The 131,405-nt window shown below is 47.1% G+C and overlaps 2 pseudogenes; both read left to right on the plus strand.

Moving 5' to 3' along the window:
- The first annotated feature begins 7,965 nt into the window (after nt 1-7,965).
- On the plus strand, nt 7,966-120,693 carry LOC147707399 (glutathione S-transferase 3-like; annotated as a pseudogene).
- A 6,825-nt stretch (nt 120,694-127,518) lies between these two features.
- LOC147707400 (mortality factor 4-like protein 1 pseudogene) overlaps nt 127,519-131,405 on the plus strand; it is a 15,754-nt pseudogene continuing 11,867 nt past the window's right edge.

The raw sequence follows: 131,405 nt of genomic DNA on the forward strand, positions 1-131,405 counted from the left end.
TATGCAGGCAGGCACAGGAGGGGTAGGTAGGGGCACATCAGACATGCAGTGGGACAGGCTTCTCATGAGATGTCAGCTCTGTTGGTTGCGTGCTGCCAAGTTAAACGAAATGACCCCCCGACAGGGGTCTGCATGGGAAAGGCACCCTGTGAGCGGTTCCAGGCGCCCAGGGGTGCCCACTGTACTGCTCTCAAGCGGCAAGCCCATGTGCCACCTGCAACCTTCCGAGCCCAGACCAGACCCTCAAACAGTCATGTATGCAAGCAAGATACACCTTGCTCACGTCAGAGAAGTGGCGGGGTCTGCAGCCAGCCCCGCCCTCCCTCGCAGCTGCAGCACCACCCGGCAGCTTTGATTCACGATTCTCCCGTCTCGTCTACATTCCTGGAGCTGGGGGAGTGGGCAACTAGGAATGTAAAATGTCGCTTCAGTAAAATCTACCTGCAGGAGCTGCCGACTTTGGAACGGGAACCAGGTTCAGTCTCGGCGCCAGCGGGGACACGTCAGTGGCTGGGAGGCCGCAGTGGGCGAGCCGCGGGTTGTGCCCACAGGAACACCGGGCGAGCCAGGCACAGGAGTGCAGTTCAGACCAGTCCCAGGGATCGCTACTGCCCGGCCACCATCTTCGGAGGAATGACAAAACAAACCTTGGAGAGAAAAAAAAATAAACATCCGCCCACCGCCGCAATGACGTTGTAAAAGGGGCGGAGAGCGAAAAAATCACCGGAACGCCCACGAATCTGCTCGGACAATGACTGACGCATCTCTGTTCCAATGGCTAGACTCCATTTATGGAGCTAGCCAATGGAACAGAGAGGCGGGCGAAAGCCTCATACTGAAACTCAAAAGATTTCGCCTGCGCGAACACTGCTGCGTAGTGAACGCCAGGCGAAACATAAAAAATCTTTCTGGATTGTAAGAAAAACACAATTTAGCAAGCTTTGCTTTTGAGTTATATTCTTATCTATTCCACGCATGTCCTCAACTCCAGTTAAATGAAAGTTTAAAGTTCTCTATGGGCATTGACTTTGTAACAGAAAGTTTGGAAGTTCCATTTAAATCTGCAACTGAGGTTGCTACTCGTCCCATAAACGCTTATCTCCCTGGAGGTTGGCGATTCCAACCTGTACAACCACTAACTTTTAGTTAAGTGCTAGTCAACATTCGACCAGGAGGGTCAGTTTCATGCAAAATATTATGGAAATCTACACATAATATTGAGAAATACAACGAATCTAAATAGAGCTCCTATACAAAGTCAATGCTTATCCTGAAAATCTGTAGTAGTCTCAAGCCTCCTAGATCTTCGTTGGGCATCCCAGGTATAGTCTGAAGAAAAGTATGTACATTGAACCTAAACATAATGTCAGCACAAAAATATGGATTGCGCAAGTGAACTCTCACAGAGTACTTGATTCCACCTTCAGTTTAACTAAGAACTCTCTGGCTGCCTTGATTTGCAAATACATATAAAAAGTCTACTTTTATTGCTCACACTGAGCTTTACTGGTATGACACAGATGCAACTGTGAAAATGTTTTCAAAACTTGGGCGACGGGAATGCAGTTTCTGTTGTTCAAGGTGAAAAAGTTCCTAAAGAGGGCCTGCCCATTTGCCTGTCTTGTTTACTGCTTTAGAAGGCTGAAGACATTCAGATACAGATATCTCACACAGTGTGCCCTTATTTTTGATACTCATGTTTACAGCCAGTCCCACTGCTACTTGCAATTTAGCCTGGGCGGAGCTCGCGGAATTCCCCGTAGTAGAACTCCCTGAAGAGCAAAAAAAACTGAGCTGCGCTACGCGGAGCTCCGCGAGCAGCAAAGTGTGTTAGATAAATGCCGTCCAATGTGATTTTCAGTGCCAGGTGGTTGTCCATACTTTGCAATCTCCGCGGACAGCACTACCCACAGCGCAAGTGGGCGCTGCTTCCTTTCTGCCGCTGGAGTAATTTTTTACTTGAGCGGCAGCTTTCTCAATGCGAACAGACGGTTTCTCAATGCAAGTGGTCGCAAGCATACGCGACCACTTGCAATGAGAAATCTGACCGCCCGCGTTGAGAAATCTCACCTTGATGTTGATTTTCCAAACTCGCACTTGCCAATGTGATGTTGACGATCGGAAATGTGGAAAAATCTTGCCAGGAGGTGGATTTTCCTCCCTCGCGCGAGCGAGGAAAAAACTCTGCAAGCTCTGCATAACAGGGAATGCGAAAAACTACGCAAACCCGCGGAGCGGAGTTCACCGCCCAAACTTACTTGCAATGAGAGACAGCACCTTGCACAAAAGCTGTGCCTGTGAAGCAGCCAAAAAATGACATTTGAAATAAAATCAATGCAAACAGGTTCTAAAACCTTAGAAAGTAGGTTATGGGTCCCTTGTTGGGAAAATATGTGCAAAAGTGGGATCTAAACCACCCCAATTTGTTCCGTTCCAGTTCAATGTTCGTAATGACTAATTAAGAGAGTGCTTCGCAGAGTACTCAAAGACCTGCTGCATAACCAGGGCTGGGGTCTGTCTGACTGCCAGTTTCCCGTGGATGGGGGACATCACCTACTGTCAGAACTTTCTGCTCTAGAAGCTGAGGCTGGCCCTGCAAGACTGTCCAGGACGAGGAGCCTAGCATGTTCTTGTTATGAGGAACATCCACAGAAAGTGCACTGTCACAGACAACAACACAGAAAGTGCACTGTCACAGACAACAAAACAAAAAAACAGACAACTGACCACCCCGTTCTCTCTGAGAAGGTCCTGTGCGAGCCCCAAGACCATCGAAAGCCAAGTACCACTATGTCACCAGGCAATACATATGTGCTGAGAGGCTGTTACTGCTGCCAAAATCAAGAAACAACGCACTGAAGCGGGAACCCTGGTCTGCCAGATGCCACAACTGCCAAAGACAGACCACCACAGATCACTTGACCCTGAATCTAGGCACCTGCCTGCATGTGGACTGGAAGGCCACCACCCTTGTTGAGGATAAGTGCAGTCCCCTGATTTTTTTTTGCCACACACCCGTGATGCTGGGGACATCGCAGAAGAGGAACTGCTAGTGAACAGGGTTTAGCTTGCACCTAGTACAAGAGATTAATAAATGCAGATAAGCCTGCTGTGTAGGCTTGAGACTTTTGCTGTGTGAATGCGTGTGCTTGTAGTGTGCTGCGGACTGTAATCATGAGATCCCAACCATAGTCCTGAGAAAATACGTGTCGTATTTAGTTTTGCTGTGACATTTTACATCAAATAATTGGGATGCGCTAGAAAATAGGTTACTGTATCTGTTGGTTGAATGTTATTTCCACTGCTCACCCTCGCTGCCCTCAACAATGTGAAGAGATGTGCTTGGCCTAGTTTGTAGGGCCATATCAGGACACCAGAGTCAAATGACCTCAACAACCACGTTTGGGGCCCAGTACCCCCTGTCTGCCCTTTGACTTCTTGAACAAGATCTGACAAGAGCCAATGTCCCTTTTAATATATTGCTTGGTACTGATAAATGCATGAACCGAATTATGCCCCCAGTCTTAAGTATAGTGGAGTAAAACGAGCAAACATGTTTGCACCCATTTTGTCATTGATATGACCACGTACACTTTCACATCCAGTTATCAACAGTTACAACCTGGTGGTAACTGCTGTTGTAAAACAAAATGGGAGGACGCGCATTTTCCTACCAGAAGCAAGTAATTATTTATGAGCATATTATATTTGGGCACAGTTTAGCATTACCTCCTCGTCCCTCGCGCTCATTTCCATTACACAGTGAGGCCCCTGTGCCTCGTAGACACACCCCCTACCCTTATAAAACGTGCTCACTCCTGTTCTTTTGTGTCTGTAGACTGTAGACTTGGATGGTTGAGTGTGGTGTGCTCGCTCCAGCAAGAGTTAATTAGAGCGGGTTCTTCTCTCTTTCCGGCTCCTTTTCTTCAGCAGCATTTCTTCCGAGCTATATACTTTATTAGTCTGCCTGAATACCTCCCTTTTCTCTACGAGTATTTTGGGAATGGCAGAGATCCGGGAAGTAGAACAGCTTCCTCGAGGCCGGTCTGCACGTGTCAGAGCGTGCTCTGCTTCCGGTGCTGAACAGTGGCGAGAGAATCAGCCTGGCCACGAGGCCTGACTCAGAGGGACTCCTTGGGCTATGGAGCTCCCGAGGGCAAGTCGGGGCACTTCAGAGCGGTGCGCTGTCAGTCACTCTGACAGGATGGTAGTGCTGTGCCTCTCGGAGTTTGTAGTGCATGGCAACCTGTTGGGATGCTGTGCTCTTTACCGCTGGCAAAACAGTCACTACAATCTGTGTTATACAATGTATAGCTGTGCTGTACTTTTGTGATTGGTTATTTCGTGACCTATGACCTGGCCCTGATCTCATTGGTTCTCATTGGTTGTTGGTTATCCTCTGTGCCTTCTGATTGGTGTTCAAGAACCATATCAAGGCTCGGGGCAGTAGATAAGCTACCTGTGTGCTTGGTTTTCGATTATCATTGGTAACCATGGAAGACAAACGTGCAGAGAAGCGACGGCGAATTGAGTCTGATTCAGAGAATGAGCTGGAGGCTGGGCATGCTACCCAGTCTGTTGATGGCGCTGGCTTACATTCAGCTATGGAGGTGCAGGCCATGATCAATGAGGTTGTTGCCAAGGCATTGGCATTTAAGAAAAAGTCTAAAGCGAAGCATTTGGACGAACCTGGAGAGTCTGACTCAAGGTCTGATTCGTCTTCCTTTATGCATAAGGCTGCGGGTGCGAAGTATGTTTCTCGTGAGGAGTTGTCTCTTGTATTGGACCACATAAGGGTGAATCTTGGTTTAGAGCCATCTGCGGTGACTGACCAGGGGGGAATGTTTTGCCAGTGTTTCATTCCTGCTGGGGTAGCTTTGCATCTTCACTCTCTGATTAAGGAGTCTATTTTTCGAGGGTGGAAGGATCCTGACCATTTCCAGGTCCTCAGATTCATGATGAAGGCTTATGTCCTGGAACAGAAGGAGGATTTGCCAAATTTGGTGAAGGTGGATACTATCCTGGCTCCACTGATTGGCATTATTCTTTGAGTGCCTAGGACTGCTCCCCGTCTGATCAAGTGGTCAGGAAGATTGATGGGAGCTTGAAGAAATATTTTTCAGCTGCTAATTTTGCTTTGAGAGCAGCTTCTTATGCAGTCCTAAAGGGCTCAGTCTTTGGTTAAGGATTTTGAGATTTTGTTTGATGCACTGCAGGAGGGCTTGGACATTTCTAATCACTTGGTGAGCATGGAGCTGGAGGCGAAGCTTTTGTCTCATATTTCGGCATATGTGATTAAAGCAGCATCAGTAGCATCCAGTACTATGGTTATGGCTCAGTGGCATTTGTGGTTACGGGATTGGAAAGCAAATTTCACTGACAAGAGTGCTTTCCTAGAGTTGCCGTTTGATGGGTGCAGGCTGTTATGTGACAAAGTGGATGATATTATTAAGAAAACCTCTAAGGATAAGAATCATACGTGATCCTTTAAATACTCTGCTTCTAAACCTTCTGGGTCCTGGAATAGGTCTGCTTTGCACAGTAAGAAGGAGTCAAAATTCTATGCTGCAAGGAAGAGGAAATATCGACCGAGGAAGGGGTGATGTCAGGCTTTTACTGCTAAGGCCGGATCTTCTAAATGTAAATGTAAACGTTTTTGTACTTGTATAGCACACAGCTACCCGCAGTGGGTTTCCCGGCGCTTGTACGAATACCGCAAGGGAACCCTTCCTGGCTTTCCCTGTGAAGTGTCCACTCCTGGGCACCCCCATGGTGCAGACCAGGCATCCCTCGCATTGTGGGGGCCGTTGTGGAGACTAAGCAAGCTATTGCCCAGAGTTGCAGCGTGGGACCATGATCAGAATAGGCACTGAGGCGAGAATATCCGTTCAGGGGAATTAATGAGCCAGAGACCCGCCGAGGTGGGAATCGAACCCTGATCCCTGTCCAGAGCTCTGCATCGAGCTCTGCCTGCTCTAACCATTGAGCCACACTTCTCCAGCGGTCCTGTCTATCCTGTGGGTAGCGGACCGTCACTAGCAGTTCTGAGTGCTTCCGTTTGATCTGATGTTTACCAAGGTCCTGGCTCCCTTGGTAGGCCTTCTTCATCCCCACGGAATAGCAGTTCAGCCTTATCTGGACGACTGGATTGTGGTTACACCTTGCTTTCTGCTGGCAGAAACTCATGTTCAGATGGTTCTGCAGTTGTTACAGGATCATGGGTTTCTGTTCAATTGGAAGAAGTCCAATCTGGTTAATTAGGGAATGCTTCTGGACTTCGGAAGGGAAAGTGTTGTTGCCCAACCCCGGGTGTTGACTCTTCGGTCCCATATCTTGCAGCTCATATCAATGTCTCAAGCTCCTCTGTCCCTCTGGATCAGGGGTCAAGGGGATCTGGCGGCTTCTTTGTTAGTGGTTCCTTTGGCGAGGTGGCATTTAAACATCCTGATGTGTTTTTTCTTGGCTCATTGGAATCTACAGTCTCAGGATCTGACTCAGGAGGTGTCCGTAACCGAGGTCATTTGTCAAGAACTGAAGGAGGTTTCTCTGTGTCAGGTAGATCCAGTAGTCGTAACAACCAATGTCAGCGAGACAGGTTGGGGTGCTTGACTGAGGTCCCACTGTGTCCTAGGGTTCTGGTCTCCCATCCAGGCTTGCCGCTCCTCAAATTGGAATGAGCTTCATGCAGTGTGGTTGGCTCTTCAGCATTTTTCAGATCTTGTTTGGGGGAGGTCGGTGTTGGTACGTACGGACAACATGACCGCCAAAGCCTATCCCAATCGGCGGGGGACGAGAGCCTTGTCTTTATTAGTAATCTTGGATCCGATTTTTGCTTGGGCACAGGAAATGGTTCTTTCCCTGAAGGCAGTGTACATTCAGGAGTGTCTCAATGTGCAAGCGGATCAGTTGAGCATTGTGATTCTGTCCTCCCAGGATTATTGTCTGGCTCCCCAGATCTTTGCCCAGATTTGTTTTCGGTGGGGGGACCCCTTTCTGGATCTTTTTGCTTCAGCCCAGAATTCTTTGCTTCCCCGGTTCTGTTAGAAGGGCAGGGAGTTGGGGGCTTAGGTCATGGAGGCAATCGTGTGTCCATAGCCAAGGAGGTTTCTGTATGCTTTTCCCTTGTTCCCTCTCTTACACTGGTTTCTTCTTTGGGTTCAGATAGAGAGAGGGTTTGGGTGCTCCGGGTTTCTCCGCATGGGTCCACTCCTCTTGGGATTTCCTGATTGTGCTGCAGACATTGTAGTATCCTCTCTTTGAGCCTCTGGAGTCAGTGGATCTCCAGATTTCGACTCTGAAGGGGTTTTTTTTGGATGGCAATCATGTCTGCTGGGTGCCTGGTGGAGTTAGGTTCTTTGTCCTGCAGGGCTCCTTTTCTTCAAAGTTTTGATGATTGGTTGGTTCTGCGATCAGAGCCTGGGTTTGTGCCTAAGTTCAATTCTGCTTTATATTCACAGCAGGAGGTCATCCTCCCAGAGTTCTTCCCTGATCCTCAGTCTCCGGAGGAGGTTGAGTGGCATGACCTGGATGTTCTGATTTATCCATCTAGAGTTCAGGATTTCTGACTGGTGTCCTCTCTTTTTGTTAATTTTGGTCTGGCCAAAAAGGGTTTGAAGCCTTCTTTACAAAGTTTGTCTAGATGGATTAAGTCTTTGGTGACTTTGGCCTCCAAGGAGGTTGGTTTCCAGTCTCCTCTGGGATTTCAGGGGAATGTGGGCATCCATGGCTGGGATTCAGGGTGCTTCTTTATCTGAGATTTACAGGGCTGCCACTTTGGCCACGCCCAACACCATTATTTGATGGTCCACAGTCCGGAAGTGGGGGAGGTTTTTGGCTCCAAAGTTCTGTCCTCTGTATTATAGGTGAGCTATCTTTGCTTGTTTGTTTGACAATAAAATGTGCCTTTTTTTGGTACTGGCTGTGTAGAAATTGGTGCTGTTGTCCTGGTTTTTGTTTTGGCTTGGGATGTCTCACCATGCAATGGAAATGAGCAAGAGGGACGAGGAGGTAATGCTTCTGTTACTTACTGGTAATTTCATTACTCTGAGTCTTACTCTCGCTGGTTTCCATTACTACCCTCCCTCAAGGTTGTCAAGCCAACTGTGTGGGATGATGTGAGGGGGCGTAGGGTAGGGGGGTGTCTATGAGGCACAGAGGCCTCACTGTGTAATGGAAATGAGCGAGAGTAGGACTCAGAGTAGTGCAATAACCGGTAAGTAATAGAATCATTACCCAGGGGTCTAAATATCCTTATTGGTGTCTCATTTTGAAGGTCCTAGTATTTTGGAAAGTAATGTTTCACGTATTAAATGCTGAGGCTGCTGGGTGAGGTATTTAGCGAGAATGGTAATACCTCCCCAATCTTAGTTTCCCAACTCCGAAAGGTGGATAACAAGATAATGCATCATGTATGTTTTCATTTTGAGGTGTAAAAAACGGAATGTGTTGCATTTTCTCAGCACATTTTCTCAATATTTTATGCAGTGACATTAATGCGGGTAAAAAGTGCTGCATTAGTGTACACATTGTAATCCAGATTCTGGTGCAAATCGTGTCCGCACTCAGTGGAGATGATTGGGGTCAAAGATTTAGCTCCTTGGTGACCTCATGTCACAGTGTCCAGGAAAGACCATTCCTGGTTCTAAAATCCACCGTTTTAAAAGTGGCATTATGCTTTATCATACACTAGAGATTTTGCCAAAACTTATCTTATTGATACATCACATGACCACTTAAACTTTTTATTATCTTCTATTTCCAGTTTGAAGAGAAATATTTGGAAAATAGGGAACAGTTTGAAAAGTTAATTCAAGGTAAGATATCGTATTTGGACTATTTTACGTATAGCGATATTGTATTTGAATTATAGCCTTTGTCTGATATTGGGGGCCATTACTTTATTCAGGAAGTTGATTTCCCAGTTTTAGGGACACCTATTGTTGTTGAGACAACTCACCTATTGAATTACCTGATAGGCTGTTCAGCCAAGAAAGCAGGAAGGTACTTCATAGTGGCAGTGACAGCTCTCATGATGCTTATCAAAAGCAATAGCTATTACCACCTAACCCCCTAGCCCTGAGAAAAATGGGGGATGTGGTATAGTGACAAGATACCAAGAGCGGTGGCCAATCACCCCAAGAGGAAAGGAAGGAGTCATGTATCCAAAAATGATCTCCCTATGAATGCAATTGTGGAATTGGGTGAACCAGCAGCACCATGTGTGAGTTCCTTTCTGGAACTCGTGATATACTGCAGAATTTGACTGTGGTGTGCTGGCAGAGCTGTGTGTGAATCTGAATGCAAAGATACCAAGTGGTGCGGTTCAGCTGTTGTGCATTTACACACAGATATGTGTAATTCACATCCTAAAGCAAGAGGGTACTTCAAGGTTGGATTACAGTATATTGAAGGGCAGAGGTAGAGAGATGGGGAGAGTGGGAGAGATAGAGAGAAAGAGAGATAGAGAGAGAGAGTGTGTCCATGTCAAATAAAAACCTTAAAAAGTTGGAAAGTTGGATCATTCAAAGGATTCCATGAATGCTCCTAGAAAAGGTGTAAAGTTATCATTTCATACTGAAACCGAGAATAAAAACAATCTGGAAAATTACTGTCTGGAACCATTGATTATGAAGTGTTTAGTTATTTTATGTGCAGCTGATGTCATTTATAATTCAGGGACTTATTCCAATAGCAAATATTCATTGCCTAAGCCACCTCTAAGGAGGCACCAAGCTTCAGTGTTTGTTATATATAGAATTATAGATATGTAACTGTGAATTACGGAGATGTTTTTCACTGGGGAGTTCTAAATTACATCAAATAGACAACGGCAGCTTGAGTTGTTTATATTGTTTCCTGGAACCCAAACCATGGTTAAAAAATACCTTTAATTTACATTTTACCCATCTATAATCTTTTTGTGGCACATGTTTCCCCCCCCCAAATCATGTGCCCCAGCATCATCCAATATATATACACTGGGGCAGAAGACTAATTGGAGACCCATATAAAACCTGTGAAAACAAATGTTAAAAAGTCTGCCATTCTGTCACTCACCATCAAGATAGCCCCCGTCCCGACACAAAAAAATACCTGGATCCTCATTTATACTTGTCCACATTTGCAGGCATTTTTAGGTCTCGGCCTAAGCCATGCTCCCAAAGTGCGGATTGGGAACAGTTCATGTGCCCGGGCGTGCGCACAATTTGGCCGCCTAATGATCAATTTCGCGGCTGCTTTGATGTTCTCAGTGAGCCGCGTGGCCACTGAGAACATCAAAGGGGCCGCGAAAGTGATCACCATGCCCTCACTTTACTGCTTTGCTTGTTAATCCAGTCCTCTCTCTTTGACCTTTATTGCTCCCACAGCTGCTCCCCAAGGAGCTCCCTTTGAACAATGCCTGCTGGGGGAAGCATGAGAAAGGCCCAGCTGCTTCTGTCGTGGTTTTCACACCCACTTTCCCCCAGACTTTGGGAACTTTGGATCATTGTAATGGGTAAATGGTCAGGAATGGCCGAATGCGCGCCCGCATTCTCTGGTCATTTGCCTCATTCCTGCTCCCAGCAGGGATAGGCGCTTTGGCCAGCACGTTCTGTGCAGCCTGTTCGCCTAGGCCGCCCAGCGCTGCCCAGGTGAAAACGTTGGCACCTTTTCTGTTTTGCATCAGTGGAGTAGTCCTGGAACTGATAACAATGCCATATTCCTGTAAAAATATAGTTGCAAAAATTTACGAGGATCAAACCGAAAACATCTGCAAATTCATCAAAACTCGCATTGACTGCTTCGGTATCCAAAAGGACTGGCATTGTGCACACTGCTTTAATGTTTTTCTACAAGCACAGTCTCCACCACCTTTTATAGCTCTGCACGCTGCCACGTAGACTTTCGGGGATCATTTCCTCTCGTTTGTCCATATGAAAACCCCTATGTATCACAGTTCTGCACATTCTTCCCATAAAATCTTTTGCTTATGTTTTCTTTACATTGCGCTGAAATTAAGGTTTCTGATGATGTCATTAGAACAAGCGCACCATATTCTAGTCCATTGCTTTTTTCTACAAAACACCGACATTTTATAAAATGAGTCCAATATATTCAATAAAAGTAAACCTGGACGTCAGCTCCTAGAGTACAATGGGTTTATTGAAAGCCAAGCCAGACCTGGTATGTGACGCCCCTGATGACAAAGTGTCATCCTGTGACCGTCACTTAATTATAGTGCTTAAACCGTTTCTATGTGCTGCAAATTTTGTCATGTAACACAATATAATGAAACTGGCACCAACAGGGTTTGCCCAAACCACACAATTTGGTCACTTGGAGAAACAATGGCTGAACTTTGATCTTCTAGGTCTACGGTCTTCTCTCTATACCAAGGATCGTTTTCTGTTTCTCAGCTATACGTTTTCCCCTCTATTCAGAGCCCCCAATCCGTTCAGAGCCTGCCAATATGCAGGGCAGTTCTACTGAGTTGCGGCATCATTAGTTATGAATGCAGGGAACGCAGTGCTGCACCTTGACATCGCCTGGCTGTCCCTCTGTCTGGCAGCCAGCCTTTGTTCTTCAAATTATCTCCAAGTTAATTTTAGTCACAATGTGCGTACTAGGCAAAGCCAGGCGATCCCATTAATTCTCAGCCCGACAACCGCAATTCTCTCAGAAGAGCGAGCTGTGAAGGACAGATTTTGATTAACAATAATTGATTGATGAAATGACAGCATTAATTGCAGACTTGGCAAGTGGCAGATGGGCGCACGCAGAATTTGTGAATGGAGTTGTTTACTGTGGTTGTGGCACAGCAAGGGTGTCGCGGTCCCTAACGCAAGCAAGGATGGGACCTCTCTATCCTCCTCTGGACCCGGTGCCACTGCACCTTCTGCACAAATGATAGCCACGGCTGTTATTTTATGTTTGTGGGCAAATTATGCTTGCCAATGGTGCATAAAGTGACCACGCATCTGATGGTTTCTTAATGCTTACTAAAGCGGCATATTTCTAGAAAATTAATTCTCGCTCCATTTTAGAAGTCCAAAGGGCAATAAGGGCATCATAATATAGAACGCGAGTGCCCTTTGTGATAGTTTCCCATTATTCGCTGCTCGGTTGCACCTGGTTGGTTCTTGTTTTTTTACTGTAAACAACCAATTGAACTTTAAAGGTCCACCTTCAGGACTTCCACACAAATTCACAGCAGCTGGACAATGTGGGGTGACAACGTGGCGCCACCCTGTCAAGCCAATTCCGAAATCCACAGCATAGCATAGCATAACAAAACAAAGCATAGGATAGCAAAACAAAACATAGCATAGCATAACAAAACAAAACATAGCATAGCAAAACACAACAAAGCATAACAAAACAAACATAGCATAGCATAACAAAACATAGCATAACAAAGCAAAGCATAGCATAACATAACAAAGCATAGCAAAACAAAACATAGCATAGTATAACAAAACATAGCATAGCATAACAAAACACAACAACACATAGCATAACAAAACATAGTATAACATAGCAAAACATAGCATACCATAACAAAACAAAGCATAGCATAGCATAACAAAACATAGCAGAACACAACAAAACATAGCATAGCATAACAAAACATAGCAAAGCATAGTTTAACAAAACAAAACATATCATAGCATAGCAAAACATAGCATAGCATAACAAAACACAACAAAACATAGCATAACAAAACAAAGCTTAGCATAGCATAACAACATATTGCATAACCTAGCATAGCATAGCATAATAAAACATAGCATAACAAAACATAGCATAGCAAAACATAGCATAGCATAATAAAACACAATAAAACAGCTTAGCATAACAAAACACAACATAGCATAACACAGCATAGCATAGCAAAACACAACACAACATAGCATAGCATAACTCAGCATAACAAAACAAAACATAGCATAGCATAACAAAACAAAGCATAGGATAACAAAACTAAACATAGCATAGCATAACAAAACAAAGCATAGGATAGCAAAACAAAACATAGCATAGCATAAAAAAAATAGCATAACATAACAAAACATAGCATAACAAAACATAACAACACATAGCATAACAAAACATAGCAAAACACAACAAAACATAGCATAGCTTAACAAAACACAACAAACATAGCATAACAAAACAAAACATATCATAGCATAGCAAAACATAGCACATCATACCAAACACAACAAAACATAGCATAGCTTAACAAAACACAACAAAACATAGCATAACAAAACAAAACATATCATAGCATAGCAAAACATAGCATAGCATACCAAAAACAACAAAACATAGCATAGCATAGCATAAAAAAACATAGCATAACAAAACATAGCAAAGCAAAACAAAACATAGCATAATAAAACACAACACAACAAGACATAGCATAGCATTACAAAACATAGCAAAGCATAACAAAACACAGCCTAGCATAGCATAACAAATGAAAGAATAGGATAGCAAACATAGCATAGCACAACAAAACAAAACATTGACATTCTAGATCTGTTTGGAAATGCTGACATAGTAACTGTGGACCATATGCCGGTGGTTTTCCAGTATTCTAGTCAATATGTGCATCTGGGTACTTCTGGAAGATTTATGTGAAAGCAGTATTCTTGTGGAATGTCATTGTTCCGTGCTGAACAGATGGAGGAAGACACCTATATGTTTTAACTCGATGCATATAGTCCTTTTTAGGTCTCGCTGAGCCAACCCCACACACACACACAACTCCACACACACACACACACACACACAACCCCACACACACAGAACCACACACACACTCAACCACACACACACAACCCCACACACAAACCCACAACAACTACACACACAACCCCACACACAACCACACACAGCCACACACAACCCCACACACAACCCAACACACAACCCCACACACAACCCAACACACACACACACACACAACCCCCCACACACACAACCCCCCACACACATACAACCCCACACACACATACAACCCCACACACACAACCCCACACACAACCCCACACACACACACACACCCACACCCACACACACACCCAAACACACACACAACCACACACACAACCACAACCACACACACAACTATCTATCTATCTATCTATCTATCTATCTATCTATCTATCTATCTATCTATCTATCTATCACACTCACTCTATCTATCTGTCTATCTATCTATCGGCCTCACTCTATCAGCCTCCTCTGTCTGTCTATCTATCTATCTATCTATCTATCTATCTATCTATCTATCTATCTATCTATCACACTCACTCTATCTATCTGTCTATCTATCTATCGGCCTCACACTATCTATCAGCCTCTGTCTATCTGTCTATCTATCTATCTATCTATCTATCGCCCTCACTCTATCTATCTCTCTATCTATCTATCGCCCTCACTTTATCTATTTATCGCCCTCACTCTATCTATCTATCTATCTATCTATCTATCTATCTATCTATCTATCTATCTATCTATCTATCTATCTATCTATCTATCTATCACCCTCACTCTATCTAGCTATCTATCACCCTCCCTCTATCTAAGCATGGGCGAATTTTGCGAATCTCGCGTTCGCGAATTTTGCGGATTTGCGAACTCGCAATCCGCAAAATCCGCGAATTCCCGCGAATTTGCGGATTTTTTTTTTTTTGTGTTCGCCCGTGTTTCTGCCAGTTCGCGAGGGTTTTTACAATTTCGCAATTTGCGAACTTACCTGTCGGGTCGCAAGTTTTGCGAACTTGTTGTTTCTACGTGTCCAGCCTGTTTGGGACACTCTTCTTCATCACTGCCACTCTCTGTCACCACTGCCACTCTCTGACTACTCATGCCACCCTCTGGCCCACCCATGCCACCCTCTGTTTCATCACCACATCCTCTGGTTGTCCAGTGTACATTATTTTCGGCAAAGCAAAGCACACCTTCCCTGCCTCAAGTGACCTGAATTAATTTGGGGCTGATTAATGTGTCACAGAATATTTTTTTAGCTGGCACCTGCTTCCTTAGTGCGCCCTGATTAGTGATCTTTTGCACTTGCTAAGTGCTTTCATTGTTGCAAAATTAGTTACAACACCTGCCCTGCCCCAACTGACAATAATGAATTAGGGGCTTATTAATGGATTTTAACTTCCAGCCTGGCTCCTGCTTGTCTCCCTTAGCTGTAATTCAGGACCTTTGTGGCATATGTGTAACTATTCTGAGGTTCAGAGCAGGGTCACATAATAGTTGCAACTGGCAACTGAACTCTGGAGGGGCCCCTCAGGAAGCACTACAGGAAATGGCTACTAATGATGAGCCTGAACTTTTGAACCTGGTAAGTAGTTTCAGTTTTGCTAAGATCGTATTTCTGCAATTTAGCACTTATTCGCGGGGCGCGAAGTTGTACTGGGAAGCCGCGAACTCACGCGAACAGTGCGAGCAGTGCGAGCAAAATCCGCTGCTCGCGGATTTGCGGATTTTGCGGGAGATTCGCGAATCTCGCGGATTGCGAATTTCCCGAAAATCCGCAAAATCCGCGAGCGGAACGGATTTTACGCCCATGCTTATCGCCCTCACTCTATCTATCTCTCTATCTATCTATCGCCCTCACTTTATCTATTTATCGCCCTCACACTATCTATCTATCTATCTATCTATCTATCTATCTATCTATCTATCTATCTATCTATCGCCCTCACTCTATCTATCTATCGCCCTCACTCTATCTATCTATCGCCCTCCCTCTATCTATCTATCACCCTCACTCTATCTATCTATCGCCCTCACTCTACCTATCTATCACCCTCACTCTTTTATCTATCGCACTCACTCTATCTATCGCATCACCACAGCATCACTCAGCACCACCACAGCATCATTCAGGGGCACCATCAGGGGGGTGGTTGCACAGGCCAGATCGGAAAAGTGCCCTATGATGTTATATATACTGCTCGAGTGAGCAGCTTGGAAGGGCAGGCTGTTTTGAGGCACAAAGTTGCTTTCGGGTTGTCCTGTGCATGTCCTCAGTTTCGAGCTTTTGATCTTCCCACAGATTTGTTGATCATCATTCTGCCCTCTTCTGAAGATGGTTGTGTTTTTTTGCAATCTGTAGCGTGTGTGGATGTATATACATGCGCCCTGCATACTACTGCCATCTAGTGGTGGGCCCAGACACTTGCAGCCTGTTTTTAGGTCTCGGCCTAAGCCATCCCATTAGGGATGCTTTGGCGCGAAATAAAGTAGGGACTTTTAAAAATGCTCCCAAAGTGCGGATCGTGTACAGTGCATGTGCGCCGGGCGCGCGCACCAATTGTCCGCCTGCTGATCACTTTCGCGGCCGCTTTGATGTTTTCAGTGATTTAGAAAATGGGGTGGTGATGAACAGAGTGTCTGAGTTAAACAGACCACTCTTACCCAGTCCAAAGATCAGGGCTTGATCCATCACCGTTATTTATCTCACTGCCCCATCCCAGCTCAGAACCTGGCTATATGCAAATCAGTCTGTCCCTGGCCCAGTGCATCATGGGAACAGGGCAGACTAAACTACCAAGCCAATTCTTCACCAGAAAGGAGACAAGCTACCGGGGACCGGTTTCTGGCATTTCAGCCTTCTTCGGCCAGGCTTGCTTGAATCCTGATGGAGCAGTGAGAAAGGGACTCATGTCTGAGTATACCCTGCCACACCTATAGTGGCCAAAAACGATTTAGAAAAGGGGGTGGTGAGGAACAGAGTGTCTGAGTTAAACAGACCACTCTTACCCAGTCCAAAGATCAGGGCTTGATCCATCACCGTTATTTATCTCACTGCCCCATCCCAGCTCAGAACCTGGCTATATGCAAATCAGTCTGTCCCTGGCCCAGTGCATCATGGGAACAGGGCAGACTAAACTACCAAGCCAATTCTTCACCAGAAAGGAGACAAGCTACCGGGGACCGGTTTCTGGCATTTCAGCCTTCTTCGGCCCGGCTTGCTTGAATCCTGATGGAGCAGTGAGAAAGGGACTCATGTCTGAGTATACCCTGCCACACCTATAGTGGCCAAAAACGATTTAGAAAAGGGGGTGGTGATGAACAGAGTGTCTGAGTTAAACAGACCACTCTTACCCAGTCCAAAGATCAGGGCTTGATCCATCACCGTTATTTATCTCACTGCCCCATCCCAGCTCAGAACCTGGCTATATGCAAATCAGTCTGTCCCTGGCCCAGTGCATCATGGGAACAGGGCAGACTAAACTACCAAGCCAATTCTTCACCAGAAAGGAGACAAGCTACCGGGGACCGGTTTCTGGCATTTCAGCCTTCTTCGGCCCGGCTTGCTTGAATCCTGATGGAGCAGTGAGAAAGGGACTCATGTCTGAGTATACCCTGCCACACCTATAGTGGCCAAAAACGATTTAGAAAAGGGGGTGGTGATGAACAGAGTGTCTGAGTTAAACAGACCACTCTTACCCAGTCCAAAGATCAGGGCTTGATCCATCACCGTTATTTATCTCACTGCCCCATCCCAGCTCAGAACCTGGCTATATGCAAATCAGTCTGTCCCTGGCCCAGTGCATCATGGGAACAGGGCAGACTAAACTACCAAGCCAATTCTTCACCAGAAAGGAGACAAGCTACCGGGGACCGGTTTCTGGCATTTCAGCCTTCTTCGGCCCGGCTTGCTTGAATCCTGATGGAGCAGTGAGAAAGGGACTCATGTCTGAGTATACCCTGCCACACCTATAGTGGCCAAAAACGATTTAGAAAAGGGGGTGGTGATGAACAGAGTGTCTGAGTTAAACAGACCACTCTTACCCAGTCCAAAGATCAGGGCTTGATCCATCACCGTTATTTATCTCACTGCCCCATCCCAGCTCAGAACCTGGCTATATGCAAATCAGTCTGTCCCTGGCCCAGTGCATCATGGGAACAGGGCAGACTAAACTACCAAGCCAATTCTTCACCAGAAAGAAGACAAGCTACCGGGGACCGGTTTCTGGCATTTCAGCCTTCTTCGGCCCGGCTTGCTTGAATCCTGATGGAGCAGTGAGAAAGGGACTCATGTCTGAGTATACCCTGCCACACCTATAGTGGCCAAAAACGATTTAGAAAAGGGGGTGGTGATGAACAGAGTGTCTGAGTTAAACAGACCACTCTTACCCAGTCCAAAGATCAGGGCTTGATCCATCACCGTTATTTATCTCAGTGCCCCATCCCAGCTCAGAACCTGGCTATATGCAAATCAGTCTGTCCCTGGCCCAGTGCATCATGGGAACAGGGCAGACTAAACTACCAAGCCAATTCTTCACCAGAAAGGAGACAAGCTACCGGGGACCGGTTTCTGGCATTTCAGCCTTCTTCGGCCCGGCTTGCTTGAATCCTGATGGAGCAGTGAGAAAGGGACTCATGTCTGAGTATACCCTGCCACACCTATAGTGGCCAAAAACGATTTAGAAAAGGGGGTGGTGATGAACAGAGTGTCTGAGTTAAACAGACCACTCTTACCCAGTCCAAAGATCAGGGCTTGATCCATCACCGTTATTTATCTCACTGCCCCATCCCAGCTCAGAACCTGGCTATATGCAAATCAGTCTGTCCCTGGCCCAGTGCATCATGGGAACAGGGCAGACTAAACTACCAAGCCAATTCTTCACCAGAAAGGAGACAAGCTACCGGGGACCGGTTTCTGGCATTTCAGCCTTCTTCGGCCCGGCTTGCTTGAATCCTGATGGAGCAGTGAGAAAGGGACTCATGTCTGAGTATACCCTGCCACACCTATAGTGGCCAAAAACGATTTAGAAAAGGGGGTGGTGATGAACAGAGTGTCTGAGTTAAACAGACCACTCTTACCCAGTCCAAAGATCAGGGCTTGATCCATCACCGTTATTTATCTCACTGCCCCATCCCAGCTCAGAACCTGGCTATATGCAAATCAGTCTGTCCCTGGCCCAGTGCATCATGGGAACAGGGCAGACTAAACTACCAAGCCAATTCTTCACCAGAAAGGAGACAAGCTACCGGGGACCGGTTTCTGGCATTTCAGCCTTCTTCGGCCCGGCTTGCTTGAATCCTGATGGAGCAGTGAGAAAGGGACTCATGTCTGAGTATACCCTGCCACACCTATAGTGGCCAAAAACGATTTAGAAAAGGGGGTGGTGATGAACAGAGTGTCTGAGTTAAACAGACCACTCTTACCCAGTCCAAAGATCAGGGCTTGATCCATCACCGTTATTTATCTCACTGCCCCATCCCAGCTCAGAACCTGGCTATATGCAAATCAGTCTGTCCCTGGCCCAGTGCATCATGGGAACAGGGCAGACTAAACTACCAAGCCAATTCTTCACCAGAAAGGAGACAAGCTACCGGGGACCGGTTTCTGGCATTTCAGCCTTCTTCGGCCCGGCTTGCTTGAATCCTGATGGAGCAGTGAGAAAGGGACTCATGTCTGAGTATACCCTGCCACACCTAAGTGAGACCCTTGCTCATTGCACCATCAGGATTCAAGCAAACCGGGCCGAAGACGGCTGTAATGCCAGAAACCGGTCCCCGGGAGCTTGTTTCCTTCCCAGTGTAAGAATTGGCTTTTGTAGTTTGGTTTGCCCTGTTCCCATCATGCACTGGGACAGGAACAGACTAATTTGCATACAGCCAGGTTCTGAAACTGGGATGGTGCAGTGAGCTAAAAAACGGTGTTGGATCTAGCCCTGATCTCTTGACTGGGTGAGAGCTTTCTGCTTAATTCAGAGACTCTGTCCCTCACCACCCCTTGTTGTAAATATTTTTGTCCACCCTAAGCGTGGAAGGGTATTCTCAGATGTGAGACCCTTGCTCATTGCACCATCAGGATTCAAGCAAACCGGGCCGAAGACGGCTGTAATGCCAGAAACCGGTCCCCGGGAGCTTGTTTCCTTCCCAGTGTAAGAATTGGCTTTTGTAGTTTGGTTTGCCCTGTTCCCATCATGCACTGGGACAGGAACAGACTAATTTGCATACAGCCAGGTTCTGAAACTGGGATGGTGCAGTGAGCTAAAAAACGGTGTTGGATCTAGCCCTGATCTCTTGACTGGGTGAGAGCTTTCTGCTTAATTCAGAGACTCTGTCCCTCACCACCCCTTGTTGTAAATATTTTTGTCCACCCTAAGCGTGGAAGGGTATTCTCAGATGTGAGACCCTTGCTCATTGCACCATCAGGATTCAAGCAAACCGGGCCGAAGACGGCTGTAATGCCAGAAACCGGTCCCCGGGAGCTTGTTTCCTTCCCAGTGTAAGAATTGGCTTTTGTAGTTTGGTTTGCCCTGTTCCCATCATGCACTGGGACAGGAACAGACTAATTTGCATACAGCCAGGTTCTGAAACTGGGATGGTGCAGTGAGCTAAAAAACGGTGTTGGATCTAGCCCTGATCTCTTGACTGGGTGAGAGCTTTCTGCTTAATTCAGAGACTCTGTCCCTCACCACCCCTTGTTGTAAATATTTTTGTCCACCCTAAGCGTGGAAGGGTATTCTCAGATGTGAGACCCTTGCTCATTGCACCATCAGGATTCAAGCAAACCGGGCCGAAGACGGCTGTAATGCCAGAAACCGGTCCCCGGGAGCTTGTTTCCTTCCCAGTGTAAGAATTGGCTTTTGTAGTTTGGTTTGCCCTGTTCCCATCATGCACTGGGACAGGAACAGACTAATTTGCATACAGCCAGGTTCTGAAACTGGGATGGTGCAGTGAGCTAAAAAACGGTGTTGGATCTAGCCCTGATCTCTTGACTGGGTGAGAGCTTTCTGCTTAATTCAGAGACTCTGTCCCTCACCACCCCTTGTTGTAAATATTTTTGTCCACCCTAAGCGTGGAAGGGTATTCTCAGATGTGAGACCCTTGCTCATTGCACCATCAGGATTCAAGCAAACCGGGCCGAAGACGGCTGTAATGCCAGAAACCGGTCCCCGGGAGCTTGTTTCCTTCCCAGTGTAAGAATTGGCTTTTGTAGTTTGGTTTGCCCTGTTCCCATCATGCACTGGGACAGGAACAGACTAATTTGCATACAGCCAGGTTCTGAAACTGGGATGGTGCAGTGAGCTAAAAAACGGTGTTGGATCTAGCCCTGATCTCTTGACTGGGTGAGAGCTTTCTGCTTAATTCAGAGACTCTGTCCCTCACCACCCCTTGTTGTAAATATTTTTGTCCACCCTAAGCGTGGAAGGGTATTCTCAGATGTGAGACCCTTGCTCATTGCACCATCAGGATTCAAGCAAACCGGGCCGAAGACGGCTGTAATGCCAGAAACCGGTCCCCGGGAGCTTGTTTCCTTCCCAGTGTAAGAATTGGCTTTTGTAGTTTGGTTTGCCCTGTTCCCATCATGCACTGGGACAGGAACAGACTAATTTGCATACAGCCAGGTTCTGAAACTGGGATGGTGCAGTGAGCTAAAAAACGGTGTTGGATCTAGCCCTGATCTCTTGACTGGGTGAGAGCTTTCTGCTTAATTCAGAGACTCTGTCCCTCACCACCCCTTGTTGTAAATATTTTTGTCCACCCTAAGCGTGGAAGGGTATTCTCAGATGTGAGACCCTTGCTCATTGCACCATCAGGATTCAAGCAAACCGGGCCGAAGACGGCTGTAATGCCAGAAACCGGTCCCCGGGAGCTTGTTTCCTTCCCAGTGTAAGAATTGGCTTTTGTAGTTTGGTTTGCCCTGTTCCCATCATGCACTGGGACAGGAACAGACTAATTTGCATACAGCCAGGTTCTGAAACTGGGATGGTGCAGTGAGCTAAAAAACGGTGTTGGATCTAGCCCTGATCTCTTGACTGGGTGAGAGCTTTCTGCTTAATTCAGAGACTCTGTCCCTCACCACCCCTTGTTGTAAATATTTTTGTCCACCCTAAGCGTGGAAGGGTATTCTCAGATGTGAGACCCTTGCTCATTGCACCATCAGGATTCAAGCAAACCGGGCCGAAGACGGCTGTAATGCCAGAAACCGGTCCCCGGGAGCTTGTTTCCTTCCCAGTGTAAGAATTGGCTTTTGTAGTTTGGTTTGCCCTGTTCCCATCATGCACTGGGACAGGAACAGACTAATTTGCATACAGCCAGGTTCTGAAACTGGGATGGTGCAGTGAGCTAAAAAACGGTGTTGGATCTAGCCCTGATCTCTTGACTGGGTGAGAGCTTTCTGCTTAATTCAGAGACTCTGTCCCTCACCACCCCTTGTTGTAAATATTTTTGTCCACCCTAAGCGTGGAAGGGTATTCTCAGATGTGAGACCCTTGCTCATTGCACCATCAGGATTCAAGCAAACCGGGCCGAAGACGGCTGTAATGCCAGAAACCGGTCCCCGGGAGCTTGTTTCCTTCCCAGTGTAAGAATTGGCTTTTGTAGTTTGGTTTGCCCTGTTCCCATCATGCACTGGGACAGGAACAGACTAATTTGCATACAGCCAGGTTCTGAAACTGGGATGGTGCAGTGAGCTAAAAAACGGTGTTGGATCTAGCCCTGATCTCTTGACTGGGTGAGAGCTTTCTGCTTAATTCAGAGACTCTGTCCCTCACCACCCCTTGTTGTAAATATTGATGTTTTCAGTGAGCAGCACGGCCACTGAGAAACTCAAAGGGACAGCTAAAGTGATCACCATGCCCTCACTTTAATGCTTTGCTTGTTAATCCAGTCCTCTCTCTGTTACCTTTATTGCTCCCACATCTGCTCCCTAAGAAGCTACCTTTGAACAATACCTTCTGGGCGAAGCATGAGAAATGCCCAGCTGTAAGCAGCCCCCCTTTACACACGACCCCCCCCACACAATTACAGCAAGCCCCAGCATGCAATGCTGCCACAGCATTCTGTCCTCTTCCAGCAGCACAGCTCCTGCGCCCCTTATCTCTTCCCTCAAAGAACACAGCTGCATCGCTGCTACATATTGATGTGATGTTGATAACACTGCAACTTCATAAGCCCTCCCCCAGATGACCGTATCTTGGTTGGACCCTGAGCCTTGCCATTCAGTACCCCTCCCAACTACTGAAGGGCAGGGGCAAACGAAAAACATCTTCTAAGACAGGGGTGTCCATCAGTGGTCCAGGAGGGCTTTCTCTGTGTTAGATGTTCAGGTTTGCCACAAGAAACACCATCGGGTGCTTGGTGTGCTACAAGCAGGTTAAAGATGGCTCACCTCATGCCCTCAGGAGGCGTGGACTCAGGGATCATGTTTCTGAAGTTATTTTTAGTGACCAGCATGCCTTGAGGCAGAGGCGCTACACTTTGTGTGAAGCAATGTCTCACACCATCGGGCGCTCCCCATGCTCCACGCAGGTTAAAGACGGCTCACTTCATGCCCCCGCGCTGCAGGCTTAGACTCCATCTTAGCTGACTACCAGTGTGAGCTGCATACCACATTGACTCAGGGATCATGTTTTTGAAGTTGTTTTTTAGTGACCAGCATTCCTCAAGGCAGAGGCGCTACACTGTATGTGTACGCCACACAATTACACTCTAGTGAATACAACATACACTCCTCATAATACCACTCAGTTCCACATAATTACAGGCAACATAATTACACGCTACTCAATGCAACATACACTCCAAATACCACTCAGTGCCACATAATTGCACACCACATAATTACGCTGCACTCAATGCAACATACACTCCAAATACCACTCAGTGCCACATAATTACACGCCACATAATTACACTGCACTCAATGCAATACACACTCCACACAATACCACTCATTGCCACATAATTACACGCCACATAATTACACTGCACTCAATGCAACATACACTCCAAATACCACTCAGTGCCACATAATTACACGCCACATAATTACACTGCACTCAATGCAACATACACTACAAATACCACTCAGTGCCACATAATTATACAGCACATAATTACACTCCACTGAATGCAACACCCACCACACAATACGACTCAGTGCCAAATAATTATATCTATATATCGCCCTCCCTCTTTCTATCTATCTCCCTCACTCTATCTATCTATCTATCTATCTATCTATCTATCTATCTATCTATCTATCTATCTATCTATCTATCTATCTATCTATCTATCTATCTATCTATCTATCTGTCGCCCTCACTCTATCTATCTATCTATGTATCTATCTATGTATCTATCTATCTATCTATCTATCTATCTATCTATCTAGGGGGCGTGGCCCGGAGCCGTTAATGGTGGACGTGTAGTTTGCCAGCTCCGTCCCATGCCCTAAACACGAGCTGAATATCCTGCACTCCCCTGCCTGCAACCCACCTGATTTCGGCACAGGTTGTCTCCGGAGGCAAGCGGCGTGGGGCGGTGCAGCGTAGCCCCTCTGAGACGTCTCCTCTGCCGAGCTCCGACGACGGAACCTGTTGCGGCCTGCAGGCCGAGGCGAAGCCCCGGTCTAGAGTGATCGGCCTGGCCGGCCTACCCCCAGCCTCCTTCGCGGTCCAGTCGGGACCCGGGATCGGATCTCTCCCGAGCTGCTGGCCGGAACACGGAGTGCGGAACGGTGCCCCACCCTCGCTGCGGCTCCGCTATCCCCTCCCCGCTTGGCCACTTCAATACGGACCGGCCACACTGCTGAACGGCCCCTCCGGGGCGCGGGAGCACCTCCGGACCATCCCCCCGCCCGCCCACGAAGTCAGCGGGTCTCTGACATCCCGCCACAGAGACAAGGACCACGGTGCGGGTGGCGCACATACTCTACCGCCAACGCCGCGAGACCGGCCTCGCCATACATAGGCTGCCTACATCACATCGCGGATCGGCCAGACATCGGTGACTTCCTGGCGCCATCTTGCCATCGCGTAGGGGCCTGGTAGAGACCCTCGGACCCTGGCAGACCCGCTTCGCATGCCCCAGAGCCACCAGACTGAGGACCGGGGGCGATCACGCGACACGGAGTGGCACATATTGCAGACACGCTGACCACAAGTACAGGGATCTGAAGAGGGGTAGTGCGCCACGCGCTTTGACCCCTTATTACAGCGCTGCAGCCCCGACCTCCGCCGCGCCCCCGTAAGCCACGACAAGCACACTCTCCTGTGGCCTGGACCCCATCACCTCTTCTCCCTCACCACCTCTACGGACCTGGGGTTATACCTGCAAGTGGAGTCGCCGGTGGCGCACCGACCCACCCCACGATGACGCCTCGCCGGGATAGCCTACACTGTCCCCGCCAGCCCTGGGGCCCTCGCTACGTCCGCCTCTACCCAGTACGTAGTGGTCCTCACATAACCTCTGCCGGACACTCCGTGGGACCGCGGCGGTCTGCTGCATCCGCTGCAGCGCCACCCTGCTAACAAGATCAATGGGCAGAAACAGGGGCAAACCTCAGGACCAGGGCGCCCGAACGGACGTGCAGTCCACGGGCTCCGAAGACCCGCTGGCCTCCTCCGCCGTGGATATCATCCCGCCGACTGGTAAGGGATCGCAAGACGCCAAGCTGGATCTGATCTTGAATGAAATACGCGCGACGCGCTAGAATCGCGCATAGACAATATGGCGACTGGCCTATCCCTACTAAAGGCTGACCATAACAAGTTGGCGGATCGAGTGGCGGAGCAGAAAATAGCGCTGGATGACCTAATCCCGCAGCAGACGGAACACTCCACGAAATTAGAGAACGTAGAGAAGCAATTAAAGCAACTGTGGGGTAGAGTGGACGATGCAGAAGGACGAGCCCGCCGCAACAACGTCCGCATCCTAGGCATTCCGGAAAGGAGCGAGGGGAGAGACCCCACGCAATTTGTGGAAGACTGGCTAAAGAAACTGGTGGGCCAGAGAGACCTCACCGCCCTCTACAGTGTGGAAAGGGCCCACAGGATGCCATCGCGGCCCCCACAACCAGGGGCACGCCCTCGCCCCCTGATCGCTCGTCTCCTCCACTTCAGAGACCGCGACACTGTCCTGCGGGCGGCCAGGGAGGAAGCGCCAATACGCTTCGAGGACAGGAATATATCGGTCTACCCTGATTTCACGCCCACTGTTCAGCGGGCCAGGTCCAACTTCATGGGGGTGAAACGCAAGTTGCGGGACAGGAACATGAAATATGCACTTTTGTTCCCTGCTCGGCTCAAAATCCTACATAACAACAAGTCCCATTTTTTCGACTCGCCTGAGGAAGCGGCAGAGTGGATGGAGGTCACCCTGACCCCACCGGCATCGCAGGACCCATTCACCGACCACCACAGTGACACCCACGGGGGCTCGCCAGGCCGGCGGAACGACACTCACAGCCCCGGGCATCACTCGCCCCACGGAGCATTGGCGATGACGCATCCTCCCGGACGCCAGACAGCAGGACACTCGTCATCATCCCCGCATCAACGTCTAACAGAGGAGGCACTGGCCGCCCACGACGCGGGAGCAACCGGAGACAGACTCACCGTCACCACCGACACCCACACCGAGGTGTCTGGTTCAGTTGACAGCTTGCAGCTCTTCCCGAAGATCACGGCCCAGATGGCAGAAGAGTTCTGAACCACGACGCGATTGATCCTCTCAAGGTGGTAACGTATGACTAATCACCTCCTTCACACATGGTGGGTTGTATGTGTAGGGGCCCATTGTATTGTGGGCTGTCGTGTCCACGCAGACAGTTCAGTGCCAATAGACGGAGGCCTACCACCCCCGGTATGCACACGAACTTGACTGACTTGTGCCCACGTTGGGCGCCATGGTTTGGCTCCTGGGTACGTTGGCTCAGGGACCTTTTTGTTTAGGGGTTACTTGTTTGCGAGACGCTCTCACTTTATAGCATAGCAGGACATATGGGGTCGCCCAGTTATTTCATATTGCAGCACCACACAGATGGGAATGGGACCTCTTAACAATTACCAATTGTGCACCTGGAACGTGCGTGGCATGGGATCAGTGCATAAACGGCACAGAATCCTGGCACAACTCAACCGAAGGGGGACACAGATTGCATGCTTGCAAGAGACACATTTGAACGCTGCTGAAGCGGTGAAATTGCGCAAGAAATGGAGAGGGCAGCTCTTTGCTACCTCATATTCTGCATTCTCGAGGGGGGCGGCGATTTGGCTACGTGGCTCTCTTCCCTTCCAGCTGCTGGAGCAACGGATTGATCAGGAGGGCCGCTATGTATTTGTGCGGGGACTGTTGGATGGGGAGGCGGTTGTCATTGGATGTGTGTATTCACCTAACACAAATCAGTCGGACTTCCTGTTCACTGTCAACGGGGTGCTTGCAGATTGGGCTGACCATAGCTGGATCATCGGGGGTGATTTCAATGCTGTACTTGATGTTATGCTAGATAGATCGCATCCTCCCTTACAGGCTACCGAGAGCAGGAAACAGGCTGATGCGCTTGCGGGTTGGGCTGAGGGCTGGGATTTAGCGGATGTGTGGCGCAGCATACACCCTATGGAAAGGGAATACACCTTTTTCTCCCCTCCCCACCAGCTCCACACCAGAATTGATCATGTCTTCTGCTCCCGTTCCCTTACAGCACTGATTGTCCAGGCCCAGCACATGGGGAAGACACTATCAGATCATAACCCCGTGGAAATCACTTGGCAGTGGGGTAGGCGGCTAGCTCCCATCCCAACTTGGCGACTGTCTCCTGATCTCCTCGAGGACTCGGTCTTCCGGTCTGCTCTGTCCGACACTATAGATACCTACTTCTCCACGAATGCGAACACGGCCAGCTCACGGCAGATAGAATGGGACACTTTCAAAGTCTGTCTTAGGGGGGCTGCTATGACTGTTAAGGTGGGGAGGAAGCGGGAGGTGATCGGCCAGCTGAAGGAGGTAGAAGGTTCACTAGCGTCCCTAGAGAATGAGGCAGCGGGCACCAATGCTCCCTTTACACCACTGCAAGAGGCACATATTAGGCACGCGGAGCTACTGGAAGAATTGCGGCTTATAGACTATAGGGAGTACACAAACAGACAGCATACACAGGCCGACCGAGCCGGTCCCCTATTAGCCCGCCTCCTACGGGACTCCTCGATCAGCCACCCCATTCTGAGGGTTTTGGACCAATCTGGCCACCCGACTACCACCCAAATAGGGATTAATACTGCGTTTAAGGACTATTACACCACGCTGTATGGTCCTCCACAACCCTTATCAGAACCCGCACTTACGGCCTTCATGGAGGGTCTGGATCTCCCACAACTTACTGCCAACCAGAACAAAGACTTGAAGCGTACTATTTCAGTGGCAGAAATCAGACAAGCGATAAGAGCCCTTCCGAAGGGTAAGGCCCCTGGTACAGATGGCCTGCCAGCAGAATTCTACGCAACTTATATTGACCTCCTGGCCCCACGGTTACACACTGTTTATCTGGAAGCCCTGCGTACAACCTCTCTACCGCAATCATCCATGCAAGCACTGATCACGTCCCTCTTGAAACCGGCCAAAGATGGTCTGCAGATGGCCGATTACAGGCCCCTGTCCCTTCTCAATACCGATTCTAAAATATTGAGGGTGCTGGCGACGAGACTCGTGCAGTATGTGCCTCAACTGGTCCACCCGGATCAATGCGGGTTTGTAACGGGCCGTAATACGGCCATGAACCTTAGGCGCTTGGCCCAACTCATGCTCGGAGACAATATCGACGCAGGCTCCAAAGGATGCATTTCTCTAGACTTAAAACAAGCTTTCGATTCCTTAAGGTGGGACTATATGTTCGCCACCCTGTCAAACTTCGGGATACCGCCCGAATTTCTCGCTTGGGTCAGATTGCTATACACCATCCCCACGGCCCGGGTGCGCACCTCCAATCAAATCTCAGGTCCCATGGCCATTGCCAGAGGCACCAGGCAGGGCTGCCCGCTCTCCCCTCTCCTCTTCGTCCTTGCCCTCGAACCGTTGCTCTGCAGACTCAGGTTGATGGCCCCCCGTTATGGCATACAACGGCATGGTACGGACCACATTGTATCTGCGTACGCGGATGATATCATATTATATCTCCGTGACCTGAGGGGTGACCTGAACCCAGTTTCCCAGGTTTTTGAGGATTTTAGAGAGATCTCTGGTCTCACCATCAGCGAGTCTAAGTCCTACGGGTTCACCTTTGCAGCCGCAGGCGGGTCGACCCCCCTACCTTTTGCCCCCCATGCATTCCAGATGGCGGAAACCACCTTCCGATACCATGGGATACAGATATACAGGGGGGCGGGCATGATGATAGACGGCAACCTGGGGAAGGCCATTAGATCGCTGAAGTCACAAATTCAATTTTGGCTAACATTGCCGCTCTCGATACCCGGTAGAGTGGCAATATCCAAGATGGTGATGCTCCCCCGTCTTATCTACTACTTCACCAATCTGCCTTTCCAGATCCCAGCGGCGACATTTAAGACCCTCTACTCCCTACTCACCGAACTTGTATGGGGGCATGGCCGCAGGCGCATAGGTCTGGCCAAATTGCAACTCCCCTCCAACTCCGGAGGCATGGGCTTACCGGACCTCAGGGCTTATAATTACGCATGTCAACTACAATGGCTAGCCTACTGGGTGGCGGGCCGCAATCTTCATGAGATTAATATGTCGATGGATGACCATGCTAAGGGGAGAGTACACATTTTGCTCCTACCTGGCTCGGATCTACCTAGAAACGCTCCGCCTCTTCTGAAGCTGGCGATCACATACTGGCGGAAGGCGTTAAAGTACACATCCCCCGGGACACCTTATGCCCCCACGGTTCCACTATTGGGCATACCACTAGGCTCGGGCACACTCACGGCGACCCTACTGGAGCCCTGGCATGACGCAGGTGTGACACACGTGGGTGACCTGTTTGCGGAGGGACACCTATTATCTTTCGAAGACTTCAGAACCACACAGGGCGTCCCCAACGGCTCCTTCCTTCTACACGCTGGACTCCGACACTATATCTCACGCACATGGTCGCTTGACGGGCGGGAACCTGTTACGAACCCCCTCGTCACAATGCTCTACCTCATGGGAACGGGCGGCCATCTGACCAGGTGGCTCACAGCTAGCATCAAATCGGGGAGGGCACTCCCACTGACATCACTACGGGCGAAGTGGGAAGTAGATATTGGGAGGCCACTGCGAGACAAGGAGTGGGAGCGCATACTTCAGTTCCCTAGGAAAGTAGCTAGGAACCCCAAATACAAGTTCATTCAACTGATGTTCCTACATAGAGCTTACTTGACTCCGCACCGTCTACATGTGATGTTCCCTGCAACCAAGAGTAACTGCCCCCGATGCGACACAGACGACGCATCACTGGTACATATGCTGTGGCAATGCCCTAAATTGGGGTATTTCTGGACCACTGTCCATGACTCACTCGAGACGGCTGGTACCCTGCCCCGATCACCTACACTGGAACATACACTTCTAGGGCTGGGGCCACCGACACGCACCAGAACCGTGGCGACGCGCTTCTCAGATCTGGCCCTGTTGCTGGCGAAGCGTGCCATCACGATGAGATGGAAATAATCTAAACCACCCAACCCTGACTTGTGGCGGGCGGAAGTAGTGTGCTGGGGTAAGGCTGAGGGCGAAGCACTACAAAGAGAGGAGAGTAGGGGCCTCCGGAAAACTCCGATCTCACTGGAATGGTTTGACACTTTAGGGGTCTTTGAGGCTGGCAATGACGGAGATGAAGAAGATACTAGTGAATAGCCACTCGGGGTATTACTATGCCCGACCCACTTTCCCATACACGGCCACTGCCTACGGTGCACGGCGATGGGGTACGGGTGACCCCGACCCATCGATCACATTACCCCACCCTACCTGTGTGTTAAACTTGAACTTACACTATGTATCAGAACATTGCGGGTGACCCATATGTCGATATCTCAAATATGTGCCTGCCGAGAGAGTGACGGGTGGGATTTCGTTGGGGCGGAGGGTGGGATCGGGGATGAACGGGGTTTGTTAGTTTGTTCTGGTTCATCGACATCATAATGAAAAAAATCGAATTCACTATGTTTCTATATGTGCTCTGAGCAAACGCATGCATGTACCACCGAGATTAACACTGAGCTTGTATGTATGAAAATGTATGCTGTTACTGCTCTTGAAACTATGCTAATAAACAGATTTAAAAAAAAAAAATCTATCTATCTATCTATCTATCGCCCTCACTCTATCTATCGCCCTCACTCTATCTATCTATCGCCCTCACTCTATCTATCTATCTATCTATCTATCTATCTATCTATCTATCTATCTATCTATCTATCTATCTATCTATCTATCTATTGCCCTCACTCTATCGCCCTCACTCTAGCTATTGCCCTACCTCTAGCTAGCTATCTATCTATCTATCTATCGCCCTCACTCTATCCTATCTATCTATCTATCTATCGCCCTCACTATATCTATCTATCGCACTCACACTATCTATCGCCATCACTCTATCTATCAATCGCCCTCACTCTATCTGTCTATCACGGTCACTCTATCTATCTATCGCCCTCCCTCTATCTATCGTCCTCCCTCTATCTATCGCACTCACTCTATATATCTATCGCATCACCACAGCATCAATCAGCACCACCACAGCATTACTCAGGGGCACCACAACATCACTATGCGTTACCACAGCATCACTGAACGCCACAGCATCACTCAGCGCCACCACACCATCAATCTGTGCAACCATTCAACAATAACTGGTTCAAATATGTTCTCTCAATGTTTCAAGCTTTATTACAAATGTCACAAAAAGATGTTAATATTTCACTTCTGTTCTTGGATTTTCGTCACAAAAAAATACACTGAACATAATCTTCGCAAAGGTTATTTACAAAAGTTTAAGCTATTGCCATTATAAATTACAATAACTTTTATTTAAGTATTAATTATTTAAAAAAATAAAAGCCATTGTTATTTGTAATATCAATACATCTAAGTCACTTAAATACAACACATATTGCATTACAAATGCTATAGGTGTCACATTTGCAAAAGTTAAAACTATTGGCATTGTAAATGACAAAGCTATTAATTTCGCTATTTTCAAAACCAACACATAAATATAAAATTTGTCATTTACAAGACCAATAGCTCAAACTTTCCTAATGCGAGACCTATTGCATTGCAAATGCTTGTTCAGCATGTTGTCCACTAATGTGGTCATGAGCGGACAATCAAATTATGCTGTATTTATGGAAAACTGCATCTTTACAAAAAGATATTTTCCAGTGGTTGAACCATAATTAACGCACCCAGCCTTTGTTAAACCAAGTGTAAAAGTATTTATGTGGTTATTTATTTATATATACTTCAGTGTGCAGAAAGTCTCTTTTTTAGGTCGAGCCTAGGCAGTGCGCATGTCCTTCTGTCTGAAGGACCTGCTGTAATCACTGCACTGAGTGTAATTCTGCCTCTAGTCACCATTGGATCACTCCCACGTCGCTCTTCTTCGTTGCCTCCTAAGTTGTGCAGGCAACCGATACCTCATTCCCGGTCAAAGCTAAGGGGCACTGGCCAAGCACAGTCTCCGTACACTTACTTTCTCTGTCAATTCTTTTACAGAACGGGGCGTCAGTGAGAGGCAAAGCTGCTGAAGCTGTGCTGAAGGCTACCATGAAGCAAAAACATCCCAGAGACTTCTTTCTGCTTAGCTTGCAGAAGCAGCAGCCGTACGCTTTAGGTTTCATGTAACACCTCAGCCCGGGAGACATTCGTGATGGAGTCATAGGCACAAAAGAGGGTCCAATCCAACAACCACCACACTGATAGAAGAAAGCATCTCCAGTGCTCTAAGTAGCAAAAATGGGCAAGGAACCAAAAGGTCGAGAGTAGGACTTGAGGCTTGCAACTAGTCACAGGGAATTATTATTGAGGGATGTGTCATGGCATGCGGGGAGCAGAGCAGTAGTGTTTCCCTGTGTGTTAGGTATTATGGACATGGCAGTGCTGCTTGGCACAGTTCTGCGTGGCTGCAGTACATTTACAACTGTTATCATGATGACCGTCACCCAAATGGACTTTGTGAGAGCTAAATCTTGTTTTATTTATAGTGCTGGAGGTGTACGCCACATCTGCCCCTCCCCACGAAGTGCTCACTTTGGTGTCCTTTTGTACTTGAGCACGTGTAGTGTTTCAGGTCTATGTAGGGTGACCAACTGGCATTGGTGCAAATTCAGGACGGTGAGTGTAAAAATTCAGGACAAAGGGTCAAAATTCAGGACACAAATTCAGGACAGGAGGTCAAAATTCAGGACAATAGGTACGTTTTACAGACACATCAGAGGTCGCGCAATAGTATATAAGTAAGCCCAGCCATTTCCAAACATATTCAACCATTTGCAAACCTATCCATCATGTATCCTTCCATCTATCATTTCACTCATCCATCCCTTCATCCATCCCCTCATCCATCCTTTCACTCATCCTCCATTATCCATCCATCCATCCACCTTTCACCCTATCCATCTGTACACTTATCCATCCACTCTTCATCCCATGCATCCATTCACTCATCCATTCAGCCATTTACCCTTTCACCAATCCAGCTATCCTTTCACTTACTAATCCGTCCACCCATCCACTCTTTTAGTCATCCATCCATCCTCCCTTTCTCTCTCCATCGACCCTTTCACTTAGCCTTCCATCCATCCATCCACCCACCCATCCATCCATCTACTCATCCACTCATGAATCCATCCATTGCCCCTATCACTCACCCATCTATCATTTCACTCCTTCACACATCTATTCATCCTTTTGTCCATCCACCCTCCCTTTCACTCACTCATCCATCCTTACACCCACCCTTTCACTCATATCTCCATTCATTCACCCTTGCACTTATCAATCCATCAATCCATCCATCATTTCACTCATCCACCTACCCCCCATCATCCACCCACCCACCATCCACCCACCCACTCATCCATCCTTTCACCCATCCACCATCCAATCCACTGATCCATCCTTTTACCCACCATCCACCCACCCACTCATCATCCATCCATCCATCCTTTCACCCACCCACTCATCATCCATCCATCCATCCATCCTTTCACCCACCCACTTATCCATCCACTTATCCATCCATCCATCCTTTCACCCACTCTCCATCCATCCATCCTTTCACCCACCCATCATCCATCCATCCATCCATCTGTCTTTCCCCTCATCATCCATCCATCCATCCCCTCATCATCCATCCATCCTTCCCCTCATCATCCATCCATCCTTTTCCCTCACCATCCATCCATCCTTTTCCCTCATCATCCATCCATCCTTCCCCTCATCATCCATCCATCCTTACCCTCATCATCCATCCATCCTTTCACCCCCCCTCATCATCTATCCATTCCCTCATCATCCATCCATCCATCCTTTCACCCACCCCCTCATCATCCATCCATCCACCCTTCCCCTCATCATCCATCCTTTCACCCACCCCCTCATTATCCATCCATCCATCCATCCATCCTTTCCCTCATCATCCATCCATCCTTCCCCTCATCATCCATCCTTTCCCGTCATCCATCCATCCATCCCATCCATTTATCCTTCCCCTCATCCATCCATCCTTCCCCTCCATCCATCCATCCATTCTTCTCCTCATCCATCATCCTTCCCCTCATCCATCATCCTTCCCCTCACCCATCCATCCATCCCATCCATTTATCCTGCCCCTCATCCATCCATCCTTCACCTCCATCCATCATCCTTCCCCTCATCCATCCTTCCTTTCATCCATCCTTTCACCCACCCCCTCATCATCCATCCATCCTTCCCCTCATCATCCATCCTTTCACCCACCCCCTCATTATCCATCCATCCATCCATCCTTTCCCTCATCATCCATCCATCCTTCCCCTCATCATCCATCCTTTCCCGTCATCCATCCATCCATCCCATCCATTTATCCTGCCCCTCATCCATCCATCCTTCCCCTCCATCCATCCATCCATTCTTCTCCTCATCCATCATCCTTCCCCTCATCCATCATCCTTCACCTCACCCATCCATCCATCCCATCCATTTATCCTGCCCCTCATCCATCCATCCTTCACCTCCATCCATCATCCTTCCCCTCATCCATCCTTCCTTTCATCCATCCTTCCTTTCATCCATCCTTCCCCTCACCCATCCATCCATCCCATCCATTTATCCTGCCCCTCATCCATCCATCCTTCCCCTCCATCCATCCATCCTTCTCCTCATCCATCATCCTTCCCCTCACCCATCCATCCATCCCATCCATTTATCCTGCCCCTCATCCATCCATCCTTCACCTCCATCCATCCTCCTTCCCCTCATCCATCCTTCCTTTCATCCATCCTTCCCCTCACCCATCCATCCATCCCATCCATTTATCCTGCCCCTCATCCATCCATCCTTCCCCTCCATCCATCCTTCTCCACATCCATCATCCTTCCCCTCACCCATCCATCCATCCCATCCATTTATCCTGCCCCTCATCCATCCATCATCCTTCCCCTCATCCATCTTTCCCCTCATCAATCATCCAGCTACCCTTCCACCCATACATCCAGCTATTTACATTTTCTCTCCATCCTTCCCCTCACTCATCAATCCATCTATCCTCTCTCATTATCCACTTATTCAATCTTTCATTCATCCATTCACCCTTTCACTAATTCATCCAGCCATTCACACATCCTTTCACTTACTTACTCGCCGACCTTTCCATATTAATTTTGAGCTGAGCCCTTTTGAGAAGAGGCCCATCAAGAACTTCACCCTCGCTGCAGGGGCCGTTCCAGGACTGGGACAGAATCCACCCAGGGCAGAGACAGGATCCACCACAGGGAGGGACAAAAGCCATCACAGGCGGGGGTGGACTGGAGCCACAACATGGGGGACAGGAGCCATCACAGGCGGGGGGGGGGGGGTGGACCGGAGCCCCCACATGGGGGGACAGGAGCAGGAGTCATCACAGGAGAGGGAACGTGATCCACCAGGGTGGGCAATGGGGTGGGCATGCAGTATTCTAGTATCATCTTGGGCTTCTCGCCCCCTCCTGCACAAGACAACGAGAAGACAGGCTCTCTGTCCAAAATGCCATCCCCCACTGTGATATACAGTACTACAGGAGATACTCTAAGAGAACTGATTGAACTGATTGTCCTCCATACTTTGTTAATCAGTGTGGGTGCGATTGTGCCATTTCTTTATTGTATTACATTATAGACTGCATGTTTGAAGAACCGAGGGTTGCTTACAAATTAGTGACAGTAATTAAGCTCGGTGAAGAGAAGCAGGTGCTGCCTCGGTGTAACCAGGGGTGTAATCTGACCGAGTCTAGGATGTTTGGGGCCCTGGGTAGAAATTGAATGTGTGAGCCCCCCTCTAAATAGCAGATACAAGACGCATTCAGGGCTGTTTGCATGTGAATGGGTGCCCCCTGCTCCTGAACCTGCAGCCCCTCCCTCTGTCACCTTCAAGCACCTCTTAACAGCTCATCAAGGGCTGGAGGTGTGAGGGTTGCCATCCCGCTGTGCCTCTACAGTGCTGCTGGGGGTCTGAGCTTTCATACAGCATCGGAGTCAAGAAGGGAGGTGGGGGCAAGCTGTGCCCGGTTAAAATTACGGACAAATGGCGTCCGTTAAAGAATCCTTCACGGACAACGGACAGATAGCCAAAATTACGGACTGTCCGTGAAATTTACGGACGGTTGGTCACCCTAGGTCTATGGTGGGTATGCCGGCATGACCCTGCCTCTTCAGTCGAACACGACCACCAGCAAGACTCCGTTTAATGGCGCTGTGCGTCTTAATCTCAATGTCTGTCCATCTGCAGGGTTGACTGTGGCGTTGTAACCAGAGCTGCCGAATTAGGAATTCGAGAGCCATGATCGAATCTCTGCGTATGCTCAATAGCCTGTGATTCTGGGAAAAAACTTCTCCACGTGCCTTAAAACATTAATGCAATCTTGTGTAATGTAACTGGTGCTCATGCAAAGTGCTCCAATATCTTTGTGTGGAGTTTGATCTATATAAAACTGCAATAAACGCTTCTCCACCATGGTTTTAAATTTGTTTTCATCTTGTTGGTTGGCCTGCTGGGGTTGCCTCTCGTCCTGGCTAATCTTGCTTGCAGTAGCGTACTTAGGGCCAGATTTGTGAGAACTGGCGCATCCCCAGGGATGTGCCAGTTATTTTGCTCCGCTGCTCCGCCACTCATGGTGCGCCGCATTTACAATGCGGTGCACCATGGGGCAAAAAACGGCACAGATGCGTGACGCATCTGTGCCGTAAAGGTACCGCATTGCTGGAGTTACTTCGCAAGCGCGACGCAGCTCCAGCAAGGCTCGGGGGTGCCCCATCTTTACAATGCTGCATCAAGACCTACGCCTGCTTCAAGCAGGCGCAGGGTTTTGACGCAGGATTGGCCTGAAAGTGACTGAGTGTTTGCGAGGCGCACCTGCCCCGGAACGCCCACCCTGCGCCGGAACGCCCACAAGTGGCGCAGGGCTTTACAACGTGACGCATCTGCCTAGATGCGTCACGTTGTAAATGGGTCATAGGGATGCGCCACGTTTACGCCGCAGTTGCGTGACGCAAACGTGGCGCATTCCCAACATAAATCTGCCCCACAGAGCTTTGGATCTCTGTGTGAACTAACCTGCCCTGCACCAAAACTGACTCCGCATCATCGTTAGTTTTCCCAACACCCACAGATGTGGTGAGTGGCACAGCCGACTGGGCATTCTTTTACTGCCAGTGTTGTGTGTGCTGCATGATCACGAGTGTGTCAAGAGTTGTGGGCCCTCCTGGGTTCCACCCTCCTACATGAGAGAACCAGGGCTTTAAGTGGGCTGCATGCTGCCGGTGCTAAGCACCAGCAGTTCTTTAAAGCAGTTGCCGAACCGGGTCTCTTTCGGGTCCTCCATTTTTTGCCCTAGGGGTGAAAAACAAAATCTTACCTCCGCAGCAGTACCACCCATCACTGCTTTTGAGTTAACTTCAGAGAGACTCATTATAGTTCTTTCAGTCTCATCATTTCAGAACGGAAGCATTTTCAATGTTATATACAAGGAAGCTGTAGTTGCTGTTGATTATCTTACACAAACAACAACCATTGGCACAGCCAATAGCCCTGTCTTGTTGTATGTGTACTAAGCATAGATTTGTTGCATGTATATTTAAGCCACGACCTTAATTACATTGGTCTGCCCCTTTGAGAGACCCCCTCGATTTTCCATTCCACTTAAATCCCTGGGTGAGAGGGAAGTAGAGGGAAATTCAAAGACAGCGAGACCTTTACAGATTTTATGACAATACTCCTTTAAGAAAACTTCCCATCCCTTTACCTCGGCTTTTCTTTTGTCTTACTTTAAGATTGCGATTACTTTGGACAGTTAATTCAGATTACAGATTACATTGTTTCGTTTTTTGTACTAAAATTATATTTAAATCTGTAAATTGTTAAATTGTTAAATTTTTTTAAACAAATGTTTTCCAAGCCTTCAAACCCCCAAAACCCCTTAACCCCTATTCCATAAGTCTAAAAACACCACATGTGTGTATACAGAAATATAAATTATCTATTTTTTGGGAGTAGGCACTGCATTTTAAAAAAATATATACACAAACATTGGGAAATTAGGGATTCAAAATAAAGAGGGCACACCCTCATGCAACAACACTAAAGAGTGGGGGCAATGTAACGTCTGTGCCTTTTTAGGTGGAGCATGGCCAGCACATTCGCTGCTCTGCGAGGCATGGTGTATTGTAGTATGGACCTGAAGCCCACTCTCCCCCAATATTTGTCATTGGCTTGTGTCATTGTCCTTCATAAATGCTGGCTTCTGATTCGTTAATAGGCTTGTTAGTCCCTCCTTAGTACGGCCTTGTCTTCATTTGTAACCTTCCATGAGGACTGGCCCTTTTACTTCGGTTGTTATACATGCGTCTTATTTTGTCTGTAAGCATTATTTTCATTAATGAGTTTCTCCTATTGCAGGTACGACATGCTTTCCTGCAACATTCAAAGCGCCATGCACGCTTTCACAGGGCGCTTTTACAAAAAAGCAGGCCATACCGCCGTTTCACTTTAATAGCGGCCGTGGACCTTTCTATAGACATGGCTCATCTAAAGAAAGGGGCATGGCCTCTATTAAAGTGAAAGCACAGCATGGAGTGCTTGTAAACGACAAACATTTGCAATGCAATAGGTCTAACTTTTTTCAAACTTTGACCAATTAGTACTGTAAATAACATTGTCTTTTATTACTGCAGTTTTTTAAACATGAATAAAAGGCATTGTCATTTACAATACCATTTAGCTCACAATTTCGCAATTGCAAGATCTATTGCTTTGCAAATGCTTATTTCCATTTGCGATTACATTTTAAAGCTGTGTCTGGCGTTTGTCTGTGCCATTGGGACGCTGTATCTTTATTGACTAAGCTTGGTAAGCTTTTTTTCCTCCAGGGAGGGGTACGTATTAGTCTTTAAACTGTCACATCCCCATTGGAGACTTTTCACTCACCAGCACGGGATTCCTCATGCCGCACCGGTCCAGCAACCTGCTGGTGGCAGGTAGGTTATGGGTTGGTGGGACAGCGAGGCCATGGTTTTTTAGGTCTCGTCCAACGCAGCGTGCATGTGCTGCATAGGAGGAGACCTAATGCCATCGGCAGAGCTTTTTTCAGCAAAGAAGTGCACCATTGCATTGCTTGCAATGCAACACGTGCACATCTTGGCGATTTCCTTTCGGGAGCGCGTGGCGCCATATGGTGGCGCCATATGATCGCACGCTCCCGAAAGGAAATCGTCCATGCCCCCTCCCCCTGCTGCCACTTTCACTAATTATAGGGGCCTGGATGTTTAATCATGGACCACACACTGCCCTCTCCCATTTTCCAAGTCTATCAGACAAATCCTAAGAAATTCTTTCTTGAGTCATAGTTCACACCTACAAATATTTTCAGACCTGTGGCATTAGTTCTTCGTTGATTGCCGGACGGAGGCCACGGTGGGCTTGCACGCCGGGCACTTATCGCGCTCCATTAAGGCCACCTGCCCCACTCAGACTGCGCGGCACAGCTATCACGGAGAGCCGGCAGCGAGGCTGACATACTGCCCTGACATCTTCACAGGGAAGGGAAATCAATATGGGCTATCAATCAAGTCAGATAGTCCGGCTGGTTAAGCAACTGCTGCACACAATGACGTGCAACACTCAAGCTGACTCACAGTTGGACTGGCTCAGCCGTCATCCTTCTGAAGTCGATAAAAAGTACCTGTGAGTTTATAGGAATAAGAATTTGATGTTACAGCGGCAAGATGCATTGGAGTTTGTTGTGTGGACTACATAAAAGTAACTGATACTAAGGTCAAGGCCTAATTAGCAGTAAAATGGCTGACATTCTAGGGGCCCTTTATGAGGCTGATAGGGGATGGGGCGGATTTGGTTACTTCCTCTGGCCTGACACTACCAGCACCAGAGATCTACCGGACCTTTAGGGTCACCGGCCTGTACTGGGAACACCCCACCATTTCCCCTGGAGAGCTACCCTACTCCTCTGGGGAGCCAGTCCCTGCGTGTTCCGTCGCCGCTGCCCCGGAGTCAGAGGTGGGGCCGGGGATAGTGCTGCCACATTCACGAGCCGCGGGTGAGGGTCCCTCCCCGCTATAGGTTCGGCCTGTGGCTCCCGCAAGGATGTCCAACACATGCGCATCATGACTAGCCGGCCAAGGGGCATAACAGATGAACCTGATAAAGGTATTAATGTAAATAGTCCCGGAGGAGCTGTGTGACGTGCGCAGGGGTCTTTGGAAGCATCACAATGGGCGCAAAATGTAAGCAATAAATATAATAGAATAAAAAATTGCTCATTGGTGTCTCCCTCAGAGTCGAAGGTGTGGCGTCCATACCCCCGGGCACTGTCCAGTGACTGTCGAGACCCGGGGTTTGGGGTGGGGCACCTCAAGAAGGGAACATATTGTGCGTGCTTGGTAAACAGGGCGTGCATTAAGGCCATTTGTTTGCGAACAGAAAATCGAATTTTGCTGCTAATTAAAAACAGACGTCTAACATCATTATAGCAGATAACTTGTTTGTGTCATACTGGAGGTGGGGGGCTCCGTACACGCACGAGGGAGGAGTTTGTACAGATCTTCATGGACTCTTCGTGTTCTCATAACATTGACGCCTTTTTAGAAGCCATCGCCCTGCATAAAGGCTCTGAAATGGAGCGCCTAGAAACAGGACATAAACACAAACAAAAATGTAGGGTGGTTCATTTTCTAATGTGGAATTAGAGAAAATCTGCATTTGGAACTGAATAGAAAAGCGAAGCCACCTAGCACTATGTGTAAGATCTGCTGAGTGAGGGGCTACTTTCTGACACCCTACCTATAAGAATGCACTGGTCCATGTACTTGTTTTATGTCTCTGAGTAAATACTGGGTTTGTCCATGTTGCTGCCCCCTATTGATAGCGGCACCTGTACCCTTTCTTCATGGCTTGCCTACAAGGCATAAGTCCTAAAAAAAAGATGAGGGGACTAACCAAGTGTGGCAGTATGCAAGTGGCATCATGTCGAGTGACATCATAGCGCGTGACCTCACGTGCGGAATCCCAGGAAGTGGCACCACAACCCATGACCTCAGAGGAAGTGATATCAGATCTTAATTCCTCACATATATTTAGCAAGTCTATCATGGGTACATTGGGAACAGAAAAGCTGATTTTTTTAATTGTGGTGGAAAGACCTGGTCTTAGGTGGTGTACTCTGTTGTGCTGTTGATTGATCTGGTGCGGTGGTACGTGGTATTATGAGGTTTAGTATGTTGTATGTTTGTGGATATGATGTGGTGTGATGTAGTGTAGTGTTGCAAGTTGTGTTGAGAATGTGATTTGTTATTCCAAATTACAGTATAATGTTGTTGAAAGAAGTATCACCAATCAAGATGTTGTTCGATGAGTGGTGTGGTACAGTGTGATGAAGTTTGGAGTGGTGATAGATGCTGTGAGGTGGTTTAGTGTAAAGTTGTGAACGTCGGTGGAATTTGATGTGTGCCATTATAGTGTCTGTTTTGGTTTAGTTTGATGTGTGGTTGCATCATAAGGAGGTGTGTGGGATGTTGTGACAGAGGGTAATGTTGTGTGAAACTATATAACATACGGCAGGGGGGTGTTTTGGACACAAGTCCTAATAAAAAAGAAGTGCTGTTCTAATTAGCATATGTATCACAGGAAGTGACATGAGAGGAAATTGTGACACTGCATTTTCAGACTCCTGGCATAGCCAATAGGTCTCGCCTTTGGGACCTTGTTAGTAAAAAATGAAGGGGCAGATTAATGTTAACTGGCGCATCCCCAGGGATGCCCAGTTAACGTGCGCCACAGTGCGCCACAGCTCCGCCATCCATGGTGCACCGCATTTATAATGCGGCGCACCATGGTGCTAAAACGGCACAGATGCGTGACGCATCTGTGCCGGAAATGTGGTGCATTGCTGGAGTTGCGTCGCATGCGCGACGCAGCTCCAGCAAGGCTCGGGGGTGCCCCATCTGCACAATGCGATTCAGAAAAGGGGGTGGTGATGAACAGAGTGTCTGAACTAAGCAGACCACTCTTACCCAGTCCAAAGATCAGGGCTTGATCCATCACCGTTATTTATCTCACTGCACCATCCCAGCTCAGAACCTGGCTATATGCAAATCAGTCTGTCCCTGGCCCAGTGCATCATGGGAACAGGGCAGACTAAACTACCAAGCCAATTCTTCACCAGAAAGGAGACAAGCTACCGGGGACCGGTTTTTGGCATTTCAGCTGTCTTCGGCCCAGCTTGCTTGAATCCTGATGGTGCAGTGAGAAAGGGTAGTTTGGTTTGCCCTGTTCCCATCATGCACTGGGACAGGAACAGACTAATTTGCTTATAGCCAGGTTCTGAGCTGGGAAGGTGCAGTGAGCTAAAAAACGGTGTTGGATCTAGCCCTGATCTCTTGACTGGGTGAGAGTATTCTGCTTAATTCAGAAACTCTGTCCATCACCACCCCTTGTTGTTAAATATTTTGTCCACCCTAAGCGTGGAAGGGTATACTCAGATGTGAGTCCCTTGCTCATTGCACCATCAGGATTCAAGCAAGCCGGGCCGACGACGGCTGAAATGCCAGATACCGGTCCCCGGAAGCTTGTTTCCTTCCCAGTGTAAGAATTGGCTTGGTAGTTTGGTTTGCCCTGTTCCCATCATGCACTGGGACAGGAACAAACTAATTTGCTTATAGCCAGGTTCTGAGCTGGGATGGTGCAGTGAGCTAAAAAACGGTGTTGGATCTAGCCCTGATCTCTTGACTGGGTGAGAGTATTCTGCTTAATTCAGAAATTCTGTCCATCACCACCCCTTGTTGTTAAATATTTTGTCCACCCTAAGCGTGGAAGGGTATACTCAGATGTGAGTCCCTTGCTCATTGCACCATCAGGATTCAAGCAAGCCGGGCCGACGGCGGCTGAAATGCCAGAAACCAGTCCCCGGAAGCTTGTTTCCTTCCCAGTGTAAGAATTGGCTTGGTAGTTTGGTTTGCCATGTTCCCATCATGCACTGGGACAGGAACAGACTAATTTGCTTATAGCCAGGTTCTGAGCTGGGATGGTGCAGTGAGCTAAAAAACGGTGTTGGATCTAGCCCTGATCTCTTGACTGGGTGAGAGTATTCTGCTTAATTCAGAAACTCTGTCCATCACCACCCCTTGTTGTTAAATATTTTGTCCACCCTAAGCGTGGAAGGGTATACTCAGATGTGAGTCCCTTGCTCATTGCACCATCAGGATTCAAGCAAGCCGGGCCGATGACGGCTGAAATGCCAGAAACCGGTCCCAGGAAGCTGGTTTCCTTCCCAGTGTAAGAATTGGCTTGGTAGTTTGGTTTGCCCTGTTCCCATCATGCACTGGGACAGGAACAGACTAATTTGCTTATAGCCAGGTTCTGAGCTGGGATGGTGCAGTGAGCTAAAAAACGGTGTTGGATCTAGCCCTGATCTCTTGACTGGGTGAGAGTATTGAGGTAATATAAATTTTATGGTCAAGTTGTGTTCCCTAGCGAGTACCCTACCGACTCCAGGTACGAGTTAAAGTGCATGTAACTTCCCTCCTGTGTCAGCTATGAAGACGCAAATACATTTGCGTCCAACGTTAACATGTCCTCTTTCAGACCCACCATGAATGGGTTGAATGGTCCGTTCCTAAGTATGCTATGCCAACGTCTTTTTGTAGTGTACTCCTACGTTTTTTCAGCTCTGGCTGAAGTAGGCCCTGAATCTCTGCCACCGAGCCTCTTTTCTGGCTTCTGACTCCGAGAAATCTCTGCCCAGGCAGCCCCTGTACTCGTGAACTCTGACTTACTTTCAGCGCGGCCCCTCGCGCTCGGCTCAGCCCGCTGCCTGCCAAGATTGACTATAACCTTCGAGTTATCTGTTTCCCTCCCCGAAAATACATTCCTGCCTGCTAGCTTCAGTAAACATCCTTCCTCAGCTACAGGGCTAAAGGGCCGACCTGTCTCTGTGCAAGTAATTCATAGCTTCGTTGCCATGCTTCCATGGAAGGCCCCATGCCCCCACGCTTCTCATACAGACACCCAGGCGCTTATACACGCACTCACAGCAAGTATAGAATAGCTTCTGCTCTAGAGACCTTTCTGCCCAGATAGCTTAGTTCCTAAACATTAGATATCAGATATGATAGAAGCACAAGTTGATCTGACATGCCAGACTTCTGTCTCTTTCCGTCAGTGTAAATGTCAAGTCCCCTGCACCCCTCCGATTACACGTCATGCAGCTGCGCGCGCATCCAAGCTTCCGATTTCTGCTGACATTGCCACATTTTCTGTTAGTGCCACCCCTTTGTGACACCTATCAGTGACGTTTCCAGAACACACCTCTAGTTCACGCCTCTTGATTACGCACATGTACCACGTGTATACTGTTATCTTGTCTTCTCTCAGCTGTTACGCCTTCTATACTGTTTCCAATGATGCAAAATAAGTATATAAGCTATGTACTGTTAATAAAATGGGAGCGCGTTCATCTATCCCTTCTGACACCCTGTGTGGTGGTCAGAACATGATATCTTGGTCATGACCATTCCTTTTTAAGGAATAAAAACCCTTAGAACTCTAACACCACGGACTCTGTCTTTTTTCACCCGATCTGAGTTATTATTGATTAAGTACTTACCTGCATAGAAATTAAGAGAGTAAATTAATTATTTACATCATTTTGGCGCCCGAATGGGGACCCCTCCCCCACCTCACGCGCCGGTTGGCGCATTGCAAGCTCTGTCCCCTGCCATCAGTTAGAAGGAACATACGCGTACCGGCAGGATTTCCTGCATCTCCCTCTGACCCACGGAGGTGACGAAGACTGCGATCAGTGCCCAGACGAGGCGGTGAGGAGTGCGGAGGATCCCGACCAGAGCCTAGCCGAAAGAAGCAAGGTCCGAGGTGTCAAGAGGCCCACCAGGTTTCCGAAGTTTTCCGAAAATTCCCGAAGTTTTCCGAAGTTTTCCGAAGTGTCGAGTCCAGTCGAGTTTTCCGAGGCCTTCTGTTTCCGTGCTTCCCGGTGAGTACCATCGCTGGGTCGTATCTAGACGGGTTTGGGTACGCAAGTCCGGTCTGCACTGTTTTTAGGCAGTGTATCTGTACTGTTCAGCAGTATATCTAGTATTCCGAATTTCTGAATTTTTGCACTGTTACAACAGTGTATCTGTACTGTTTAGCAGTACATCTAGTATAGTGGGGTAGTCATCTATGTTTTAAATGTTTTTGTGATTAATGTCGTGGTATGAATGTGATTGTTTTCCTTGTGCATTATTGTGTTTTCTTGTATAAATAGTTACATTCAGAATTAAGTATCAAGGATCGAGCATTTCAGCATCAAGTAGGCACAATGCCGTTTTTCAACAAGTTAAAGCAGATAGGAACTAGGAAAGGGATGTTAGAGGAAGAAATTCCGATCCCCCCTAGGGACACTCCAGGTAATTTCATGTATAACAAACATGGCATAGACGCCATATTGTATCTAGAGTTATGGACCGATTATACCAAGCACCTAGAGGAAAGATACCGATGGCCAGTTAACGGAACATGGGATGCCGAGTGCATCATAAAGGTAGAAGAAGCATTACGGAAAAAGAAAGCCAGACAATCTCAGAAAGACGCCATAGAATTTTGGCGTAAGGAATCACATAAACGTGCTGAAAGAGCACTCCGTAGAGAAGACAGACTTAAAGAATCAGAAAAGGCCCAAGAAAACGAATTAGTTATTGAAGGAATTCGAGTAAAATCAGAACAAATAGATCGCATCCGAAATAGCCAAGTGAACAACATGTATCTTTTGGCCGAGGGTACACCTGACGCCATTTCAGAAATACCGAAAAATTTGCCGTCACCATTAGTTCCAACTAAAGTAATACACAAGACTACTAAAGACATATTCCTAAATTCATACTTAGACGATGTAGCACCAGCTTACACCAATCTGCCTGTTCGTGCCCTGCCTACTGACAGGGACGGGGGTGGCACTCCACCCCCAGGTCACGTTCCGCCGGTACCGCAACAGACCTCCCCCGTTCCGCCAGCCCCGCCACTTCCCGTACTTAAAACTGACCTATCGAAAACACGTTTGCCTGATCCACCTAAACGACAAGTTCAAGTTCAGATACAGACTCCACAGGGAGGTAATGTACAAGCGTCCGCTTCAGGAGGTGCGACCGCGGGTCCTCAGACCCCGCCACCAACTCACAGATTCAATCTCAGAGATATGCAGAGTCCTCTCACGTACAGGTCTCCCCCTAATGGGGTCAAAATATAGCTGATGGAAAACATGACAGACAGAATTGCATAGACTCTATGTACAAGAAAATTAGGAAAGCAGTGATAGCAGTACACCAGAAAGAGAAAGAAAAGGCTTCCTCCGAGGAGGAAGAAGAACAGGAAGAATACGAAAGAAATGTAGGAACAATAGCATATGTAGGTAAGGGAACTTACCTTAGGAAGGGTATCCGTCCGGAGAGCAAGAGAGTTTTCTTCTCTGCCTTGACAAACCCGAATTCTGCTGAGCATCAGTTCCAGGAAACTGATAAACGGCTTCGAGATCGAGTTGGGTACCACGTACTCAATTCTATGGATGAACAAGAACTAGCCCGATCAGCTGTATCATGGGCCGAAAATGCAGACATATATAATGATGACACAGTAGCGCAGACATTTCTGAACCTCTCCCCCGACGAACAGAAATTAGCAGGTGTATATATGATTCAGCACCTTCTCATTAAATACAGAAAACATTATTCCGATCCAGGTCCCTTACACGAGACACTAGAAGCACTACTGATGGATAGATGGAGAGGTCTAAGCACTAAATTAATTCAAATAATTCTAGAACAACGACACAGATATGATACCTTTGTAAGCTCTGAATATGTTCCCGCCCCACCTCCAGAAAGGAAAATGTACCACATGCAATGCGGGGGTGGTATTGAAAGTCAGAACCCCTTATGAGAAGTGCACCCTGTTATGGGTGAGGATAAAACCTTGAAACGCGTGTATGTACACACGCCTCTGACTAAATTAGAACTGTTAGAAATGAAGAAACTAGTACCATGCCATGATAAAGACCCTGCAGGTTTCCATAGAGAGCTTAAAGACATGTTATTAATGGGGGATTACACGTATGATGATATCATGAAAATGTTGAAAGTATTATTGCCTACAGGTATATTTGAGAAATTAAAGGAAAAGGAATGGGAGGTGGGAGACACAAAGATTGTCTGGGCAGAAATAGAGGAAGAAGAAAAGAAACGGGTCCCAGGGTTAGGCCTTGGGGACAAAACTAAAGCATTACCAGGTTTGATAGTACAGGTCCTGCCCAGATTATTGACAACAAGAAAGGAGGATTGGGATGCAATCTCGTCCTGTAAACAGAAACATGATGAAGATACTAGTGACTTCTATTCAAGATTCGAGAAATGTTTTATTATTAATAGTGGCCTCCAGCCAAGTAGCGAGTCGTACCCACATCTTTTTGTATCAAAGTTAGTCGAGAATTCCCTACCGTTAGTTAAAAATAGAGTGTACAAGGTCGAGAGTACATGGCAAGCAAATACGCCATCCCAGATGTTACAAATGTTACAATATCATCAGAACAGAATTAGAGAAGAACAAGATCAGGAACAAAAACGCATGAAAGACACAAAGATGAAAATGTTAGTAGCTCAGACGGTCCCATCCGATGGTCACAGAAAGGGTACGACCCAGACAAGTCACACTGCAGCTCCCGTTAAAGGGACATGCAATTATTGCAAGCAGCCAGGTCACTACGTACATGAATGCCCAGTTCTGAAACATAACATAGCGACAGGTAAAACTAAAGAAAGACCGCATCCGCCTAGACAAGACCATAACCAGCATCAGTCTTCACAGAATACACAGAGTACACAGCCTATGCATGTTTCTTCGACTCCAGCACAGACCGTAGCAGTACCACAGCCACAGCCCATTGCCGCAACTCAGCAAGTTTCACAGCAGATGTACCAGTATGCCCAGTCCGCTTACCCCGAATATTCCCGATATACATGAAACAGCCTAGAGAGGGAAGGTGGCTTGCCTCTTATTGAGATTCCTGTAGATCAAGAAGGTCCTTATGTACACAGTCAAGTATTGGGAAAAGACAGAAAGTTTTTAATTGACACAGGGGCAAGTCGCACTACAATAAGTCATGATGAAGTTCCAGGGGCACCCCTCTCAGGCTCACAGAATCTTTCCCTGGGTTTTTCAGGACAGCCTATTGTAAATGAGGTGTCAGAACCAGTTCCCCTGGCTGTGGGTCCATTATCACGTGTTACAGACCTGTTACTCACGAAATCATGTCCAGAAAATCTGTTAGGAATTAAAACATTGAAGGCTCTAGGAGCTATAATATGCTGTTCCCCGGAGGGAGTTAGACTCTTTCTGCGGGATTTCAAGGGTCATTATGTTCTGCGTGAATTTGATGTCAGATTGAAAAATGTACCAGATTACTTGTGGGCAAAAGGCCCAACTGATGTAGGCTGTATGCACATTACACCATACCGCGTTACACTCAAGGCAGGTGTTGTATTACCCAGAATCAGACAATATAAGTTACCACCCGATGCTGTAGTGGCTTTACTGAAAATCATTGAAGAGCTCATTGCCCAAGGAGTGGTCGTCGAGACCGACTCCAATATCTGTAATTCACCCATCATTCCGATTCTTAAACGTACTGATCCCAATGCGCCGCCAGTATATCGGCTGGTGATTGATCTTCGAGAATTGAATAAATGCATTATTCCACAGTATCCTGTGGTCCCCGATATCTCCTCTCTATTGACTGCTATTGATTCAGAAGCAACGTTCTTTACTGTAATTGATCTCAAGAACGCCTTCTTTAGCGTGCCTATTGATCCAGAGAGCCAATATCTCTTCGGATTCAGTTTAAATGGACGCAGTTTCAAATTTTCGCGCGCACCTCAAGGATTCACAGAAAGCCCCAGCATCTATAGTCAAGCACTGAAAAGACAACTAGATTGTATTCAAATGCCAGTTAACACCGCTTTACTGCAATACGTCGATGATCTGCTGATCACCGCACGAAGTGAGCCCGAATGTGAAAAAGCATCACTGACAGTTCTACACTTTCTGGCCGACAAGGGACACAAGGTGTCTCCTTCGAAGCTACAATTCTGTGTTCAGCAAGTTGTGTACTTGGGTCACTTGCTGTCCAAAGTGGGGAGACAGCTCACTCCCGATCGCATTCAGTTAATTGCAAATATGCCACAACCCCAGACACAAAAGGAAGTGCGGGCCTTCATAGGCCTCACCTCGTACTGCAGACAATGGATTCCCCAGTATGCATTTCTAGCCAAGCCACTCATCCAGTTAACGACACAGGAGGCAGCGACTTCGACTGCCCTCCCTTGGACTCAGGAACACACACAAGCTTTTGAAGACTTAAAGAAAGCCTTATGCCAAGCACCAGTTTTAGCGACACCATGTTACAGCAAACCGTTTACACTTTTTGTTACAGAACGTGATGGTACAGCGTTGTCTGTCCTCACTCAAGATCAAGCAGGTTCACATAAGCCTTGTGCTTATTTTTCTAGTACATTGGATTCAGTAGCCCAAGCACTCCCTGCGTGCTTAAAGTCAGTAGCAGCAACAGCGTTAGCAATAAGACAAAGTGACTCAATTGTTTTAGGTCATCAGTTAACAGTTCAAGTACCACATTCTGTAGAGGTTTTGTTAAACAGAACCCAGACTCAACACTTGACTATAGCACGACTGACAGGTTATGAATTAACACTATTTCAGCCACACATAGAAATCAGACGCTGCAGTATCCTGAACCCCGCAACACTATTACCAACAGTTATGACAGATCCAGCCCCACATGATTGTATAGAAATCATTAATGCAGTAACAAAGCCTAGACGAGATTTAGCAGATGTTCCATTGACAAATCCAGACCTGACACTTTATGTGGACGGTTCATGCATGAGAACAAGTACAGGAGAATTAGTGGCCGCGTATGCCGTGACCACTGAAACTGAAGTTAAAGAAACACATCGTATTGACACACTGTCTGCTCAAGCAGCAGAACTCATCGCTCTGACCCGAGCTTGTATTCTAGCCAAGAACAGAAATGTTAACATATACACTGATTCCCGTTATGCCTTCGGAGTTGTACACGACTTCGGAGTCCTCTGGCAAGAACGAGGTTTCCTGACCTCTCATGGGGCCAAGATTCAACACGGTCCCCTCATTCAAGCGCTGTTAGAAGCAATACATTTGCCCTCGGGCATATCAGTCATGAAGTGTAAGGCACACACTAAAGTTACAGATTCTGTTTCCCAGGGTAACGACCTGGCAGACCAGACAGCAAAACATACAGCACTGACTCACATCCAGATTACTGATGTGACAAAGACAATAGTACCGATAAAGTGTATGGCAGTTAGAGATCCCGCCCTAGACGTAATTGACATTCAGACACATGCTACGCCAGATGAAATAAAGAAATGGACTGAACTAGGAGGGATTCAGACAGATCAAGGTTGGATAACAAAGGAAAAATCTATATGGTTTCTCCCTGACTCAATGGTTCAAGTCATGATAAATACAGCACATAGCCCGGCACATCTAGGAGAGAAGGCGATGTTAGACAGTTTACAGAATCTCTGGTACAACAAACACTTACGAGCAGCAGCAAAACAGAAAGTGCGTACTTGCATGATCTGTTGTCAGTTCAATCCAGGTAAAAGTGTCCCTGTAGAACAAGGTGGATTTCATCCTCCCGATCACCCTTTTGAAGTCCTCCAGATGGATTATATCCAGATGAACAGTTGTCGAGGATTCAAATATGTCCTTGTAATTGTTTGTGCTCTGTCCCGCTGGACCGAAGCATACCCAGTCCCAGACTACACTGCTCCGACCACTGCCCGACAGTTGGTTCGTGAATTCTTCCCACGGTACGGTTTGCCCCGTGTCGTGTATTCAGATAACGGACAGCCATTCTCGTCCGAGTTGATGAAACAGGTTTCCCTTTTGCTAGGATATCAGTGGAGGTTCCACTGTGTCCGACACCCCGAAGCAGCAGGCCTTGTAGAAAGGCATAATCAGACACTAAAAATCCGCCTTGCAAAGATCTGTCAGGAAAAGGGGGTCGACTGGATAGTCGCCCTGCCCGTGGCACTATTCTACATGAGAATGGTCGCCCATTCAAGATCAGGGCTATCCCCGTACGAAGTGGTCTTTGGCAGACCACCGAATATGTGGGGGACGCCCATTCCGAAGAAAATAACTGATGTTGATTGCAATATGTTGACAGATTACCTTGCCTCCTTGATGTCTGCACTCCAATCATGTCGTTCACAGGTTGCCGCAGCCTTCCCTGATAACACCGATGTAAAGGCGCATGAGGTCCGTCCTGGGGACCTGGTACTCGTCCGGAATTTCGACCGGAAAAGTCCGCTGGAGCCCCGTTGGAAGTCTCCGAAGACCGTCCTCCTTACAACCAGGACCGCCGTGAAGATAGAGGGGAGAAAGGGGTGGGTCCACACGAGTCACATCAAACTTTGCAATGAACTAAAAACCGGACTAAAACAGGACTCTGACTCGTCCACCCCCACCAAAGACTGTGTTGAGGAAAAAGACTTTACCGTTACCGAACGAGAAAAGACTCCCCAAGAACTATATCGTATGAAACTCCGATCTAGCAAGTCAGACAGTTTAATTGTTTAAGTCCTCCCCTAGGTGAATCGGTTAAATAGTTTCTGACATGTATCCCCTAGATCGAGATAGAGAGAGAGAGAGAGAAGCAAAGAAACGTACATACTGCAAATCACTGCGTAGTCACTGTATAGTGACGTTGTTAATAATGTTTTTTCTAAGTATTCTAATTATTATTGCCAGCATTCTGCTACCTATATATTGGCCTATTTTCAGGCGTGAACAATCTGTTTACAATGTCTCTGCTGAACACACTTTTAGTGAACTTCCTGCACATGAACTCTCTTACAGACTTGCGCTGCGCAACAATACATTCATTAGTATGTTACACCACTCCCATCAGACAAATAATGCTACCGACTGCTGGATATGTGGCCGACTCCCTCCCTACCAGAATTACAAGGGAGCTCTGCCCCTCTTTCCGTACCCGTTCACTCACAATGGCTCCTGTGGGGCATGGTTTAAAATAATTAATTCCTTAGATCCTGATATTGCTGTTTTCGATGGGGGCTGGGTTTGGGGAAACCTGAACTTAGTTCTGCTCGACGTCTGTTATCCTGATAAAGAGGGACTTCCCATTCGAATAGGAACTGATCTAGAAAATGAAGTATATGGATTAGGTAATTACACAATTAGCCTTATGATCCTTACTGTTGAATCCGAGACTGCTCCAGTTCTGCCCCATATGTTAGTATTACCAGTCACAGGTGAATTATGTGTTAGCAAGAAAGGTTCAGTACACGTAGGTCATAGTAAATGCACTACTGTGGTCGAATTCAGTGATCATGGTAAATCGTCCTTCAAAGCTATCAGTCACTCCTATTTTGTTTGTGGCCATACCGCATACATACGTTTGCCTCCCGACTGGGATGGTACCTGTTATATTGCATTCCTTCTGCCACCTGTTTTTCTAGCTCCCCCTGATTATCATAGAAATACGAATCTAGTGCAGAATAGACCCAAAAGAGATATTCCACTTGTCGACTACACAGAAACGGCATGGGAACAGTACACTGATTTCAATAAAGGATTCTTTTTCTTTCTAGGACCTGTCCAAAACAGTAAATTGATACGCAGATTAACGCGAACACTTGAAGCTGTAGTACATGAAACTGCCTCCGCCTTAGGTAACTTAACAGAGGAGCAATCTGCTATGCGGGTTGTTGTCCTTCAAAATCGTCTTGTTATTGACGTCATCTTGGCAGATAGAGGTGGAGCCTGTAAGGTCATCGGGTCAAGTTGCTGCGTTTTCATCCCACAAAATGCACCATCTGTCTATCAAGCTATTACCCGTCTGCATAAAATTGCAAATCAGATACATCAGAATCCAGGCACCTGGACTTGGTCCGGTTGGTTCTGGACAACGTTATCCGCTTGGGGATGGAAGATCTTATCATTCCTAGGCATTGGCCTTGTTATAGTATTCAGCTGCTGCCTGTGCCTACAGTGTGGGCCAGCGATTTGTGGACTGTGTGCCACATCATGCATTGAACATTCCAGTTTTCTCTCAAACAGTCAAAGAAAGAAAGATGAACATATAATGTTACAAGAACAGACTGATCGATTCATGAGGATCGATATATCATGAAGGGTCCGTAGGGAACAAGGAGGGAATGAGGTAATATAAATTTTATGGTCAAGTTGTGTTCCCTAGCGAGTACCCTACCGACTCCATGTACGAGTTAAAGTGCATGTAACTTCCCTCCTGTGTCAGCTATGAAGACGCAAATACATTTGCGTCCAACGTTAACATGTCCTCTTTCAGACCCACCATGAATGGGTTGAATGGTCCGTTCCTAAGTATGCTATGCCAACGTCTTTTTGTAGTGTACTCCTACGTTTTTTCAGCTCTGGCTGAAGTAGGCCCTGAATCTCTGCCACCGAGCCTCTTTTCTGGCTTCTGACTCCGAGAAATCTCTGCCCAGGCAGCCCCTGTACTCGTGAACTCTGACTTACTTTCAGCGCGGCCCCTCGCGCTCGGCTCAGCCCGCTGCCTGCCAAGATTGACTATAACCTTCGAGTTATCTGTTTCCCTCCCCGAAAATACATTCCTGCCTGCTAGCTTCAGTAAACATCCTTCCTCAGCTACAGGGCTAAAGGGCCGACCTGTCTCTGTGCAAGTAATTCATAGCTTCGTTGCCATGCTTCCATGGAAGGCCCCATGCCCCCACGCTTCTCATACAGACACCCAGGCGCTTATACACGCACTCACAGCAAGTATAGAATAGCTTCTGCTCTAGAGACCTTTCTGCCCAGATAGCTTAGTTCCTAAACATTAGATATCAGATATGATAGAAGCACAAGTTGATCTGACATGCCAGACTTCTGTCTCTTTCCGTCAGTGTAAATGTCAAGTCCCCTGCACCCCTCCGATTACACGTCATGCAGCTGCGCGCGCATCCAAGCTTCCGATTTCTGCTGACATTGCCACATTTTCTGTTAGTGCCACCCCTTTGTGACACCTATCAGTGACGTTTCCAGAACACACCTCTAGTTCACGCCTCTTGATTACGCACATGTACCACGTGTATACTGTTATCTTGTCTTCTCTCAGCTGTTACGCCTTCTATACTGTTTCCAATGATGCAAAATAAGTATATAAGCTATGTACTGTTAATAAAATGGGAGCGCGTTCATCTATCCCTTCTGACACCCTGTGTGGTGGTCAGAACATGATATCTTGGTCATGACCATTCCTTTTTAAGGAATAAAAACCCTTAGAACTCTAACACCACGGACTCTGTCTTTTTTCACCCGATCTGAGTTATTATTGATTAAGTACTTACCTGCATAGAAATTAAGAGAGTAAATTAATTATTTACATCAGTATTCTGCTTAATTCAGAAACTCTGTCCATCACCACCCCTTGTTGTTAAATATTTTGTCCACCCTAAGCGTGGAAGGGTATATTCAGATGTGAGTCCCTTGCTCATTGCACCATCAGGATTCAAGCAAGCCGGGCCGACGACGGCTGAAATGCCAGAAACCGGTCCCCGGAAGCTTGTTTCCTTCCCAGTGTAAGAATTGGCTTGGTAGTTTGGTTTGCCCTGTTCCCATCATGCACTGGGACAGGAACAGACTAATTTGCTTATAGCCAGGTTCTGAGCTGGGATGGTGCAGTGAGCTAAAAAACGGTGTTGGATCTAGCCCTGATCTCTTGACTGGGTGAGAGTATTCTGCTTAATTCAGAAACTCCGTCCATCACCACCCCTTGTTGTTAAATATTTTGTCCACCCTAAGCGTGGAAGGGTATACTCAGATGTGAGTCCCTTGCTCATTGCACCATCAGGATTCAAGCAAGCCGGGCCGACGACGGCTGAAATGCCAGAAACCGGTCCCCGGAAGCTTGTTTCCTTCCCAGTGTAAGAATTGGCTTGGTAGTTTGGTTTGCCCCGTTCCCATCATGCACTGGGACAGGAACAGACTAATTTGCTTATAGCCAGGTTCTGAGCTGGGATGGTGCAGTGAGCTAAAAAACGGTGTTGGATCTAGCCCTGATCTCTTGACTGGGTGAGAGTATTCTGCTTAATTCAGAAACTCTGTCCATCACCACCCCTTGTTGTTAAATATTTTGTCCACCCTAAGCGTGGAAGGGTATACTCAGATGTGAGTCCCTTGCTCATTGCACCATCAGGATTCAAGCAAGCCGGGCCGACGACGGCTGAAATGCCAGAAACCGGTCCCCGGAAGCTTGTTTCCTTCCCAGTGTAAGAATTGGCTTGGTAGTTTGGTTTGCCCTGTTCCCATCATGCACTGGGACAGGAACAGACTAATTTGCTTATAGCCAGGTTCTGAGCTGGGATGGTGCAGTGAGCTAAAAAACGGTGTTGGATCTAGCCCTGATCTCTTGACTGGGTGAGAGTATTCTGCTTAATTCAGAAACTCTGTCCATCACCACCCCTTGTTGTTAAATACCATCTGCACAATGCTGCATCAAGACCTACGCCTGCTTCAAGCAGGCGCAGGGTTTTGACGCAGCATTGGCCTGAAAGTGACTATGTGAAATCTCATAGATTTCACTCAGCCACTTTCAGGAGGCGTTCCTGCGCAGGAACGCCCCCCCCCTGCGCAGGAACACCTCCTTATGGGAGTCACGTTGTAAATAGGGTGCATTGTTTGCGCCGCAGTTGCGTCAAATAAAGTGACGCAATTGCGGCGCAATCGCATCATAAATCTGCCCCTAAGTATAAAACTTCACGTTTACATTAACTTAGTATTTAGGATGCAGTAAATGTAAACGTGAAGTCTTACACTTCAGTTTTTTTTTTACTTACATGGTCCCAAAGGCGAGACCTATTGGTTATGCCAATGCTTGTGTTGTAAATGAAGTTGCCAAGGCGCTCCAAGCAGGTAAGTAACATCGTCTTTATTAAGAGAGCCAGCAGAGCAACAGACACTTCACAGCTGACCATTGAATAACTGACCAGTCAAGAACGTTGACTTAAGAGACAACTCTGGAACAAGTACAATAGTTATCTGCATGGCCAGTCCACCAGTCTGCGGTGGTTTACTGTTTAAAGTTTTGTTTATAAAAAAATAAAATCTTCACTGTACATTCAAACAATATTTGTGAAAGATATCCTCTCTCTGAAACCGTCAGCTGTATTCTGGCAGTCTTTAAATTGCTCATTCACCTTCCTGTCACAAAAGGAGAAATCCGGAAATGGAGAGTTAGAGGGAAAAATGTGATAACAAAGCGGAATAATAAGTCACATTATTACTGCATTTTCCCCCAAAGTTCCACTCCAGTTGTGGGTGCTATAAACACACCATCATCATCAAATAACTTTATTCGATTCAGAAAAGAATCATAAAAGTAGACAATTTAAAAATTCATACATACAAAACACAAATGGTATTTCATATTCAGGGATTTACAGACAAAGCACAGTACATCATAACAGAATACATACAGTCAATAAAACTTGTTCGCAGTTTATAACGATTCCTAATTAAAGAGCGGATCAGATAAAATTGAGCATAGAACTACATATAGCAGCAGTTGATAGCAATCTCAAATAGTCAAAACCTTCCTTACATGTGCATGGTCGAATATCCCTCAAGAGATTTTTAATAAAACGATCTCTTGGGGCTTTATAAAGTGCACAAAAGAGCACAAAGTGAAAAATGTGATAACAAAACGGAATAATAAACCACATTTTTACAGCATTTTCCCCCAAAGTTCCACTCCAGTTGTGGGTGCTATAAACACATGTTTCATCACCATTTTTGAGTTTGTGGGAATATAGTTAAAAAATTAGGAAAAAGTGAAAAGTCTGAACGCACCTTTTTGACATGTTTTCCCCATTTTTACTACACTACAGTATAAATGAGGCTGCCGGTGTCCTGCCATCTACCCACATCGACATCTGAAAAAACCTTCCCTGGCCTTCTTCTAAAAACTTTTTTTTTTAAATACCTGTCCTCCTGCCACCTACCCATACCACCCTCTGCATATACCCTCCACTCCCACCCTTCAAAGAAACTAGCAATCAATCAATCAATCAATTAATCATAGTATTTATATAGCGCCAGTGGAGGCTGGTGACATTTGAAAGTTTGTGGTGAGTGCCCTGTGGCGAGCAAGGGTAGCGAGTGAGCCTGACTGTCATAAGGAGTGTCGGGGGAGGGGAGGAGTTATCCCCTGGGAATATTTGGAAAAACAAATAGGCAAATGGTGCATTTTCAAGCAAATTTTAGAGCACAAAAAGGTTAATAAAGCAATTGTGATACTGTAGTTATGTCATCAATAAAAATACTTCATATGCTAACACAAAACACACATGTCTCAGGGCAGGTTGTAAACTGCTGGAGGAGGAAGTCCTTGATGCGCAGACCTGACTGTCAGTCACAGCCTGAGTCCATTGGGAAATTTGCATTTACTGGCTTAATACATGTGCGAGCAGCAGGGGCTCAGATCACTAACATCAACAAAGAAAGCTTAGTGCGGTTTAGGAGAAAATCGCAAAAATGAAAATGAAGGCCCATTGAACTCGAGGAGTGCATGATTGAAAAACGAAAGCGTGTCAGCACCTCACACGTGCATAGTAAGCGCTATACAAATGCTGCACTTAAATAGAATGTGCATGGGTTGTGTTCCTCCTTAGTGAACACACCCCGTCGTCCACTCTCTCCTGTGCCCCATCACCCCATCTTTTGCCGAGTCCTTTCATGATGGAGCAGAATTTCACCCTTGCTTTACAAAACAAGCCCTGGACAATTTTCCATTAACTGCGACTGAACCAGGGATGGGAGGGCCAACACCGACTTTCATGATAACAATCTACCAAAGTCACTGCGCAGAAAGTTGGCAACAATGAACATTTGTAATGCCCCGTGCTATCCACCCCATCTCAGAGAGATGGCCCTTCAAATACAAACTGTGTTTCTGTGACACATCACATTTATGTCTGCAAAGCCCGTGTATGTGACCACCGAACTCAAACCTTTACAAATATCCCTTTGTAATAAAAGTCACGAGTGAGGGAACGTCCCTCTCGAGAACACACACAAAAGGGGATATTTGTAAAGGTTTGAAATACAAAATGAGTTCTGTGTTGGATGGCGCCTTTTAAAGAGATCAACAGGTGAATAGCAAGACTAGACAAACACAGGAGCAAAGAGAGGCACAAAGTGTGGAAAGCTCGGAGGGGGTTAGAGGGAGAGAAGACAGACAGACTGAAGAGAGAGAAGAAGAAACAAAATACGTAGCGAAAAAGAGAGTGAGAAGAGCGAGACAAAAAAGAGAATAGAAAGGCAGATATTCGAAAAGCCGCACAGCGCACAGGTAAAATGGAATGTACCTGATGTGAAAGGGCAATATAAGACAGAAGCGGTGAAAACGTGCAATGTGATTACAGTTATCAATAAATGCAGCCTAGCGGCAAATGGTAGCAGCCTGAGGTGAGGCCAGGGTCACTGGTGCGCTGGTACAGTCGTTAACTTTTGAAACTTGGGCAGTGCTGGCGTGCCATAGAATCGAAAGAATTAGAATTACGAAATACAGTATTTTGAAATAGTCACATCACATGCCAATAATACAGTACCAACACGCTGCTGGGGCCGGGTCGCCGGGCACTACCAAACAGTACACACCTAAACAGCAGTGACCAACACAGTAACTTGTGTATATTCAATCTTGACATTTTGTAGTACTAAGTACTCACCAGACACCGCCGAGTCAGAGAGAGAGTGAGAGAGCACTTTTTAATTCCACCAGTGCTTGTACGATGCCTCGCATCAGGCTTGGAGGCTTAGGCCACGAGGTCAGTCAGTCAGGCGGGTATGGCTGTCTCATCTATTTCTCTCTATGCTCCCCCAACATTTGTTATACTGGTGACTGTGTTCACACTCGACTCAGTTCCTTCTTTCGGGCCTCTGCTCTATTATTCATGAAAGCTATGAAACGCAAACGAGATGAGCCCGGGGCCCCCTCCAAAGTGACTGCTGCTTAACGTTTTCAAAAGCGAAATGTGGTTTCATCAGAAATGACAACGGCCAACGCCAGCCAATCACCACTACATGGAGGTTGCCAATGGCCACATGTGATTGGCCATGCAGTGCGGTAGGCTGAGCACAGCCACCCACCCACGCGCGGCGGCGACACCGGCACCACCATCCTCGTGCGCTGTAACTCAGCCAATCCTGGCGCAGCATGAACATCGCCACTGCGCCAGGATTGGCTAAAGAGCAGGGCTAATACTGCCCATAATGAGACCCGGCTCCTCCGGGTCTCTGCCTTTGTGACTGCTAGGGGGGGAGGAGGAGGGAAGTGACTTGTCCTACATGCGCACACTGCTGCTGCCCTCCCTGCCACGCTGCTATCTGCCAGGCTGAGCCTGCCACTCACTGCCGCAGGCCCGCCCCCCACACCCTTCCGCGATTGCGACGATGACGTCACTATAGTGACTCCGACGGTCCGACCTCCCTTAAATCATTATGACTGGCGGTGTCGGACTGGGTATTGTGGCTGCTGCGCTCGTAATTTTGGTACGTGCACGAATGTGCAGTGACAGTGACGGTCGTCCATGGCTAGTGGGGCAACGCCCCAACGCCCCCAATGGACGAACCGCCACTGTATAGCGCGCTACTCACCCGGGCGGGCCTAAAAGTGCTGGGGGAGGGGGGTCCGTTTATTGCTCGAAAAGCCAGGTCTTGCGCTGCTTCCTGAAGGCGAGGTGGTCCTGGGTTTGCCGAAGGTGGGTGGGGAGGGAGTTCCATGACTTGGCTGCCAGGTAGGAGAAGGATCTTTCTCCGGTGGTGGCTCTGCGGATGCGTGGAACGGTGGCGAGGGCAAGATTGGTTGATCGCAGCTGGCGGTTGGGCGTGTAGAAGGTCAGTCGGTTGTTGAGGTACTTGGGCCCCAGGTTGTGGAGGGCTTTGTGTGCGTGGGTGAGGAGTCTGAACGTGATCCTCTTGCTGACGGGGAGCCAGTGTAGGTCTTTCAGGTTGCCGGAGATGTGGCTGTGTCGGGGGATGTCCAGGACGAGTCGTGCGGAGGCGTTCTGGATGCGTTGGAGCCTTTTCTGGAGTTTGGTTGTGGTTCCGGCATAGAGGGTGTTTCCGTAGTCCAGGCGGCTGGTGACGAGTGCCTGGGTGACCGTCTTCCTGGTTTCGGTGGGGAGCCATCGGAAGGTCTTGCGAAGCATGCGCAGGGTGTTGAAGCATGATGAGGACACGGCGTTGACTTGTCTGGTCATCGAGAGGGAGGAGTCCAGGATGAAGCCCAGGTTGCGTGCGTGATCCGTTGGCTTGGGAGTGGTGCCCAGGGCAGGGGGCCACCAGGAGTCATCCCAGGCAGAGGGCGATGATCCCAGGATGAGGACTTCCGCCTTGTCTGAATTCAGTTTCAGGCGGCTGTTCTTCATCCATTCGGCGACATCTTTCATCCCTTCATGTAGGTTAGTTCTGGCGGTGGCGGGGTCGTTGGTGAGGGAGAGGATCAGCTGGGTGTCTTCGGCGTAGGAGATGATGTTGAGGTTGTGTTGGCGTGCGATGGCTGCGAGGGGGCTCATGTAGATATTGAAGAGGGTGGGGCTGAGTGATGATCCATGTGGTACGCCGCAGATGACTTTGGTGGCCTCTGATCTAAACGCGAGGAGGGGGACTCTCTGGGTTCTTCCGGTGAGGAATGAGATGATCTTTTCCAGTGCCTTCTCTTGGATTCCGATGTTGCGTAGGCACTGCACTAGGGTGCGGTGGCAGACGGTGTCAAATGCTGCGGAGAGGTCCAGGAGGATGAGGGCCGCTGTTTCCCCGTTGTCGAGCAGGGATCTGATGTCGTCTGTGGCTGCGATGAGGGCGGTCTCGGTGCTGTGGTTGGCTTGGAAACCGGACTGTGAGTGGTCGAGGGATTCATTCGTCTCGAGGAAGGCGGCAAGCTCTCTGTTGACGGTCTTCTCGATGACCTTGGCCGGGAACGGGAGGAGCGAGATGGGGCGGAAGCTCTTGAGGTCGGTGGGGTCAGCTGTTGGTTTTTTCAGGAGGGTGCTGATTTCGGGGTGCTTCCAGCTCTCCGGGAAGGTGGCGGTGTCGAGGGAGGTGTTGATGATGTCCTTGAGTTTGGGTGCGATGGTGGAGTCAGCCTTGTTGAAAACGTGGTGGGGGCAGGGGTCGGTCGGGATCCGGAGTGGATGGTGTTCATCGAGCTGATGGTGTCTTCTGTGCTACACGGGGTCCAGGCGCGGAGGGTGATGGTGGGGGGGCCTTGGTTCGGTGGTGGGGTGCGTGGTTGGTGCACCGAAGCTGTTGTGTATTTCGGCGATCTTGCGGTGAAAGAATGAGGCGAGTGAGTCGCAGAGGTCTTGCGAGGGAGCGATGTCGTTGTTTCCGGCGCTGGTGTTGGAGAACTCTTTGACGATGCTGAAGAGTTCTTTGCTGTTGTGGGCGTTGTTGTCCAGTTGTTCTTTGAATGCTGCCTTCTTGGTGGTCCGGATCAGCTGGCGGTGATTGCGGGTGGCGTTCTTGAGGGCAGTCATGTTGTCTGTGGTCTGGTCGGTGCGCCAGGCCTTCTCGAGGGTGCGGCAGATCTTCTTGGAGTTCTTAAGTTCTTCGGTGAACCATGAAGTTTTCTTGCTGCCGGGTCTGCTGGGGGGGTCTTCTGTGGTGCGAGTTCGTCTGTGCAGTTGGTGATCCACTGTGTGAGGTTGTTGGCAGCTTCGTTGGGATCCGTGGAGCTGGCGGGGGGTTTCGGTTGAGGGCGGTGGTGAGCTTGTCAGCAGTGATCTTGCTCCAGTTTCTGCGAGGGGCCTGTTGGGGGTGGCGGTGAGTCGTGGTTCTTCTGAAGCTGAAGTGGACGCAGCTGTGGTCAGTCCAATGGAGTCCGGTGGAGTGGCTGAAGGAGACGTGTTTGCTGGAGGAGAAGACTGGGTCAAGCGTGTGGCCGGCGTAGTGGGTGGGGGTGTTCACCAGTTGCTTGAGTCCGAGGTTGGCGAGGTTGTCCAGCAGGGTGTTGGTGTTGCAGTCCTTGTTGTTCTCCAGGTGGAAGTTGAGGTCCCCTAGGAGGATGTAGTCGGTGGATGGGAGGGTGTGTGGGCTGATGAAGTCTGCGATGTCTTCGCTGAATTGACCACGAGGTCCCGGGGGTCTGTAGATGAGGGTGCCTCTGAATGTGGTCTTGGGGTCGGTGTGTATCTTGAAGTGGAGGTGTTCAGCGGTGGTCAGGGTGTCCTTGGCGTCGGTTGTTATGCGGATGGTGTTCTTGTGAATGAAGGCAATACCTCCTCCTGTCTGGTTGACGCGGTCCCTCCGAGTGATCTTGTATCCGTCCGGGATGGCGATGACGATGTCGGGCGCTGAGGAGGCGTTCATCCAGGTTTCCGTGAGGAAGGTGACGTCTGGTGAGGTCGTGTCGAGCAGGTTCCAGAGTTCGATGGCGTGTCTGTGGACGGAGCGGGTGTTGAGCAGGATGCACTTGAGGTGGCTGCTGCTGGTGCTAGGCTTGGCGGGTGCGGTGCAGGTCTGGAGGCAGGTGAATTTGCAGGCTTGGCAGGTGAAGGGTCCGTGGGTGCGCTTCGGGTTGGCACGGTAGCAGGCGGGGTTCCGGCTGGTGTTGAGTGCATGGAGGGTGGTGGCGTCGTGTGGTCTGGCGTCGGCGGGAACCAGGGGTCCTGGCACTGGGCGCGGTCCAGGCGCGGATGGGCGCAGATGGGCTTGCGGCGGGCCCGCTGCGCGTGAACGCTGCACGTGCGCGCGGACTCTGCCATAAATGGAGAGTGGGGGGGCGGAGGGAGGGAGGAGCAGCTGGGAGGTGGGAGCGGGGTGGCGAATGGGAGAGGGTCGAGGGAAACCAGAATGAGAGGGGGCGGCCGCGGGGGAGCAGCAGCAGGGAGCGGGGTGGACCAGCGGGGTCAGAAGCGTTAGGGCAGATGGCGATAACAGGGGGCCGAGCACAAAGGGCAACAGAACAGAACAGTACAACAGTACAATTAGGACAATACTACAGCGATAACAGGGGGCAGAGCACAAAGGGCAACAGAACAGAACAGTACAATCAGGTCAATACTACGGCGATAACAGGGGGCAGAGCACAAAGGGCAACAGAACAGAACAGTACAACAGTACAATCAGGGCAATACTACAAACCACAGCGGGGACACAATCAGGGCAGCGAAACAGCTATTGCGAGCGGCGGCGGCAACAGGGGACCGGGTGACTTCCTGGAGGGGCCACGCGGCGGGTGGAGCGACCGGCACCCACTCCCACCACTCTCTGCATACCCCTCCTCAACTAAACAAATATATATATATATATAACCTGCCCTAACCTGCCCTTCTGCCACACACCTCCACCGCCCTCCTTACAGTCTCACTCCTTCCCAGTCCATAGTCGTGCTTGTCACCTCACACTGAAAAAAAGAAGAGATGGTCCCACACTGATAGCGGTGCTGTTAGAACCGCTGTCCCTGCGGCTTCATTACAGCCCCTCCTTATCAGTACGGCTCTGTTAGAGCCCCTTATCAGTGCGGCTTAATTTCCCGTCTCACAAAGGAGAAGACCTTTAGCTCAGGCACAGTAGCAGACGCATTCGCGCGGAGGCGCGAGGATGCGGGAGGAGGCGGGTGATACGATCTCAGCAAGCACCATTGCACTGCCGCGCTCGAGTCTCTGGAGACCTGGAGGCGGTGGAACAAAGGAGAAGCGAGTGCTTCCCCTGGAAGACATCACAACAGTGGTTAACCATTGTTGTGACATCATCACTGCAGTGACCTGATTTAGATCCAGTTTCTATGGAAGATATAGACAGCAATGCATTTAAAGTTCTTATCTATATCCTCTTTGTAACTAGTTTCAAATCATTGTTGGATACATTTTGTGAGCGCTTTATTGTGACCACTATAGTCATTTCCATTTGTTTTTATGAATTATGTGCCGCAGACCCGAATTTTACCAAGAAGGTAAAAGGGTAAGGCCGAGGGGGGAAGTGCCTCATAGAAGTAGACAGAGTAGAAAAGTGACTGAGGTAATGGAGGAGAGGGGACAAACGCCTGAGGGGAAGGGTACTGAGGTGAAGTGCTTGGCTATGCCTCATGGGAGCGGGCAGGAGGGAGAAGTGCCCTATTGGTGGAAGCAACACAGAGAAGTGCCTTGGTCAGTGCCTCAGGAGAGGGGGTTAAAGGTTGAATGCCTCGGATGGAGGAAGGGCCCGATGAAAGTGCTGTGGAGGCGGTGAGATGGTCTTGACAGCATGTGGGCTCTGGGCTTCCTCCTGCAGGTAGAGTAAGCTCTGGATCTGCTGGCAGTTTACTTCTCGGGTGATTTATTTCACCTTAATTGAAATTAACTTGGGAAAACTCTTGTTTACCCTTTAACATGGAGGCGAAAGGTGGCCTACACCTGCAGAGTAACAAGGTACCTTCTGAAGTCATTAACAAAGCGATGTTTGTTTCTTTTGTAGATGGAGTTTTACTATTTGACCAAGTACCACTGGTTGAAATTGATGGTCTGAAAATCATGCAAACGAGAGCTATTCTGAACTACGTTGCAGCAAAATACAACCTCTATGGCAAGGACCTGAAGGAAAGAGCCTAGTATGCTAACGTAACCCTTCTACTGTTGCTCAATAATTAATACCATCTGCCACCATATAAAATGCGGAGAGCTGAATATTTAGAAGCATCGTGGTGTAAAGATAGAACTCATAACGGCATTGAGTGGGACTAGTCCACAGCTAAAATAAAACACAGAATTTTAAGCAAAAAATTCATAGACAAAGTTAACATTCAAAGAAAGATGAATTCGATACTAAGTGGTATATTGCAATGAAGGATTTTCACATGTGATGTACCACTGATGACAGCGCCAGGGCGTTCCAAACTTTTCTAGCATCACTCGAGGACATACAGCGCCTCCCTCTCTGTGACCTGGAAAGGCATACCATACATGCAGATAACCAGGCCTAATTACTCAAAGTCTGTGGTTAGTTAGTTAAGCGAAAAGCTCAGTACATTCTCTACAGGCTTTTATAAACCAAAAGGGGTATTGTTTAGAAGCAGACATTTCGCACAACTGCTTTCTAAAGTTTATGAAAGTGACTTGTGTCACTGTAAAGAATGCAATTACAAAGAAATACCACTGAAGGAACCCCAATAAGCAGCATTTCATGCAAAATTACTTTGATCACATCAAAAAACTCTACAATGGATGGGGCGTGGCTTGGCCAGTGATGATGGCGGTCGTGTTGTAGGTGCGCTCCGACCAGCCATCTAAAATCCTTTGAATCTATCCTACCTCTAGACATCCCGAGTGGCGAGACTAATCCTGGAGAGTCCACCGATCACCTAGGTGACTCTCCGATAGCAGTCGGAGCCCGGAAACTGCAGCGACGGCGCTGGTGGAAGCCCGGTGCGGAGTGGAGGCCCAGCGGGAGACGGCGGGGACTGAGCCGGGGCCTCCCGTACTTTGTCTGGCCAGCAACGTGTGCCTGGCGGTCAGCGCGACTGGCGTAGTGTGGCCGATGGGGGCAGAGCTCTCAGCCGTACGGCGCCAGTGTTGGTGTTTCCCCCCTCCTCGAGACAACGGCGCTGGAGGAGGCTGAGCTGCGGTGGCCAGCAGGCAGAAAATGAAGGGACTGGTGACGGCCAGGCTGCGGTGACTGCTTCTCTGGGCAGGGAGGCCTCGGGAGAGGAGCAGCCATTTTGTGGAGCCCTGGGCAGCTGCAGTGAGTTAACTGGACCCCGGTGTGGTGTGGTAGGCAGGAGTGAGCCAGCGCGGAGTGGGGGACGCCCCCTCTTCCCCCACCCGATAGATTCCTTTCCTGGACGGCATCAGCCCCTGCCCTGGGTGAGCTCGGTGGCCAGGTCACGCCGCGGTGGTAGTGGGGAGTGGAAGGGCCCCATGGTCCCAAGGTCGGTTGGCCCCTCAGGTGGTGTTGCGGTGGACATCCAGGTGGCCTGGTCATAGTGGTATCTACTGTGGGGCGGCAACTCTGGTGGGGCCCGAGGAGGACGAGGGCCAGCTTCTGGTCGCAGCCAGGCCTTTCAACAGTGTGCCAGGGGCCACGAGCCGTGCATTGGTCCTTGCTGGGGCCATTCCCACACGTCGGTGGTCAGGTCGGGCCATAACGGAGTGGCCATCCGGGACTGAGGCAGAGGCGATTTGGTGATTGCTTTGGGGCCACAGTGACAGACACGGCCCACCTGGGGCTCTTGGGACAGCGACTACTGGTCTAGAAGACTCGCCGATTGGTCCCTGCACCGCTTTCCACATTTGTCCACTGGGGTGTTGGCCCCAGAGCTCGGGGGTACCCACTGCACTACGATGACACAGGATAAAGGAGGTGGAGGTCACACCAAGCAGGGCACCATTGACAAGTTTATGGGGGCGAGTGCTGTGGCCGGGACAGCAGGGTCACAGAGCCAGGTCCCTGACAACGCGGCGCTCATGGCGGCCATTACCCAGTCCAGAGACTTGGTGGACGCCAAGATCGGGGCCGTGGGATCGGACGTTATGTTGTTGAGACAGGACTTGAGGAATACGGTTGAGCATATCACCGGGACGGAGACCCGCATTTCGCAGGGAGAAGACAACGTCACAACACTAAAAAAGAAAGTTGCAGCCATGGAGAAGATACAGAAAGGTCTGACCATGCGTGTTGAGGATGCCGAAGGGCGGACTCAGCGAAATAACCTACGCTTCGTGGGATTCCCGGAAGGATGCGAGGGAGACAACATGGAGCGATTCCTGACTTGGTGGCTGGAGGGTTGGCTCCCCCCAGATGCGCTCTCTCGCTGCTTTATGGTGGAGCGGGCCCACAGAGCTCTTATGCAGAAGCCTCCCAAGGGAGCTCGCCCGCAGCCAATCATCGCCAAATTCCTGAACTATATGGACCGAGATTCCATCCTGAAGCAGGCCAGGGCCAAGACCTCACTCACCTGTGATAATGCGAATATCCTTATCTTCCCAGAATACACACGCCTGGTGCAGCAGCAGCGACAATCCTTCCTGGCGGCCAAAGCGCACCTCTGGGACCTTAAGCTTCAGTATGCGTTGCTGTATCCAGCCCGGCTGCGAGTCATCTACAGGTCTCGTACCCTGTTCTTTGACTCTCCAGAGGAAGTCTTTAAGTGGACGGATGAAACTGTGAAGGTGCGAGTCCACACACCACCGGGTAGGGATTCTGATTCCTCATCGAGTGAGGTGGCCCGGGGGGGCCTCCGGGGCCAGCAAGGATGTAGTAGGAGGTCGCGGTCCAGGCGTAGATCTCAATCTGGCTCCACTCACCGGCAGAAGGGTCCGTCGCCGGAGAAGCAAACGTTGACAGAATGACTCTTGTGCCCAACGGAATATGGGACTCTGCATTTTGTGGCTGGATGTCTAGTTAGGCTCGTCTCTATTCAGGGCTGGGAACCTGGCCATGCGGAGGCTGGCAGATAGGGGTGAGGCCTAAAAGTTGTGGGTAGTTACTTGGGGATCCATTGGAGGGGGTGGTTCTTGCCCTCCGGTTGGGGACTTGGCTACGATCCGACCGCGACAGGTACTTCCATGTTTGTGAGGTATGGGGTGGGGGAAGGGTGGGGGTGGGGGTGGCGGTTGGGGCGTTTGTTTGATTGCGTATTTGTGCTGCTTGCTTGCCACGTTTTCTGCATGCTGGGTCGTGGAGACACCCGTAGTGATGGTGGAGATTCTTCACCATGTCTGGCGCGGAGGGGGGAGGGCGGATAGCCCCTGGCTTCCTGCGCATAGTTAGTTGGAATGTGCGCGGGGCGCTAGATAAAGTGAAGCGAGGGGCAATCCTTCAGTTTGCCAAGAGGGCCGGGCCGATGTGCTCCTGCTCCAGAAAACACACTTACTAGGTACGAAAGCTTTATGTCTTCAGCGGTTTGGGTATTACCAAGTATTCCACTCGGGGTTCACACGGGGCTCGCGGGGTGCTGCGATCCGGATTCATCGTAGGGTCCCATATGTGCATGAGAAGCTCCGGTCGGATACACAGGGTAGGTATATTATTATACACGGTAAGGTAGGGGGTGACATGTTGACGCTGGGCAGTGTTTATGCTCCACTGCCGCTACAGTGGTCCCTGGTGGAACGGCTCCTAACGCTCTGGGCAGGCATGCCGGATACTCTCTCTGTGATGGGAGGGGACTGGAACGACGTGATGGAGCTGGGACAAGACAGGTGGAGGAGCCGGGAGGCTAGCGGGGCGGGTGGCCCATCTACTAAACTCCACTCCCTAGCTCTAGGACTTGACTGGATAGATGTGTGGAGACACATGCATGGCCCTCTCCAGGAATACACCTACTTTTCTACAGTACACGACTCGTTTTTCAGGTTAGATTACATCTTTGTTCCCAGGGGGCTCACACATAGGATATTGTCAGCAACTATTCTGCCCAGAGCCCTGTCAGATCACTCGCCCCTAGCTCTTACTTTCCGGATAGGCCCGGGCAGGCAGCCACTTAGGTGGCGAATGTCGGGGGGGCAATTGCAGAAGGAGGAGTACAGGGAGCACTTGACCTAGGAAATAGATAACTTCCTAGTGCCTAATGTAGGGTCAGTAGAATCCCCAGCGACTCTTTGGGAGGCATTAAAACCCACGCTGTGAGGCATAGATATTTCTTGGTGCGTGGCGGCGCAGAGGGAGTGGGAACAAGACTTGGTGAATCGGGAGGCCAACATGGAGGCGCTAGAGCGCACGGGTCGGGAGGCAGACGGCGGCTCAGCTACAAGACAGCTGGTGCTGGCTCAGCAGCAGTACACCGCGATACTGATGGACGAAGCACGACAGGCCTGGCTTGCCACGCGTAGTCTGGTATATCAATGGAGGGATAAATCAAGCAATATGCTCCACCGCCTGTGCCAAGGTACCCTGCACGCCCAGCTATTGCCCCGAGTACTGGCCCCAGAGGTGGCGCTTATCCTCGAGCCTCCAGCACTTGCGGATAGTTTCGCGGTGTATTATGAGGACTTTTATGCGCCAAAGGAATGTCTCGCAGAGGAGACTATTCAAAGATTTATCGATGATCTTCCCCCCTGACCATTTTGGACAACGTGCGGGAGCAGTTAGATAGACTCCTGTCAGATTACGAACTGGGCATGGCCCTGGGGGAGCTGAATCCCGGGAAATCTTCGGGCCCGAATGGCTTTCTTTGTGAATTTTTTTTACGGTTTTTCATGCAGCTGGGCCCACATTTTAGACCAGTGCTGGAGGAGGCGCGTGAGAGCGGCTCGCTTCCCCTAGATTGGATACACGTGGAGGTGGTGGTGTTTCTCAAGTGGGCAGACCCCCAGAGAGGCCTGCGTCATACCGTCCTATATCCCTTCTCAATATAGCAGCCAAGGTTCTGGCCAAGGCTTTGGCCAACAGGCTTAAGCCGCACATCACAGACTTTGTTCATCCAGACCAGGCTGGATTCATCCCTCAGAGGGCGACCCGCCATAACATTAGGCGTGCGCATGTCGCGATATCAGCCTGGGAGCAGCTTGGGGAGCTGGCAGCATTACTGTTAGCAGACATGGATATGGCCTTTGATTCCCTGAGTTGGGTGTACCTGTTTGCCATGTTGCGGTGCCTTAATTTCGGCCCGCGTTTTCTGGTCCACCTGCAGCTGTTGTATACAGACCTTACAGCGTCTGTGCGGGTGGGGGGGCAGTTTCTCGCTCCTTTCGGGTCCAGCGGGGCACGCAACAGGGCTGCCCCCTCTCCCCTTACATTTTCGTGCTCGCCATGGAGTCATTGGCGGCATGGATGCGCATTGATGCTCAGCTCAGGGGGTTCAGGTGGGCGCCGGGTCTCACTGATAAGATATTACTCTCTGCGGACGATGTCCTGTTCTTTCTTACAGATTTATATAGGTCGGGCCGAGAGTGCTACGTATTCTGCAGATCTTTGGTGAGACTTCCGGGCTCTAAATGAATCTGGGCAAATATATACTGTGGGGGAACAGCGTTTACAACGCAACTTTTACAACGCAGTACCTTTACGATGCAACGATTACATCGCAAATCATTACAACGACTTGCGCTGGGGGGCGCTCTAGGATAGGGAATAGTTTTAATTTACTATCCAACACCTTCCCTACTATCCACGGGGACTGGAGTTGGAATAGTAAATTAAACTATTCACTATCCAGCGCCCCCCAACGCAAGTCGTTGTAACGACTTGCGTTGTAAAAGTTGCGTCGTAAAGGCATGCGTTGTAAAAGCATGCATTGTAACGACGTACATCCATACTGTGGGTCCTGGGCGGTGGACGGCAGGTGGCAAACTGGGCCTCGGCCTTCCAACTGGCATTGGGGGGGATGAAGTACCTAGGGGTCTACCTTTCGGATACATCAGTCTTATCTAGAGACTGTAATCTGGCACCAGTGTGGGAGCTTACACGCGAGGATCTGAAGGTGTGGTCCCGCATGCCCCTGACGATATATGGCAGGTTGGCTATTTTCAAAATGGTAGCGCTTCCCCGTCTTTTATATCAATTGCCCCAACCAGATTTCACCCCGCTGATTCCAGCAGGCTAATTCAGCGCTGGGTGGGTTTCTATGGGAGGGGGGTGCAGTTTGTGTGGCCCTGTGCACCTGCTTCCTAACCACATACACTAGGGGGCTTGCTATGTCGGATGTCCTCTTCTATTATCAATGCATTAAGAAAGAAGAGTCCCAGTAATCAAAAGACAATATACAATGCAGAAACTATAATAAACCAATCACAAAAGAAGTATATTCACACTGTTTTAATCACAATGTGAATGGTTATGACAAGTATATAACGTATATTGACATGTGAAATATAGTTCATGAAGTGCCCCAAAGGTAGTAGAAGAGCAAGGGAGGGGGGAGTGTTCTTGTGAGGAAATAGTGGAGGGAGGAGGAAATTTTTTGTGACAATTAAATCAATCAATTGGCGTTACTCGTCCATGTTACACAATATGTGTAGGAATGAGGACCGCAAAGTTCAGATTATTATTTCAAAAGAACAGCATACTCCAACAAGTTCAATAAATGAATTGCGATCCATGCTCGTTGCGGGACAGGACTGACTCTAACCCGTTGATGTCACGAAGCATTTTCCGACTGATCCGGACCACGCAAGATTGACTTCCGATCGTTGCTACCCGAATTACTCACGTAGCACCTTTGTGCACCAGCCCGACCCCACCACGATCGCCACAGGACCGTGTTCCTTTGCCTCGATATTACCACTGGGTCAGCAGAACACGCACACTTTGGGGTCGTCACGTTAATAACTTGTGCTCTTTCATTATAACGACGATCCAATTGGACTCAGCCAGCACATGGCACTACGATCTGATTTTATGCCTCTTTATGGTGTGTCCCCCTTCCCCCGTCCTGATGAAGACCCTACAGCAAGGATAAATCTACCTGCGCAATAGAGGGTCGAAACGTCGACAACCACCCTTATCACCAACTCCACGCCCTGACCTTTCATTTATTGAACTTGTTGGAGTATGCTGTTCTTTTGAAATAATAATCTGAACTTTGCGGTCCTCATTCCTACACATATTGTGTAACATGGACGAGTAACGCCAATTGATTGATTTAATTGTCACAAAAAATTTCCTCCTCCCTCCACTATTTCCTCACAAGAACACTCCCCCCTCCCTTGCTCTTCTACTACCTTTGGGGCACTTCATGAACTATATTTCACATGTCAATATACGTTATATACTTGTCATAACCATTCACATTGTGATTAAAACAGTGTGAATAGACTTCTTTTGTGATTGGTTTATTATAGTTTCTGCATTGTATATTGTCTTTTGATTACTGGGACTCTTCTTTCTTAATGCATTGATCACCCAGGTCCCAGTGACATTAGTTGGGTACAACCCCCTACTTATATTCCTCTTCTATTATCAGGCGGCACAATTACTTGTTCTTAATGAGTGGTGAGTGGTGGTACGGGGACAGAGTGGACCCGGCTTATGCGGTCGAGCAACACCTGATGGGTACTAGGTCTCTACACACGTTGCTGTATTCTGCGTCATTACGAAAGTGCCTTCCCTCGGCTACACAGGTGGTGTTTTATGCCTGGAGGCGGGCTCAGAGTCGGATGGGGTGGTGGAATGTTCTGACTCGGGAGACTCCTCTTTGGGGAAATGGGCGGCTGCACCGTCTGGCAGCACTACAGGGCTTTCTGGGCTGCATGGAGGAATGGGATGGACTTTTGTAAGGGGCTCGAGCTGCCAATGTTTATTGCAAGGGAATGCCCCCGTAAACATTTTAAGATTTGGAAAAGATGGGCGGATTACCGTGGGCTGGAACTTGACCCGCCGCCGGAGGGGTCGCTCTCTTGCCAATCTGATAGGTGGGTGGAGTGTGGGATCTGCAGGGTGTTTGACGGACTCAGTGTGCTACTCCGGACATGTAAACCTTTGTTAGAGGCAGCATAAACGCAGTCGGGGGGAGGGCGAGAGGGGTGTTTGTTTGGTTTTAAAAGTCAAGTGCAATATTGTTGATCCAATGATGTGTGCAGTAGTTTCCGGGTTGCGGAGCTATGCAATATATGTGACCTATGACAAATAAAATCTGTTTAAAAAAAAAACTCTACAATGAATTCCTATACAATGAAATAGTTTCAACACTCTCATACAAACTTTATTTAATACTAAACGTAACCTAATTCTCGGCCCACACTTTAAGAGTACCTCTCTACTGTATCTTCATTTTAACCCTCACCCTAACCCTAAACCTCACCCTAGCCCAAAATCTAAATCTGACTGTATCCCTAACGCTTATCAGCCTGCAATAGTTTACCTTTATCAGTGTACGTTGCATTTTTTAATATTCTAAACCATCTATTTCAACAATGTTGGTTTTTTTCGATGTGGTAACCTAACAGGGGAATTTGTTGTTACAGTATTTTTGTAATAATTTAATGATTGATGTTTTCTCAGTTAAAGTGTCTCTGTGGTGACCTAATTCAACTGATGTATCTCCGTTATCTTAAGAGTAGACTATTTTTGCCCTGAAGGAGCTCATAGCTTAGCTATAAGACGAGTGGCGAAGGGATGTGATCCAGATAGTACTTTACGTTTATAGAAATCCATTTCACTGCCACCTGATCCTCATGTAGGGGTTTCCTACAGATTGTGTCCAGGCTCAGTATCACTAAAATTAGGAGGCAGCCAATCCCATTTGTTAACAGGTGTCTTAAGATCGAGTTACGGCTGCTAACATACTTAAGGCCTTATGTTGTTATGCACTGATTGATTTAGATTGTATAAAAAGTGATGGGAGGAATGCTTCAGTTGATCTTAACAACTGCAAATTACTCTAGGCTGCATTCTAGTCCATTGTCTGTGCCATTTCAGACCAGTACCAACACAATGGGAATCACTCCTGGCCTACTGTAAAAAAGGACTGTCCAGCCAGAGCTGCTAGGAAGGTTCTGCACTGAAGAGGACCACATGCAACCCTAGACTAGGGTCTGGGTCTCATCAGAGAGGGACATCCTGGGACCTTGAGATCCCCTTGGGGGCACTGATTGACGTCAAAGGGTTGGGAGGCTGGGCAAGTGGAGAAGGCTTTAGTTTGCATGTAACTGTAGGAAAATTGCTTACCTGTGATAGGTAGACGGGGAATGCGAAGCTCTCCAAGTTGTAGATTTAGAACCATTGGCTACGAATAGATATGTTCATTCCTGTCACTCATACATCCAGATGTTAGAACCATATACATAACATGGCTTTGTAGCTCAGGGGTATTCCACCAGATTTCTTCAGCTATTCCCTAAGCTGTCTGGTGCTAGAAACAATATTAAACTGTCATACTGTATAAGGCAATAAATAATCTTATCTGGACCTGTAATGTTATGTAAATAAATATCTCCACACCCAAAATGCGATGACAAGAAACTATTTAGCACAGCACACATTTTAGGCATTTGAAAGAGAACTAAGAAAATTAAGGTGAAAGTCATAGGACTATTTAAAATCAATGTTTAGTAGCACATTAGGAATGCATAGATTGTAATTTGTTAACACAAAATGTAATCAGTTTGTGAAGTGTGTCTGGTACCAGCGCTGAATACTGTTGAACAGGCGTGGCTTGGATGTGGAGGAAGATGACGGCGTGAGTGTTCAGCTCCACTCCGGAGGAACACGCTATCCCTGATTTCAGCAGTGTTTTGGGATGCAGCCTCGTGTAAAAGTAGGTCCTGGTAATAAGTCTGCTGAGTGGCACCACCTGATCCGTGCATAGTGCTGAAATTGAGAGGATCCCAGCGGCGTTTGAACAGCCTTGGATCTCCACAGGAAGTAGGAGCGCAAGCACAGCAAACCACGTGATCCCCGAGCTTTTCCTCAATGTATTGTGGACCCATCCAATCTGCACTAATGGCAAGTGCACACTCAATCTATTACTAAACAGCACCCGACCCTCTCTTATGCAATTTGAATGCGTTAATGGGCGGGGTAAGCTTACCGGAGGCCTACCGGCTCAGATGCCTAATCTCAAAATGGCGACCGCATAGTAGCGCATAGCATTGCACCCGCGTTTCAACTTAACGCTCCAGGAATAAGCATACATACAATTCTGGCGGTACTTCCGACCCTGTGTCTTGCAAGAAATTCACACATATGATCGTGTGAGGCTTACCGGAGGTCTACCAGCGTGGATGCCTGCACCCAAAATGGAGGCCTTTTAGCAACGCACGCGTGGGGTATATCAATCCAGTCCTGCCAAGTATCACGCAACACGTGTGACACCCACGCATTTCAGTGTGGTGTTCCGCAACACCGCTCTGAAATGCTTTGTCACTCATTTTTAATGACAATTAAACCTAGCCCGCCGGCTCTGCTGCTCGAGATTACTGCCACCACCTCTGGCAGTGTGGTTCATAGATGGTTAAATTCCTGTGCTCTTCAGCTCTGGCTGAGAGAGTCACAGAGTTCCTGCGTTGCGCGGTAGTGCTACAATGTTACATTTGCGGCCTCAGTTGCCTGCCAGCCTGGCTGCATTAATTCATTAATTCCTGGGCCACCCGCTACGCCGCGCGCCAGGCTGTCTTCCAGCCCACACTCTTAAACACCCGGGGCCTTATTTATGAAGGACTTGAGCCGCCGGTGCGTCACTTTTAAAATGGGAAAAAGTGACGCACTGGTGGCGCAAGGCCTTCATAAATAAGGCCCCCAGGGCTGGCCTGCCATAAATCCGGATGTGATCTCACGCAGTCCTGCAGCGCCAGAGAAGAAGCAGGGAATGTAGTAATCTGTTGCCTCGGCTTAAGTAAGTGCCTGTGTGTGTATGTGTTAATATAATAACACAGAAATGCCGATTTACGCCTCAACTTGTGCAGAGCCTTCTTTCTAGTGCTTCTCTCCGTCTCGCAACTAAGAGATCTCTGGTTGCACTCGCTGTCTATAATGCGTAAAGGCCTGAGTTTCGGCCTCTCCTGGCAGTCCTTGCCCTCGCCTCCGGTCTGAACTCTTACTTTCTTGCAGTTCTGATCCGAACGCCTGCCTCACTTAAGCAGAGTTCTGTGACAGGAGTCGGCACAGGCTGGCTGAGGCAGAATGATTTGTTAATTGTTTTTATTCCGTTTGCCCTGCAACACAGGTGTTTTTCCTGCCTCAGCCTGTGCCCGGCACCCTTAATTGTAGCTTTCTCCTGGCAACACTGGAATGAAGTTCTTCACCAAACAAGCATAATTACACTTTAACCATCCACGAGCCTTGCTTGCAATATATTCTGCATCTATATATTGTTAAAATAATGAAAGTAGCAGCTAATCCGTTTACACTGACATATTTACATAACCGATCTTAAACAAATCTTTATTTTCCCCCCAAAAATTGTTTTCTCTTTTGAAAGGGCTCAGTACTTAGGTGAGCACAACGTGTCATACATCTAAACATTCATTCTTTGAATATGTGCAAAACTTGTATAATATATAACTTTTTTTAGGACTTCACGTTACACCTTTGTGATAGTGCAATTTGTATTTATCCATTTATTTGCACGATCGCATGTTAAGAGCAAAACACCACCAGGCTTTGTGCTGACACTTCCCAGCATTCTTTTTGATCTTATTGCACTAGCAACCAATAATGCCTAAGACTGAGTGATTGTGTAACCAACCAAGTTGCACTTGCTATGCTATTAATTTCTCTTTTTTAGGCTAGCACAGGTCATGAATGAGCAGATCAATGATATCATCTTATTAACAGCTGCTGTGCCTGCCTGCCCTCTGATACTGAAAACTGTAGTCACACCATCTGTGTCTGTTTAGTGCCCTTCCATTTCTGGTGTTTTACAGAAGTTTTAAGATGATCTTAGAGTTTCTCGTTGTTCAAATCGGGGTAATTTCTGATATTTAAATGGGCATACAGAGGGTGCTTGATGGCTTCCTGGAGTTCTGCACAGAAAGGGGCCTTGAAATTAACCCGCAGAAAACGAAATTCATGATCTTAAATCCCAAGTCCTCCAAGCGCCCAAATCCCCTGCTTGGTGCAGTACGCTTGGAAAGGGTTCACACAATAGAGTATCTGGGGATAACTTTAAACCAAAACCTCACGTGGGGGGCTCACCAGACAAAAGCGAACATGAAGTTGGCCCAGAAGGTGGGTGGTATTATGAGAATTGCGACTAAGTCAACCTACCGCCCTCTGAGCCCCGGTATCCAAATATATAAAGCGCAGGCGCGGGGGAAAGTAACCTACGGGGGAGAGATGTGGGGCCATACCTCATCTTCCAACTTGCTGACCACAGAAAATAAATTTTTAAGGCAGCTGACCGCTCTCCCGCCAAGTACCCCACTCCTGCCCCTGAGATTGGACTTGGGTTTGAGGCCCATTACGGAGGAACTAGGGCTCAAACCTCTAACATTCTGGCGTCGCATCTGGAGTAGCCAAGATCTCACCTCCTACAGAACTGAGTTACAGGAATTTTTATCCTTACCTAATGCCACCAAGACCCCTTGGTTAAATTATATTAAGAGAACTTGTGAGACCCTCGGACTACCAGAACTGTGGTCACACCCAGAAAGCACAAGTACCAGGATCCCAAGGAAAGCGCTCTCTAGAGCATACTATGATAAAATGCTTCTCCGAGCCCTGGATAGTGCATGAGAGGGATCTCTGACACATCGTTTTATTTCAACCAAGGACTTAAACAATTGTGAAAGTGTTTTGGATGGCATGACCCCTGTTTTAACAAGAAAATTATTCCTGCCATGTAGGTATGAGACCCTTCCTCTAATGTCTTTCACCAAAGCATGGTGTGGGCGGTCCCCTACAGAGATGTGCGCCACATGTGCCCACATTAAGGAGAACGAAGTACATGTTATTTTTTTCTGTCGAGCCTACCAAAAAAGCAGGACATTTTGGCTCGTCCCCCTCCTTAAAAACCTGTGATTTAGAACATTTACACCTGCATTCAGAGTTCTAAAGACAGACTTATCTCCGCCAACTGTGTTTGCCCTAGCTACATTTTTAACTGCAATGTGGCATGCCCGAACACGTTACATAAACTTGGCAGGAGACCCTTGAAAATTCCTTTGCCCTGGTTCATTGTCTCTCTTGTTTTAACATTTTTAGGTCTCACCTTTACCATTCCGCAGGAATGGGAAATGGGGAGAATTCAAGTCGGCTATTTTCTCTTCAAACCAAAGGGCTTTCAGCCGCGGTTTTCTTGCAGTTCACGTGAATCACGTGATCAAACATGCACGAGCATTCACTCCCCTAGCAGCACTCCTCCCACACCAGCAACTCCCCCCTCCCACACCAGCACCTCCCCTCTCTCTCCCCGCAAGCACAGCCTTGCCCTTTCCCACACCAGCACCTCCCCCCTCCCACACCAGCACCTCCCCTCTCTCTCCACGCAATCACAGCCTTTCCCTAGCAGCACTCCTCCCACACCAGCACCTCCCCCTCCCACACCAGCACCTCCCCTCTCTCTCCACGCAATCACAGCCTTTCCCTAGCAGCACTCCTCCCCCCTCCCACACCAGCACCTCCCCTCTCTCTCCACGCAATCACAGCCTTGCCGTCTGGTTATTTTATTCCTCTTCTTTCATTCAGCCATGATCTCACTTCTCCTACAACACCCCGCCTATCCATGCTGCTCTCCTCCACCTCCACTTATTTTACTTCTCACCCCCAGGAGCCTTGCTCTTCTTCCTCTTGCCAGGCTCTTCTGACGTATCTGCCTCATCCTTGTCCTCTACTTCCAACTCTCCATTGAGGTGCAGAGGTTCTTCAAGCAGCGATTGATGCTGTTTCACTGCCGCCATGTTCAAGAGAGAGAGCCTAGGTCTGACAGGAACACTGTGGATCCTAAAACAACTCTGATTCAGGGGACCCGGATTTCCGCTCTAACATCACTCTATGATTCAGCCATCACCAGTCAAAGGGGATGCCGGGACAGCTGCACACAACATTACGGAGCACTCATCTGTAAACATAGAAAACGGACTTCACCACTTTTTTTCCACCGAGGGCTCCTTATAGAAACACGTTAAAAATACCCAATTAAAAACAAATTACATCATATTTTTTACTGCAGCTCGTGAGAACCCATTTCAAAATGAGCTTTAAGTTTTCACGAGCAGCTGAGCTATACTATTTTCGATATGACAATCACATTGGAATATAGAGGCAAAATAGCTCAGATCGTAATAACCATGCACGTATTCTGACGCTTTTAGCTAGTTAGGAATACATTTTCACAAACACTTGTTTTAAGGGGCGTTTAGAGCCAACGAAATAGTTAAAGTATATTGTTGTTGTTCTTTCTAGCTACGCCTCCACACTCACCAACCGACCCCCACTGCGCCTTGGATCCCAGCTGCGAAACTTTTTATGGCGTTCAGCCGCTGGCTGCATGATTTCTTCAGTCTAAGTGGAGTCACTTCAGATTGCAGTACGGATTATCAAACCATGTACTCATTTATTTTAATTATATATTTACTTAGACACTTAAGGTAAACAAATATGCCTGGGCGTCAGGAGCTTCGAAAACGGCAAACTGAAATCGAATTTTAGAACCAAAAGCTCAATTTAGCACTCTAATCTTACTTTTACGAGCAAAATGTTTCCACTTCAACACTTTATCTAAAGTCCTGGTCATCAGATTCATTGCCCGCTCCCATCACTAGATATTTTAAGCCACTTGGGCTCTATGCCATACTAATTGTTTGCAAGACATGAACACACTCGTATAGCGAGTTCACCATTCCTCCACGCTCACTCCCAGCCCCCCTTTGCGTATTCACCCCGACCGGCCATGCATGCCTACTGGCTTTGCCACCATTCCTCCACGCTCACTCCCGCCCCCCCTTGCGCGTTCACCCCGACCGGCCGTGCATGCCTACTGGCTTTGTCACCATTCTTCCACGCTCACCCCCCCCCCCCTTTGCGTATTCACCCCGACCGTGTCACCATTCATCCACGCTCCCACCCGCCCCCCCCCCCTTGTGCGTTCACCCCGACCGCCCGTGCATGCCTATTGGCTTTGTCACCATTCCTCTATGCTCACTCCCACCCCTCCCTTGCGCGTTCACCCCGACCGGCCGTGCATGCCTACTGGCTTTGTCACCATTCCTCCACGCTCACTCCCGCAACCCCCCCTTAAGTGTTTACCCCGACCGGCCATGCATGCCTACTGGCTTTGTCACCATTCCTCCTCCCCCTCTCCTGCCAGCTTCCCCCAGGCCGTAGCAGCACTCCTCCTTAGAACAGTCCTAGCATATCACCGGCATGTGAGGCAGGCTTGGCGCCAGCCGGTTAAACTGAGCATCGGATAATGAGGTGCCCTTTGCAGCCATTCTGCTGCTATCAAGCACCCATCCTGCCCTTGTTTGTCGCCATTTCCGCGATGACAAAGGCCGGTGTGGGCTGTGCCTGTCCAGAACATTCTTGTGTTGCACCCCTTGCCGTTAAAAATTTAAACCGGGTTCGCATTACAAAGCCAAAGAACTCGCCTCACAACTTTTAAAGGTCAAGAATAAACTAACTAGCTTTCAGCCTACCTTCAGGGCCAATGTTAACTTCGAGATAATAAGAAGGCAAATAGTATTTTAAACGCATACGCTAAACAAATGCATATTTTTGTCCGATGTTTACATACGAAACTGTTTTCAAAGTGGATTTTTTGTGTCGCTTGGTTTAAACGTGTCACAAAAAATTGCCAGACCTGTAGCAACAAGTTGGCTTTAGGAGAACTACTACTTATATATAATATGTCGACGCCATGTTGTTTTAGTGAATCAAGAGATTCTAGTCGCCGCACCTCTTATGAAATTTTTGCCAACTTTGTATGTACCAGCAAGTTGGCTAGCAATAGGCCCTTAATGCATTTGAGCTTTGTGATAGTTTGTGAAAGGTTGATATTGCTATATGTTCTTTTGTATTCCCTTGTTTTCTAATCACGGGGTCGCCTCAGGTTGCAGAGAGTGCTTAAGCCTAATCACACATCTTCATACAAAGGGGTTCCAAGTTCTGATTGAATAATTTTTTTGTTTGAACTCCCATGTCAGTGAAATGCTCCCTTGCGAAAGCATACTATTATAGCCTTGCAGCCTCACGCTCACTCCCGCAACCCCCCCTTAAGTGTTTACCCCGACCGGCCATGCATGCCTACTGGCTTTGTCACCATTCCTCCTCCCCCTCCCCAGCCAGCTTCCCCCAGGCCGTAACAGCACTCCTCCTTAGAACAGTCCTAGCATATCACCGGCATGTGAGGCAGGCTTGGCGCCAGCCGGTTAAACTGAGCATCGGATAATGAGGTGCCCTTTGCAGCCATTCTGCTGCTATCAAGCACCCATCCTGCCCTTGTTTGTCGCCATTTCCGCGATGACAAAGGCCGGTGTGGGCTGTGCCTGTCCAGAACATTCTTGTGTTGCACCCCTTGCCGTTAAAAATTTAAACCGGGTTCGCATTACAAAGCCAAAGAACTCGCCTCACAACTTTTAAAGGTCAAGAATAAACTAACTAGCTTTCAGCCTACCTTCAGGGCCAATGTTAACTTCGAGATAATAAGAAGGCAAATAGTATTTTAAACGCATAAGCTAAACAAATGCATATTTTTGTCCGATGTTTACATACGAAACTGTTTTCAAAGTGGATTTTTTGTGTCGCTTGGTTTAAACGTGTCACAAAAAATTGCCAGACCTGTAGCAACAAGTTGGCTTTAGGAGAACTACTACTTATATATAATATGTCGACGCCATGTTGTTTTAGTGAATCAAGAGATTCTAGTCGCTGCACCTCTTATGAAATTTTTGCCAACTTTGTATGTACCAGAAAGTTGGCTAGCAATAGGCCCTTAATGCATTTGAGCTTTGTGATAGTTTGTGAAAGGTTGATATTGCTATATGTTCTTTTGTATTCCCTTGTTTTCTAATCACGGGGTCGCCTCAGGTTGCAGAGAGTGCTTACGCCTAATCACACATCATGCAACGCCACTCACCAATGCAACGCCACTCAAACACACAACGCCACTCAAACACACAACGCCACTCAAACACACAACGCCACTCAAACACACAACGCCACTCAACAACACAACGCCACTCAACAACGCAACAACACTCAACAATGCAACGCCACACACACATGCAACGCCACTCGTACATGTAACGCCACTCGTACATGTAAAGCCACTCGTACATGTAACGCCTCTCACACATGTAACGCCACTCACACATGCAACGCCACTCACACATGCAACGCCACTCACACATGCAACGCCACTCACACATGCAACGCCACTCCACCATGCAACGCCAGTCAAACATGCAACAACACTCACACATGCAACGCCACTCACACATGCAACGCCACTCACACATGCAACGACACTCAACAATGCAACGCAACTCTACAACCCAACGCCACTCAACCACACAACGCCACTCAACCACGCAACGCCACTCAACCACGCAACACCACTCAACAACGCAACGCCACTCAACTACGCAACGCCACTCAACTACGCAACGCCACTCAACTACGCAACGCCACTCTAAAACGCAACACCACTCTAACACGCAACGCCACTCTAACACGCAACGCCACTCTAACACGCAACGCCACTCTAACACGCAACGCCACTCTAACACGCAACGCCACTCTAACACGCAACGCCACTCTAACACGCAACGCCACTCAAACACGCAACACAAATCACACATGCAACGCCACTCAACCACGCAACGCCACTCACACATGCAACAACACTCAAACATGCAACGCCACTCACACATCCAACGCCACTCTCACATGCAAAGCCACTCACACATGAAACGCCACTCAAACACGCAACGCAAATCACACATGCAACGCCACTCAACCACGCAACGCCACTCACACATGCAACAACACTCAAACATGCAACGCCACTCACACATAAAAAGCCACTCAATAACGCAACGCCACTCCCACATGCAACACCAGTCACACATGCAACGCCAGTCACAAATGCAACGCCACTCAACCACGCAACGCCACTCACACATGCAACGCCAATCACACATGCAACGACACTCAAGAACGCAACGACACTCAAGAACGCAACGACAGTCAACTACGCAACGCCACTCAAGAACGCAATGACAGTCAACTACGCAACGCCACTCAACTACGCAACGCCACTCACCCACGCAACGCCACTCACCCACGCAACGCCACTCACCCACGCAACGCCACTCACCCACGCAACGCCACTCACCCACGCAACGCCACTCACCCACGCAACGCCACTCACCCACGCAACGCCACTCACCCACGCAACGCCACTCACACATGCAACGCCACTCACACATGCAACGCAAATGACCCACGCAACCCCACTCACCCACGCAACGCCACTCACCCACGCAACGCCACTCACCCACGCAACGCCAATCACCCACGCAACCCCACTCACCCACGCAACGCCACTCACACATGCAACGCCACTCACGCATGCAACGCCACTCACGCATGCAACGCCACTCATGCATGCAACGCCACTCATGCATGCAACGCCACTCACACATGCAACTCCACTCACACACCCCCTCACCCTCAAACAACTTACACTCACACACCCACGATCTACTCACACCCATCACAACACTCTCACACTCACTATACATCACACACTCTCAGCCACAAACCACCTCACTCACCCTCACCCTCACACACCCTCACCCTCACACACCCTCACCCACAGTCACACACTCAACATTCAAACTCGCACACCCTCACTCACCTTCACACCCTCACAACACTCACCCTCACTCACCCTCAAACTCTCACCTTCACTCATCACACACTCTCACATCCCATTACCCTCACCCCCTCATCTTCACACACCCTCATCCCATCACCCACACTCATACTCACACCGTCACCCTCACTCACCCTCACACACCATCACACACCCTCACACCCCCTGAACATCACATCCAATCACCCTCACACCTTCCAAGTCCACCCTCGCAACCCTCACTCATGCTCACACCGTCACCCTCACTCACACTCACACACCATCACACACCCTCACACCCCCTGAACATCACATCCAATAACCATCACACTCACACCGTCCAAGGCCACCCTCCTAATCCACCCTACAACACCACCCTACAACTCCACCCTCCAAAATGACTGCGCATCTATGTTAATGCAAGCAAAGCTTTTGCAGTGCGACTTGATGTGTACCTTACCAAAAAAAAAAGAAAAAATTTTACATGTATAATATAAAAAAAAATACTGATGTCTTTGAGTTTGGATTCAGCGCTAACAACAGCATCAATAAACATTACATAGGTCTCTTAGCTTCAGAAACAACGCATAACAACATTAATACATTTGAAGTGTACAATATTCACGGCGAAAATATAAACACTTATAGCCATCATCACAACAACTCTCACTCACACCAACTCACAGCCTCACACACCATCACTCATCCTCAAACTCCCTCACAACCTCAAACACCATCACTCAACAACACACCCTCACCCTCAACAACCTCACCCTCACACACCCTCACTCACCCTCCCCCACTCACCCTCACACACCATCACTCTACATCACCCCCTCACCCTCACACCCCCTCACCCTCACACCCTCACTCACCCTCACACACAGTCACACACTCAACCTTAAAACTTGCACACCCTCACTCACCTTCACACACTCACACCCTCACAACACTCGCCCTCACTCACCCACACCTAGCATCACACACACTCACACCCCATTACCCTCACCCCCTCACCTTCAGACACCCTCACCCCCCTCACCCTCACACCCTCACTCATACTCACACAGTCACCCTCACTCGCCCTTACACACCATCACACACCCTCACACCCCCTGACCCTCACATCCACTCACCCTCACACCGTACAAGTCCACCCTCCGACTCCACCCTACAACACCACCCTACAACTCCACCCTACAACTACTAATCCACCCTCCAACTACTAATGCACCCTCCAACTACTAATCCACCCTCCAACTCCAAAAGTAAATAGCATTAGGCAACATTTAATTCAATAACAAAACATCAGATTACACACTTGTAGGTATTCAAAAATAAAAACTTAATGCATCGCAAGGACAGTGCACAAATTAATACATAAAAACGCAGGAAAGGATTGTTAAATATAACATTTTTTACAGAAAAAAATAAATACGAAAAAAGGGAAACATCTGAATACACAGCGAGTAATACACCAATTTAAAAGGGGACAAAAACCTCTAAAGGACACAAATTCACAACATAAAGCAGTCACTAAAGTAAGGGGAAATAAATAAACCATTAAACAATGGTGGAAAGAATCCACAAAACAAAGAAAGTGCGTAATCACAAGAGCACTAGACCTCACATCCTACTTGCAATTCACTAATAAGTACAAGAAAGTATTTCACTCTAACTAAACAACAACAACAATACAATTTTTAAAGGTGGCTTCATACTTATACTTTGCCACAATTAATGCACATCTGTAGTCGGAAATTTATAAGGAGGTAAACATTGTCTCGAATAAGCAAACACAGACAAAATCAATGCGCATCTATGTTAATGCAAGCCAAGCTTTTGCAGTGCAAATTGATGTGTACCTTACAAAAAAATAATAACTTTTGACATGCATTATATAAAAAACGTTACTGATGTGTTTGTTTTTTGATTCAGCGTTAACAACAGCATCAATCAACATTACATAGGGCAGGATTAGCTTTCTCAAAAAACGCTTCACAACATTAATACATTTGAAGTGTACAATATTCACGGAGAAAAAATGATCACTTATAGGCATTATCACAATGACTCACACCCTCACCCCCCCTCACCCTCAGCCGAACACACCCTCACTCATCCTCACCCTACATCACACCCTCACACTCTCACAACCTCACACCCTCAATCACACTCATACCCTCACACACCATCACTCACCAACACACGCTCAGCCTCACTCACAACATCAAACGCCCAGACACTCACATCCACTCACACTCACACCGTCCAAGTCCACCCGCCAACTACACCGTAAAAAACATAAATAGCGTTAGGCAACATTTACCCTCACCCCCTCATCCTCACACACACACTCACAACACTCACACCCTCACTCATACTAAAACAGTCACGCTCAATCACTCTCACACACTGTCACACACCCTCAAACACCCAAACACTCACATCCACTCACCCTCACACTGTCCAAGTCCACCCTCCAACTACACCCTATAACTACTATACCACCCTACAACTTTACCCTCCAACTACAACTCCACCCTCAAACTCCACACATAAATAACGTTAGGCAACATTTATTTTAATACGTACTAATCAGATTACACACTTGTAGCTATTCAAAAATGTAAACTTAATGCAACGCAAGGACAGTGCAGCAATTAATACACAAAAATGAATAAAGGGATTGTAAAATAAAACATTTCTTTCACAAAGATAATAAATACACAAAATAATACAACAATTTAAAAGTGGACAAAGCGAGCTAAAGGAAACAAATTCACAACATAAAGCACTTACTAAAGTAAGGGAAAATAAACCATTAAACAATGCCAGCAAAAATCAAAAACGCAAACAAAGTGCGCAATCACAAAAGCACGCGACTCTGGTGTTGCTCTAACTCATGCTGCTGTTGCACGAAGTGTTTCGGAGGTGCTAAGTGCACAACAACAGGAACAACTTACACCAAAACAGCATCAAACAGCATCAAAAGAGCACAACTCAACAACACAACAACACTACTAACCACCACCCCAACACCACGATTCAACACATTATCACTCCGCAACAACACATTAACACAATGCACCAACACAACAACACTCAGCACATTAACATTGTCACACTGCAACACTACAACATCGCTCAGCAACACCAGAACAACAACCAATAACACCACAACACCACTCTCAAGGACCACATCATCACTCGCAAACACCACATTAACACTACACAGCACCACACCAACACTCCAAAATACAACAGTACTCAGCACCATCACAACACCACTCTCCATCACCACATGGACAAAACAACAACACCACAATGATACTAATGTTTAAAAATTAATGCGGCTGTGTTGCTAAGTGTTGCTAGGCTGCTGGAAAGTGATGCTGCATGTGTTGTTAGCTCTCGCCCTCAATATACCTATCTAACTATCTATATAAATCACAAATTAACAACAACATCTATACAATAATAGCATTACACCACATTTCAATAAATAATAAACAATACAATGCATTCATGTAATAATGGACTAAATAACACGGCAAAAATAACACCTACACAATAAGATCTTGCTAACACATAAAAAACTCTTGTAAATTACAATTAAAATACCATTCCTGTAGATACGCCAATAAACAAAATCAATTTACACCCAAAATATGCACTTAAAAAAGGGACAAAAGTAATACACTCATGTTATTAACAATACAAGACCAATACTGTACATACAATACCTGAAATAATAACCCAACACCTACTTAAGATATACCGATTCTATCGAAGCATGACAATACTTTAATACATTACATTATTAATAATTAACAACTCGGAAACAAAGGGAAATACTATTAGCAAAAACAAAAAAGTACACAAAATCAATAAATGCATAAAATACACACTTTGACTATACCTTAAAATCAATACATTGCTATACATTACATAAAATTACATTACAACATTTCACATTCACAATTTAGAAAGTTCAATACATATTTAATAATATACATACGATAACGTAAACAATGTTGCGATACACAAAAGTATAACATTAATAATAAACTGTAAAAATTAATCAAATACATCTCTACATAGTCTATAATACATTCACATCATACATTAAATAGTTGTAAAAAAAAACCTACCTGTCAAACGACGCCGGAAGAAGACAGGAACAACAACACGCCTTTCCCCCACGAAAGTTCCCGAAGATCTGGGGATTTCCCAATTAACGCACGTCAAACGCAACGCTACGTCACCAAACGTAGCCCTGCGATTGGCTAAGGATTACGTCATACATCAAACACATTAAGAATACACAAAAAAGACTAGAACGCTAAACACTTAACGTGATTCACGTAAAGGAAACACATAGCGCCCGCCATTTTTATTTCAATAACACTTCATACACAACGTTAAAACAAAAAACATTACAACACATAACACATACTTAAAAATAAATACATACAAAGACAAGTTAGAATAAAATACATACATGCAACACAATAACACTCACACATCACATCTTACAATTGCTATAAAACAACAAACACAAAGCATAACGCAACAACATATAATACACTACATAACAAACATATATACAAAACTATTAATACACACCATCACAAAAACACAACTACTCAACTATGCAAAACACAAACAACACTCAGCACCAACACATCAACATCTCTGCAACAGGACAGCACCACTCACAAATAATCCAGCATTACATGCAACGCCACACACACATGCAACGCCACTCACACACGCAACGCCACTCACACACGCAACGCCACTCACACACGCAACGCCACTCACACACGCAACGCCACTCACACACGCAACGCCAGTCACACACGCAACGCCACGCACACACGCAACGCCACGCACACACGCCACGCACACACGCAACGCCACTCACACACGCAACGCCACGCACACACACAACGTAAGTCACACACGCAACGCAAGTCACACACTCTACGTCACTCACACACACTACGTAAGTCACACCCGCAACGCCACTCACACACGCTACGCCACTCACACACGCTACGCCACTCACACACGCAACGCCACTCACACACGCAACGCCACTCACACACGCAACGCCACTCACACACGCAACACCACTCACACACGCAAGCCCACTCACACACGCAAGCCCACTCACACACGCAACTCCACGCACACACGCAACGCCACGCACACACGCAACGCCACTCACACACGCAACACCACTCACACAAGCAACACCACTCACACAAGCAACGCCACTCACACACGCAACTACACTCACACATGCAACGCCATGCACACACACAACGCAACTCACACACGCAACGCCACTCACACACGCAACGCCACTCACACACGCAACGCCACTCACACAGGCAACGCCACTCACACAGGAAACGCCACTCACACAGGCAACGCCACTCACACATGCAACGCCACTCACACATGCAACGCAACGCACCCACGCAACACCACTCACACATGCAACACCACTCACACATGCAACACCACTCACACATGATACGCCACTGACACATGCAACGCCACTGACACATGCAACGCAACTCACTCAAAGCAACGCAACTCACTCACGCAACGCCACTCACACACGAAATGCCACTCATCCACGCAACACCACTCATCCACGCAACAACACTCATCCACGCAACACTACTCGCACACGCACGCAACACACACATGCAACGCCACTCACACATGACACGGAACTCACACATGCAACACCAATAAAAAATGCAACGCCACTCACACATGCAACGCCACTCACACATGCAACGCCACTCACACATGCAACGCCACTTACACATACAACGCAAGTCACACATGCAACGCCACTCACACATGCAACACCACTCACACACGCAACGCCACTCACACAGGCAATGCCACTCACACACGCAACGCCACTCACACACGCAACGCCACTCACACACGCCACGCCACTCACACACGCAACACCACTCACGTTGCCAATAGGTATCGCAGTAGGAAAGTTGGAGCCATTACAATTGCAAATAACAATGCCTTTTATTTTTTTATCAATTTTAAAACATAAAGGGCTTTGTCATTTACAAAACCAATAGCTCCAACTTTCCTACTGCGAGACCTATTGGCAACGCCAGTGCTTGTTAAGCCATGTATTTAATACTAATTGATATACTGAAATTTCGGAATTTTAAATGATGTATTATACTGTATATCTTTTATGATCACCTGATCGAAATAAAGATTTGAAATTTGAATTTGATATTTAAATGTTTTCCTTGTCTTCATTGCTTGATTTTGCTCGCAATAAAGTGTCACTCATAGTCCTCGTAATGTCACTCATAATTGGTCTAAAATTATGACTGTGTCACACATAGCAATCTGAAACCTTGGCAGCTATGTCAATCTGTCATGCCGAAGTAAGCGCTCGCACAATCTTTCTGTCAAGCAACACTCTTGACCATGAACTGCAAGCATAGAATGCATTATTGATCCAATTGAAGTTTACCGGAGAACTGCTGGTTCGGATGCCTAAACCCAAAATGGCGGTCGCTTAGCAACGCGCATCTGCATCACTTTTAAACTCAACTCGATGTACTGAAAGATACACCAGTCAATAACAGGACAATACACAAAGCATATTAGAATATCTTTGCATCCTTTCAACTGAGTTGCAAATGCTGATTATCAAGAGTTCTATTTCAGTTGCCTGTCCTTAAGATGGCAGGGCCATATTACCAACAACTAGCGATAATTATCGCTATGTTGGCTTAGCAGCAATATTTTTATCCGCGAGCTGCGGCGATTTTTATCGCTCAGGAGCCTTGCTATTATCAAGGTTTATCTCCTAAGCGATAAAAATCGCCGCAATGCATGAATATCGCTGAAAAGTCAGTGATATTCATGCATTACCGAGCTAATGCTCTTAGCCATGTTATCCACCTACCATTGGATAACATGGCTTAGAACTACTCAGGGGCAGGTGTTAGCTTTTGGAGATAATCGCGCTTAGCGCGAATATCTCCAAAAGTTGGTAATAGGAGATAGCGAAGTTAGCAACTGTTTTCAGTCGCTAACATCTTGGCACGCCCACTTTGCATGTCATTAGTGATACATTTCACTGACATGCAAAGCGGGGCCCAAGATGGTCGCTATCTCCTACTAGCTGTCGCTAACTTATGTTAGCGACAGCTAGGTAATAGGGAGATAATTTTATCTCTGCATTCTTGGCTTTTAAAGCCAAAAAAGCGGAGATAAACCCCCTTGATAATATGCCCCGCAATTGCTTAAGAATTGGGATCAACGTGGGCTTCATGAAATGCTTATCTGCTGCCTATTGGAAACGAATCCCCCAATTTGAATCACAGGACATATGGAGACATGCTATAGTTGTGATTGTCATTCTAACAACGTATAGAAGGGATAATTTCTGCTCTCTGGCGATCAGCCCTCTTCATTGATCTGCTCTCAAGTGGTGGAAGGCTGACTGTCCTAGGCCAAATAGATCACTACATCACTCTACTGTATTGGTATTTCTACAGCTTCTAAAGTAGATCGATCTGCACTAGCGGCCACAAAAGTAAAAGTGATGGTAATTCTATTCTGGTATTGCCGTCTACAATTCAGGTCAAATACCTGGGTACCTGCCCTTGATGCCGAAAATCCAAAATGACACCCAGGCCTGATCTGATCTGTTTAAGCAGTTGACGCACAGCAATCTACCAACCAGCATCCCAACAAAAAACAACGCTCTGGGTTGGAATTATCACCAGTCCCCCTGTGAGTGCTTGACCATGGTCGTTCTTAAACACAACTTTATTTTGCTTAAATCCTTTTAGCGATAAACACTTTTTTCTCCCATGTTTTTTCCTATTTACAGATACCGCAATTTTCGAATAGATTTAGGTACTTCCAGAAAATTCTACCCTTAACATTATACCTCCCCTTGCCCTGCTCATTATCCTCTTCTCCATTCTACTTCTCCTTTTCTTCTTTTATAGGTGCACGCTCACCTACACTTGTGTTTTCATTTCTGATATTCCTGTGCAACAATTTGGAACTCATTTAGACACTTTAGCTGACTTTTTCGTTCCTATGCAATGTTTATTTAAAACATGATATTCTTAACAGATCATGGACTTTTTCCATCATGTTTAGAATAATTGCCTTTTCATTATTGAACATATGGCACCATTGGCTGGAAGTCGCGTCACCATTCTGTTTCTTTTCTTTTCTCCTAGTTGACTTTTTACAGGTGGTTTCAGTTGTTTGTTGGTGTATATATTTTATTGGTGCACTTATTGAATACATGTGTTTTTTCCTTACAATTGTTTTGGGGTGGATTCTCCATGGTCTTCACCCACTTTCACATTCACTCACCTGCATCTCAAGAACTCATTTACTGTTTGCAGTCTTTCATGTAGATGGCGACAGTGGGATACTGTCCTGAGTGTTAATGCATTTTGTTTTTTCCTTTGCCCCCTTTTTGTCTAAGGACGAACTTTAGCAACCCATGGTTCCCAGTCGGTGAGACGCCCGTAATTCGGGACCCCAGAGAACGCAGAACCAAATCCATTGAACATTAACTGTTCGGGGATTAGAGATACAACATTGGAACGCCGATACCTCCATTGAATGGTGACCGGAACTCGTTATTCACATTTGGAGACACTAGTAACCCTCATAATAGACACAGCGTTGCTGGGAACAGTGAATACAACAGATAGAGATTGAGGTGGCAGATAAAATAAGCAGACTACTTTGAATCTTTTAAAAAGTGATCTATGCACACAAACGTCTGATCCAGTCCAGGCCATCCAGAGTCATAATCAGGAAGCCTAACAACCCAACATGAGACTTTAAGGTTTCAAAATTATAGATGTACATGGCATCCTGATGAAGGCTTCAACCGAAACGCACGTAGGAATTATTGTATAGAAAAGCCATGCCTTAAAACATCCTGTTGTTCTGATTTTGAGTAGCATTTTGCACTTAGTAATTGATTCAATGAATGTTTGATGACCCTTAGAATAGAAAACAAAGTATTGTATCCTTTGGAACGAAACAATTTAAATAACTATTCTTGTTAATCATTATCATTATTGCAATAATTGACACTGGAGTTATCTATATATTTTTTATATGCAATTCAATATGATTCATTTATAAAATATCTTATAAAATAATAAAAAATATATATTTTTGTAAATGAATGGTACATGCATGTCATTTCTGTGTATGCTCTTCAGGTCCGATAAGATATTTCCATGTTCCTAAATTGTTTTTGATCACAAAAAGACAGTGGGATACTATCCTGAGTGTTAATGCATTTTGTTTTTTCCTTTTCCCCCTTTTTGTCTTTCTTTCCCTTGGACTCCTCATACTGCGTTACAACAATTTTTGGAATCCAGTGTTTCAGTTTTGGGCTTAGATGCCCCTCTCACTCACTATGGTTACTATTTTTCGTTAAGATGCTTGTCAAATTTTTTGTCTTTCCACTTATTCATATAGGGTTTCCACTCACCTGGAGGTGTTTTTTCCTGCCACACTAATAGTCATTTCGACTGAATGTTTCTTTATTAATTGTACCACATACTGTACCTTTGTATCACACCCAGCCCTGAAGAGTCACAGGTAAATATCCTTCTGAAAAAACATGTGTCGGCTGGTTTGTTTCTTTTGATCTCCTATTGAAGGAAGACCACAATCTTATATAAAACCAAAAAAACAACTTTTGGTTGTCGGTCTTGTTTCCCTACTCCTATTATTTCATTACATAAACTGTGATACTCGCACATTACATGTGTTACAGCAATGAACTTTACGTGTGCTCTGGGCCCAGTGTTAACTATAGAAGATGACTCTGGTGTACTAGTGAAGCAGGCAACAGAAAAGACGGGGAAGCACATGGCAAACACATGACTTAACTAAAATGGATACCAAAAACAAAATGGTTTCAGCCCATGCTAAGAGTAATCTCTGCCAAGTTTCCACAAGCTAACTATAACTCGCCCCCCGCAATGCACTGCTGATAACGTCACATATTACATCATTCATGACATGGTCAGGGACATCACTGACAACATCTCAAAGGACATCACTGATGACATCACTGATGACATCATCCAGTGACTGTGTGTTTCTATCAAGTTTAAATATGTTTTATATATATGCCAAGGCGTATTGAAGAATGAGTGGGTGTATAAGTGCCTGGATGGATGATTTAGTAGGTGCGTGACTGACTGTATAAGTGAGTGATTAAATTTGTTTTACTGAATCATGGGTTAGTGACTGATACGGACATTCACACAGTTTAGTTTGTCAGTTGGTGTGTAAGCGGTTGCATGGGTTGGTGAGTAGCTAAATGAAGATCTATATGGGATATTGATTGGTTGTCTGAGTATCTCTATGGGTGCCTGAGTGTCTCTGTGGGTGCGTGGGGGGTATGACTCTGTGCATAGATGTGTGACTGGATGATTCACTGGGTGTATGGGTTCAAGAGTGCATCTGTGAAGGGCTGTATGGGTGGGTGAGTGTGTGTATGGGTGTGTTGGTGTGTGAATAGATGCCTTAGTGGTACATGTGTAAGTAATTGCATATGTGAAAGGCAGTATATGTGAGTGTAGGAGTGTATAAATGACTATTTGTGAGAGTGAGTAATTGTGAGAGTGGCTGTATGGATCAGTGTGTGCTTGTATTAGTTATATAAAAGTATATGTTTGAATAAGTGAGGTGGTGTGTGTATAACTGTATAGGTGAGTAAATGTATAGGTGAGTAAATGGGAGTGTGATTGATTCTTTGCATGACTGACTAGGTGTGTGAGTAACTCTATGGATGAGTGGGAGTGTGTGAGTATCTGTATAGATATGTGAGTGCATATGATAGTGCTGTATTTATGGTTGACTGCACGTATGAGTGACTGTATGGGTGAGTGAGTGGATGTGTGTGTAGAACTAGGAATTAGTGAGTGGGTATGTACTAACTGGTATTGGTGTGTCTATGGTTTCGAAAATGGTAGTCAGTATTTTGGAATGGGTGTATCAAAGGTTATATTAGGGTATGAGGAGGTGCATCAGATTATCAAGTGGATGATGTCACCAGTGATGCCATTTGAGATTTCATCAGTGATGTCATCAGTGATGTCACTGACCATGTCATGAATGATGTAATGTGTGACGTCATCAGCAGTGCATTGCGGGGCTGCGAGTTATAGTTAGCTGAACTAACTACAACGGCCAAATTTCTCTGGCTTTGTATGAGTGAAATGTCCAACTCACTATAACGTCCCGGAAACCTGTTTTTTTTGGTGAAGTTCTAAGGTTTTTTAAATGCTAATTTCTAACTATAACGTCCCTGAAACCTATGTTTTTTTCAGTGTGTTTGAACAGGTTTTTAAATGCTACTTTCTAACTATGCCTACAAAGGTAGGACATGTGAAGAAAGAGGAAGAAAATCCCAGAAAGAAGCAAGACAAATGCAGAAAGAGGCAACAGAAGTCCAGAAAGACGAAGAAAAGTGCAGGAAGAATCCAGAGATATGCAGAAAGAACGAACAAGGGGAGCAGAAAGTCCTCCTGTACACCTAAAGTTTTGCTGACGGGTACTAGTGGTAACTGACTCTAACTAACCAGGCCTAGAGCCAGTGCTATGCTAAAATACACTTGGAATACAGTGAAAACTCCTGCATACACTTGGGAACACTATGCGTTGAGATACCCCTGTGATTAGCATGAACTCCTCTGTATTTGTCACGAGTTAGTGCCTAGGTCATTGCATGAGTTCATGGATACTGACTGGATGATTAGAGTACTGCAAGGAGAGTGCATGGTGAATTTATAAGTGCTTGGGTTTTGGTGGAGTGATTAGATAAGTACATGATGCTGGATGGATGAATGGAGGAGTGCATGGGTAGTGACAGAGGGATTTCTGGAGTGCATGGGCACTACTTGGGTAATTGGAGGACTGAATCAGTAGTGTGTAGGTGGTTAGAGGTCTGCGAGGGAAGTGCTCAGGGGATTAACAATGCATGTGCTAGTGCTTAGGCCATTGCATAAGTACATGGTGCTGGCTGGGTGAATGGAGGAGTGCACGGGTAGTGACGGAGCGATAACTGGACTGCATGGGTAGTGCTCAGGGGATTGTAGCAGTGCATGAGTTAGTGCCTGGGTCATTGCATGAGTGCATGGGTAGTGACAGGATGATTAGAGGGGTGCAAAAGAGTGTATGGTGAATTTATAAGTACTTGGGTTTTGGTGGAGCGATTGGATAAGTACTTGGGTACTGACTGGATGATGAAAGTACTGCGAGGAGAGAACATGGTGAATATATAAGTTCTTGGATTTTGACTGAGTGATTGGATAAGTACATGGTGCTGACTGGGTGATTGGAGGAGTGCAGCCCCAGTGACAGGGAGATGGCTGGACTGCATAGGGAGTACTCAGGGGATTGTAGCAGTGCATGTGTTAGTGCCTGGGTCATTGCATGAGTACATGAATACTGACTGGATGATTATTGTGCTGCAAAAAGAGTGTATGGTGAATTTATAAGTGCTTGGGTTTTGGAGAAGTGATTGGATACGTACATGGGTACTGACTGGATGATGAAAGTACTGCAAGGAGAGAGCATGGTGAGTTTTTAAGTTCTTGGATTTTGGCAGAGTGATTGGATAAGTACATGGTGGTGACTGGGCGATTGGAGGAGTGCAGCCCCAGTGACAAGGAGATGGCTGGACTGCATGGGTACTACTCAGGGGATTGTAGCAGTGCATGTGTTAGCTCCTGGGTCATTGCATGAGTACATGGGTACTGACTGGATGATTAGAGTACTGCAATGAGAGTTCATGGTGAATTTATAAGATCTTGGATTTTGGCTGAGTGATTGGATAAGTACATGGTGCTGACTGGGTTATTGGAGGAGTGCAGCCCCAGTGACAGGGAGATGGCTGGACTGCATAGGGAGTACTCAGGGGATTGTAGCAGTGCATGTGTTAGTGCCTGGGTCATTGCATGAGTACATGAATACTGACTGGATGATTATTGTGCTGCAAAAAGAGTGTATGGTGAATTTATAAGTGCTTGGGTTTTGGAGAAGTGATTGGATACGTACATGGGTACTGACTGGATGATGAAAGTACTGCAAGGAGAGAGCATGGTGAGTTTTTAAGTTCTTGGATTTTGGCAGAGTGATTGGATAAGTACATGGTGGTGACTGGGCGATTGGAGGAGTGCAGCCCCAGTGAGATGGCTGGACTGCATGGGTATTAGTCAGGGGATTGTAGCAGTGCATGTGTTAGCTCCTGGGTCATTGCATGAGTACATGGGTACTGACTGGATGATTAGAGTACTGCAATGAGAGTTCATGGTGAATTTATAAGTGTTTGGGTTTTGGTGGTGTAATTGGATAAGTACATAGTGCTGGCTGGGTGATTAGAGGAGTGCATGGGTTGTGACAAGGAGAGGGCTGGACTGCATCAGTAGTGCCCAGGGGAATATAGCAGTGTATGTGTTAGTGCCTGGGTCATTGCATCAGTACATGGGTAGTGACTGGAAGATTAGAGTGCTGCAAGGACAGCGCATGGTGATGTTATAACTGCTTGGGTTTTGGCGGAGTGATTGGATAAGTACATGGTGCCGCCTGGGTGATTGGAGGAGTACATGGGTAGTGACAGAGGGATTTCTAGAGTGCATGGGTACTACCATCAGTAGTGCTCAGAGGAATATAGCAGTGCATGTGTTAGTGCCTGGGCCATTGCATGAGTACATGGTTACTGACTGGATGATTAGAGTACTGCAAGGAGAGGCATGATGAATTAATAAGTGCTTGGGTTTTGGCGGAGTGATTGGATAAGTACATGGTGCTGACTAGGTGATTGAAGGAGTGCATGGGTACTGACCTGGCGATGGCTGGACTGCAAGGGTAGTGCACAGGGGATTGTAGCAGTGAATGAGTTAGTGCCTGGGTCATTGCATGAGTACACGAGTAGTGACAGGATGATTAGAGTGCTACAAGGAGAGTGCATGGTGATTGTATAAGTGCTTGGGTTTTGGTGGAGTGATTTAATAGGTACATGATGCTCGATGGGTGATTGGAGGAGTTCATGGGTAGTGGCAGGGGTATTGCTGGTTAGCATGGGTACTACCTGGGTAATTGCAGGAGTGAATCAGTACTGTGTGGGTGGTTAAAGGTCTGCATCGGTAGTATACAGGGGAATGTAGCAGTGCATGTGTTAGTACCTGGGTCATTGCATAAGTACATCGGTACTGACTGGATGAAGAGAGTACTGCAAGGAGAGTGCATGGTGAATTTATAAGTACTTTACTTTTGGCGGAGTGATTGGATAAGTACATGGTGCTGGCTTGGTGATAGGAAGACTGCATGGGCGGTGCACAGGTGATTGCACCACTGCATGTGTTAGTGCCTGGGTCATTGCATGAGTACATGGGTAGTGACTGGATGATTAGAGTACTGTAAGGAGAGTACATGGTTAATTTATAAGTGCTTGTGTTTTGGTAGACTGCTTGGATAAGTACATGGTGCTGGCTAGGTGATTGGAGTAGTGCCTAGGCAGTGACAGGGAAATGGCAGGACTGCATGGGTAGTGCTCAGCGGATTGTAGCAGTGCATGTGTTAGTGCCTCGGTCATTCCATGATACCATGGGTACTGACTGGAAGATTAGTGTACTGCAAGGAGAGTGCATGGTGAATTTATAAGTGCTTGGGTTTTGGTGGAGTGATTGGATAAGTACATGGTGCTCCCTGGGTGTTTAGAGGAGTGCATGGGTAGTGACAGGGCGATGGCTGGACTGCATGAGTATTGCTCAGGGTATTGTAGCAGTGCCTGCGTTAGTGCATGGGTCATTGCATGAGTGCATGGGTAGTGACTGGATGATTAGAGTGCTGCAAGGAAGGTGCATGGTCAATTTATAAGTGCTTGGGTTTTGGCGGAGTGATTGGAAAAGTACACAAATGTCACATCAGGCCCGCCCCCTACCTTCACCACTGTGCAAACGCACCCCCTGGTGGGTTTTAAGTTGGGGGATTAGGTCCCCTTGAGTCCTGAAGGTTCCTGGTGGCCAACTATCCCACCATCTACCTCCAGTAAGTGCCACAGGGCTGCGTTGCAGAGTGGTGTAAAAAGGATGTGTGGCCTTGGACCACCACTCTGCAAGGTAGCTCCCTGGCGCTTACTGGAGGTACCTGGTGAGCTAGTTGGCCCCAGGGACCCCAGGATTCAAGGGGACTTAATCTTCCAACTTAAAATACGCCACAGGGCGCGTTTGCACACTTATCACATCAGGCCACGCCCCCTCCCTGCAAAACTGTTCTTTCGCGCCCCCTGGTGTATTGTAAATTAGGGGATTAAATCCCCTTGAGTGTTGAAGGTCCTTGGGGGCCAACTAGCCTGCCAGCTAACTCCAGTAAGTGTCACAGAGCTGCGTTGAAGAGTGGTGTAAAAAGGGGGGTGGCCTTGGACCAACTCTCTGCCATGCAGCCCTGTGGCGCTTACTGGGGGTACCTGGTGGGCTAGGTAGCCCCCCAGGACCCTCAGGATTGAAGGGGAATTAATCCCCCAACTTAAAATGCACCACGGGTTACGTTTGCACACTTGCTATGTCAGGCCCCGCCCCCTCCCTGCACCACTGCGCAAACGGGACCCCTAGTGTGTTGTAAATTGGGGGATTAATTCTATTTGAGTCCTGAGGTTCCTTGGGGGCCAACTAGCCCAACAGGTACCTCCAGTAAGCGCCACAGAGCCGCGTTTGCACACTGGTGCAGGTAGGGGGCGTGGCCTGATGTGACAAGTGTGTAAACACTCCCTGTGACGCGTTTTAAGTTGGGAGATTAAATCCCCTTAAATCCTGAGTGCCCCTGGCGTCCAACTAGCCCACCAGTTATCTCCAGTAAGCACCACAGAGCTGCGTTGCAGAGAGGTGTTGAAAGGGGCGCAGTCTCAGACCACCTCTCTGCAACGCAGCTCTGTGGTGTTACTAGAGGTACCTGGTGGACTAGTTCGCCCCCAGGGAGCCTCAGGATTGAAGAGGACTTAATCCCCCAATTTACAATGTGTCAGGGGGTACGTTTGCACACTTGCTATGTCAGGCCCCGCCCCCTTCCTGCACCACTGTGCAAACGCACCACCTGGCGCGTTGTAAATTGGGGGATTAATTTCCTTTGAGTCCTGAGGGTCCCTGGGGGCCAACTAGCCCACCAGGTACCTTCAGTAAGCACCACGGAGCTGCGTTGCAGGGAGGTGTAAAAAGAGGCATGGCCTCTGAACACCTCTCTGCAACACAGCTCCCTGGCCCATACTTTCGGTGCCTGGTGGGCTAATTGGCCCCTAGGGACCCTCAGTATTCAAGGGGAATCAATTCCCCAACTTGCAATGCGCCAGGGTGCGCGTTTTCAGAGTGCTGCAAAGAGGGGGCGGGCCTCTGGCGCGATGCCAGCTTTTTTGTATTTGCTTTTTCAGAAGGGGGGCTTTGTGGCCTCCCTTCTTTTGCCACTTTCATGGCCCTGGGGACCCCATCCCCGAGGGCATGACCCCTATTGTAAAAAAAAGAAACAGAAAAGGGGCCCTCCTGAGGCCAATTTCTGCCCCTGGTACCCCATCCCTCGGGGCATGGCCACATATTTATTTGTTTATTTATTCTTTAATATTTGTTAAGGAGGGGGGCTGTGTTGCAACACCCTCCTGAGGCCCCTATTGCCCCGGGGACCCCATCCCCCTGGACTGGGCTTGTTTTTTAAAATTAAATTTTTCTTTTATTGTGGACGGGGCCACGTGGCTCCCTCCTGGGCCACTTCTGGCCAGGGGCCCCATCCCCCCTGGCCACTCCCTTGGGCACCGTGTGCGGAGCCCCAATGCCCCCACGGTCCCGCTGGATCCCGCCTCCTGCGGGAGCCGGCATTGTTTTTCCACAAGGGCAGCTGCTAACATGCAGGAAACCTGCTCTCGCTTACAAAATCCAAACCAGTGTTTGCTATGATATGGCGGGAGCCGCATGGCTCCTGCCCTGCTATAGCAAACAGCAGTGTCCCGAGCCCCCCTCCCTTCAAATAGAAAGCTTCGGGGAGTTGGTGGTCCCTGGGGCATGTGGGGGGGCTTGTGCCCTCCCCACACATTTGTTATTTTTAATTTAAACTCTGCCCCAGGGAGATGGCGGTCCCCAGTCCTGCAGGGGGGGGGGGCTGCGTGCCCCCCTGCAACTCATAAATGAAGCCCCAGGGAAGTGGTGGTCCCCGGGGCAGCATGGGTGGGATTGGGACCCCCCTATGCATTTTTTTCAGTGCCCCCTGTACCTGGCCCACCCGGGGGCTTAAATACAACGAAGCGCAGGAGCCTGTGCTTCGTTTTTTGAAAATGTTCTTGCCGGATTCGCAACCCCATCGCTAATTCAGCTGATTTAAAGAAAAACATGCTTTTTTTGGCCCTGGGGGTCCTTGTGGGATCCCCTGAGCAGGCCTAGAGGGTGAGGGTGTTTCTTCACAGTGTTTCACTGTTTTCTTGTGACTCGGTTCTACTGAGTCACAAGATGGCTGGCAACACTTCCTGGTTTGGAGTGTTGGCAGCCAGTCACTGTGGAAACTAGGTCCTAACTATAACTACCTACTGGCAACTGCCAGTAGGTAATACACACACACACGCACACACACACACACACACACACACACATATGACAAAACTACTAGAAAAATTTTGCAAACATGGGATACAATCACCAAACCTGTCTGTTAATTCAAAACATGACTATTTATCAAGAAATAGAATCTTGGAAATACACATTTTAAATCTAACACCATTAAGTTCAGCCACACTTATTCACACCCCTCATTTTCCCAAGTGGTTAGATACATGATGATGAAAATCAAATAAATTACTGCACTCTCCTAAATAAACCACGAAGAGGGAGTCACTCTTGTAAATCAAATTATGCTCCTCCGATTTAACCTGCTCCTCCAACATTATCACCCATGTAATCTGAGGTGGAACCATAAATCATTCTATATAGAATCTTAATAATCACCTATGGTGAGAAATAAACTACTAAGCTGGGTGGATAATACTAATGGACAGTTGGATTTAATGCTAGTTTCCATGATGCGTCGTTAGATCACTAGAGACCACATTCAATTTCCTCCGACATGCTCAGAACCAGAATGGTAGACTGCAACTGCGTTAGCCTCTTGTGAAGACATATAGATAGTCACTTAGAGCAATCACATTGAAAGGAGCATTGCAAGTCTCCTTTGAGAAAACTGTCAGCATGGTTTTAGAAATCAGATTTTCCAAGCGTTGGTAACAGCACATGGTGTTGTGGTTTTGTTTCAGCATGGACATGTACGTAGATGGCACCGGGGATCTGATGATGCTTGTGATAATGTCATTCTTTTTGCCACCTGATGACAAGGAGTGTTGACTTCATCATTCAGCGAGCCACGTCCAGATATTTCCCAGTTTATGAAAAGGTATGGGGCATTTCACTATAAACTTACAATGTAACCACGACACAAACAAATAAAGCCTGTGGAGCACAATGAAAAAGACATCACATGCGCATATTGTGCTCTCCAACTTTCTAGAATCCCACAATTTGCTACATTCCACCCAATCCGACTTCCGCACCAACTTAAGCACCGAAACGGCGCTTTTGGAAGTTTCGGAGGCAATCAAGGAGGTACTGGATTCAGGAGGCAAAGCTATGCCTGTGATGCTTGACCTGTCGGCGGCTTTTGACACCATCCCCCATGAGGGTCTCCTCGCCAGACTTCATGAGATCGGTCTGAGGGGGACGGTGCTCAGCTGGTTTAGATCTTTTTTGGCTGGCCGCCGACAAACGGTCTGGGCCTCTCCTTGCTCTGCCGTGATGCCGCCATTGGGAGTCGGAGTCCCGCAGGGCTCAGTGTTGAGCCCGACTCTTTTTAACATCTTCATGACCCCTCTGGCGGCACTGGCGGAGTCCTTTGGGGCCCAGATCGTATCCTATGCCGATGATACCCAGCTCCTCTTTACGTGTGGAAAAGGAGCAGATTTTGACGGAGAGAGTATCCGCGGGTGCCTTGGGGCTGTTTTTAACTGGTTCCAGCTTAACAGCCTCAAGTGCAACTCAGATAAATCTGAGGTACTCTTCTTCGGCTGCCGGTCGGACCCAGATTGGCAGGAATGGTGGCCTGTCAACATGTTTCCTCCCAGCTGGCCAAGAATCTGGGGATCAAGATCGATAACGGCCTGACGTTGAGATCACAGATCCTGGGCCTAACGGGTACATGCTTTGGCCTTCTCAGGATGCTCCGCAAGTTTCTCCCTCTGCTCCCGGAAGATCATAGGAAGATCACGGTTCAGGCCTTAATTGGCTCGAGACTGGACTATTCCAATGTCCTTTATCTGGGCTTGCCGGAGTATCTTTTGCAACGGCTGCAGGTGGTCCAGAATTCGGCAGCACGGGCCATTTTTGGCCTCTACGGGCGAGTTAGAACCTCTGGCCTCTTGCAGTCACTTCATTGGCTGCCTATCCGGAAGCGGATAGTTTTTAAGGCCTTGACCCTGGCCCATAAGGCTCTTCACGCTTCAGGAGCGAAATATCTCCAAAAGAGGCTAGCCTTCTACCGCCCTGCCCGCTCCCTGAGATCCGAGTCTCTGTTCCTTGCTGTGGTCCCTCGAGTGAAAAGGGCACGCATTGGGGGCCGGTCTTTCAGGTTGTTGGCGCCACAGCTCTGGAACACTCTGCCTGTGGCACTGCGCAGTACCTCCAATCTGTTGGCTTTCAGGAAGGGCCTTAAAACTTGGCTTTTTGCTCTGTAGATACATTCCTTTCTCTTGATTTCTGGTCCTTTTATTTTCTTGTTATGTTTTCTGCTACAGGTTTACAATAAAGCGCCGGGACACTCCTAGGAGTAGCCGTGCGCTATAAAAGACCAATATAACATAACATAACATAACATATCCTGAAATTTAATAGCAAAATTTGCTCCAGATTTAAGCAGGAAAATAGTATATGTAGGTATGGAGGCAGGTCACAGTAGAGGAACACTTTTAAGAGACAGCATCGAGCTGATTGTTTTGAAGCGCGACTTAAACAAGACCTGCAATGTTGTATCATCTTCATTGAAATGCTGCGCTACCAAAGTTCGAAATAGTTATTTAATGCTGATAAGAACACTCTGGCTCTCATTTAGAGGGGAGTGATGAATCAGGGATAATCAGACGGTGTGGTAATTATTTAATGACACACAGGTTCTGCGGTATTACCACTTATTGAGGCCTCTCCCTACAGGAATAGTGAATACCTTCAATACATCTCATTTACCGGAGATTAATTACATTTTTGACAGAGTAGCTACTCTGCCTATTAGCTACTAATAAGGGTCAAAGGTATTCCCTGCTGTAGTGGGACTTTACTACATACATTTCATTCCTGTGGTAAGACTGCATTAAACTGAAATGGTCGAAAATGTGAAATGTGTGCCAGTTATGCTACCATACATTTAACATGTTTTTTAAGACCCTAACTAAGGTTCTAGATTGATACTCTTAGATACATGTGTCCAGGTTACAAGTCAAACTGTAGCTCCCTCCTCATCCATCCATCTTTGTCAGGTTGATTTAATGATTTTATTGTCTCTGATGGTCATATTGCATTGGTATGAGGCCTATTGAAACCATTCCCCAAAAGTTCTGTTTCACAATGGTAAGCTACTCCTAATGGAACGTGTCCTTTAAAGATACTCCCTTCTACTATCATAGAGATACGGGAAATAATCTGTTGCTTGGAAATTCCTTGTAAGAAAACAACCTTTACATCAGGACAAAGTCCGGCAAGGGCTGATTCTTCAGAAATACTTGAAGAAAGATATTGACTCATTGTTAATGTAGTGCCACAAATTTAAATTTTAGGGTGCTTATCACTTTTAAACGTGGATCAAAATGCAGCAGCCAGAGACCTACTAGGGCTACCGCGAACCTGCTCAATAGCTGGTGCTATCCGGCTGTTACACTGATTGCCTATGGCCAAGCGGATCGAATTCAAGGCTCTCTGCTTGTCCTTTAAAATTCTGAAGCTTGGGTCTCCCAGGCTTTTGGCCAACTTGCTGGTACATTATGTTCCTAGGCGCCAGCTGCGCTCTATGGGGCAACACTTGGTTGTGGTCCCTCGAGTGAACCGTCTCCGTGCCGGGGGGCGGTCTTTCCATTGTTTGGCAGCCAAATTGTGAAACTCCCTGCCCTTTCAGATTCTCAGTCTGGATAGCTTGCTGGCCTTTCGAAAAGCCATTAAGACATACCTTTTCCCTGTGGCCTAGTCCCCCTTTTCTATGTTCACTTCTTTCAGCGCCAGGACGCCAAGTTTCTTAGTCTCTATGTTCCTCTGCTGTTAGTGCCGGGACTCCTCTTCGCTGAGACAGCTGTGCGCTATATAAGTCTAGTAAACATTAACAATAACATCCATGCAAGGACGACTACACACCCAACCTACTACTGAATTTGAAAACAGTTAAATTCCACATGTTTGACCAAATTGTGTTGCATGCAAAGACTGTTTGTATGTATAAAATCCCATGATTGCATGACTCTATGAATTAGGAATTAAATTTTGCTTTCACAAAGTACAATTTTTTGCACACGCTATCTGAATTTAGGTGTGCAATATACTTAAAAGTTGGGTCCATGAAAATAATCTTCCCCAAGGTGCAAAGGCGGGATTAAAAGAATAAATACTTTTAGAAGTTTAATGAATGTAATGTTTTTGACTGTGCAAGCTGTACTTCCCAAATAACACCCTTACAAACAACATACAGAAGCAATGGTGATAGTATAGCACCCTTGTACCAAGAAAGGTCCAATTGTTTTGCTATAACATAATGTGTCAGAGTGTGCACCCTTCAATGGCGATGGGTGATCATGGAACATGAAGTTAGTTCCCAGATCCTGCTGTGGATGGGCCTAGAGGAGTTCAGAATGTTCATCTGCTGCTGCTCTAACTGATTGCAGACAGCTCATACCTACTGTGACTGTCTGAACCCCATTTGAATAATCTTTGAGTGCATCTGGCAGTCACTTTGTCAGGTGCCAGATCCAGGATAGATGCCAGCACACGAAACGAGTCAGAGAGTATAAAGAAGGATCAGGAGAGAGGTAGTAAAAAAGGTGTGATTCGACCTAATATTTTAAATTCCATTTGCTAAGCTGATTATATCTCAGTGAAATTAATGGAGTACTCTGGTGATGGGCTCAGTGAGGGACCGAGACGTTGTGCATTTGACTACATTATGGAAGGTGTTGAGACATAATATCGAGTTGGAAATGTTTACTTACACAAATATCGAGTTGGAAATATTGTGATTAAGAAATATCGACAGCAAGAATATCGTGGTCAAGAATATCGAATGTAAGGTAAGAAATATCGTTTAAAAATATAGAAGTCATTAATATTGTTTGCAAAATTACAGTTGTTTCAAATATCGATTTTGTAATTAGTGTTTTATAGTGTTAATTGTGGGAAGTAATTTATTTGTAATTAATTATTAATTGGTTGTTAATTAATATTAATTAATCCATTGATAATTAATTATGGAAATTGTGGATTATTTTTAGGTATGGGTTGTGGGGTTTATAGGGGTAAAGGGTGGGAAGTAATTAATGTTTGATTAATTATTAATTTGTTGTTAATTTATATTAATTTATTGAAAATGAATTATGAGAATTGTGTAATTAATTTTAGGTGCGGGTTGTGGGGTATATAGGGGCAAAGGGTGGGAAGTAATTTATGTTTAATTAATTAATAATTTGTTTTTCATTTATATTAACTAATTAATTGATAGTCATGGTAATTCTGTGATTTGTTTTAGGTGTGGGTTGTGGGGTTTATGGGGTAAAGGGTGGGAAGTAATTTATTTTTAGTAAATTAATAATTAGTTCTTAATTAATATTAATTAATTGTTTGACAATTAATCATGAACATTGGGTAATTATTTTAGGTGCGGGTTGTGGGGTGTATAGGGGTAACATTTGGTCTTGCTAGCGCGACTCTGTGCATAAATAGCATTTTACCCCGAGCCCTCTTGCCGGTCTGACCCCTCCGCCTCCATCTTGTTGTTATTGTCGTCCTCCTTAGCCAGACCCGCCTCCCAGCTGAACCGCCCTCCCACAATCAACAAACAGCGCGTCCTGACCTGGAAGCGCCGTGACTCACTCCTTGCTCCCAAGCCGAGTGGTCGCTCCCCTGCTGCTGTTGTGGTATCGTTTTGCTGCGCATCTCATTCACTCTGTACTCTGACTGTTATTACTGCCTTCTGTGTGCTCTGATTGCCGCCTGCCTGCTTAATTTACCGCGCTGCCCATTCACATAGTGTAATTGCCGATCTGCATTGTGAAATTGACAACGTTACTTTGTTGCAGACTGCTTAGTTCATTTCGCCGCTTTGCTCATTAACATTTGGTCTTGCTAGCGCGACTCTGTGCATAAATAGCATTTTACCCCGAGCCCTCTTGCCGGTCTGACCCCTCCGCCTCCATCTTGTTGTTATTGTCGTCCTCCTTAGCCAGACCCGCCTCCCAGCTGAACCGCCCTCGCCCCTCCCCCTCCACTCTCCATATATGACAGTAATTCCCGCGCGCAGCGTTCACGCGCAGCGACCGCGCCCAATCCGCGCCGAAGGTGCGCCAAAGGTAAGCCCGTCTACGCCCGTCCGCGCCTGGACCGCGCCCAGCGCCAGACCCCCTGCCCCTCGCGCTCCCCAGCCCCCCCGCATTTCCTATGATGCCGCCTCCCTCCTAGCCCTTGACCCCGGCCGCGCCCCCACCTGCGTCCAAGCCGCTCCTGGACACACCCATGGACCTTTCTCCTGCTACTCCTGCAGATTCAGCGGCACCGACAACATCTCCGCTACGACCAAAACACAGATTCCCGACCCCAACCACCTAGAATGCATCCTTCTCAACACCCGCTCGGTCCACAGGCACGCCATTGACCTTTGGAACCTACTAGACACCATCTCTCCTGACGTCGCCTTCCTAACGGAAACATGGATGAACGCCTCCTCCGCCCCTGACATCGCCATCGCTATCCCTGAAGACTATAAGATCACACGCAAGGACCGCACCGACCATACAGGAGGAGGAATCGCTATCGTCCATAAGAAATCCATCCGCATTTCCACCAACTCCGACGCCAACCTCGCTAACTCCGAACACCTTCACTTCCAGATTCATCGACCCCAAGACAACTCTCAGAGGCACCCTCCTTTACAGACCACCAGGACCCCGCGCAAAATTCAGTGAAGACATCACAGACTTCATCACCCCACACGCGCTCCCCTCCAAAGACTACATCCTCCTAGGAGACCTCAACTTCCACCTCGAAAAGCTCAACGACCGCAACACCGCCACCCTCTTGGACAACCTCGCCAACCTCGGACTTAAACAACTGGTCACTTCCCCCACCCACATCGCAGGTCACACACTCGACCCAATCTTCACCTCCAGCAACCATGTCTCCTTCAGCCACACTACGGAGCTCCTCTGGACTGACCACAGCTGCGTTCACTTCGCCTACAACAAACCAAAACCCATCAACCACCACCAACCAACTCTACAAAGAAACTGGAAAAAAATCACCATCGACCAGATCTCCTCATCGCTCCTTCTTAACCCCCCAGCCCTCTCTTCTAATGCCAACGAAGCCGCCTCCAACCTCACCCTTTGGCTATCCAACACCGCCGACACCTTAGCACCACTGAAAAAACGTCTTCACAAACTTGGAAACAAGAAGGCCTCATGGTTCAACGATGACCTCAAGAAATCCAAGAAACTGTGCCGCTCCCTTGAAAAGACCTGGAAGAAAGACCCATCCACCAGCAACAAGGATGCTTTCAAAAGCGCCATTCGTACTCACCACCAACTGATCCGAAAAGCCAAGAAAACATCATTCAAGGATCGACTTGACAACAACGCCCACAACAGCAAGGAACTATTCAACATCGTCAAGGAATTTTCCAACCCCTCGGCCAACTCCAACGACATCACCCCCTCTCAAACCCTCTGCGACTCCCTAGCCTCTTTCTTCCACAACAAGATTGTCGACATCCACAACAGCTTCGACAACCAACCCGGAAGCCAACCCACCCTACCATCTGCAGACCATCTTCCCCCCGCTAACACCCTTAACGCCTGGAACCCAATCTCCACAGAGGACACCATCCGCCTGATGAACTCCATCCACTCTGGATCCCCCACAGACCCATGCCCGCACCACATCTTCAACAAAGCAGACTCCGTCATAGCTCCGCACCTCCGAGACGTCATCAACTGCTCCTTCAACACCGCCACCTTCCCGGATGACTGGAAACACGCTGAACTCACCGCCCTTCTGAAAAAACCAACAGCAGACCCCACCGAACTCAAAAACTACCGCCCCATCTCGCTTCTTCCATTCCCGGCCAAAGTCATCGAGAAAGCAGTCAACAACCAGCTCGCCGCCTTCCTCGAAGCCAACAAATCCCTCGACCCCTCACAATCTGGCTTCTGAGCAAAACACAGCACTGAGACCGCCCTCATCGCAGCAACAGACGACATTCGAACTCTACTGGACAATGGAGACACAGTCGCCCTCATCCTCCTTGACCTCTCTGCAGCATTCGACACAGTCTGCCACAGCACCCTTTTACAACACCTCAACAACATCGGAATCCAAGGAAAAGCACTTGATTGGATCACCTCGTTCCTCAATGGAAGAACCCAGAGAGTCCGCCTCCCACCATTCAAGTCCGAGGCCTCTGAAATCATCTGCGGCGTACCACAAGGATCCTCACTCAGCCCTACCCTCTTCAACGTTTACATGAGCCCCCTTGCGGCCATCGCTCGCCGACACAATCTCAACATCATCTCCTACGCGGATGACACTCAACTTATCCTCTCTCTCACCAGGGACCCCAGCACCGCCAAAACTAACCTACACGAAGGAATGAAAGAAGTCGCAGAATGGATGAAACAAAGCCGCCTGAAACTGAACTCAGACAAAACAGAAGTCCTCATCTTAGGCACATCCCCCTCGGCTTGGGATGACTCCTGGTGGCCGGAAGCCCTCGGAAAAGCACCCATCCCGACAGACCACGCACGGAACCTAGGCGTCATCCTAGATTCTTCACTTTCAATGAACAAACAAGTCAGCGCCGTATCCTCCTCCTGCTTTAACATTCTTCGCATGCTCAGAAAAACATTTCGCTGGATCCCATCCGAAACAAGGAAAACAGTCACCCATGCTCTGGTCACGAGCCGACTGGATTACGGAAACACCCTCTACGCAGGCACCACCGCTAAACTCCAGAAGAAACTCCAACGAATCCAAAACGCATCAGCCAGGCTCATATTAGACATCCCACGCAACGAACACATATCTGGTCACCTGAGAGACCTCCACTGGCTACCCGTCAATAAGAGGATCACTTTCCGACTGCTTACCCACGCACACAAATCACTCTACGACATCGGACCAGATTGCCTCAACTCTCGGCTGTCCTTCTACACCCCCGCCCGCCAACTTCGCTCTTCCAGCCAAGCCTTCGCCACTGTACCTCGCATCAACAGACCACCATGGGAGGCAGATCCTTTTCATACCTGGCTGCCAAAACATGGAACTCACTCCCCGCTTACCTTCGCCTCACCCAGAATCACCTAGCGTTCAGAAAGCAGCTTAAAACGTGGATATTTGACAAATAATCCTCCCCCCTTTCCTAAGCGCCTTGAAACCCTCTGGGTATGTAGTGCGCTATACAAATTTCATGACTTGACTTGACTTGACATGTTTAATTAATAATTAGTTGTTAATTAATAATCAATTAATTGAAAATGAAATATGGAATTTGTGTAGTTCATTTTCGGTGTAGGTTGTGGGGTTTATAGGGGTAAAGAGTTTGAAGTAATTATGTTTAATTAATTGAAAATTAGTTAATCATTAATATTGATTAATCAATTTATATTTAATTTGGGTATTTGTTTATATTTTTTGTGTGGGGTTTTATTGTTATGGGGTAGAGTGTGGGAGTAAATTAATTTTTCTTACTTTATAATTAGTTGTTAAATACTAATCATTTTTTAATTGAAAATAACTTTTAATTGTGTAATTAATTTTTTCAGTGTATCTTTTAGCTGTCGGTTGTGGGGATTATAGGGGTAAAGTGTCGAAAATTAAATAATTTTTATGAGTTTGAATTAGTTTTTTTAATTAATAATATTTCTTTGATTGGTAATTAATTATGTTAAACAAATAAATTAAATATTTTTTTTAGATGTGGGTTGTGAATTGTGTGGTGTTTGTCGTGTATTTAACATTATAATATGTTTCTTATTTTTTGTAATATTAAATATATTTGTATTTTAATTTATAACATATTTTTTAATTTATTTTGTTTTTTAAATATTTTTTGTTGTTGATGGTTTGTTTGTTTTCAATTTGGAACTGACTGGAATGAGAATTTTAGATGTTACTCCTCTTAATCCAACACTTTCCCTACTGTTGCACTCACTGGGATTAGTAATTTTTACCCCTCCGTTATCCAACACTTTCCATACTTGCACTCACTAGAGTGGGAATAGTAATTTTTACCTCTCTGCTATCCAACGGTTTCCCTACTGTTGCACTCACTGGAGTGGGAATAGTAATTTTTACCCCTCCGCTATCCAACACTTTCCCTACTTTTACAATTATTGGAGTGAGAATAGTAATTTTTACACCTCTGCTATACAACATTTTCTCTACTGTTGTACTGACTGATGTGGGAATAGTAATTTTTACCCCTCCTCTATCCAACACTTTCCCTACTGTTGCACTGATTGGAGTGGGAATAGTACATTTTATCCTGCCACTATCCAACAGTTTCCCTACTGTTGCACTCCCTGGAGTGGGAATAGTAATTTTTACCCCTCTGCTATTCAACATTTATCCTACTGTTGCACTGACTGGTTTGGGACTAGTAACTTTTACCTCTCCGCTATCCAACACTATCCCTACTGTTGCACTCACTGGAGTGTGAATAGTAATTTTCACCCCTCCACTATCCAACACTTTCCCTACTGTTGCACCCACTGGAGTGGGAATAGTCATGTTCACCCCTCCGGTATCCAACACTTTCCCTACTGTTGCACTCACTGAAGTGGGAATAGTAATTTTTACTCCTCCTCTATCCAACATTTTCCCTATAGTTACACTTATTGGAGTGGGAATAGCAATTTTTACCCCTCCGCTATTTAATACTTTCCCTACTGTTGCACTCACTGGAGTGGGAACAGTGAGTTTTACCCCTCCGCTATCCAACAATTTCCCTACTGTTGCACTCACTAGAGTGGGAAATTTAAGTTTGAAGATTTTTGAATAGTTTAATGTTTTAATTTGTAATAGAATGTTTTTTTTAAATTAGATTGTATGTTATTGGTACAAGGATATATATATATATATATATTCACAGAAAAAACCATAGGTTATAGTGGATATATAGTTAGGAATTTGCATTTACAAAACCTTGAAAATTCAATGAAAAAACCATTGGTTTTAGGCCATATATAGTTAGGGATTTGCATTTACAAAACCTTATTTTACTCGCATAAAACCATTGAAATTCCATATATAGTTATAAGCGCTAACTATATATCGCGCACCCGCAATCCACTGCTGATGATGTCACATATTACATCATTCATGACATGGTTAGTGACATCACTGATGACATCACTGATTCCGCCCGCTTTTGCTACACTGTGCCTCTTCCGCCATTCAGCTGTTTACCGCCCGCTCTTGCGACTACAGCGTCTCGCTCATCATGTAGTTGAGTTGCTCCCGCTCTTGCGGTGCAGCGATAGGCGGCTGCCACAGGACTCTCAAAATGGCGGCCGGCTCTTCGGTTTTGGGCCTGGTCCACTAAAATGGCCCTGGGACACCTTTGAACTCGGACGCTTCCCTGATAGGGCTTGGGTCCCATTCTCGAAAAGCGTCCCCTCAGCCGTGAAGATTCTACAAAAGTCTTGGGGGCCTCCGACTCCCGCAGGCTTCTGGTGGGGAGCGGCTGCCATGATTGCTCGTGGAATGGCCACGACGGAGCTACGAGATGGTAGTGGTCTCATGCTGACGCCAGCTTTAGTCTGAAACATCCAGAAACACTGTAGACTACCAATTCGATCAGTTCCGGTAGCGCCCCAACATGACCCGGAAGAGAAGAACTTGCCCTCCCCTCTTTGACTGATGGTTCTTGTTGCCTGTCCCCTCTGTTGTCATTTAACAGAACTTTTTGGACTGCTGAAAGGGGTTGTGTTCCGAACGCTGGTTGGTGGAGACATTTTGACTATATTCTTGACCTACGTTGTCGCGTAATGCGTTATATGACACGCCGCGTTAGCGCACCCGGAAGTGATCCGAGGCGCGGCGCGCAGCGCGTAACGTAAGCATAACAGGTCATGTGACTTGTTAATAAAACTTTTCATTGGTTCATTTTACTTTTGTTAATTTAATGATGAAAAGCTTGATCATATGACCTAAAAATTACGCTTTTTATTGTTTTCGAACAATATTTTTTTTTCAAACATATGTTATAATATTCCAGGCTAATGTACTTTCCCGGAAAATTTACAACTGTCTTGCAAGTAAAATATATTTCTTTTTCGAGAAAAAGGGCGTTTCTTCCTTCCATGACGGAGCCGTTGAGTAAAAGAGATTCGGCCTGCTGTCTTAGTCGCCGATACGCCTGATTATCAGATTCTTATCGATCACTTTATGTTGCAGACATGAAAAACACAACTGCCCTTGACCATTTATCTTTACTGCGTTCCTACATATTATACCTTTTATCCGTCATGTAATTGGACTGCTTTATTTCACTTGCCTTTTACTGATTCGAAAACAGTGACTAAAAGTAAAAACTTTACCAATGTAAATACTACTACCGTGTTTTGTTTTAAAAACCTTTATTGTGAAAATGTCAGTATACAAATACGGGCCTATAACCACGTGGGCCGGCCACGGAGCAAACTGAAATCGTATATGATGAGGAGACATTTACACTGTAGAAGAACGTAACGAGCGGGCCATTAGGTTGCAAGAACAAAGGTGTCTAACAGTTGCGGAATCGACTTGGATGGAAAAAAAAAACATGAAGAATGTACAAACTGAAAACCAATTTTTGTCTGTATAGCATCAACAGTAACGCTTGAGTCAGCTTTGTGTCAAGCCGCCATTTTCATTCAATCAATAGCGTCCCCCTGCACACATTCAGGGACCTGGTCGTGTCTTCAGATGAAACGGATTGTAGGAAAAGAAGCAGAAAGGAAAAGGAAAAAAGTTCCGCCGGACCTCGGGAGCCGGCCGCCTATGTCATGTGCGACCTTTGGCCACACCAGGGCAATAGTGAAGCTGCAGCAGGTGCAAATAAGCTTCAGACAGTCTTACAAGCACTGCTCAGAACTCTCAACTGAGGCACTCAACATCCAGGACTTGCCATTCGGATCTTGGCGCCTTGTGCTGGTTCCGACCTATTCACACATCGGTCCACTACTGACATCACCTCATAAGCCAACGGGGCACCCTACACTGACTTTCGGCGCAGCATTGTAGGATGGCCACACCAGTGCGGCAACTTGCTGGACACGACCTCGGTGCCATCCGGATCTCGGCGCGTTCGAGTCACTGTACCGCAAGAGTGACCGCAACTCAGCTGGACACGCCATCTTTCGGCGCAGCATTGTAGGATGGCCACACCAGTGCGGCAATTTGCTGGACACCACCTCGGTGCCATCCGGATCTCGGCGCGTTCGAGTCACTGTACCGCAACAGTGACCGCAACTCAGCTGGACACGCCGTCTTTCGGCGCAGCATTGTAGGATGGCCACACCAGTGCGGCAATTTGCTGGACACCACCTCGGTGCCATCCGGATCTCGGCGCGTTCGAGTCACTGTACCGCAACAGTGACCGCAACTCAGCTGGACACGCCGTCTTTCGGCGCAGCATTGTAGGATGGCCACACCAGTGCGGCAATTTGCTGGACACCACCTCGGTGCCATCCGGATCTCGGCGCGTTGTGCTGCCTTCGGCCTATTCGCACATCGGTCCGCTACTGACGCCGCCTCACGTGCCAACGGATTTTCTACGCTTTTTGTAGCCCTATGCCGCATAACAGGTCATGTGACTTGTTTATAAAACTTTTCATTGGTTCATTTTACTTTTGGTTTCCTAAAGATGGAAGTCTTGGTCATATGACCTAAAAATAACACTTTTCATTGGTTTAGAACATTTTTTTTTCGCAAACGATGAAAGCCCCACCTTGTTTCTGGATCATTCAGACTGAAGCTGGCGTCAGCATGAGAGCACCACCATCTCGTGGCTCCGTCGTGGTCATTCCGCGAGCAATCATGGCAGCCGCTCCCCACCGGAAGCCTGCGGGAGTCGGGGGCCCCCAAGACTTTTGTAGAATCTTCACGGCTGAGGGGACGCTTTTCGAGAATGGAGCCCAAGCCCTAACAGGCAAGCGTCCGAGTTCCAAGGTGTCCCAGGGCCATTTCAGTGGACCAGGCCCAAAACCGAGGAGCCGTCCGCCATTTTAAGAGCCATGTGGCAGCCGCCTATCGCTGCACTGCAAGAGTGGGAGCAACTCAACAACATGGTGAGCGAGACGCTGTAGCCGCAAGAGCGGGCGCAACTCAGCTAGATGGCCGCCACCTGGGGAGGCCCGTTCACGCCGCCTCCCCCACGCCCCCCCCCCCGGGCCGCCGCACGCCAATTTTCGGAGCAGCATTGTAGGATACCAAAACCAGTGCGGCAGTTTACTGAACATCACCTGGGTGCCTGTCGTACATGTTGTGTCAGCCATGGGACACTGGACACAGTCCCATCAACATCTCAACGCGTTCTGCTGCCTTGGGACTATTCGCACAACAGACCGCTACTGACGAGGCCTCCCCCCGCACCACCCGGGACGCCCCACGCTGTTTTTCTGTGCTGCATTGTAGGATCCCAAAACCAGTGCGGCACCCAGGCGACATCACCTGGGTGCCGTCCAGAACTCTGCACGTTGTGCTGCCTTGGGACTATTCGCACAAAAGACAGCTTCTAACCATTGTTGCTTTTTGAGTTGAAAAATGTTTAAATGTTTTTAGTTTTTGTTCCGTTCATTATAGTTAAAAGTTAATAAAGTTTTATAATCTTACTTTGTTGGAGTGTTATCTATTTTTTTAAAAACGGGTGAATAGGGCCTTGAATCGGGTTATTGTCATGTGTGGGCTTTGGAAGTGTGCTGCTGCAGGATCGGACATTTCAAACTCAAATGCACGTTCTTTTTCTTACCTTTCCGAAGCATGGAGCGCAATAGCAGGCAGAGAAAGGGTTATGCACGTGTTGAACACTACCTGACCTGGCAAGTTGCTGGCAGTGCCCCCCCGCCCGCTCCTGAAAGAGGGCACACACACACCGCCGCCCCGAGTACTTCACAAATCTTTAAAAGACCATGCGCTTGTTCATGAGGCTTAAATGGTTTATCACCTCTTCTAGAACCCCTGCATCGACCCTCTGACGTTTCCTGGAAAAATTACCATGTAACACAATACCAAGCCCTGTCAGCTGAAACCCCCAAGGAATCGTGGGGCATATTATCAAGGGGGTTTATCTCCGCTTTTTTGGCTTTAAAAGCCATGAAAGCGGAAATAAAATTATCTCCCTATTACCAAGCTGTCGCTAACACCAGTTAGTGACAGCTAAAAGGAGATAGCGACCATCTTGGGCCCCGCTTTGCATGTCAGTGATACTTATCACTAATAACATGCAAAGTGGCGTGCCAACATGTTAGCAACTGGAAACAGTCCCTAACATCGCTTTCTCCTATTACCAACTTTTGGAGATATTTGCGCTAAGCGCGAATATCTCCAAAATCTAACACCTGCCCTGAGCAGTTCTTAGCCATGTTATCCAATGGGAGGTGGATAACATGGCTAAGAGCATTTGCTCGATAATACATGAATATCGCTGACTTTTCTGCGATAATAGCAAGGTTTATCTGCGATAAAAATCGCCGATATGCGGCGATAATTTTTGTCTCTAAACAAGTTAGAGACAAAAATTATCGCTAGTTGTTCGTAATATGCCCCCGGGTTTTTGCTTGCAGAAATCGGGAGGTGGGAGACTAGCACTGAAATCAGTAGTCACACGCCTGAATCGGGAGGGTTGGCATGTCTGAATTCTCTACAGCTGGGGCCATAAACTACATCCGCAGGGGTAGGTGATAGCCTGGGACCAGCCTGGCATCTAAAATGGCTGCCGTGCACGACAAAATTGTGGCATTGGAAAAAAGGCAAGATGGCGCAGCCGCTGGAAGAGATGTATCAACATATATCAGCCTCCTCAGCCACCCTCAGGAAACATAGGGGATTAGGATACGTCTCCCGCACCCCCTTATACCTAGTAATTTAATTAACGAAGCACAAAATGGCGAATTCCCGTTTCGCTACCAGTTTGCGGCCCAGTTCGCGGCCCGTGAAGCGCTTCTACCGTGAAAAATCATTTTTTTTTTCTTTTCCCCACGGGACCCTTTAATAACCCCAACAACATTCCTAGGGGGTCAAGAGGGGGATACCTTGCCCCCTTTCATTAAATTCCCCCTTCGTTTTTCACCTCTTCTTCTCTCTCGATCCTACCGAGAGACAAGATGGCGGCCGCTCCGGACTGTTTAGAATGTTGACAGACACCGGAGAGCCAATCAGCTTTCTGCGCGCAAAGTTCCGAAACGCGAAAAGTAAGCGGACCGGAGCGCTGTTACAGATATATATCTTGATTTAAACTTTAATTTCTCAAAATCCACTGAAGCACATATATTGAGACCTAGCAAAGGCACATCGGGCTAACAGTCCCTACAATTTTGCCAAGTTTCGTGCAAATCCATTCAGCCGTTCGAGCTAAAAGTGAGTCCAACCGCCCTATGGAAAACTCAATGTAAAAAACGCGTTTTGGGACCCCCCTTTTTTCTCAGCCCCCCCCTTGACGAAACCCCACCAAATTTTCAGGGGCTGCTCAGAAACAAAATGTGCCATTTTCCTGAAAATTTCAGCCGATTCCGTCCACAAACGCCAAAGTTATTAGACATAGAATTTTCAAAAATCCCATAGGGAATTAATCCTAACTATATATACCTACTGGCGATAGCCAGTAGGTAATATATATATATATATATATATATATATATATATATATATATATATTTGTACATTTTTATATAATTTTAAAATGATAAAATAAATTACAATTAATAGCTTATTAATTGTTTTAAAGTAAATATATATGAATTATCATGTGTGTGTGTTTAACTTTTACATGTATTATATATTTTTTTAATTTATATTAAAAATACTTTTTTTTAAATATAAATGTTATTATTTCATATATTTAATATGTATTATTTTATTTTATATATATCAAAATCGATATTTTGTACAACCTTATTCTTTACACCGATATTTTTTTCTGATATTTTTGTACTTACCTGTTTAAGTATATGGAGATGATATTTTCGCATTCTTTATTTTTTCACCAATATTTTTTTACTTCTGTATTTTTTACCTCAATATTTTGTCAGTGAACCAGAACAAAACGAAAATACAGGTCTACATTCTGGTCATCAGGTCACCTATAATGCAGCAGGTAGGCTAGATCATTATACTGTGAATAAAAAGTTTGTACCCCACACAGTTCTGTGTTGCACTGCTGCCAGGAGCCCACACTGAGTGCTTGATGGAGAATTCCGGTAAATCTCATCCTGCAAACTGAATAGACCAAACAGTCCAGTTAGAATTTATTATCTGTTCCTGATATAAAAGTAAAAAGGGACAGCAACAATACTACAGCCACAGTTTAATTTCTTATGAAAAGAGAGATGCTCTATAAATAAACACGATGAACAAGAACTAACAACAGTCAGGAAAACTGTAAGTGTTCCTTGATCTAAAATAGCTTTACTTCCTAAATGTCTGCTCTGAATGTAGGAATAGGAACAACCTGTCAGCTCCAGAAATGAAATACGTTGTATAGGCTAGATTGGTGTTGAGAGTACTATGGGGGTCATTATGATGGCGGTGAAATGCACAACCTGCTTTATTAATAACGCAGCTGGTGCTGCAGTCAGCAGCACCCGCCGTACTGTTAAATTGCAAGATGTGACTGCCATGGTGGCGGTCACATCCTAATTTGGAGTGCGGGACCGTCGCATGCATGGTAGGCAGTCCCGATCACCACCACGATGGCCATCGTAATGACCCCCTCTGTGCTTATGAATTATGCACAGCGGTACAAAAGGGGGTGGTGATGGACGGAGCATCTGAACCAATCAAACACTCACACCCAGTCAACAGATCTGGGTTTAATCCATCACCGTTCTTTAGCCCACTCTGCCACCCCAGTTCAGACATGGCCATATGCAAATCAGTCTGACCCTGTGCCTCATGGGAACAGTCCAGCCCGAATTGCCAAGCCATGCCTTCCCTGGACTGGAAGCAAGCTTCCTAGGACCTGTTTCTGGCATTACAGCCGTCTTCAGACAGGCTTGCTTGAATACAGTGGCAAAGTGAGCAAGGGACTCACATCTGAGCATACCCTGACAACTTATGGCGAACAAAGCGGTACAAAAGGGGGTGGTGATGGACGGAGCATCTGAACCAATCAAACACTCGTACCCAGCCAACAGATCTGGGTTTAATCCATCGGCGTTCTTTAGCCCACTCTGCCACCCCAGTTCAGACATGGCCATATGCAAATCAGTCTGAACCTGTGCCTCATGGGAACAGTCCAGCCCGAACTGCCAAGCCATGCCTTCCCTGGACCGGAAACAAGCGTCCTAGGACCGGTTTCTGACATTACAGCCGTCTTCAGCCAGGCTTGCTTGAATCCAGTGGCAAAGTGAGCAAGGGACTCACGTCTTAGCATACCCTGCCAACTTATGGCGAACAAAGCGGTACAAAAGGGGGTGATGATGGACGGAGCATCTGAACCAATCAAACACTCAATTGTGCATAACAATGAATTATGCACAACACTTTGAATGAGCTTAGGTGTGATTAACTCCTATATACCTATTCTGTCTCGAGTGTATGAAAATAGTCAGCCCTAGAGTTGCCCTCTTCATTTACCATAGCTTCTTGAGGAAGGAGTTCTGGCCGTATCCATTTTGCTTAATAAATCTGGTACGGATAGTGTTTAGATTATGTGTCTGATGTACAATTGTGCAGTCGTGGGCAGGACATAGGCATGGCCGATATCAGTTTGAAGAAGCACTTCAAAGGTGTCTGAAAGCCAAAACATCATGAAAAAAGATGATGTTAAACTATGGAAAGCTTCTTTGGGTGTATATGTACAGGATGGCACCTCAACATTTTCTAAACTGTGCAAGTATTATTCTCTATTCTACAGGTTTTAGAAGCACACTGCAAAGATTTCCTTGTTGGCGATCAGCTCAGTTGGTCTGATGTTCACCTGCTCAAAGCTATTTTAATGGTCAAGGAAATCGATTCCACTATACTTTCAGAATTTCCAAATCTTCAGGTAATTATGAGAAACACCTTATTTGTCCTAAATATTTTGAGCATTGGGGCACTAGAGTGCCCAGCTACAAGATGGCTGCATCAATGTGAAGCTCCCTGTGCTGGGCTCAATGATCCTGTTGCATACTTCTATTGCAGACGGTATCACGCTATAACATTTCCTGCTGTGATTTCACCGGAGGCGTACAGAACCTGACATCAAACCGGAGCTCCATGCAGCTCCCTGAGTTGTTTCACATCCTATTGGTGCTCCTCGCTGGCCTGTCTGCACCAGGAGGGCCTGTCAGTGTGCGGTGAGCAGTAGGCCCACATTGGCCTGTATTGTGGCATTGCCGTGCCATCACCTGTAGTTGGAGAGAGTGTGGCAGCCCAGGCGGTGCGCTGGGGCCGTGCTAGTCTGTAAGAAGGCCCGGAGGGGGGTGACCTCCAATACCTCCTTGCTGATAGAGGACCGGGCATCCTGGGGAACCCCAGAAGACTGTGAGGCCTGCAGTCGAGGGTCCTAGCTTGCCTACAGGGACCTGGCTGGCCCATCCAGCCGCGAGGAGTGATAGACATGCATGGGCCTCAGCCACAGCAGCGCTGGGTGATAGTTGATGTAGGGAAGACGGTGAGATGAGCAGCAAGATACTTGGGGTTTGTACTGCACTGCGAGGGGCAAGAGGGGATTGTCACTGCTAATTGCAGGCTGCCTGCTCATTTCGCACAGCTTGCTAGGCTGGTCTGGTGGGCAGGACCACAACAGAAATAATGTTATGCCATCAACACTGCACTAAATTCTCATTTGCTCCTTTGACTGGCATTATGTCCCCCCTTCTACTGGTGAATACAGAGACAAAACACTAGATAGGTCTTCATACAACTAATTTATGCTGGCTTATTCCAACCTGATGAGTTTGTTCACTTGCGTCATCAGTGACTGCAGGAGACGAGCCCAGTGACCTGACAGGTGAGGTGACACTTGTGTTTGCACTGGGGGCAAGTTTCATCGGCTATAGTGGGAGCTGATGTGTAAAAAACTGGCTATTGCATGGGCCCACTGAACACTGTTGCTCACTCGCGGTTAGTCCCAATAAGGTCATTGGGGCACTCACCAGAGCCTGCATAATGGTGAGATGATCCGCATTGCCTCTCTGACGGCAACACTGGTGGCAACTTCTGATGTAGGCCGGTGTGCCACAATGGCATGACATCTCATATGGATAGACCCGAGCATGAACAGACAAAGTTGAACTTTGAGGCCAAGAAAGCGGCCAGTACTATGTCTGTTGATAGGGCAGATACACCTCCTGAGATTGATAGTCCAGACGTTCCCCCTCTCCAGCGCAAAAATAAACAGAGCTTGACTTCCATCAAGAATAAGCTTGACCACTTGATGCAGCAAGTCGGACACAATGGTCGATGCACTGGTTAAGCAAGAAAAATGCATTGCTGCCACCAAAACTCGCATTTCCAAATTAGAGGATAACATGAATGGCACCACTGAGAAACTATTGAACAGGCAAAATGTCCTCGATGTTATTTAAACAAAAAATGAAGATCTCGAGGCTTGATCCTAGCATAATATTCTGTGGCTGGTAGGCCTCCCTGAATCCACAAATACAGGCAACATGACAGACTTTGTTGAAACCCTCCTCAAGAAACACTTCAGAGCAGATGTTTTCTCCCCTCTCTGAGTGGTGGTGTTATGTGTCCAGGTTAGGCCTATGTAGCAACGCTGCACATTTTCTTACATTGTCCCTTTCCTGCACATATTTGCATGCGTGACAATGTTGCATAAGTTTGTCTGAAATTGTTTTGCTTACACATCTGGCTTCGCATAACATAATCATGATGCCTCGAACACCGAGTACAAGGCTTTTGAGCAAGTTGTGAAAATGTTGTTCTATCTCCATCCAGAGGGGCAACAGATCTATCTGTATACCCATAATTACAATAATCTGCATTTACATCACACAGATAAATAAAGAAGCATTTCTGGGGGTTAGTAGAGGAGACACTTCAGCTGACATTGTGGGGTCCCTGCATGCTGACGATTTGCCAAAGCAGCCGCCTAACATCTCCATGAGGGGCTTCGAGTATGTGATCAACTGGGATCCTACATTCTTTCCCGCCAGGTAATGGAGTTGGATCATCCCGTGGGGGTATTCTTGGTTCTAGACATGTACACCTACACATACTCTAGAACCGCATAGAGTAGGGGTTGCATAGTAGGAGTATGCCTTATTACCAGTTTATCTTATATGCCTGCATATATACCCTGTTTTTAGCAAAATGGTGGAAATATATATGCTATTCACTATTTTGGTGCTTATATTCACTTTCATATGCTTCTGACTACTGATTACTGCAGCACATGTATTCTATACAAGAATAACATTGGTTCAAAATGTATTGAAAACGTCCCATTGTGTATTCTTTCTATATATTTCTCTGTGAACAAGAGCGCACAAGTGATTGGGCAAAAAGGTTGTAGATCTGTTACCATGATCCCTGAGGGGTTAGGGTTGTCATGTTCAGTGGTTGCCAGAAACCATTTGCTCCCTGTCTGGGTCAGTGGGGCGTATGGTGGCTTTGTGAGCTAGCTTGTCTCTATGCCAAGATATACTGCATGGGTGCCTGGGGTCAGTCTAAGCACTTCACCCAAAGTTGATGTTCTCCACAAATGCGCAAATGAGCAGGTCCCACGGATTAGTAGGAACTACATGGCAGTACACAGGCTTCACCATCCGTTGAGGGTTCCAGGCACCTCCTGGTGCTCCCCAACCTATCATAGCCCGCTTGTTCAACTGCCAGGATCGTGACATGGTCCTGCATTTAGCCTGGGGGAGACAACCCCTCATATATGAAGGGAACCACAATCTTTATTTATCTGGATTTTACACAGAAAGTACAAGAGGCCTGACAAGTCCATGTGCTGACTGAACGCAAACTTTGACAGGAAAGAATTCAATATGTAATGCTCTACCCGGGACGCCTAGACATCACTTACATACACAAACAATACATCTTTACTAATCCACAATCTGCTTCACGCTTACTATGCAAAATCAAAAAGGGGAGGATCTCCCCTTCCAGCAGTTGGCTGGAACCCTAGATGCACTACTATGTGATATGGAAAAAAGCAAGCCAGCGGCTACACCCATCAATAACTGCAAGTCGCCCTCCTAGGCACATGAAATTTTGTTGACATTCCCACCAGCCCAGTATTCTATACTTCTGAAGATGGGGGGACTCCTCGCTTGTCACTGGTTCATGTCCACCCACCAGTGTTGTACATTCCACTTTCCACAACTATATAGAGTCATCTTATATTTTGTCTTAGGTTCTGCTTTTACTATAGTCTATGAATGCCACTTGATAAATATGCTGAAATATGTTGACTGTGATGCGCTAATATAGGGCCGACGAGTGCCCCCTGTTACTGGGAGGAGCTACTAGCCAGGACTCTGGTCTCCTCCATTGGTAGTCTCCCTGACAACTTTATCCAATGGATATCCATGGTTTAATTCACCTTTATAGGCAAATTATTATGGGGACGTGTTAGACCTGTCATCCTTGTAGTGGTCTTCCACAAACATTGTGCTTTTTGCCGCCACATTTTGCTGAACCTTCTTGTTGGCCTTAGGACTCTGAGCACTTTACCACTGCTGACCAGTGCTAAAGTGCATGTTCTTCTTCCCTAAACATGTGTGTAATTGATGTATAGATGATTGGCATATTTAATTTTCCTGTAAGTCCCTTATAAAATTGTATACCGTATACCCAGGGCCTGTAAGTTAAATGCTATCACTGGGCTTGCAGCATTGGTTGTGCCACACACAGACGTAGCCTTTCACACCTGTCTCAGGCCTGCCATTGCAGTGCCTCTGTGCACAGTTTACTACCATTTTGACTTGACATTTAAAACTACTTGCCAAGCCTTAAACTCCCCTATTCTTACACATAAGCCACACCTAAGGTAGGTCGTAGATAGCCCTACGGTCAGAGTGGTGTGTAAGTGGAAGGTAGGGTAAGTACGTGTATGTTTTGCATGTCCTGATAGTAACAAATAGCTACATTCATTTTTCACCACTGTGAGGCCTAACCCTCCCATAGGATAACATGTTGAATTCCTTAATGCACTTTTAAGCTGTAATTCCTGATCAGAAAGGATTAGCCAGTTCATATTTTATATCTCTGGAATGGTAATTATAAACTAACTTGTGGAGTTGGAATTAACTTTACTGTTTTATAAATGCCACTTTTAGAAAGACAACATTCTCTGCACTTACTGCTGTGTGAGCCTTGCAGCCTGTCTCCAATGCATGCCTGCGGTGTGGAACACCTACAATTTGTGCATTCTCTCTAGACAGCAACAAACACAGGAAGGCTAGGTGTGTCTGAGTACCCATCTACATACATCTGCATTCTGATGGCCCTGCCTGGGCAGGTTGTAAGGGAGGGGCTAACACTGCACTGAATAGGTGGTGTCCTGTTCCCACACAAAGGGCTGATTTACTCCCCATAGAATTGCTGGCAGACTGGGCAGACTACGTGTGCACTTCAAAAACCACTCTTTGAAGTCGCCCCCACTTCAAACACACTTGTGGCTGTAACTACTGGGTCTTTCACGCCCTAAAATCAGACTCTAGTGGACTTGTAACTGCAGCTCTGTCAGGGGAACTGCGGTGCTATTTAAAGGACTCAACTGCACTGCTGATCTGGAAGGCCTGCTTTTCTGTTTGTTGGCCTGATGCCTTCTGCTCTCTGACTTTGCTGAAGGAGAACTGGACTCTGCCTTTTCTCCAAGTGTGCTCCAGGGGCTTGTTGGCTTGCTTCCTGTTGCTTAAGACTCAAGGATATCAAAGCCTCTAACCCTGCTCATGTGCCTGATTCACTGGAGGTGGACCCGGATACATGCAACATGGACATCAACACATCTCCTGCATCGACCTGGTTGCAGGAGTAGAGTTGGTGCTTGGCTCTCAGAACCAACACATTGCCTCAAGAGCCTGACACATTGGAACTATGCATCGCCGTCGCAGCAGCTTGGAGAGATCAATGTATCCCTCAACTGCGTTGAGAAAGCCGGTGCATCACTCTACGGGACCAACGCATTAACCATCAATGGGTGAGAAGAATCGATGCATCCTCAACCTGCGGGATCAACATCAACACATCTCCTGGCGTATTTCGCAGTTGCGACCAGGAAAGGTACTTTGTTCACTGTGGCCTGCGTGGGTCCTGTAGCCAGCTAGTGGTCCATCGCAGTCTGCCCAAACATTGACTTTGCCCCAGTCCAGCAAAACCTAAAGTAACCCCTAAAGTGCTTAAAAGAGCTATTTTTCACTTATTCTTTTGAAATTCATATCTCTACTTCTATCAGTGGCGTAGCTAGGGGGCGGGGTGAGGGTGGCGGACCGCCCTAGGCGGCACCATTTTTGAGGCGGCCGCGGCACTGGAGGCCCATTGCGGCCGCAAACCACTGAAACTAATCCAGGTCGGTGAAATGACGGAGCTGACGCCTAGCAGCTAAGTCCGGAAATTAGTTAATTAGTCCTGGCTTCTACACTTGGTTAACTGTGTAATACTGGACACACCGTGACCGCTAAATTTCCTGGTTCACCAGAATTTGACAAGTCTGACTGTCAACTTTAAAGCTATGCAAAAAAAAAACATAACTGAAAGGGAAACAGAACCCCCTGGAGCTTTTCTCCTTGTCACCTGCAGAACCAAGACACGCATAGGCTTCATTGTCAAACGACTCATACAGCATGCTTTGTCGGGTCCGCCTCATAGATTATGCACTATTCTGCAGTAATGCTTAGGATTGGTCCAGAGCTGAAAGCAGCTGCGGCGTCATTAAAAGATGACAATGAACTGTGACATACACTGCCTGCCACTGTGCACCAAGCAGCGGGCGTGTTTTTTTGCCCAATACAAACGAAATGCAAAGACACATCTGATACAGTTATTAATAAAAAAACACATCTCACTGAAGCCATTGGCAGCCTGTAGGCTAGCACAAGCCCTATCGGGATATTCTACCCAGGATCTCAAAACCAGCCAGCTTGGGTGTAGGTGAGTATTTGTACCAGTTTCCGCAAGGAACGCATGAAGAGAAGCTTGAGAAAGGGCAGTTGTAAAGTGGAAACTACTAAACATACATACTATGGCAGCCAGGGGACCCAATGCGCACCACACGGAGAAGTCACTGTAAAAATATAACCCAAATGCCCACCCCTAAAGGCCAGCTGCTCATTAGCAATACCTTAGAAACATTTTAAACTAAAAAGAGAGGCAATAATCAAACGTGTATATAAATAGACAACCCAAAGTACGACTAATAGATCCTATCAAAGCGAGGGATTCTGCTTCCTTCACACGCGCCCTCGACCTCTCCCGCCATTCCTAAGCACTGCAGGCCTGGGAATGATTTATTCATCACTCAGCCGGGGGTGACCCGAGAGGGGACAGAAATGTCAGCGACCAAGATGTGCTGCGGTTTGGGTTTACCTTCCAGGCCCTATTGTAAAGAGAGGCTGTCACGGAGAGCTAAATGCTCTCTGTACACAAGTACACATAGACCAGCGAACACACATACATTCAGATATATGAGCACACATACATGTAGACCTGTGCGCACACATACTCACAGACCTGTGCGCACACGTACACATAGACATATGCGCACACTTACACAGACATGTGCACACAACTACACCTAGACATATGCGCACACTTACACACAGACCTGTGCACACAAGTACACACAGATTTGCATTCAGTCATATGCACACATGTACACACAGACATATGTACCCATGTACACCCAGACCTGTGCGCATACATGCACACAGACATATGAGCACAAATACACAGTGACCTGTGCACACTCATACATGCAGACCTGTGCGTACACATGCACACAGACATATGCGCACACTTACACACAGACCTGTGCGCACACATGCACAGAGACCTGTACGCACACGTGCACATAGACATATGCACACACTTACACACAGACCTGTGCGCACAAGTACACACAGATGTGCATACAGTCATATGCACACATGTACACACAGACATATGCACCCATGTACACACAGACCTTTGTGCACGCACGCACACAGACATATGAGCACAAATGAGGAAATGTTTATAAGAGTTGAAGGGAAAGTACAGATTCCAGAGGAGCTCAAACCGTGGCTGTTTGATGACTGGGACTTGATAACTAGGCAAAAGCAGCTCTTCTATCTCCCTGCTAAAAAAAAGTGTTGATGCCATTTTGGAGGATTATGCAAATTACAAGAAATCGCGAGGCAACACAGATAATAAGGAGTATGCAGTGAACAAAGTGGTTGCTGGAATTAAGGAATACTTTAACATGATGCTCGGCACACAGCTGCTGTACAAGTTTGAGAGGCCACAGTATGCAGAAATTCTGGCTGATCATCCAGATGCACAGATGTCACACGTCTATGGAGCGCCTCACCTTTTAAGACTGTTTGTCCGTATTGGTGCACTGCTTGCCTACACACCTCTGGATGAGAAGAGTCTGGCTTTATTATTGAACTATTTGCATGATTTTCTGAAGCACCTTGCAAAGAATGCGCTAGTATTGTTCAGCACCAGTGACTAGGAAGTTGCATCTCCTGGAACCACCCCTGCCTGCCACAGACCCTGCTTGGAGCGAGTGAGGTAAGAGGAGAGCAGCAGCAGATTCAGAGGGGTGGGTGGCTGAGTCTGTGGCTCATCCATGATAGCTGCCAAGGTTTTAGATTGCTATGTGTGGCACTTTCAGAATTTCATTGTAATTATGAGTGACATTTCAATGTCTAGAAGTTACACTTTCTCAGGGGCAAAAATTTAAATCCCTCATGTATGTGCATGTAACTTGCATGATCGAGGTAACTATTCGAAGCAACACTACGTGTCTCTCGGACATCTTTCAAGTGCTCACCAGCCTTTTTCCCCAGCACCCCTCCTGCCCCCAAGTTGCGGCAATCTGTGGGATAGCCCCGGGCGCCACAAGCTCTAGTTACCCCCTGACTTCTATACATTAGATTTGTGTTGTTTTGGTATTGTTTTGCTCAGAATATAATAACCTGTTTTTCTTAACCTGTGCGGAGTCTTTTTGTGGTGTTTTTTTTCATTGTGGTACTGTGGTGTGTTTTGCACAAATACTTTACACATTGCCTCTTTAGATAAGCCTGAGTGCTCTCTGCCTAGATACCAGAGGATGAACATAGGCTATCTTTTAGTGTGTACTTAGCTTACCTTGACTAGAGTGGTGGTTGCTACCTGGCCTGGATGCCGCAGGTGTTACTTGTAGTCGGCAAACTGTCTTGAGGGATTGCGGGTGGAGATGTATGTTTTTGTAAGAGTCTGTGGTTCTGGTATGGGAAAAGTTGGATATGTTATTTAAGGTCCAAGCACATGGTCTCATATACCATGGTGAACTTGTCACGGCCTGTATACATAAAAATATCATAGCAATATGTGAGATAGAATACAGCCTGCTTCGTGTAGGTTTGTTCTTTGTACCTCATTAATTAATCATAGCATCACCACGAGCTAGACTTACAGTATACTGCAGGCTTATTTTAGGTGCCTTTATCAGAGCATGATAAATGGGGACAGCTCCTCAGCTGACACAAACCTCAAGTAGGGTCCAACCCTCGAGGAGGAGTCCTCACTGTTTGTTGTTCTGGAGGCTATATATTCATGGAAGGTTTCCCCAGATATCTCTAGGTCTCAGTGTAAGTGGTTTTAGTAGGGCCTAGATCGCTGTTCTCTCATTACAAAATACTACATTGCGGAGATAATCTTGGAGCCCGTCCCATCATCTGGCAACCCTGCACAAGGCAATAACCTGAAGGGGTGCAACCCATTTTTGCTTAGGGCAGTGGACATCGACCACAGATCCCAAAAGTATGGGAAGTGGCATACATTGCAATTGTATTGAAGCTAATTCATTGATCGTCTAAACAACCTCCATTCAAAAATCATGCAAAAGAGGGCAGTGCCATGCTAGATTTAAACAAAATCAATCGGTCTGTTGAGAATCTTGGGGCCCAGAGGAGGACGTTGGGTCAAAATAGTAAAGACTTTGTGGGGTGTAGCATGGTATGTTATGCTAATAAAACTTACTATAGCGAGCAAATCTCCCCAAAGAGGTATCTCGGCCCTGGAAATAAGTACAAGCAAGACAGGATGTCAGATTAAAATAGAACTTCATTAAGTTGTTTGATGAAGTGGACAAGTCATTCCAGTAAAACTGAGCCAGGTAGGTAAAAGCCCACCACTGCATCTTGTCAGTCGGAGACGAGGAACTGTCAATAAGGCTTTCTCATTGGAGTGTAAGTTCCTGACTGGGCAGTAGCGTTTACGTTTCTGTATTAGATAGCTAGGCCCACTGACTGTTCATGATAAATCAAAAGTAAGACAGCATACTCGTAGGCAGCTGAATGTTGACGCTGCTCTACAGAACGATTGATTATCGCTGTATAACATGTGATAGCAACAACAAAAATAAAATGTTAAAAAAAAAAAAAAAAAAAAAAGTAAGACAGCAAATTTTTTAAATGGTGCTATTCTTATAAGGTAACCAGTGGAAGGCTGTTTATAGAGGGTCAGAAGCGGAGCCGGTAGGGAGGTTGCAGACAAGCCGAGCAGCCATGTTTTGAACCACTTACAATTTAGCCAGAAGGATTTAATTTGCTGCACCAACAGAGCATTGTCGAAGTCTAATTTGTTAATAACCAGAGACTGAACAAGAGTTTTCCCGGCAGAGGATAGAAGGAAAGGAAATGCCTTCTTCAACAAATGCATCTGGACAAGGAAGTTCCCCAGGGATCGTGCCTGAGCCCTACTTTGTTAAACATCTATCTATGTGGTGCCATTACGTTGATTCATTAGAGCTTGCGTGTGGCGATTGTGTCATATGCAGATGATACTCAATTACTGTTCTCCTTTTGTCCAGATTCTGACATTGTGAAGAGTAAATTTGCAAACTACATGATGGAAGTCGCTGTTTTGGATGATTAACAACTATCTCCAATTAATCAGCGACAAGACAGAGATCTTGCTATTTGGCAAGATATGGTCAGCCGACTGGTGGCCCGTACAACTCGGCTTGGCTCCTGCACCTAAGCAGGTAGTAAAAAATCTTGGTGTGAGGTTGGATCAATCTCTTTCCATGAAAGATCAAGTTAGATCCACCTGCAGCATCTCTTTCGTTACCATGAGGCTTTAAAAAAAAACCTTCAGTGGCTTCCTGACACCGTAGGAAGACTCTTGTCCAGGCTCTAATCACCAATCTCCAGGACTCAGGGATTGCCTGTTGACCTCAGTAAACGACACTGCTGTCCAAACTGCAGCTGGTCCAGAACACTGGTGCGTGGCTAATCTGTACTCTTCCTTCTGGCTCACATTCTTCTCCAATCCCTAGAAAGCTTCATTGGCTGCCTATTAGGAAGAGTATCATCTTTAAACTCTGTTGTTTGACACACAAAGCTCTCAGGCAGCTTATTTGTCTTCTCAACTTAAACTTTACGTTCCCTCAAGACGTCTGAGATGTTCGGACAAGCCGCTTTTGGTGATCCCTTATCGGTACCTCAAAATATGGGCATAGATCTTTCTTCTTACACAGCCCCTTATCACTGGAATAAACTCCTTCTTAGCCTTCGCTCTTGACCAGATTTCTCATCCTTTAAGAAGGGGTTTAAGACTTGGTTGTTGTAGACTCCCTCCTTTTCTCTTCAAGCAGTGCAGTGCTGGGATACTCCTTCGGGAGTGAGTCGGGCGCAATATCAAATGACTAAATAAATAAACTCATTTTGTTGAAGCAAATGCCCCTAATGGCGGCGACATGATCTTTCATAGAACGAGACTGGTCTATTTTCAAGCTAAAGTTCTTAACTACCTATTAGGGCGTAGGAGCCGGGCCGAGCTTTGAAGGTCTCTAGTCAGGAGTCCAAAGTCGCTGGGCTTTACTAAACAGCATGAACTCAGTTTTATCA

This window comes from Lissotriton vulgaris, chromosome 6 (assembly GCF_964263255.1).
Source record: "Lissotriton vulgaris chromosome 6, aLisVul1.2, whole genome shotgun sequence".
In the NCBI taxonomy this organism is placed as follows: Eukaryota; Metazoa; Chordata; class Amphibia; order Caudata; family Salamandridae; genus Lissotriton; species Lissotriton vulgaris.